This window comes from Cynocephalus volans, chromosome 12 (genome assembly GCF_027409185.1).
Source record: "Cynocephalus volans isolate mCynVol1 chromosome 12, mCynVol1.pri, whole genome shotgun sequence".
NCBI classification, from domain to species: domain Eukaryota; kingdom Metazoa; phylum Chordata; class Mammalia; order Dermoptera; family Cynocephalidae; genus Cynocephalus; species Cynocephalus volans.
In genome coordinates this window covers 52,162,720-52,287,071 of record NC_084471.1, presented here as the reverse complement: position 1 = coordinate 52,287,071, position 124,352 = coordinate 52,162,720, and the positions used below count along the sequence as shown (strand labels likewise).

The 124,352-nt window shown below is 36.7% G+C and overlaps 3 protein-coding genes, 1 long non-coding RNA gene and 2 pseudogenes across 10 annotated transcripts; 4 read left to right on the top strand and 2 right to left on the bottom strand.

Moving 5' to 3' along the window:
• Positions 1 to 3,363: 3,363 nt before the first annotated feature.
• On the top strand, positions 3,364 to 47,610 carry NUP107 (nucleoporin 107). The gene is made up of 28 exons (XM_063075554.1): positions 3,364 to 3,443; positions 5,203 to 5,294; positions 5,978 to 6,064; positions 6,719 to 6,834; positions 9,460 to 9,604; positions 13,347 to 13,450; positions 16,014 to 16,141; positions 16,881 to 16,929; positions 21,157 to 21,228; positions 21,565 to 21,653; positions 23,646 to 23,724; positions 25,346 to 25,459; positions 27,846 to 27,936; positions 28,078 to 28,154; positions 29,581 to 29,640; positions 30,305 to 30,450; positions 30,570 to 30,618; positions 33,470 to 33,539; positions 33,880 to 33,998; positions 34,761 to 34,799; positions 38,536 to 38,686; positions 38,986 to 39,098; positions 39,726 to 39,828; positions 40,403 to 40,563; positions 41,366 to 41,491; positions 41,993 to 42,106; positions 46,870 to 47,037; positions 47,403 to 47,610. Exons 1-28 carry the CDS (start codon positions 3,436 to 3,438, stop codon positions 47,508 to 47,510), a joined length of 2,778 nt encoding a protein of 925 aa, XP_062931624.1. The 5' UTR covers positions 3,364 to 3,435; the 3' UTR covers positions 47,511 to 47,610.
• On the top strand, positions 23,495 to 23,592 carry LOC134361423 (small nucleolar RNA U13; annotated as a pseudogene).
• Positions 47,611 to 53,636: 6,026 nt separating the features above from the next.
• On the top strand, positions 53,637 to 70,351 carry SLC35E3 (solute carrier family 35 member E3). 3 transcript variants are annotated; one of them, XM_063075449.1, is made up of 5 exons: positions 53,637 to 54,215; positions 55,242 to 55,352; positions 59,178 to 59,336; positions 63,630 to 63,712; positions 68,042 to 68,348. In XM_063075449.1, the coding sequence occupies exons 1-5, from the start codon at positions 53,814 to 53,816 to the stop codon at positions 68,226 to 68,228; spliced, it is 942 nt and encodes a 313-aa protein (XP_062931519.1). In that variant the 5' UTR covers positions 53,637 to 53,813; the 3' UTR covers positions 68,229 to 68,348. The 3 variants fall into 3 exon arrangements, with proteins under 3 accessions (XP_062931519.1, XP_062931521.1, XP_062931520.1); XM_063075451.1 differs by lacking the exons at positions 63,630 to 63,712; positions 68,042 to 68,348 and adding an exon at positions 70,151 to 70,351; XM_063075450.1 differs by lacking the exon at positions 55,242 to 55,352.
• LOC134360730 (uncharacterized) lies at positions 57,999 to 94,282 on the bottom strand. The gene is made up of 3 exons (XR_010021349.1): positions 94,131 to 94,282; positions 60,512 to 60,614; positions 57,999 to 58,342 (listed from the first exon to the last, which is right to left on the bottom strand). It is a non-coding gene; the product is annotated as an uncharacterized LOC134360730 (long non-coding RNA).
• On the bottom strand, positions 75,384 to 79,327 carry LOC134360352 (large ribosomal subunit protein uL30m-like; annotated as a pseudogene).
• A 235-nt stretch (positions 94,283 to 94,517) lies between the features above and the next one.
• MDM2 (MDM2 proto-oncogene) lies at positions 94,518 to 116,528 on the top strand. Of its 5 annotated transcripts, none has more exons than XM_063075087.1 (11): positions 94,518 to 94,850; positions 95,596 to 95,680; positions 98,692 to 98,766; positions 101,471 to 101,604; positions 103,085 to 103,134; positions 105,993 to 106,060; positions 106,209 to 106,305; positions 109,283 to 109,443; positions 112,746 to 112,901; positions 113,603 to 113,680; positions 115,867 to 116,528. In XM_063075087.1, the coding sequence occupies exons 2-11, from the start codon at positions 95,600 to 95,602 to the stop codon at positions 116,440 to 116,442; spliced, it is 1,476 nt and encodes a 491-aa protein (XP_062931157.1). In that variant the 5' UTR covers positions 94,518 to 94,850; positions 95,596 to 95,599; the 3' UTR covers positions 116,443 to 116,528. The 5 variants fall into 5 exon arrangements, with proteins under 5 accessions (XP_062931157.1, XP_062931155.1, XP_062931159.1 ...); XM_063075085.1 differs by having other exon boundaries at positions 94,518 to 94,861; XM_063075089.1 differs by lacking the exon at positions 94,518 to 94,850 and adding an exon at positions 95,137 to 95,184.
• Positions 116,529 to 124,352: the final 7,824 nt, after the last annotated feature.

Genomic DNA, 124,352 nt, shown 5'->3' with positions numbered 1-124,352 from the left:
TGATTACATGGCACCTACCATTAGTGACCCCATTCTGGTTTGGTTTGGTCTGGTCTGGTCTGTCGGGGCCTAGGGCAGGAGCTTACTCCAAAGCGATGGCCTCCCATAAATTGTATTTAACAGGAGAAATATGCAGAAGTATTTAGGGATAAATGTCATTATGTCTACAACTAACTTTCATATGTTTCAGCCAAAAACAAACAAAAAACTTTTAAAAAGAGAGAGCGATTTTGGGGAAGTGTTAGCAATTGGTTATTCTAGGCGAAGAGTATATTGATGTCTATTGTACTATTTTTACATAAGCTTTTCTATAGGTTTGAAATTTTTCAAAACAAAAGGTTGGGGAGGGGGAGAAAAGTAATGAAATTTGATTTCCTCAGCTGTTGGGGAAAGGGAGGTGAAGGGTGCTCCAGGTCAGACAGTTCAGGTTTGAGCGTCTTTGGTATGACTGCTTCCTGGCCTTTAGCTCCTGAGGACCTGTGCTTTCCCAGGCCTTGTCTCTAGTTTCTTAACAATTCTGTGAGCTTCTGATATGCTTCCAGTAAATTTCCTTTCGTTTAAGTTAGGCATAGAGAATTTCTGTCATTGCAATCAAGAATCCTAAACATAAAGCTACCATGTATACAATATACACCACACAAGATGTTTATTCCACACAGTTTTAATATAATCAAATGACTATATTTTGAAATATTTGGGGGCAGTATGGTATTCATGCCTACTAATTAAATGTGTCAAAAGTAAAACCCAGTGCACTTTCCAACAAGTTTTCTCTCTTTGCATATAAACTGAACAGAGGGCTGATCCTTTGCCCCAAACTGCTCTTCTTTTTTATCGTGTGCCTATGGTCAATCACTTCAGGTACATTATATGAATAAAACACACAGGGATTCAATTGCCAAGTGACACAAGGCAAGAACCTAAACCACAGGCTCACATTTTGAATAAACTTGGCATTCAAATTGGAATAATTCCTGGCACTGACAAAGATCATTAGGACCCCATTTCAGTTTCCATGAGAATAAGTGCACTTTGTACAGAAAAACTAGGAGGTGAGGAGAATGAGAAAGCACCATGGTGTACCTCTTCAAGAGGGTTATTGAAGGAGGATAAAATTAACATTTTGATGACTACTATGTACAGTGTACATCCAACTTCTCATTTTCGATTCTCACAACAACTCTGTGATAAAGGCATTGTCATCTCCATTCTATGGATGAGAAATCTGCATACACGTGGAGTTTGAACCTAAAAGGAGCCTAAAGCCATGTTTTTTCAAAATGCCATATTTTTCAGAGTGAATAAGCTATGAAGAGGTCTTCCTGAGAACAACATTTCCCAGAATTAGAGCTGAACATAAATGCCTAAGGCAAAACTTTGACTGATTTCCTCTTTTCTAGCTTGAACCTTGGAGAGTATTAAAGAGAAGAAAAAGAAGGTTCCTGCTGTGCCAGAAACCGTTAAAAAAGAGTGAAGAAATTTCACAGAGCTAAAGATCGAGTGCCTGAGTAAGAAATTTGCCGAAAATGCTTTGAAAAGCAAGGAGGAAGCTGTAGCTATGAAAAGGCTAAGCACTACCACAGGAATATAGGCAGACGTACAGAATTGAGATTCAAATGACTAGGATGGCAAGAAAAACTGGCAATTTCTGTGTACCTGTGGAACCCAAATTGTCATTTGTCATCAGCAAAGAGATATCAGTGTTGTGGGTCCAAAGGTCTGAAGGATTTTGCAGTTTCTCTGCTTTTACCAGATCTTCAATCGCACCTTTGTTTAACTCGACAAGGCTTCAGTTAACAAGCTGAGGATTGTGGAACCATATACTGCATGGGGGTACATGAACCTGAAATCAGTAAATGTGCTGATTGCTGTTATCTCTTGGTAAGCATGGTACCACCTGATTCATGAGCCCTATACTGTTGGAAAACCCTTCAAAAAAGCAAGCAACTTTTTGTGATCCTTCATATTATTTTCTCCACTTCAGACAGAATAAGGCTAGGCCTGTGAACCAAACTGATTCCATTTTCCCTGCAGAGGACACTTTGTTACTTTTCCATTTCTCAGTCATGAGATCCCCCAGGGCACATGATTACCCTATGGCCAGCCCTGATCAAATAAACTAAGAGGGGACAACTCACTGAGTTGCAAAACCCCTCTGCAAGGCTTGTTTTACTACAATTGTAAAAATTAAGTTACAGATTAACCTTAAGACCCCTTTAGGAATTCCCACATGCGCACAAAGCTTCAAGGTGACCACTACAACGACCGTCCTAGGGTGAGGATAATGAATACCGTCACCATCTTGGACCTACTGAGCAGGCGCAAGGACCAAAGCCTTAACTAAGCATGTGCTCATGATGCAACTAGGAACAGAATGGACCACGTCCAGTGATGCTGGCCTGCACCCCTTAGCTCCTTTCCTCATAAAAGACCCTGAGCAGCTCCACTCAGGGGTTTAGCTTTTCCATGGCTACCCCTTTATGCATGTCTATCTCCTCTTTTAATAAAGCATTGCTCGATTTACTGCTGGGTACATTATTCATTTCTATGACTTTGGGGCCCAAGAGCCTTATTCAGTAACACACTGGTGGAATGAAGAAAAAGACCACCAATGCTAGCAACAGGGAAGACCATATCTATAGGCTTAGATGGGCAAAGTAGGGTGTCTACCATTATTTCTGTAATCTCATCAGTTAACAGTCACTGCTTTCAAATTGGAAAAAAAAAAAAATCGACTGATTCCTTTAAGGCTAGAATATACTACTTTTTGCCTAGATGGCTCTTTGAAATAGAAGGGCAATACCATCACATTTTATGTTGCTTTTCAACTTTTTAAGACAGGTGATCCTTTTCTCCTTAATGGGGAAAATACTAAGTCAAGGACAAATAGCAATTATGAAAACAATGTAAAGATCTACAGGGGATTACACCACAATTCAGACAGAGGCGAGTGCACTGAGACAAGGACCCTCGAGGTGTGGGGTAGAGTTCCAAGTACAGGCTCTTTATGACAGAGAATACCAGGAAATGACTGGTATTTTTTTCCAAACTATCAATACGCTTAATGTTTCCGAGTCCGATAACCAGGTACCTGAACCACCACCACAAATGCCGATCAGGCAAGGTAGCTGCAGCACGTTCGGGTTACCGCGGCCAGGCGCCGCCCTAGTCCTGCCCCGCCCCGCCCCGCCCAGCACCTTTGCACGCCGGCAAACTTTCGCGCCTGCGCCTACCAGGCCTGCACCTGTAGGCGGAAGTCGCGCATGCGCCAGATGGGAATGTTGTTTCTTTTTCCTCACCCTCTCTCGCCAGGGCTGACTTAGCGAGGGCATGTTTCCGGGTCGAAGGGTTTGCTTCCGGAGAGCGGGAAGGCTGAAACGCGGTGGTTGAGCTGGAACCGAGCTTGCAAGGTTCCAGGTGGACGAAGTTGTAGCCATGGACAGGTCAGTTCTGGTGGTGACGGCTGAGCCCGGAGACTTGTCCCTCTTCCTTGTTGGGTGGAATGAAAGAGATGAAATCAGAGTACGAGAGAAAGCCAGGAGGTCCCGGGAGCTGTCCCTAGGACTGCTTTACAGGGCTGGGAGATCCGGCAATTGATGGAAGAAAGGCCGCTTAGTATACGGATAATGATAATCCCCTACATTCTCACCGCGGCTAATCGATCTGTTCGGCGCTTTCACATAACAAAATTGTTAGCTCCTGGGGTGGGCGGGTTAGGGGGCGGCCCGGCATTGGAGATGCCGAGATCACAAAGCCAGGGATGGTACTGGCATCTTAGCCCAGACTTCTGATTATAAATTCCGGCGTCAGATAGTTATTGAGTTCCTCCTATGATCTGGGCACTGTGCTAGCCACCTGCGACAAAAAAAAAATGAGTTGGTCGAGGTCCTTGGCCTCGGGGAATTCGTTGTGTAGTAGAGGAGACAACCAAGCGGTGTAGAGTGATAAGAGGTTAGTCTCTCTGTCCCGAGAGCTATAAAGAACACCTCTCAAAGCAGGTAACTTTCTAGCTGGTCTTTGAATAAAAATAGTACATTATTAGCACTAAAAACATTGAGTACCTTGCTATGGGACTGCTACTGTGCTAAACGTTTTAAATTTATTATTAATGTATTTAATCTTCAGAACAATCCTGTGAGGATGAGTACTATCATCCTTTTTTCATAGATAACACTGAGGCTGAAAGAAGTTAAAGAACTTGGTCAAAGTTAAGGAACTAATAAATAAAAGAGGCAAGTTGCTTATCTGGAGCTGCGAGTCTCCCAGTCTTCGTGAGGTTGTTTGAGGAGTAAATAGGTGTTCACCAAGTGGACAAGTGGGCATATGTAGGCCTCTGTGAAAGAAACATGTTCCAAGGTTGTGAGGATATTTTAAAAGTGTATGTTTTGTGTAGCTGAATGGTCACATGAAGTATATGTTTGTGTGGAGGCTGAATATAAGACTGAAACCCTAAGCTGGGATTACATTGTAAATTCAAGTAGGAAATTTGAACTTGATTCTGTAGGTCAGAGAGAGCCATCTGAAGGTTTTAGGTGGAGGAAAAGCATACAGATTTTTGTCTTAAAACACAGGTCTGTAATCCACACAATTTAATTTGTAGACCTTTTAGTCAGAATGACGGGAGACAACTGGAGCATTGTGATGACAATAGTGGTAGGATAGGAGAAACCCTTAGTGTACCCTGGGGAGAAATAACTTGAAGGATCATTTCTCTCCAGTTGACTAAAATTCTTTTACTTACCCTCCCATCTCACCAGCTCAAACAACAGATTTTTTTTTTTTGGTAGTACCCATAGTCTGAAGTATTTTGAAAACTTCGGAAGATCTTTTAAGAGAAAGTTCCTTCAATTAGGGAACTCAGTCCAACAGGAGAAAGAAGATTTACCTTCACGAAGCAGTTATCTAAAACAGTGTTAAAATAATAGATTCCAAGTGTTGAAATAATTCCCTAGGAGCATATAACATAGTAAGTGCTAGAAAGTCAAAGAAGACTTTTTGCAAGTAATATAGGAGTGGGATTGTGAGGGATAAGCAGGATTTGGAGCTGGGAGAGCTTTCCTGGCAAAAATGTCTAAGACTTGGCTACCAGAGTGACCTCTATCTTGACTGACTCAGGGTCTTTTGCTTCAATCATGATGATTAAGTTCTTTGCAAATGCTACTTTCTCATTTCATTTACTTGAGCTTGATTATACTATTTTAGGAGTGGCTTTGGAGAGATGTCATCCCCTGTGATCCGGGAGGCAGAGGTGACACGGACTGCACGGAAACAGAGTGCTCAAAAAAGAGTTTTAAGTATCCTTTGCATTTTAAGCATCATAAAATTGCACCATATTTGGAATCAGTGATACAGAATTTTCTTTTTATGAGTGGTATTAAATATTAGCTATAACAAAATGCTGTAGAGATTAGTTTGTATCACTCCACAGATATATTATTTGGTAAACATAATGCTGAAATTCAGTGAAATTAAGATTTATGTTTCCCTGAAAACAGGATGTTTCATTTTACTGCTATCATATTGTGGTTAGCTTCTGCTGAGATAGATTTTTTTAAAATTTGAAATCTGACTGAGAACTCTTAGTTCAATGTGTAGTTACCTAAGACTGACATCAAAGAGTTTAAATGGCAGAGGGAAGTATTTACTCATTCATTGCATAGAAAAAATGGTATCCATAAAATACCTTGTTTTTTTTTTTTTTTTTTTTTTTTTTTTTTTTGACCGGTAAGGGGATCTTAACCCTTGACTTGGTGTTGTCAGCACCACACTCAACCAGTGAGTGAACCGGCCATCCGTATATGGGATCCGAACCCAGGGCCTTGGTGTTATCAGCACCGCACTCTCCCGAGTGAGCCACGGGCCGGCCCAAAATACCTTGTTTTTGAAAAATGTATCACAAATTTTTGTAGTAAAAATATGGTTAATTCTAATTAATAATCTCTTTTCTACACGGAAAACTTTTCTTAACTTCCTACAGTTCAGGCATCCCAAGATGAAAATTTTGGTAATACTACACCAAGAAACCAGGTTATCCCTCGAACTCCCAGCTCATTTCGACAGGCTTGTAAGATTTTTTCTTTTAAATCGTTTAATAATAACAATAATTATAACAGCTAACATTTATTGTACACACAATAAATGTGTTTGGTTGCAATAACAATAATTAAGCACAAATAGTAATGATAGCAGTTATTTGTTGAACTCTTACCATTAGCAAGGCACTCTACATAAATACACAGTAACTGTGACATAGATATCGTTTTACCAAAACTCTATTTTACCAAAACTGAAAGTGAGACTTAGAGAAGTTAATTAATATGGATAATAAGTATGTAAATAATAGAACTAGGGTCCAAACAATGGTCTGTTTAACCCAAAGCCATTGACCTCTATACTATACTGCCTCAGTATGTTTTATAGCATTAGAATATGAAGAATCCATTGACTCATTAGTGTATTTTTTAACTGCTCAGTTATGTTATAATGAAAGTGTCTGTATTTGCAGTAAAATTTTTCCTGATAAGCTTAGTAGTACCGAAAGTTCAAATTTAGAAAAAATAAGTTAAATCATTGTATCAAGGAATTTTTAAAATTTAATGTATTTATTTGGTTAGATTCTAAACAATTGAAAACTGAAAAATTATTTATTTATTGTTGGATTGCTTGCTTTGTTTTGATGATCAATGATTATGCACCTTGGGTTCTTTTTACTGACTAGTTACTCCACAGAACCGAAGCTTACTAAGGCAGCCAGATGTTTCCTGCATTTTTGGAACAGGAGGGCGTTCTCCCCGGCTTACACAGTCTTCAGGGATCTTGGGAAATCTGTCTATGGTATGTAGAAAAATAAGGCTGAAAATGTCTCCCTTTTAATGAAAGTATGATATTCAGCTTAAAAGCCTTTTAACGAAAATTGAAGTAATAATATTCATTGTAAAAGTAACTTTATGTAATGGGGATTGAAATAATTGGTTGGGCATTCAAAAAACTGAAAACATTAAGCATTTCATGTTACAGGTAGAAACAGTGACACTAGCAACATTTAGATGCAGATAAAATGTTTTCATCTGGCAGTTTGCTGATCAGAAGAAATACATTCTGTGATTGGTTGCTGATGGCTGTAAAAGCTGAGCCCTGTTTTGAAGCATTTCTCTTGCAGGAAGCCAAGGGGGATAGATGAATGGCATAAGGAAGAGAGACAATGCATTAAAGGGGATAAAAGAGAAAATTTTGAAGAAGTAGATCAGATGCTTTTTAGGAATCGCTATGGTTCAGTATTGAAAATCATAGAAGAAATGTTATATAAGCTATGGCAGAATGACTTCACCTAGGTGTTAAAAGTACCCTGTAGAGAAGGAAAGAATTGTCTGAGAAGAAGGAAACAGAAAAGTTTTGTTGGAGTAGTAGAGTTTTATGGCACATTTAATTCCAAAAACGTGATAAAAATGATTCCTCTATCTTTGCCTCTGTGTTTGTTTTAAAAGGCACACACTTTTATGCACACATTATACTGTCTAAATTAGGTGTTTTTGAAGGATAATTTTGCGTGTTAAACATCTCCTTTTGCGTGTTAAACACCTCCTTGTTGTAAAAGGTTAAATTGATCTCTAAAATTTATTATAGTCTTATAGATTTTTAGAGTGTTAATATCTAACGGTGACCTACTCATTGAATAATTTTACTCTGCTTCTGAAACTGGTTTATTTTGGCAATGTGTATCTTGTTCTACTTAAAAACTTGAGTGAACAACTGGCTGCCTCTGAGTTTAAGCAAAAGAAAATGGATTTTATTATTGCACTGCTTCAGAACTGCAAGATTGATAGTAAAATTGTTGCTCTCTTAAAGGCCAGAACAGAGAAAATATGCATTGATTATTATAAAATTACTTTGTAGTCAGAGGTATGTTTCTGATTTCTTTTGCCAATTAAATTTTTTAAGTATTATTTTTTTTTTTGGTGGCTGGCCAGTACAGGGATCAAACCCCAGACCTTAGGGTTATCAGTACCACACTCTAACCAACTTCAGCTAACCAGCCAGACCTCTTTTGCCAATTTTAATATCAGCCATGTGAGGTGGTCTTAGATATAATTGCCCTAACAGAGGTGAAATTATTCACTGTGTTAATATATTTACCATATGTCTGCTACCAAGATTTTCAGTTTGATCCTTGTACTAATGATGGTAAGTACTCAGAATGAAGAGAATTGGTAGTAATTACTGTCTAGTAGCTTGCAGGTAAGCTGTTCTCAGCCTGTAGTTACTACCTCATGAATACACAGGGTCCACACACCTATCTTTAGCTTTTCCCTTGAGGAGACTGATTAAAAGATAACATTCTTATTGTTGCTCATGCCTGGATTTTAAATAAAGGTGAATTAAAAATTTTTTTTATTATGGTTACTTTGAAACATGTCCAAAACTAATAGAGTAAGCCCCCATGATCCCACCAGCTTCAACAGTTGTCAACATTTGGCTGATTTTGTTTCATCTTCACCACGTGCACTTCCCCTGCATTACCTTAGAACTCCCAGATATCATTCCATTTCATCCATAAATACTTCAGTACGTATCTCTGAGACATAATTACATAAATACAATACTATTAACATATGTAACCAACACACAGAGTAATTTCTTTATCATTTCAAATACCTATTTTATATATATTCATTATAATATATATTTCATTAAGTGTTGAGTTATGCCAGATTTTTAAAATTTTGTTTAGCAGTGTTTTTTTGTTGTTGGGTTTTGGTGGATAGCTGGTAAGGGGATCCGAACCCTTGACCATGGTGTTATCCGCATCATGCTCTAATCAAGTTAGCTAATTGGCTAACTGGCAAGTTAGTTTCTTTAAGTCAGAATCCAAACAAGATCAACACGTTGCATTTGCTTGGTGTGTCTCTTAAGTCGTTTAATCTGTTAGTTCCTCCCTTATCCTTTTTTTCATTGCCATTCATTTGTTGAAGAAACTGGGTCATTCATCCTATATAATTTCCCAAAGGTAGAAAAATTGAGGTGAATTTACTAAGGTAGGGCTTCATTTTGCCTATTAGTATCAGCTTAAATTTTACAAAATGTGAACATTTTATAAAATGTTATTGGCTTTTTTTTAAAAGTATGGAGTAATAAAAAGAAGAAAACAATAAAAATAATAATAATTTCCTTAACAAAATAACCACTATGGCTGTCTTTTATTTTATTTTATTTTATTTATTTATTTATCGGTGGCTGGCCACTATGGTACTGTGGCTATCTTTAAAAAACATATACATAAGTCTTGTTTGCTTATTTATTTATTTATTTGTTTGGTGGCTGGCCGGTATGGGGATCTAAGCCCTTGACCTTGGTGTTACAACATATACATTAGGTTTAAAAAAATACCAAATAAGGTTTAAAAGAATTTAAATCTTAATGACAATAGCTCTATCACTTTTCTGTATCTTTCTTTTTTTTAAGGTAATTAATCTGGATGACAGTAACTGGGCAGCTGCATTCTCATCCCAGCGTTCAGGGCTCTTCACAAACATGGAGCCCCATAATGTAACAGAAGATGTATCTCTCAGTGCTGTTATGTTACGTGAGGATGATCCTGGAGAAGCAGGTAAAATGGAGCTGAGCTTTGTGACAAAGTAGCTTTTCACTTTACTAAGATCAAGGAAATGATCTGCTTTTGTCCCTGAATGCCATTATAATATATATTTTTCTTTTTTTTTCTTGGGGGTTGGCTTAAGCAATAGAAAATTATTTTCTCATACTTCTGGAGGCTGGAAGTCCAACATAAAGGTATTAGCAAGGTTGATTTCTTCTGAGGCTTCTCTCCTTTGCTTGTAGATGGCCATCTTCCTTCCTTCTTTCTTCCTTCTATCTGTAATATATTTTGAACTAAGCTAATTAGTTATGGTCACAGCTATGCTAATGATGCAGTGTCTGATGGTGAAGGTTGAGAACCTCACCTTAGTTCTCAGTCAGAGCAGCACCTTGCCATTTTATCTTTTAGTATAAATAGCAGCCTTTTAGGTTATTAGACAGGTCTCATATCTTTATTCTTTTCTTATTTGTGCCGTTGAAAGAGCATCTCTTTTTCTTTAGGTTTAGTTTTTAATCTAACATTGTTGACATGTTTTGTTTTGGCCTGGACACTGATACTGTTATTTCAGATAGTATTGTGACCTTGCTAGTTTCTGATTGGCTATCACCATTACCCTTTAGAAAAAAAATTTGTGTACCTACTTATTATTATTACATAGGTTCTTCGTCATTTTATCATCATCATAAGCTCACATATAACTAGTCAGTATGCTTACCACTATGTAAGCATTAACTCATGTAGTCCTTACCATGGTCCATTAAATGGTTGCAATACTTATTCCCTTTTTAGAGGAAAGGAAACTGCTGCTCAAAGAGATTAAGTAACTTTCTTAAGATCACTTTTTACTTAACCTATAGAACACAAAAGTTCCATTTTAATGGTAGGAACTTAAATATTATACAGCATTATAGTACAGTGTATATATTTTTCCTGATTGGAACATATCATTTAATATCTGTTACAACTTTCTCAGCTGCTTTGTTATGGAGTGCTTAAATATAATTCAGATGTTTTAAATTTTGGCTCAGGTTTTTGTAGTAAGTGCTTATACAGAAAAGACTGATAACTAGTACATCTTTGAGATCTTAAAAGATTTAGAGATAATAAAAGAAAAAATAGATAATTTGGACTATGATATGGATAGAATTGTGTCCTCCAAGTTTTTTGTATTAGGAGCTTGCTTCCCCACTCTCACTGTTAAGAGAGGGGGAAATCCTATTATGGTAATTGAAAGATGGGGCCTTGGGGCCGGCCCGTGGCTCACTCGGGAGAGTGCGGTGCTAATAACACCAAGGCCCCGGGTTCGGATCCCATATATGGATGGCCGGTTCGCTCACTGGCTGAGCGTGGTGCTGACAACACCAAGTCAAGGGTTAAGATCCCCTTACCGGTCATCTTTTAAAAAAAAAAAAAAAAGAAAGATGGGGCCTTGAAGTGGTGATTAGATTCTGAGGACCATGCCCTAATGACTGGATTAATAATGGTGGTCATGGGCATAGTTCTGAGGGCTTTAAAAGGAGAGCATGTGAGAGCCTCTCTGCTCCACCGTTCTCAACATATGAGACCCTGCATCGCCAAAGTCACCACCAAAGAAGTCCTTCACCATAAGTGTTCCCTGGACTTCGGACTTTCCAGCCTCTGAAACTGTAAGCAATAAATTTTGTTTTCTTATAAGTTACCCAGTACCAGGTGTTTTCATAAAAGCAGCAGAAACGGACTCATGCGGACTACATAAAAATTTTATTTTATTTAAAAAAATTTTTTGGTGGCTGTCCAGTACAGGGTACATAAAAATTTTTAAATTCTCTGCATCAAAGAATACAATCTACAGAGTGAAAAGGCAACCCATGGACTGGGAGAAAATATTTTCAAATCATATATCTGATATCCAAAATATATAAAGAACTCCTACAACTCAACAACAAAAAATCAACCCAATTAAAAAATGGGCAAAAGACTTGAATAGACAAAAAAGATATACAAATGACCAATAAGCATATGAAGAGATACTCAGTATCACTAATAGGGAAATACAAATCAAAACTACAGTGAGATTCCACCTTATATCCATTAGGATGGCTACTATAAAAAAACAAAAACAAACAAAAAAAGCAAAAACAAAAAACAAAAAAAACATGTTGATAGTGGAGAAATTGAAACGCTTGTGCACTATTAGTGGGAATGTAAAATGGTGTAGTCACTATGGAAAACAACTTGGCAGTTCCTCAAAAAATTAAAAATAAAATTACCATACGATTCAGCAATTCCACCTCTGGGTATATACCCAAAAGAACAGAAAGTAGGGTCTCAAAGAGATATTTTTATACCCATGTTCATAGCATTATTCACAGTATCCAAAAGATGGAGGCAAGCCAAATGTCCATTGATGGACGAATGGAAAAACAAAATTGGTCTATCCATACAATGGGACATTATTCAGCCAAAAAGGAAGGACATTCTGACACATGCTGCAACATAGATGAACCTTAAAGACATTGTGCTGAGTGAAATAACCAATCACAAAAGGACAAATGCTGTACGATTCAACTTAAAAGACATACCTAGAGTAGTTAAACTTATATAGAGAAAGTAGAATAATGGTTGCCAGGGGCTGAGGGAAGTGAGGAATGGGGAATCATTGTATAACAGGCACAGAATTTCAGTTTTGCAAAATGAACAGAGTTCTGTGGGGCCGAGCCCGTGGCGCACTCGGGAGAGTGCGGCGCTAGGAGCACAGCGACGCTCCTGCCGCGGGTTTGGATCCTATATAGGAATGGCCAGTGCACTCACTGGCTGAGTGCTGGTCACGAAAAAGACAAAAAAGAAAAAAAGAAAAGAGTTCTGTGGAAGGACGATGGTGATGGTAGCACAATAATGTGAATGTACTTGGTGCTACTGAACTATGTACTTAAAAATGGTTAAGATGATACATTTTATGTTATGTGTATTTTACTCATTAAAACTTTTTAGAAAATATGGTAGTGCAACCTTGCCTCCCCTTGTCCCTGGCCACTTTTAAAGGACAAATCCTATAATTGGAAATGAGAAAGATATGTATAGAACTGACTAGTGGATTGCCCAGAGTTCCTTTAGGATAGAATACAGGACCTGAGGGCCCAGGATCCAGGAAAGGGTGGGATTGGACGGGAGTCTTTGGGGCAGGCCTGCCACAAGACTCAAGTCTAGGTAGCCTGAGGAGACTTGGTCATTGGGAAAAAAGGCTGCTGAGATGAAAGTCAGAAGAAGTAGCCCGAGTGCTCCAGGCCTAACTTGAAGTTTGGCCCTGGCTATGGGATTGAAGGACAAACTACCCCCTTGCTGGACTGGCAGTCCTGGAAGTCTGTCACCGTGCGTCTCCTGGTTTGGTTGTTAGCCTTGTGTTTCACTGTGACTAATTCATTATGACATTTGGAAATTACTGAAAATGTAAGGAAGCAGGAAAAATTAACCATAATCCTTTGACTCAGAGACAGCCTCTGTCAGTACTTCGACATATTTCCTTTTTTTACATTGAGATTAAACTTTATGTACTATGTAGTATGTGGTATTTTCATTTTAACAGTATAATAATTGAATCTTTTAAATAAAGCTTTGTAAACATCATAAAAAAATATGTGTGTGTGTATATATATGTATATAGTAGTGAATAAAGAAAAGATTTGTAGCTATGTTTTTAAGTTTTCAAACAAACGTAATTACCCAGAAGTATGTCACTTAATTTTTCTTTGTTCCTTTTCTGTGTCATGTGTTCTAGCAACCATGAGTATGTTTTCTGATTTCCTGCAATCTTTTTTGAAGCATTCTTCAACTACAGTTTTTGACCTTGTGGAAGAGTATGAAAACATTTGTGGTAGTCAGGTAAGCTAATTTCATTCCATCATTGGTCAGACTTCAGAGATTTTAGTTTTTTTGAACAGCATTAACCTGCGAATTTCCATGCTGTGTTTAAAGGAGATGTCTTAGGGGTATGGTGGCAGGAGTGATGGTGACTTCAGCCAGAGCATCTGTGCTTTTTTCATACTGAAGGTCCATACAAGATTTCTTGGGTATATAATCAATTGTGTTACAATGAAAAAAAATTTTTTTAAATAAATCACCGCTCATCAGAAAAGAAGAAAAAAAAATTTCTCTGGGAGACAAAAGGATTCTGCTGCTTGAAAAATGGAAAGTCCAAGGGCTGGCTTATTAGCTCAGTTGGTTGGAGCATGGAGCTAATAACACCAAAGCCCAGGATTCAATTGCCGTACTGCCAGCCACCAGAACAAAAAACAAAACAAAAAATGGAAAATCCAAAATATTCAAAGAACTCTTTAAAACTGAACAATAAGAAACAAACAACCCAATTAAAAAATGGACAAAAGATGGGAATAGGCACCTCACCAAAGAAGATACAGAGATGGCAGATAAGCATATGGAAAAAATGTTCCATATCATATGTTGATAGGGAATTGTTAATTAAAACAATGAGATACTACTATGTACCTATTAGAATGCCAGACATCCCAAACACTCACTACCAAACACTGGAGAGAATGTGGAGCAACAGGAACTCTCATTCATTGCTGGTGGGAATGTAAAATGGTATCGCCCCTTTGAAAGACAATTTGGTGGTTTCTTATAAACATATTCTTACCGTGTGATTCAATAATCACACTCCTTGGTATTTACCCAAATGAGTTGAAAACTTATGTCCACACAAAAACCTGCACACAGATGTTTATAGCAGCTTTATTCATAAAAACTTGAAAGCAATCAAGACGTCCATCAGTAGTTTCATGAATAAACTATGGTATATCAGACAATGGAATAGTATTCAGTGCTAAAAAGAAATGAGCTGTCAAGCCATGAAGAAACATGGAAAGAATCTGAAAAATGTATTGCTAAGTGAAAGAAGCCAATCTGAAAAGGCTACGTCCTGTGTAATACCAACTACATGACATTCTGGAAAAGACAAAACTATGGAGACAGTGAAAAGATCTGTGGTTGCCAGGAATTAGTAGGGAGGGAGAGATGAATAGGTGGAGCACTGAGAATTTTTAGGTCAGTGAAACTTTTGTATGATGGTATAATAGTGGCTACATGTCATTGTACATTTGTCAAAACCCATGGAATGTGCACCACAAAGAATGAATCCTAATGTAAACTGTGGACTTTGGATGATAATGATGTGTCAGTGTAGGTTCATGGATTATAACAGATGTACCCCTCTAATGCGAGATATTGATAGTGAGGGAGTGAGGGAGGCTGCACATGTGTGGGGGTAGAAGTATTTGGGTGCTCTGTGCTTTCTGCTTAATTTTGCTGTGAACCTAAAACTGTCCTAAAAAATAAAGTCTTTTTTAAAAAGGGCTTCAAAAAACTTACATTCAATGATAATTGAAATAGTAATAGCCAACATTTTTTGAGCATCTAATATTGTTAAAATAATCTCTGAATCATTCTGTTATAAAAGCAGTAGCTTCACTAAAAAACAAAAGCAATAATAATCACTTAGTGAATCATTAGAGTCGGAATTCCAATTGAGGGCTGGCCAGTTAGCTCACTTGGGAGAGTGTGGTGCTGTTAATACCAAGGTCAAGGGTTTGGATTCCTGTACTGGCCAGCTGCCAACAAACAAAAAGAAAGAATTTAATAAATGAATGTGAAGTAGAGATAACACTTTTATTAAATGCTGGTCTTAAGACAGTAGTAGCATTACTTTGTGAATACTTTTTAAAGGGTTGGAAAACCCATTGTGATTATTCATTTTCTGAATGAGAACAATCTTGTTTCTTAATTCCCCTCTATAAATAAGGAGGTACTATTCAGAATGTTTGAAAAAGATTTCCTTTATCCTCAGTCCTTTACTCTCCTGATGAATATTTAGTGTGTATTTCTGGGGAGAACATTCATACCTTTCGTTAGATTTTCACACGTGCCTCGGCCCCAAAAAGGATTAAAACCACTATTCTGGAACATGGAGGTAATTTGGTGAAGTTTTGTTTAGAAATGACAATGTGTGGGTTCTTATTTGTTACGTGGCATAAATTTTTAAATGTAATTTAAAGATATCTCTTTAAATTTTTATTGCTACTATGTTGGTTCATGTTAGATTTTGTCAGGTATAGGTTTATGTAACTTATCTTCTGAGTAGATGCATGGGGAGAAAAGAATGTACCCATGGCCGCTATGGTTGAATATGAAATCTGGAGTATGTTAAACTCTTACACGTATACTCACATAAATGCACCTTGCCCCAAAGTAAAGCCATTTCTAGTGAGAATATTACATTGCATTCAATTGAGAAACACGTAATAGGAAGGAAAAATTTATAATATAAATGTATGTATATATAAAAAATATTTTAGCACTCTAATACAAAGTTATTATTGACTCAACAGTTGTAGAAATTAACCTCTTTACATCTGTGTTCATAATTCAGGTGAATATACTGAGTAAAATAGTGAGCCGAGCAACACCTGGACTTCAAAAATTTTCAAAAACAGCCAGTATGCTCTGGCTTCTTCAACAGGAGATGGTCACATGGAGGCTGCTGGCTTCCTTGTATAGGTAAAGTTGTATAGAACTCATAAATGAAGTAAACATAAGGTGCCAAACCAAAAGGCAAGTTAATTTAAAAATTAGAGTAGGATGTGCTTGGAAATAGGTTTTGCTCTTTTTTAACTTTTTAGTTTCTTTGCTTTTGTGATTATCAGCTGACCGTAAGGATTTTGCTATTTTTGATGCTTATCGCTTCTGATACCTTAGTTGTCAGGAGTGGGTTATACGGGAAGAGGGGGATATCGGGCCATAAAGCTGGTATGTATAAAGATTTAAGGACAGTGCTAAAAATAGTGCAGTACTTAGGAGAGGATAAATTAAGAAAAAGAACCGAAAGGTAGACTTTATGTAGTATGGAAGTTTGAAAAAAGTTAATGAAATTTTCCTTTTCTCAGATGCTCAGTAGTTTCGGCACTCATTCTGTTGCTTTCTCATCCTGATGAGAAAATACTGAAAGAAAGTTTTATTCTCTTATTTTTGCCATATGAAAATGTTATATGAAAGAGGTGTATGCATTAGTAGGTAGCCATTAAAGACTTTTTGCAGTGTGTATTTTTAGGTCAGTATCAGATTCAGCAGGCATTTACTACTTGTATCTTATGTTTAGAGTGTGGTGACTAATTTAATTGGAAACTCATTTGTTTATGCTGGATGGAATACGGGTTTGTGCATGCATATAGCTTAAAAGGTGAGTTCATACATCCATGTGAAATAAGGCCTTTTCATTTTGTGTTATTTTTTCCCCCAGAGATAGAATACAGTCTGCATTAGAAGAGGAAAATATGTTTGCAGTTACTGTAAGTTTTGTATTAATTTTTTTCTTTATAAATGCTTAAAAGTTAAAATGTTTTTTACGAATAGGATTTGATTTTCAACTCTCCATCTTGAGTTTCTCTTTTTTAATTCTTTTTGGTGGCTGGCCAGTATGGGGATCCACATTGAGTTTCTTCATTTTACATATTTTACGAGTAAATAAAAGATACAATGTCACAAAATAATCAAATATTGATTTACATTAAAAGTCCTTTTTTATCCCACTGACTATTCAGTGTAACAATTTGGTATGTATCCTACCAGACATTTTTCTATGCACCTTTATACACACACACACACACACACACACACACACACACACAGAGTTTGTTTTTTTAACATACAATATTATTTTATTTATACATTATACTGAGAACTTTTTTATTCATTAATGTTTTAGAGTTTTTTAATGTCAATTCACATAGGTTTACCATATTTTTGCATAGTATGTTAGAGTATAAATGTACTGTAATTGTTCAGACTCTGCTGGACATATTTAGATTGTTTCTAGTATTTTTGTTGCACCAATCAATAATGTAGTAAACATTCTTCTTCATTCTTGTGTATGTGTGCAAGTATTTCCTATATTTCTGGAAGTGAAATTGTTGGGCCAAAGTTTGATAAAGGTTGTTGTGTACCTTCCTGATAGACTATACCAGTTTATGCCCTCGCTAATAGTGTATGAAAATGTTTATTACTGTCATATGGAATATTATCAATCCTTTTATTTTGCCAATTGTGGGAAGGTGTCTCATTGTTTTAATATGCATATCCTCATCTCTGGTGAGATGGAGTATTTTTTCATTCTTTTATCCATTTGTATTTGTCATATGAACTCTATATTCATATCCTTCGCTTACTTTCCTATTGTTTTCTTATTCTTTTCCTTATACATGTTAATGATATTCTCCTTTCTGTCACTTGTCTTTCACCTTTGTTTATGGGATCTTTTCCATTTTTATCTGATCATATCTACCATGTTTTCCTTTAGCATTCTTTATCTTATGTCTTGCTAAGGAAGGCCTTTACTACCTATTTTAAAAATATTCCTCAATGTTTTTTCCTGAATTTAAGTCTCATTTTAAGTGAAGAGGTTACATAATAGGCTCTTGAATTCAACTGGAGTAAGTTTGTCTCTAAAGTAAGCAAGAGATTTAACTTTTTTTTGAATGAATATTCATTTTTCCCAACACTACTTACCAAATGGGCCACCATTTTTTTATTGATTTGATTTACCTTTATAATATACTGTATTAGTGCATTTCTGTTGCTTACATCAGAATACCTGAAACTGGGTAATTTACAAAGAAATGAAATTATTTCTTATAGTTTCATAGGCTTGGAAGTCCAAAGTCCAGGGAACACATCTGGTGAGGGCCTTCTTCTGTGTGGGACCTCTACAGAGTCCCATGGTGACTAGGGTGTCACATGAATAGAATGGGATGAGGAAGAGAGTTAACCTTCTCACTCACTCTCCTTAGAAAGCCATCAGAGCCATGCTCATTACTCCGTGAATGGATTAATCCATTCACAAAGGCACAATCCTCACAATCTAATTACCTCTTAATGGTCCCACCTTTCAAATACCATCATCAGGTTTCCTACCCTCTTAGCACTGTTACAATGGGGGTCAAGTTTCCATTACATGAACTTTCGGGAGACACATTTAACCAATTTCATATACAGATCATATTTATACATGAATGTTTTTTGTTTTATTGATTAATTCATTTGAAAGCCAGTGCTACACAACTGAGTCACTCTAACTCAAAAGTTTTGATATTTGGTACATCCCCATTTCCCATTTTTCTTTCCCCCTTCTCCAATTTTTAAATACATTTTTGGCTACTTTTGCACAATTTTTTACCCCAGACAAACTTTACAATTTCCATTATTTAAAGGTCCTATTAGGATATTTATTGAAGTAATATTGCATTGTTAGTTAATTTGGGGAGAAATGACATCTTTACCATTTTGAACCTCTACATTTATTCAGATCTTTTATATAGGTCTTGTGCTCTTCTATATAAATTCTGTGTAAGTCCTATTATAAATGGATTCTCTTTCCTCTTATATTTTCTAATTAGTTATTACTGTCAAATGGGAAGTTATTGATTTACGGATAGTGCTCATATTTGACCGTTTTTCTGAACTCTCTTATTAGCTCTAGTAGATTTTTCTTTTTCTTTTTTTGGTGGCTGACAGGTAAGGGATCTGAATCTGTGACCGTGGTGTTACCAGCAGCACCGTGCTCTAACCAAGTGAGCTAACCAGCTGGCCCTCTTAATAGATTTTTCATTTGATTTTATTGAGTTTTCTGTGATGGCAGAAATTATCTACAGGTAGTGAGTTTTCCTTAATCCTTTCTAATCTTTATCCCTCATTTCTCTTCATTTTTTTTTTTTTTTTTGGCAGCTGGCTGGTACATCTTATTTCTTTCTTAATTCTTTATTTTTTCTGTCCCTCATTTTTTTTTTTACTTTCTTCAATGCTTTGACAAGAGCACTCCATACAACGTTGAGTTATATTGGTAATAGCAGACATTCTTTTCTTGTTCTGAAAAGAATGTTTTTGTTTCATCTTTACATCTGATGTTTTACTATAGATTCAGGATGTTTTTATTCTTCTAAGTTGTGAAGAGTTGGTTGGAATGGATATTGAAAGCAGTCAAGTGTTTTTAGCTTCTGTAGATATCTGCTTTCACTTATTAATGGAATGGCTTGCAATAATAGTTTTCCTAATGTTGATTATCCTCAGATAGGATAAACTCTCAATCATGATATGTTCCTAAATTTAGTACTAAATTTTACTAGCTAGCATATTATTTAGGGCTTTCCCAAATGTGTTATTTTTTTAACTTATTCTTATCTAGTTTTGGTATCTAGAATTGTGCTAGCTCTCCAGAACAAGCTCAGAGATCTTCCATCATTTCTTTGTGCTCCATTTGAAGGACATAGGATACCTGTTCTTTGAAGGTTTGGTAAAAATATCCTTGTAAAACCATCAACACCGGATGCCTTTTTGAGGTTTATTACTTTTTAATTTATAATTTTAAAAGTAATTCATGTTTGAAGACTATATAGTCAAAAAAGGAGAAAATTTTTTTATAGTAAGTAATTTCAACTGTCTGTTAATGTATGTATCTGTTAATCTGCTTTTTCACCTAAAATATTTTAAAATATTTTTTCAATCTTTAAATTTATTTATCCCACATTCGTTTTACTTTACTTCATTCCACCAAAGTAACATGCACATCCAGAAAGACTATCTTATATTTGGCTATTTATTGAGTTCACTTATTAGTTTTAGTAGTTTTCCATTGATTGTCTTTGGTTTTCTACGTAGGCAATCCTAATATCTACAAATAGTTATGACTTTGACTCTTTTTCCATACTTACTGCTACTTAGTTCTTTTTCTGGTTTTATTATGTTAGCTAGAATTTTCAAAGTAAAGGTGAGTAATAGCAGATTCTTATTCTTTTTGTGTTGTGGATTTTAAAGAGTATGTCTCACTTCACAGTTAGGTATATTATTTTCTAGAGGTATCATTTAGATAGTCTATTACATTAGTGAAATAGTCTTCTATTTCTGATTTATGAAGACATTTTTATCAACTGACATTTTGGCATCTGTCGAGAAGTTCATGTACCTTTTCTCCTTTAGCCCATGAATAAAATGGATTAATTAATAAGTTTGACTCATGCTTGAACTAGTCACAATATATTATATTGCTTAGTATTACTTACCAATATTTATCATCAAGTTGTCTTTTAAAGTCAGTCTTTAGAGTCTTGGATTGCTCTTAGGTTTTATTACTTATCAACTTCTGCTGTGTTGAAGGAAAAGACTTTAAAGTTTTTAAATGTTTATTTTCTAATATGTTACATGGCTGCGTCCAGCCTTTTATTATAATTTTTTTGTTTCATTTTATTTTGTTTATTTTTCCCTAAAACATTACATCTGAATTCTCAGAAATAGATTTTTAAAATTCCAAGTCTAAAGAATTAAAATATCAGGTGAGAGCAGCTGCAAATTGATCTAGCAGTTGGAAATTTATTTATAGATATTTTTCAAAGATGAATATACACATTTACTGTGTGGTAGAATGTTTACATATGAGTGATTAAATGTACTTACATATCTGTTAAAATAATATTTTTAGAGAATCTCCTTTTTCTTTCTTTCCATTCTTTAAATAATTTTAATAATAGGCTCTGAATGCCAGTGAAAAAACAGTTGTGGAAGCATTATTTCAGAGAGATTCGCTTGTCCGGCAAAGTCAGGTATGACTAGAATTTTTAAATATTTCTTTACAAAACATGGAGAAAAGGTCAATGACATACAAAGTACTGAAGTTTTTTAATTTAAAACTTTAAAAAATTTTTTCTACTTGATTTTTTTATTTGTAATTGAAAGGAATTAGAAATCTTGTTCTATTTTTAAATAGTAGCCCTAGTATTTCGAGGAATAGCCTGTTAAAAACTGCATTGTTCCTATGAAAGATTTCATTCTTTTGCCATAATATTTAGTTATCTTAACAAAGTTAAAATAGTGGTAACACTAATAGATTCTGTAGTTAATGCTAATATATATATATATTTTTTTTTTTTCTTTCCTAGCTGGTGGTAGATTGGTTAGAGAGTATTGCCAAAGATGAGATTGGAGAATTTTCTGATAATATTGAGTTTTATGCAAAATCAGTATATTGGTAAGTCACTAGGCTTTTATTCTTAAAATTACTTAATGTTGATTTTGTCTATTCATCTTTCAATAAATATTCAGTTTTTACTTTGTTCAGTTTTATTTTGTTCAATCTGCCCAGCCTTTATGGAATTTATAATTGTTTACAAGAGTTAGATAGCAACTAAACAAATATATATCCTGTTAGGTATTAAGAGCTTTGGGGAAAAAAAATGAATCAGTTAATGGATAGAGGATGATAGGAGGTACTACTTTGAGTAGAAGAGGTGGTCAAGGAAGGCCTCTCAAAGGAAGTAACAGGTAGTAAGAGGCTTTTAAGAAATAAAGGAAGGCAAGCCATTCAAAAAGCTGAGATAAGTGTTCTGAGCACAAACAGAAGCTGCAAAGACCCTGAGAAGGTAAAGTATTTGCACAAAATTGTCTATGGCAACACAGCCAGGAAAAGGATGGTAAGGAAATGAGATTGGACAGAGCTAGATCATATAAGACTTCTACAGGCAAGCCAAGGTAAGGGTTTTGGACTTTATTCTAAATATGATGGGAACCTTTTTTTTTTTTAAAGATGACTGGTAAGGGTATCTTAACCCTTGACTTGGTGTCGTCAGCACCATGCTCTCCCAAGTGAGCTAATCGGCCGTCCCTATATAGGGATCCAAACCCATGGCCTTGGTGTTATCAGCACCACACTCTCCCAAGTGAGCCAGGGGCTGGCCCTGGAACCTTGAGAATAGTAGAATGAGGTGATCCAATTCATGTTTTCAAATAATCACCTTGATGCTTTTTCTTAATAATCATATTTGTTTATCAAGAAGATACTTCTGCCATGTTTCTAGCTACTTGTTTTTGTTGTTTAAATTTATGTTCTTTAAATCCTTTAATACTTCAAAATTATTATAGGCCCTTAAAGCCAGAAAGCACCCCTAGGTTGAAGGGACAGTTTATTTAAGATTTGAATAAGTTCAGATTGCATTTTAATTTGATAACATTATGTACAAAGATTATAAGTCAATTACTATGTCTTTTCTCTGCTTAACTAGGAAATTTGTGCTATTCAATGTTGTTAAAAATTAAATCTTGAGTAGTTGTAATTTTTCTGAAAGGCAGAGAAATTTTCTTTTTCAAAAAAAATTATTTTTGAAGTTAAAATGCTCTAGTAAGGTTTTTGCAAGTTTTTCATGAGTTAGCCTCCTTTCCTTGTTGATCAATGAAACAGAATAGAGAAACCCCAAATACACACACATTGATATGGTCATTTGGTTTTTAACAAAGGCATCAAAGCAGTCCAGTGGGGAATGCAATGTCTTTTTTAACAAATTGTACAGAAAAACAGTATCTATGTTAAAAATAGATTAACACTGACACCATCACATCCTCTCATCATACCCAACAATTAATTCAAGGTGGATGATAGTCCTAAATATAAAAGCTAAAAACCATTAAGCTTTTAGAGGAAAACATAGGAAGATATCCTTATAACTTGGGGATAGGCAAATGTTTCTTAGGTCACAGAATGCAGTAATCAGGAAAAAATTGATTTGACTTCATCAAAATTAACTTCTCATTAAAAAGCATCATTAAGAAAATGGGGGCAAGCACAGACTGGAAGAAACATAGAACTACAACTCAATAATAAAAAGATAACCCCTTTGGACAACAGATATCTCTCAAAAGCAGATAGGTGAATGACCAATAAGGACATGAAAAAGTGTTCAACATCATTAGTCATCTGAGCTCAAATGCACTTCTGTATTAAGGATTTTTACATGTGTTTTCTGGGTTTGTAATCTTATTTTACTTTGACTTGATTTGATTTTTTAAAATAGACCTATTAAAATTGCCCCTTTTTTGATTCTTTTTGGTTCATAAGCTTGATGATTGGATATTCAATCACCCTATGTGTTTCCCTGTAAACCTTGTTATGACATTGGCACATTACCCATCTGACATGAAAAGAAAAAAAATTGCCCCGCTTTTAAAAATTTGGTACTTTTCATTTCAGGGAAAATACTCTGCATACCTTAAAACAACGGCCACTAGTTTCTTATATAGGAAGTGTTCGTCCTCTTGTCACTGAATTGGTAAGTGCTCTTTGAGATCAAAGTCATCTTCAAAGTTAAGTGATTTGCTTTTTTAAGGTAGAGAATTTTTTTCTCAATCTTGGATTCTTGGTTTACTTTCCTGAAGGTTTGCATACAGTTTTTACTTTAAAAAACTAGTTGCATTTGAATTTGATGGAATGTATTTAAACTTATTTATGGCCTTTGAATTGTAAATTGTAAAGAAGGTATGGAAAGTGTACCTAATTTGCCAGCATTAAAAACAAGTTAATTTTGGTCTTACAGCAAGGTTCGATTGTTCAACTATAAGGTAGTGATCTATGAAAGTTCTTTTATACAGAAAGCAGGGGGGGAAAAAGGAAGCTGTGTGAAGTAGCTTGAGGTTAGAAAGGTCATTCTAGGATATGAATAATAGCAATAACAGTGGATTTGCAAAGAACTGGAGCTGAACTATTTCATAAATAAGGGAATAGAGCTTTGTGACAGGTGGGAGTACCTGAAATGTTTATAGTGCAGAGTGAGAGAAATAAGTAACTATTGGAAAAATTAATAAAATTCCATTTGCTAACAAAGTAGTTTTTGATGAAAATTGCTTGGAAACTATTGGAAGATGAAATAAATTGTACCTAAATTACCTTGTAGAAAGCAACAGCTGAAAATCATTTACTCATAACAGCTGGTGATTTCCTTTTGCCAGAGAGAGACCATGTTCCAACATTGAATGACTGCCTGCAAAATGTTTGTGAAAGTAGCCAATGGACCCATTATGCATTCCATTTTCTGAATTGTTATTCATATTATTGTATAGTCAATAATGTGGAATAAGAATTATTTCCTTTCTTAAGTCACATTTAAATTGTTTTTCATTTGAAATTTATCCTGTAGATCATGTGATCCATTTGCTGCTAACGTGAGGACAGTGTATTACCCTAAATATTTAAAAGCACATGGGGGCTGGCCAGTTAGTTCACTTGGTTAGAGTGTGACGCCGATAAAACCAAGGATGGGGGTTTGAATCCTGGTACCAGACAGCCACTAAAAAATAAATTTAAAAAAAAAAGACATGTGAAAGGTAGTAGGTAGGAATAACCATGTTAAGGGGTTTTTATTTATTTCTTAGAAATCTATTTAAATTTTTTTTATTGGGCACTGATGTGTTTTATAATTGTATTAATCCCAGAATGGTCTTCACAGGCTCTTTTCCCATGTGTTCTCAGAAAGTACCAGTTAAACACTTTCTAATCATAGAATAGATTCCTTTAGTTTTTTCTCTTTCATCCTCCATCTAGGTATAATTCTGTTTAGAATTAACTTGGCTATGTTGCTGCTGTGACAGAGTGAAGCTCAAGTCATCTTCTAGTATTACCTGGATTAGGCTGGGCTGGGCTGGTGGTGTTTCTACCTTGCTTGATCTAGACGTGTGCCATTGTGAGCCAGTGGAGTCTGTTATAAGTGGGACAGCAGACAGTTGTGTGGCTGTTTTTAACACTTGTGACACTTTCATTCCCTTTGTTACTTAACTAAATTATAAATGAATTTACCTGTGTAATAAACTTAGGATAGATTTATCATCTCTTGTTCATGGTTAAAATATATGTAGGTACAAAGGATTTATATGTTTTGGTGTTTTTTTTTTTTACAGGACCCTGATGCTCCCATAAGACAGAAAATGCCCCTTGATGATCTAGATAGAGAAGATGAAGTTAGATTACTCAAATATCTTTTCACTCTAATTCGTGCTGGAATGACAGAAGAGGTAAATCATGAATACCTTGCTTGTCGAGTTTTTAAAAGTCATAGACTCTTTAAGAGTTGGAAGAGATTTTTGTGGCCACCTAATATTCTTCCTCAATGCAGTAATTCCATTCACAATATTTTGAATCTAACTTCCTGTTTGAACATTTCCAGTGATAAGGAACACATTGCTTTGGAAAGCAGTGCACTCTAGTTTATACAGCTCTAATTATTAGAAAATTCTTTATAACAAGTCAAACTTTGCCTGTCTATATTGCACTGTATATCCTAGCCATAGCCCCATTATTTCTAATTCTTAGTTTTAAGAGTTTAGAATTAAGTCTACCCTAATTCCAGGTGACACTATTTAGGCACTTGAAGGCTACAGTGGCCCTCAAACTTCTTTTTAACCCCATCTCTTCAAGATGTGTGTGATAGTTAAGATCTTATACATAGAATGTTAAGTATCTAACTAGTTTATGAAATGGATTTGTTGACTTTCTAGGTGAGGCAGTCTGATGCGTAGGAGTTTCAAGCTTCAGATATTATATTGTACCTGTTTTTCAGTACTTTTGGCAATGTTTTTAGATGTATGTTAGTTCAAAGTGTTTGTTCTGTGTGATCAATCATTAGCATATATTAAGTCATTTCTTATAGTAGTAAGTCTTGGATTATTCTTTTTTTTTAATTAAGAAAAGAAATTGATATCACATATTCACTTATTCAGAATATATCTGAGTCCTAACCATTCTGCCAGGCTAAGTGCAAGACACTAGGAATTGCAGTGGTAAACAAGAGGGATTTATCTTAAAAAACAGAAAACGATTATGTTACTGAAGGCTTGAAAAATAGAAACTGTCAAGGTCTCATTTATATCACCACAGATAATGGGTTTATTTTATTTACTTACAGCCCTTTTTTTTTTTTTTTTTTTGTCTTTTTTCGTGACCAGCACTCAGCCAGTGAGTGCACCGGCCATTCCTATATAGGATCCAAACCCGCGGTGGGAGCGTCGCCGCGCTCCCAGCGCCGCACTCTCCCGAGTGCACCACGGGCTCGGCCCTACTTACAGCCCTTTTTAAGTGTGCAGTTCAGTGGCATTGATTACATTAACAATATTGTGAAATCACCACTGTCTGTTTCCAAAACTTTTTCATCACCCCAACAAAACCTCTGTAACCATTTTGCAATAACTCCCCATTCTCCTCTTTTCTCAGCCCCTGGTAACCTCTAATCTACTTACTATCTCTCTGACATATAAGTGGAATCATACTAGATATTTTGTGTAAGTGGAATTATACAGTATTTGTGCTTTTGTGTCTGGCTTATTTCACTTAGCATAATGTTTCCAAGGCTCTATATTCAGTGTCCTGCCTTTTTAAGATAGCATATCAAAACATTTTTCCAGGTTAATTGCTACATAGCTCTCATGATTTTTAAAGGTCATAAATTCAGAAAGATGTCTGGGGTATGATAATCTTCAACTAGTTGTATTAATCAGGCTCTCTCAGTTCAAGTGACAGAAACCCAACCTAAGTTACTTTATGCTTACAAGGGAAGAATTGATTGGCTCATGGAACTGGGAAGTGTAGAGGGTTATATCTGCCTTTAAGCAGGATCCAGAGACTCCAAAGATGTCACTAGAATACTGTCCCTTTCCAAGGTCCATAGCTCTGCCCTCCTCTCTATGGCTTCATTCCCAGGAAGCCACTCTCCATGTTGCGTCAGTAATGGCCACCAGCAGCTCCAAGTTTACATTCTTCTGCCAGCTAGCAATCCCAGCAAAAGGAGTGTATTTTCTTTCCACGTATTTCTAGCAAGAATCCTGGTTGTGATTCTTGGTAGATCATGTGCCTAACCCTAGAGTTCTAGAATGGGATCAGGCCTATGTAAACCATATGAACTAAGACTAAGGAAGAGGTGGTTTCCTAAAGGGATAATGGAACAACAAACATGTATCTACCTTATTGGTATATTAAGCACACCTTATTGGTCATCTTAAACATAAAGAAATATTATCAATGGACTAAATGAACGACAGCAACCTTGTCATTATAGATACTAACAGTGTTTTTCCAATACTTTTACATAAATCAAGGGTCATCAACCTCTAGCCACATCTGGTTTCTAGTGGTATTAAATGCCAGTGGACGCCATGGGAACCTATTGGTAAGCCTGAAATCAAAGAGAAAAGGGATTGTTAGGAAAAGAAAGGCAGAGACCACAAGGACATGCATATGTTGGTAAAGTGGAATGCCATTATTAATTGCCTACATTATCCTTTGTAACATTTGTGCCATAAGTCATCTAATCTTGACATATGTTGGTTATCCTTTACTGTAAAGCACAAGTACTTTTTTCAGAACTACACTGGTTATTTGACTAACTGCTCTGTCTTGTTTTTAAAGGCACAACGACTCTGTAAACGTTGTGGTCAAGCATGGAGAGCTGCAACACTTGAAGGCTGGAAACTGTATCATGACCCTAATGTTAATGGAGGTATTTATATTCTGAGAGTTGAGGATAAAGATATTTAGAACTAAATGCTAATCTTTGTGAACTGTAGCTTTTCTTTTTAGAAGTGATTGAAATAAGATCTCATTTTAAGCTGGAAATTTTATTTCTTTTACTGTATTATAGGAACGGAATTGGAACCTATTGAAGGGAACCCATATAGACGCGTTTGGAAAATAAGTTGTTGGAGAATGGCAGAAGATGTAAGATAAACAAAATATTTGCTGATACTGATTATTACTTAAATTTAATTAATCAAAGGCCTACTGAGGGGCTGTGAAATGTTTAAGTAGCATAAAGCTGAAGTTCCTCTTTTCAAAAAACTTCCAATAAAGTGGAGAGATAGACTTAACTACTTATCAGAATTATTCAGACATTAAGTACTAAGAATTAAACACTGATACGAGGCAAAAATATGAAGGAGATACCAAATGAGCTTAGAGAAAAAGCACTGGGCTAAAGCTTAAAGCTGACCTTTCAGGGGAGAGAATTGAATTGAACTTTTAAAAATGAGTAGGATTTGGAGTGTTGGGAATGAAAACAAGAGGAAGGAATTCTAGGTAGGATTCATAGGGTGGTAAACTCAAGGAAAGTTAGGGTCTACGAGGTTGGAGTAGAAGGGTCATAAAAGGAAATACAGTCAGTTCTGTTGTGACATGACATGATTTCTTAAAAAAATCACCACAGCATACAAAATTATACGGAAGACTCACAGGGCTTTTGGGAAAATGAAGTTGAGAACAGTACTCAAACTTCATCAGTGATATATAAAAAGATAAAAAGTTAATAAAGATGGTAGCACAGTTTTCATCTGTCAAACAGTTAAATACTACAGTAAACATGGCACTTTACCTTGAAAAAGACCTCAAGTTTTGCTCATAGAATTGGGTGTGAGGAGGGTTGTGGAACCTCGAGGGCACATGACAGTAGTGTTTTAAGAAGATTAGCATGGCAGTAGAAAATAGACAAAATTGAATGAACTAAAGGCTGAAAAAGTAATTGTTAGAATTATTCAGACACTTGTAAGGGCCTGTTCTAGCATAGTGTTGATGCGAATGGAAAGAAAGGGAGCAAGACTGGTCAGGACTAGTGATTGGAAACAAAAGATAGAGGTAGACTCAGTTATGTACTAAGAGCCTCTGAAGTCTCTTCTTTGGATGATAACAACTGAAAATGACACTAATAGAATTCCCAAAGTAAAATGAGGTAATTTGATGCAAATAATTAATTCTTCTTAGGAATTAGATGCATGACTTGTTCTGATGTTGTTCTTATGTCAGTACTGAGGAGTATCAGGTATTTAGAAACATTCTGGGAGATAACACCTATACAGGTTCTATTTGGAGGAAAATTTGATTATAAATAATCAGAGCATCCATTTGATTTGGATCTGCTTTCACCCTGTATTTGAAATTTAAGTGTTTTACTTTTTCCTGAAAATTTCAGCCTTGATTATTTCATCAAACAAAGAGGTCCTTCCTTATTACCCTACTAGATCTTTCACTGAAGTTTAGAAACTATCAAGTCAATAGGTTCGATCTAGAAGGGATTTTAAAATTCCAGATTATGAAGAAAATTGATGAACTAAGAAAAACAATGTTTCATTTATTTATATTTATTGTATTTTAGGAGCTTTTTAATAGATACGAGAGAGCAATTTATGCAGCTTTAAGTGGGAATCTTAAACAGGTATGCAATCTATTTTAATATTTAATTTTTTGTGGAATAAAATCAGATACATAAAATACTCTAATACTTGTATTTAACAAATCTTATGAACTTAAATTGCTTTCTAAGAGTAACAATGACAGAGATAATCATGAAATAGAATAGTGACTTGTACTGCCTAATTTGATACATTTCATACATGCATGATATTTTAACGAATGAAATCAGACTTCAATTTTTAAATAAGAATTGTAAATTTGATTGCAACACACATTTACTTATGACTTATAATACCTATAGCTATATCCAGAAACCTACCACTAAGGCACAGTGACTGCTTGGGCTGTCTTATATATGTATGTGTGTTTCTCACAACCCCCACAACTCCCTACATTTTATACCTATTTTGAGGGATGCTATAATAATTAGTTGAAATGCTATCTTATATCAGCATAGAAAACTGATGCTATTGTGAACTCAGTATGGAAAAAGATAGTAATAGTTCAAACTTCTTAGAAGATGTAGTTGAGGAGAGGGGAGGGTAATTTGGTATAGTTTTTAAAAATCTACAGTGTTTTATATCATTATAAAGTGACTTTATAGGCCATATCAATGGATGTAATTGCTCTTCCTTTCTTTTTTGTTGAATGTGTCTATGTGTTTCTGTTTTGGAATGGGGAAAAAGCTTCTTCCTGTCTGTGACACCTGGGAAGACACAGTATGGGCCTACTTCCGGGTGATGGTGGACAGTCTGGTAGAACAGGAGATCCGGACATCAGTAATAACTCTGGATGAAACTGAAGAACTCCCTAGAGAATATTTGGAAGCAAAGTAAGTTTGTTGGTTTGTTTTTACTCATGGTGATTTGTAGTATGTTCTTTGATGTTTTATTTTATAGCCCTTTTTCAGATTATTAATATTCTATCATTTTTCTGTTCTTTCATGTGAAGTTGGACCTTAGAAAAGGTTTTTGAGGAACTTCAAGCTACTGATAAAAAGGTAAATGCTAATAAAACACATTAGATATCTGGAATAGGAAACAAATGTTATGCTGTTGTGCACTGTGGCTGAAGGAAAAAGTATGTGGAACTTTTCCCTTTTCTTTGCCTATGATCAAAATAAGAGACATAAAAAAGGAAGAAACAATTTTGTAAATGATGCATTATTTCTGTTTCTTTGGTTTAGGATTGGTTTTATCTAAATATATTCATGTAAGCTATGTTTATCTCTTTCTTTTTGAAAATTTAAAATATATAATGGAAAATTAACAAGACTTTCTTTTCCTAAATCCCAAAATAATTTAATATTTTAAAAAAATATTCTTTAAAAATTTTTTAAATAACTAAGGTAATGCTATATGTACTTGTAACAATAAAATAACCCAATGATGTATAAATAAAACCTTTATAGTAACTTCCTCTCAATTGCTTTATGGTTACTCTCATTCCCCTAAGATGATAAAACATACTGATATGTATTCTTCCATTTCTTTCTCCAAGATCTTACAAATATGTGTAAATAATGTAGATACTCCAATATAGAATTTTTTGTTTTGTTTTTTTTTATATTGTACTACAGACATTACTCTACAACTTGCTTTTTTTTTTCATTTAGTGACAATCTCTAAGTTAGTTGATATATTTTAACGTAATTTATTCTTTTTTAACAGGTACATACTGTTCTGAAGAATGATGGGTCACTTTTTTAGTTCATTCTTCTTTGGGTGATATTCAGGTTGTTTCTAGTGCTCTAAGAACCTAAGTTTCACCCAAAGGAGAAGTGTGTGTTTGTGTACTTATCTACTAGTCCTTTTGTTTCTTTAGGATAAGTTTCCTGAAAGGGGTTGCTGGGTTAAAGAGTATAAGTGTATTCTTTATACACATACATACATATGTAGAGTGCGTCTAAATTAACTACCTGAAGACATTATATTGTATACCTTAAATATACACAATAAAAATAAAAAGTAAGAAAAAGAAACATTTTTAAATGAAAAAAACGATTACCTGTTTATAGTAATTAATTTATACTCCCACAAGTAATTTATTAAATTGTGAGTTCTCACCAGTCCCAGATATCACACTTTTTATTTTTTGTTAATCCATTAGGTGGGAAATAGGAGTCCACTACTCTACTCAATTTCCTTGTCTATTCATAGGGCTGAACATGTTTCCCTACATGTATTGACCATTTGTGAATTTCTTGTTCAGTTCTTTTTTGTCTGTTATTTGGGGATTTTTGGCAGTTGGCCAGTATGGGGATCCAAACTCTTGACCTTGGTGTTATAAGGTTGCACTATAACCAACTGAGCTAACCAGCCAGCCCTCTTGTTCAGTTGTTTCAGCTATTTTTTTGTTGGGTTTTATCTTTTCCTTATGATTGTATGGGAACACTTTGTATAGTAAGGTAATTACTGCTTTTTCCAAGTGTTTGTTACTACTCTATTATTTTGGAGATTCTAGCTAATGAAATAAAACAAGAAAATCAAGGAATAGATATAAATACTAGAAATAGGGGAATATTTACATATAAAAGTGGAAGTCTAGAAATTTAAGACTCAGTAAGTTACTAGAATTAATAAGGGAATTTGTTAATGTTGCTGAATACAAGACAAAGTCACAAAAAATCATAACCTTTCTATGCTTGTTATAACTAGTAAGAAAAGGATGTAGCCTCCTTCCCTCTACCCCAAAAGTCCCATTTAAATGAATGACCAAAACTAAAGAGAATAAAATTAATAGGAATAAAATTAATCAGGGGTTTCAGGACCTTCATAAAGAAAACCATAGAATCTTATTGAAAGACAGAAAATAAGACATGAATAAATAGATATACCATATTCCTGGATGAGAGGATTTAATGTACATGTCAGTCAGCCATTCGAAAATTAACACAGAAACATAATGCCTTGGGAGATTATTTCTAGACAGAAAACTTCCAAGTAAAGAATAAGTGAGAATGGCAGGAAATTTTTTGAAAAACCATAGTTATGGGGTACTTGCCTTACTCAATAATAAAACTTAGTGTAAAGATACAACACAACGGTATAGAGTTGGCATGAGAATAAATAGATCAGAGGAACACCAAGTTCAAATTAGATCCAAGTATATGTGAGAACTTAATAGATGTCAGAGGTGACCTTTCATTTCAGAGGGAAAGGGATGGTTTATTTAAAAAACGGTGCTGGCATAATTGGCTTTCTATTCAGAAGAGAACAGCTAGATCCCTACCTCATGCCATAATTAAAATGAATTCCAGATAGAGCAAAAGTTTGAATGTAAAAAAGAATTAATGCTGAAGGAAAATTTAGACAAAGAACTAATTAAATAAAAATTAAAATGTTTAAGAAAAAAAAAAGACATATTTGCTTCAAAAAACCAAGTTACAGGTTGCTTATAAGTAGTTTACTTTGTACCTGATCTCTGTTCTGTTTTGTTACTCTTGGTGCCATGAGCCGAAGAGAGTACCCAAAGAATGCTTTCAAGTACTACTGCTTATGTTGAAAGAAATCTTATAGTTTATTTTGTTGAGGTCACATAGATCTTTTCTTTCTGGTCCACCATGGAGTGCTAAGGTAAACAGGAATAAAATAGAAAGAATAAAAGTTTAATAATATTCACAGAGGTTTGTTATGTAATAATTCTCTGCTTTCAAAGATACTGTTCAGTCCTGGATTTGTAAGCCTTGAGTATATTCCAAAGGCAGTATTGTTTCCATATTTTATTTTGTTTGATCTTCTGTGGCCCTCATTTCCAACTTTTTCTTTATATGTGTTCGAAAGTTTGACATTTAACAATGAGTACCTAATGACCACTAGAGGATTTATAGAAAATGTAAAAAAATTTTTCAGAGAGTTCTGGAAGAGAATCAAGAACATTATCATATAGTTCAAAAATTCCTTATCCTGGGAGACATTGATGGTAAGATATAGTTTTATTTTACTCTGTATGAGTTCTTCATTTTCTTATAGTAATTTTTGTAAAAGTTATCAAGACAATGCATATGACTTACCACATCTTTTAATCTGTATAAATAGCAACCTATTTGAATGCAACTATTTACTTAATTGTCATTGTAAAATAAAGTTTGGATTTAACTCAGAGTCTGTTTAAGAGGGTGTAGGGAGTTATATAATGGCTACTAACAATTAGACAGTGACTAAATAGCACTGTAGGAGTGAAGTAAATATTCTTGTTAATGGTTATTTCTCTTCTTTCGATTTTATTCCTATCATTGAATCTTTGCTTTGATGGTTTGTAGGTTTGATGGATGAATTTAGCAAATGGCTTTCCAAAAACAGAAGCAATCTACCTGGACACCTGCTACGCTTCATGACTCACCTCATTTTGTTTTTCCGTGCTCTGGGACTACAGACCAAAGTAAATAAAATGAAGAATTTACTTTGCTCTGCAAGGTTGATGTTATCTATATACCTATTGTCAGGAAAACACACTACTTTTTTGTTGTAGTTTTCTAGAACTGGTAATAAGGGTGCAGAAGTCTTCCATATAGTCTTGTAAGGTCACTCAATGATAATTCATCGTGGGTGACCCTTTAGGGTTCTGGTCTGTGGCTGTAGAACATTGATGGTTACCTGGCTTTTAATAAATTTGTAACTTTATTTTCATCAATACTCAACTTTAAATCAACCAGCTAAGCTAAATGCACCAGACTAAGTTCTATGTGAGATTTTAAGCCTTGGTGGGGTTTTTTGTTTTTTTTTTTCTAAATGTTTGATAACATTTTAGTCAGCATAGAAGGGGAATGATAAAGTAGTTGAAAGCCTGGACTTTGGAGTAAGCCTGAGTTCACATCGTTAGTCAACAGCTTCTAGCTGTGTAATTCTGGGTAAATAAAATCTCCCTCGGTCTTAGTTTCTTCCTCAGTAAAATGTGAACAATAATTTTAATTACCCACAAAGAGTTATGGTAAGGTTAAATCAGACAATAGGTGAACTTTGCTAAGCACTTAACCTGGTGTATAGTTACTACTCAATGGTAAATATTCAAATCATTAAACCATTTAATAGAATTTTTATTAGAAATTTTATTACTGTTGTATAAAATTTTATTACTGTTGTATAAAAATACAATATTACATGTTGTATTTATAATTATGTCTTTTTTTTTCTTCCTATGAAGGAAGAAGTTTCTATTGAAGTTTTAAAAACATATGTACAGGTAAACTTTGGAATCTACAACTTGATTCTTTTTTTACTATTTTATTTTTTATTTATTTTGGAGGGGGGCTGACCAGTAGGGGGATATTTGTTATTTTATATATTTTTTCATTTTAACATTTACTTATACATGTTTGTGGGGTACAGTGCGTTGTTTCAATACATGCATATACTGCACAATGAATCACTTAGGGTAGATAGCATAGTTTTGTATCTGTTAGTCTACCACTTCTCCTCCCCCATACTCCCTCCCCTCCCCAGCCTCCTATAACCTTTATTCTACTCACTACTTTCTGTGAGAACCACTTTTTTTTTTTTGTAGATCCCACATATGAGTGAGATCATGCGGTATTTGTCTTTCTATGCCTGATTTACTTCACTTAACTTGATGGTTTCCAGTTCCACCCATGTTGCTACAAATGATAATGGGTTTTTTTAATAGCTGAATAGTATTCCATTATGTATATATACCAGTTTTTTTTAATCCATTCATCCATTGATGGGCATTTAGGTTGATTACATCTTTTGGCTGTTGAGAACAGCGTTGCAATAAACATGGATGTCTTTTTGATATATTGATTTAATTTCCTTTGGGTATAAACCCAGTAGTAGGATAGCTGGGTCATAAAGTATATCTACTTTTAGTACTCTGAGGAACCTTCATACTGTTTTCCACAATAGCCGTACCAATTTACATTCCCACCAACAATGTAAGAGTTCCCTTTTCTCCACATCCTTGCTAGCATTTATTATTTTCTGTCTTGTTGATAATAGCCATTCTAACTGGGGTGAGATGATATCTCACTGTGGTTTTAAATTTCATTTCCCTGATGATTAGTGATTTTGAGCATTTTTTCATGTGCTTGGTGGCCATTTGTTTGTCTTCTTTTGAGAAATGTCTGTTCAGGTACTTTGCTCATTTTTTAACTGAGTTATTTAGGGGTTTTTGCTGTTGAATTGTTTCAATTCCTTATATATTCTGGATATTAGCCCTTTGTCTGATGTGTAGTTTGTGAACACTTTCTCCCATTCTGTAAGTTCTCTCTTCACTTTGTCAATAATGTCCCTTGGTATGCAGAAGCTTTTTAGTTTGATGTAGTCCTATTTGTGTGTTTTTGCTTTAGTTGCCTATTCCTTTGTAGTCTTGCTCAAAAAAGTGCTCCCTCTCCCAGTTTGTACAGTGTTTCTCTTATGTTTTCTTCTAGTAGTTTCATAGTTTCAGGTCTTAAATATAGGTCTTTAATCCATTTTGAATTGATTTTTATGTATGGTGAGAGATGGGGTCTAGTTTCAGTCTTCTGCATGTGGATATCCAGTATTCCCAGCACCATTTATTGAAGAGACTGTCCTTTCCCCACTGTACATTCTTGGCATCTTTGTCGAAAATTGGTTGGCTGTAGATATGTTGGTTTATTTCTGGGCTCTCTATTTTGTTCCATCAATCTATTTGTCTATTTTTATGCTGGTACCATGCTGTTTTGGTTACTATAGCTTTATAGTATATTTTGAAGTAAGGAAGTGTGATGCCTCCAACTTTGTTCTTTTTGTTCAAGATTGCTTTAGCTATACAGGATCTTTTGTGATTCCATACAAATTTTAAGATTATTTTTTCTTTTTCTGTGAAGAATGTCATTGGTATTTTGATAGGGATTGTGTTGAACGTGTAGATTGCTTTGGGTAATATGGACATTTTTATGGCGTTAATTCTTCCAACTCAAGAACTTGGGGTATCTTTCCATTTATTTGTGACCTCTTCAGTTTTTTTCATGGATGTTTTATAGTTTTCATTGTAGAGGTCTTTCAGCTCCTTGGTTAAATATATTCCCAAGTATTTCATTTTTTTTGGTAGCTATGGTGAATGGAATTACTTTCTTGATTTCTTCTTCAAATATTTCATTATTGGTGTATGGGAAGGCTTTGACTTGTGTGTTGATTTTGTATTCTGCCACTATACTGAATTCATTTATTAGTTCCAGTAATTTTTTGGTGGAGTTTTTAGGGTCTTCTATGTATATAATCATGTCATCTGCTGGTCAGAATAGTTTGACTTCCTCCTTTCCATTTCAGATGCCCTTTATTGCTTTCTCTTGCCTTATGTTGCTAGCTAGAACTTCCAGTACTATGTTGAATAAGAATGGGGAAAGTAGGCATCCTTATTTTGTTCCAGATCTTAGAGGAAAAAGCCTCCAAGTCCATTCAATATGATATTAGCTGTGGGTTTGTCTATATGGCCTTTATTGTGTTGAGGTACATTCCTTCTATACCTAGTTTATTAAGTGTTTTTATCATGAAGCAGTGCTGGATTTTATCAAATGCTTTTTCTGCACCTTTTGAAATAATCGTATTTTTTTTCCCCTTCATTCTGTTGATGTGTTGTATCATGTTTATTTACTTTTCTTTTCTTTTCTTTTTTGGTGGCTGGCCGGTATGGGGATCTGAACACTGACCTTGGTGTTATAAGGCTGCATTCTAACCAACTGAACTAACCAGCCAGCCCATGTATCATGTTTATTGATTTGCATATGTTGAAGCATCCTTGCATCCCTGGGATGAATCCCACTTGATCATGGTGAATGATCTTTTTAATGTGTTGTTGGATTCTGTTTGCTAGTATTTGATTGAAGATCTTTGCATCTGTGTTCATCAGGGTTATTGATCTGTAGTCTTCTTTTTTTGTTATATCTTTTTCCAGTTTTGGCATGAGGTTAATGTTGACCTCATTGAATGAATTTGGACGTATTCCCTCTTCAGTTTTTTGGAAGAGTTTGAGAAGAATTGGTATTCTTCAAATGTTTCGTAGAATTTGGCAGTAAAGCCATCTGGTTCTGGGGTTTTCTTTGTTGAGAGACATTTTATTACAGCTTCAATCTCATTGCTTGTTGTAGGTCTGTTTAGATTTTCTAGTTCTTCATGGTTCAAATGTGGTAAGTTGTATGTGTCCAGGAATTTATCCATTTCTTCTAGGTTTTCCAGTTTGTTTGCATATAGTTAATGGTAGAGTCTATTATGATCCTTTGTGTTTTTGTGGTATCAGTCGTAATGTCTCTTTTTTCATTTCTGATTTGTTTGAGTCTTCTCTCTTTCTTTATTTGTTAGTCTAGTTAAAGGTTTTTCGGTTTTGTCTGTCTTCAAAAAACCAGCCTTTGTTTCATCAGTCTTTTATATTCTTTTAATCTCTAATTCATTTATTTCTGCTGCAATTTTTGTTATTTCTCTGATTTGGGGTTTGGTTTGTTCTTGTTTTTCTAGTTCCTTTTGAGGTGTAATGTTAGCTTGCTTATTTGAAGTCTGTCTTCTTTTTTGATGTAGGCATTTATTGCTGTAAACTTCCCTCTTAGAACTGCTGTTGCTGTATCCCATAGGTTCTGGTATGTTGTGTTTTCATTTTCATTTGTCTACAGGAATTTTTTAATTTCCTTTTTGATATCTTCTTCAACCCATTCATTGTTTAGGAGCATGTTGTTTAATTTTCATGTGTTTGCATGGTTTTTTTAAGAATGATACTATTTTAATACCCAATGATAGGAAAGTTATGAGAATTTATAAGAGATCTTTTAATGATCATAAGTACATTTTTTTGGAATTTAGAATTTTTCTGATTAGTGGCACAAATCCATGTCTGTATGAATCTCTCTTGAATATATTTGAAATTTTGGAGTATATTTTTTAAAAAAGCACTGCTGATGCTAGAGTTTATTTTATTATTGACATACTTTTATCTGTTTCTATTTTTTTAGCTTTTAATAAGTGAGAAACATATAAATCTCATAGCATTTTATACCTGTCATTTGCCTCAAGACCTCGCTGTTGCCCAGTATGCATTATTTTTGGAAGGCATTACAGAATTTGAACAGCGCCACCATTGCCTGGAACTGGCCAAAGAAGCAGGTAAAAATGTTTGAGAATGTCGTCTATTGGTATTTGTAGGCAAATTTTCATTTTGGCTGTAGTAACACTTGTCCTTCTAGTTTTAAATCTTATTTCTCTTGAGAGGAAAAAAAATGAAGTTGTCAATGAAGTTCTGCTTTAGGAATAAAATAACTTATACTGTAACTCATGTATAAAATGTCTTTTAATTTTGGCATTTAGAGTATTTTTATCACAAATTTATCAAATCATTGTGACTGCTCAGAGAATATTGATATCAATAATTAGTCATTGTTTTTTGTCTTCAAAAAATTCTTTAGATTTGGATGTTGCAACAATAACAAAAACTGTAGTTGAGAATATTCGAAAGAGAGATAATGGTGAATTTAGTCATCATGACTTGGCCCCAGCTCTAGATACTGGCACTACTGAGGTATTTTGGGGTGGTGGGTGGGGGTGTTGTGTAACTCCAAATAATCCTTCAGGTTGTTCCTCGGTGAACTTCTACTTGAATAACATGTTTATTTCTTTTTTTTAAATAAACAATGTTTCTTTGTCAACCTAGGCCTTTTAAATTTTATAAATTGGCCGCAAATTTAAGGTCTTATGTTAGGGATTACTTATAGTAGTAATGTTAAAGGAAGCTTCTCTAATAGAAAAAATCTGAGCATTGGCTCTTTGTTCTTCAGGTTATTCTAAATACTTGATTAATCAGTAACTCTTATTTGCTTACTTTTCAAAGAGGAATAGAAAGTTGTATCTAAGAAAGAAAACAATTTTAGAGTTGCACTTAAAGGAATCACATGGTTGATTTGGTGGGGCATACAATATATAATTCCAGATTCATAGTCCAGTAAGTTTTTCCTACAATTTAATAGAGAGCTGTTAAATATGAAAATAAACTAAGGAAGTTAGATTCTTTCATAATTTTGTATAACTTGAGGGAAAATGATATTCACCAGAGGTGCAGATGTAAGTTAAATTTACTAATTTGCAGAGCATCTTAGATAAAAACATAATTTTTGTTTTCTGTTTTACTTCCTTCTCCTTAAATGACCAGGAGGACCGTTTAAAGATTGATGTAATTGACTGGTTGGTATTTGACCCAGCACAGAGAGCAGAAGCACTGAAACAAGGCAATGCAATAATGAGAAAATTCTTGGGTATGCTGTATTTTTAAAGTTTTTAAAAACTTTTTAAAAATTTTCTTCAAATCTTTATATCCTTGAATTTTGTTTTGTTTTTTGAGTTATTTTGATCTTTCCACTATGGGGGAGAAAACCAGCCACTCTTATATATCGAGCATGGTATTATGAATCAAAACATATTTAACAGTGACTTTTCATTGTCCCGATCAATTTTACATATAATCTCAAGGCTATCGGACTTTTAAAAATGTAATTGCTTTTTTTTTAAGACAGAGAAGTTTGTAAAAGTAACTGCATTTAATGTGTCCTTTTATGTTACTATCACTCAGAGATTTAGAAAAAGCCAGTCCAATATGTAGAAAGATCACCAAGACCTTTAACAAAAATATATTGGAACCTAAAATGGTTACAGCTCACTTTAAAAGTTGTAAACTTTTGGGCTGGTGGGTTAGCTCACTTAGAGCATGGTGCTGATAACACCAAGGTCAAGGTTCAGATCCCCATGGCAGCCAGCCATCAAAAATAAATAAATAAAAACCATTACTTTGAAGTCCATATATATTGAAAATTATGTATCTTTTTTTCACAGCATCAAAAAAGCATGAAGCTGCAAAAGAAGTATTTGTGAAAATTCCTCAGGATTCCATAGCAGAAATCTATAATCAGTGGGAGGAACAAGGAATGGAAAGTCCACTTCCTGCTGAAGATGATAATGCTATCAGAGAACATTTGTGCATTAGAGCTTATTTGGTGAGAGCGTAAAGAAAACCACAGATTTGCCTATATTCGTGGTGACTTTGATTCCCACTCAGAGTCTGACCTTTTTTCCAGAAGTGGTGGTTGATTGATCTTATCTCCCTTGTGACTGTAGTGCTGACTGATCCACAAGAGGATTGAAATCATGACCTTGTCTTTATTAGCATGATTCTCTGATCAGTGCTAACCGACCAGGCTCATCTCACACAGTACAAAGTGTGTGTGATATCTGGAATTCATGTTTTCTTAAGATTCTGTGAATGCCTGTCTCAACTGTTAATATTTCTGTTTTCGGTAAGAAATAGGGAAAGCAAGATATTCTACATTTGTTATGACTAAAATAACAGCATACTCATTCAAAATTCATTCAACAAATAATCATATGATTACAGTAGGCTAGGTAGTATGGCCAAATCTGTGGATAGCATTCTATCCTTGCCCTATAAAAGCTAATAGGCTAATCAATGAGGCAGACAAAATACATACATCACAGAGTGATAAATGTCAAGATATGTATATGATCAGGGTGCTGAGATAATAGGAGTAGATGCCAGAAAACACAATATATATACCTTGCTGGTGTTTGTCACTTGACAAAACATTTATTCATAATGTTGTTTATCTTTTTTGTGGGGTTTTTGGTGTGTGTGTATGTTTTTTGCACAAAAAATAAATATTAAACAGTTTTATTTCTTGATGCTGCAAAATTATCTTTAGGAAACAAATCTTAAAGCTTTGTTGAACAATACAAGTGAAAACTTTTATTTCTTTTTTGTTTTTTAATTTTACATTTTAGGAAGCCCATGAAACCTTTAATGAGTGGTTCAAGCATATGAACTCAGTTCCACAAAAACCTACTTTGATACCTCAACCAACTTTTACTGAGACAGTGGCTCAGGAACACAAAGAAAAGAAATATGAAGTAAGTTGAATGTGGATCCTGGGATGTGCCTATTACATCTTAAAAATGTTTATCATGTTTTTAAAGAGGTCATTCATTTCTTCAGCAACTATATTCCTATTATAATAAGTGATCTTTCTTGGGAGAGTGTGGTGCTGATAATAAGTGATCTTCCTGTTAATGTCCTGCTTTGGGGAAAAAAAAAAACCTATTTAGTTACTTTTCTGTAGATAATTAACCAAACATGAAAAATACCGCCAGGTGACATACGAAGTTACTATTTAAGTATTATATTTACTGCAGTCTGTTGATATTTATTTATGTTTGGCTGACTGAAACATCAACTCTTTTTTGTGTGTGTGTGGCAGGCCGGTATGCAGATCCAAACCCTTGACTTTGATATTATCAGAAACACCCCAACCCTTTAGAATGATGTTCCATATGTATGTTCCTGTTTGTACTTTACAAACACATTATTTATTGGTTTTTCATTATATGTCTACCTTATATTTTTTTTTACAGATGGATTATGGTATTTGGAAAGGGCATTTGGATGCCCTAACTGCTGATGTGAAGGAGAAAATGTATAACGTGCTGTTGTTTGTTGATGGAGGCTGGATGGTGGATGTTAGAGAGGTAAACTGTGTACATTATTTATAGCTAAAAACAAAGGAAAACACTATGTCTTTTTTTTAAATGTTCTGTCTCTGAATAGGGGCATTTACAGATTTTATATAATCTTTGTAGGTATAACATCCCATATTTTAAGCTAAACTGAAAATACTAGAGGAATATTTTATTCTTGAGTAAACTATTATTTCCCATTTAATATATTCATGCAGGATACTAAAGTCTAATTTATTAAAATTCTGGACCTAAAAATTTAATTATGCATGTATTTGACTCACTTTAGGGATATGAACATAAGTCTAGTAGTGTCAGTAAGACATACATAAAACAATGGATCTCACCTCTGAGTTGTCCATTCATTTTATTTTATGGTTTTTGTTGATGGCTGGCCAGGATGGGGATCTGAATCCTTGAACTTGGTGTTATCAGCTCCATGCTCTAACTGAGTGAGCGAACCGGCCAGTCCTGAGCTGTCCACTAAGTGACCTGGCAAATTTTTTAAAATTCAGAATTCAAGTATTAAATGCCATAAGAAGAGCATAGATTAAGTATTTTCTGAGTTCAGAAAAATAAGATTGCTTCTACCTGGCAGGGATGTGGACAGTATACTTGAAAGGTAGAGCATTTGATTAAATCTTGAACAAATGAGTAGAATTTAGATGAGCTGATATGGTGGAAAGGAAGGATACCGTAGGTAGTAATCATGTGAGGGAAAGACATTGAGGCCTGATCCTGGGGCATGACAGAAACTGTTCAGTGTTGCCTCTACAGACCTGATGAGCTGTCCGAGGAGAACTGGAAATGCTGGATTCTTAGATATTTGGTGTATGTTATTTTGAACAGAGAAAACAATAGGAGTGTTCTTGGTATCTTTTCTTCTGCCGTTCCTCATATCTTCATCTATTTCTTACTCTTTCCTTTAATTTTAGCTACTGCATTTTTCTAGCTCCTCTGGCTTCCCTTTTATGACCAGAAGCAAAAATCAATAGGTGCAGGAGACTAGATTTGCTCCCCTATTTGCTCCTAATACTGATAGAGTAATTATCTTTGAAGTCTCCACTTTTTATCCTAAGGTTCATAGAACTCCCCTGACTAGTTTTAAATCTTCAGCAGGTTCCTCAGGCTAATAAGCCTTTCTCTTCTCATTCATGATGTTGCTCATGAAGATAAAATTTTAATGCTGCAAAATGCTAGGTAAACATTACTTAAGTTTCGAAAAGAATTGAATGCCTTATTTATATATAAATTTTTGTTATTCTAATTATTAATTAATCTTAGTAGAGTAGATAATGAAAGCCACAAAATAGTCTAAAGTCTTGTAGAAATGGAGTTGGGATGGAAGGCAATGAAATATACCATTTTCTTTTATCGAGCATTCTAAAATTGGGCTGGCTGGTTAGCTCAGTTTGTTAGAGTGTGGTGCTGATAAAACCAAGGTCCAGGGTTCAATCCCTGTACCAGCCAGCCGCCAAAAATAAAACATTTTGAAATCAATATTCAGTCTCAATCATCTTCAAAACTAATCCCAGAAGAGATTTCTCAAACAAATGATAAATAATGATGTTTTAATCTCCTTTGTTGAGTTTAGCTTAATCCTCATATATTCAGCAAAGTATGGAACTATTCAGGGCTCCTGCTAGCACATATCTCACTTGTATATGATTTAGAAAATTGTACCCCTTCCCTTACACAGATGGCTTCCATGCTAAGTGCACATGGTCTATAGAATGGAGCATGGGGTATATTTCAGCTGCACTCACTTGCTTGGCCAGCCACCCTTGTGCAATTGTACATGATACATGATACATGTACACATTGTACATGATAGCCCTGGTATTATATGCTGTTTCATGTAGCTACACCTCATGGGTTTTTTTTGTTTGTTTGTTTTGTTTTGAGCGGGCTGGTAAGGGGATCTTGACCTTGGTGTTAACAGCACCAACGCTCTCCCAGATGAGCTAACCTCAAGGTTTTAAATAACTGTGGAATGGTCCCATTAGTATTGGAGGCTGGTGGCACAGAGGGATGGCAGGGAGAACGGAGCAGACAGCTCATCTTTACCTACTTTCACCTCCACTACCTCTGCCTTCACCACATTCTAATCCAACCCTCTGTCTTTCTCTTGCTTCCCACTCTCCTTTATACGGTCCTGTCTTGTCATATAGATCAGCTAGTGATCCTTTTAAAATGAAATATGTCAGTCTCCTACCCAGAATTTTCTGGTGGCTTCTTATGATACTTTTGTTTGTTTTGTGGCTGGCCAGTGTGGGGATCTGAACCTTTCAATGAATAAAACCCATAGTTCTTTTCTTGATATACAAGACTGCACATACATTTTTTTTTTTTACTTCCCCCCGCCGATCCTGTATCCTACTACTCTCCCCTCACTATGTTCTAGCCTTCAGGGCCTCTTTGCTGTTTTCCCTCTGCCTAGAATGCTCCTTCCCCAAGATACATGCATAGATGGCTTCCTCTTTCAGCAGTCTGCTCGAACGTCATCTCCCTAGAAAACCTCCCCCCACCCCCAGCCACCCTTTCTTAAATGGCATGTGTACATATCCACACATCTGTCACTTTCTTTCTCCTTATCCTGCATTAATTTTTTTCACAGCACTTAGCATAATCTGATATAATACATGTTAATTTATTTGCATTTTGTATGTCTACCACCATTAGAATGTAAACGTCATAAAGGGAGCAACCTTGTTTTCTTTATTTCTTTGACCCTGGCACTTAATGTCAAGCACATAAGAGGATTTTGGTAAATGAATGGTACCGTTACTGGGGTGAATGCACTGTCTTCAGTTTAGGGATGCATGTAGTATTAATATAGGTCAATTCCTGCTGTCAACACACATCAGAACTTATCTCATATGAGGCACTATATGTCCTTGGTGGAAGAGATCTTTTTGTTTTATATATTTACAGTATATTTTAAAGCTTTTATTCATTCAGATTGGAAAAATATCTTAGGTCGTAACAAAGTAGTTTATTCCCTTTTCCTTGTGGCAAGTTGCTGGGCCCATCAGACGTGATTCTGGATGGTTGCTAGCAGCCAGTCTGCTGGTATTGGAATCCATTATAAGCAGAAGAAAGCAGGTGCAACACACTCAGATAAAGCGGCAGCAACAGGAATTAGGAAGAGCAGGTGCCAGAATCCATCCTGTGAGATGGGAAGTAGCCTGCTGCTGTTTCGGTCAATAAGGAGTCTAGAAGCTAGGGGCATTTTGCCTCTTTAGCTTAGGGGGAAAGACTACAGTGGAGCACAGATGGAAAGGCCCAGAAAGAAGCATTCATTCTTAATGGGCTCCAAGTTGGGATCATTAGTATGAATTATGAGTAAAACCTTGAAGTGTTTTAAATCCACCTCTGAAGGTAGTAAGTGCCTATTTGAGAAAAGAAATGAAGGTGCTTCCGTTTTAAAGCTAAGAAAATGCAAAGCATGCATTTTAATGTTTGCTTTTATGTACTTAAATCCCTGAACAAGACTAAAAAGATTGATAGTAGTTTTTCCTGTGTGTGGAAACCTGACCTAGATTAGCCTAAATTAGTACAGTTACTCATTGGTAGAACTACATTTTGAATTACATTTTGTTGATTTACCCCTCCACTTATAACTGCCTTTGAAAAATGATTTAACAATTTAATATTACAGCCTCTCACATAAAGGTATTTTTTATATATTTCATTAGGCTTTTCAAAGGACCAGTTATTTTAGTTTGTGTTTTGTTTTGCACTGAGTCCGTAATTTCTTTCCTATTGTTAAGATTATTTCAGAAATTTTAGTGTGGTTGGATACTTTTTTATTATTTTAATTATTTTAATTTTCAAATTTATTGTTAGAAAATGAGGTCTGCTCTTTTTTCTGCACTCTTACTGTCCATGTAAGTTTTTAGAAAGATGCATGTGTATGTATAAAGGAATGCTAATTGTTTTTTCTACATTAAGTTTTCCTCATGTATGATAATTCTGACCCAATTGTATTCTTCAAATCTATAAGTTCTTTCAATATTTCTATTTTTAAAAATTATACAAGGAAGGGCCACCCCGTGGCGCACTCGGGAGAGTGCAGCGCTTGGGAGCACAGTGGCGCTCCCGCCGCGGGTTCGGATCCTATATAGGGATGGCGGGTGCGCTCACTGGCTGAGCGCGGCTCGGGCAACACCAAGCCAAGGGTTGCGATCCCCCTACTGGTCACAAAAAAAAAAAAAAAAAAAAATTATACAAGGAAATCATAAATTTACTCTCCTTTTTTAAAACAAAGTTTGCAATGAAGTTGTCCCTCTCTGCGCCCCTCCCTGCATCATGACCCTTCTTCCTAGGAACAATCACTGCTGTCAGTCTGTTGTATCCTCTCAGACCTCCTTAGAGCTCTCTGTATTTATATCTGTAAATATCCAAACGAATGGTGATTATTTTCTGTTCTGATTTTTGCTCTAATGGTATTCAGTTTCTAACTCATACCTTTTGTGCATGTTTTTATTCAAGACATAGTAAGTTTATTAGAAATACAAATTCAGAAGCATTTTCTTTTCATTGTCAAACCTGTGACCCCTCTGTGGTATACATGTTTATGCTTTTTTGTCATAAAATGTTATCTACTAGATATGTGATTGAAACCCTGCCTTATTTTGTTTTTAATGGGCATGAGAAGCTTTAGAGAAATCCTTTAGCTTCTACCTGTTATGTTTTGGTTTTGATTCAGTACTTGACTTTTTATGAGGATTTAGCTTAAATTGTTAAAATGATTTCTTAATGTCTATTTCTAGGATGCTGAAGAAGACCATGAAAGAGCACATCAAATGGTTTTACTGAGAAAGCTTTGTCTGCCAATGTTGTGTTTTCTGCTTCATACAATATTGCATAGTACCGGGCAATATCAGGAATGCCTACAGTTAGCAGATATGGTATCCTCTGAGCGCCACAAGCTGTATCTGGTAAGTTCTAGAGCATCAACAGTTTTAAATTTTAGTGATTTGATTCACTCTGTAGTAATATTTAATTTTGTAAAAATGTGTTTACAGTTTTTAGTTCTTGGATTTTCTTAAAGTAATGGTCCAGTTTTAATGTTTGTGCTTTTTTTTCAAAATTTATATATATTTGTAAGCAGTTAGAAATATATAGACTGACTCTGATAAATAGCTTTGAAGTTCCTAAACCACTCTAATTCACTAGCCACTGGCTACCTCAGTCTTAACAAGTAATTTCTTCTTGTTTTAAGCTAATTGGATTGATTAGGTGACTATAAGTGTGTATTCTTCTTTGTTCTCATTCTTAACTTTTCTTTTTTTAAAAAAATCAGGTATTTTCTAAGGAAGAACTAAGGAAGTTGCTACAGAAGTTAAGAGAATCCTCTCTAATGCTTCTAGACCAGGGACTTGACCCATTAGGATATGAAATTCAGTCATAATGTAATGTAATCTTTGTAATCTCACTAATTTTCATGGTAAGTGGGTTTTTTTGTAGAATATACATATTTGTAATTACTGGATTTTTTCTTTTGCATTATTCTTTTTTTTTTTTTTTCCGTGACCGGCACTCAGCCAGTGAGTGCACCAGTCATTCTTATATAGGATCCGAACCCGCGGCGGGAGCGTTGCCGCGCTCCCAGCGCAGCACTCTACCAAGTGCGCCACAGGCTCGGCCCTTCTTTTGCATTATTCTGAGGGGAAATGTAAAATTTAGACATTTGAATTTTGTTCTTTTCAGAATATTATGGTGACAGTTGAAAATTTAATGTATTATATCAGTATTTCCCTAAGTGTGTTTATTAATAAAATTATGTAAAAATTAAAATGACTTGTACCTACAGATTCCAGGATTGTCTCTATGTTATGTAATAAGGAAATTAAATTTCTCTCTTAATATTGTCATGTAAAATCATATGTACTCTGGTATCTTAAAATTAAGAGGATGACTGTAGCAGGAATGTTTTCTAACATAATATTATGCTATTCTTTATTTTGAAGACATTGCTAGTTTATTAGCTCTCATTCAGCAAACCTGCTATTAAAATAAGTTGGAGCATGTAAAGACTTAGCACAGTACCTGGCACACAGTAAACACTGAACACACTGGGGAATACAAAATGAGTAAGCTCGAACCCAGCCCTTCTAGTAGGGGAAATAACATAAGAGCATTAAAAAGGTGCCATTAAAAGTAATCTTAGCAGGAAGAAACTATCTCTGGCTAAAGATCTCTGAGAAAGTAGTATTTGGGTTAGGGTTTGTGTAATGCACTGAATTTGCAAAGGCAAAGATAGGCACAAGCAGGTTGAGGCACTATAGATGAGGAAATCAGTATAAGCAAGGCCTAGAAATGGTCAATGTTAGGCATGTTTATGAACCAGCAAATATGCCAAATTGGTTAGAATATTAAGCAGGAGAAAACTAAAAGAGGCTGTGATTTAGTAGAAAACATGGTCTAGATGAGTAATTCCCCAAACTGGCTAATCATCTGAATCACCTGAGGAATTTGTTAAATACTTATTTATAGATGCTGCCTGGAGATGTCTGGCTCAGGAGGCCTGAAATGGGATCAGAGAATTTGTATTTTTAAATACAATAAGCCACAGGGGATTCTAATTTAAATCAGAGAGAGGCATTGGCATTCCTCCTGCAACCAAGGCAGACAGCAATGGTTGATCACAACACTGCCCTCTGGACATCAGTTGGATAGAGGTATGGAGGCAATAGACTCCGCCTCAGATTTCATTTATGCTAGCTAACGTGATACAAAGATGAGATATTTTATTGATCAAAACCTGTAATTCTTATAACTTACTACATCCATTTTAAAAAATAAGGTTGAGGGCCGGCCCGCAGCTCACTTGGGAGAGCCTGGTGCTGACAACACCACGTCAAGGGTTAAGATCCCCTTACCAGTCATCTTTAACTAAATAAATAAATAAATGAAAATGAAAAAAAATAAAAAATAAGGTTGAGCAATATGAACTGACAAGAAAGTGTACAAAACGTACAGGATTCGTATGTTGAAAACTACAAAATATTGATGAAAGAAACCAAAGAAGAGCAAAATAAATGGAGACGCATAATAAGTTCATTAACTGGAAGACTCAACATAGTAAGGATATCAGTTCTCCCCAAATATACAAGTTTAGTACAATTATCCAAATTCCAGCAAGAAAATAGATTTTATATTAGTTGGTAATTTTCTTAGGTATGAATAATGGTATTGTGGCTATATCTTTATCCTTAAGAAATGCACACTGAAATATTTAGGGATGAAAGGTCATGAAGTCTGCACTTTATTTCAAAATGGTTTAGCTTTAAAAAAAGAACATAATGCAAATATGGCAAACTGTTAACTAGTGAGTCTATATGAAGGGCACAGGAGAGTGTACAGTAGTCTTTCAACTTTTCTGTACATTAACATTTTTCAAACTAAAAGATTTGGATAGACTTCAATAAGTTAATGAAAAAACAATATTCATATGGAATATAAATGAACCTTGACCCTTAATTTATACCATACACCAAAGTTAATTCGAGATGGATTATAGACCTAAAACATAAACTAAAACTGTAACACTTCTAAGAAAAAGAGACTCTGACCTGAGAGCAGCAAAGATTTCACTACAAGAGACAGAAAGCAATAACCATAAAGGAAAAAGCTAATGTTCATCAAAAGACACGTTTAAATTAGGCCACACGGGCCGAGCCCGTGGCGCACTCAGTAGAGTGCGGCGCTGGGAGCGCGGCGACGCTCCCGCCGCGGGTTCGGATCCTATATAGGAATGACCGGTGCACTCACTGGCTGAGTGCCCTTCATGAAAAAAGAAAAACGATAAATTAGGCCACAGACTGGGAGAAAATATTTGCAAAAATACATCTGACAAAATAATTGTATTCAGAATACATAAGTAATCCCTGCAACTCAATAATAAAAAGGCAAAAAATAAGTGGGTAAAAAATACCAGAACAGATGATTCATAAAGGAAGATATACCTATATAACCAAAAGCCCATAAAAAAGTGCTTAAGTCAGTGTTATCAGGGTAATGCCACAGTGAAATACCACTACACATCACATTTTGATTTTAGAATATCTAAAATGAAAGACTGCAAACACTTGCAAAATGTTGGCAAGGATGTGGGGCAAGTGTGACTGATACATTGCTGGGGGGAATGTAAAATGGTACTACCTACAGGAAAAGTTTTGAGTATTTCTCACAATCAACCTACCCTTTAACCTACAAATTTCACTCCTAAATATCCAAGAGAAATGAAAATAAATTCCACAACTACACATGTACAAAACTATTCACAGCAGCATTATTTATAATAGCCAAAAACTAGAAATTACCTAAATTCCCATCAGTAGGAGAATAGCTAAACAAATTGTGGTATGTTCATACAAAAGAATACTATTCAGCAATATAAAAAGGAAAAAACTACTGATAACATCAACCAGTCACAAAAAAGTTCACATACTGTATGATCATTTGCATGAAGTTCTAGAACAGTAAAAACTAATATATGGTGAAAAAAATTAGAACATTGGTTTCCTCTGCAGGGGAGGGGAGAATTTTGTGGGAGGAAACATAGGGAACTTTGTGGGGTGAAGGAAATTGTTCTATATCTCAACAAGTGGGTTAGGTGTATCCATTTGTCAAAAATTGTGCAGTTACAATTTACACATTTGAGTGAATGTAAATGTACCTTTTTAAAATCAAATGGGGAAGTGGGTTGAGGTATAAATGAAATAAGAATGGCAGTGTTGAAACAAGTACAAGCAGGTTCACTACAGTATTTTAACTTTGCATAAGTTTGAAATCTTCCATAATAAAAAGGAGGGAAAGTGGGCTGTGGAGCCATAGAGATTTGGGTTTGAATTTTACTCATCCCTTTCTAGATGCAAGGTAACACCCATGAAACCGTGTTTTGACATCCGAAAATGAGAATAATAATTACATTTCAGGACTGTAGTTAGGATTAGGCTCCTATGCTTTAGTGAAGGTGGTAGAGAAAGCCACTAACCAACTAAATCAGCCTGAAGAGGTACAGGCTCTGGAATAGTGGGAAACTGGAAGAATGTCAAACATGGTGTTAGACCCAGGAAGGTGCTGAATGACAGGACTGGTAAAGGAAACCCAACAAGCAGTTGGAATTCACTACAGATATTTTTATCTTTTAACCCAAATTTCAGAGTTCATATTTTAACTATTTTCAAATATTAGAAGTAGAGGGATGGCAAAAATGTGATTTATCATTTATGCTAAGATTATCAGACCAAAACTATAATCACAAGGAGACAGTGAATTGAGTGGGCTAAATGAAAAGAGTTCCTGGGCTCTTAATTGGGGAGCAGATCTTAAGGGTAAGCATTGTAAGTCTTTAATCAGGTGGGCTTCGTGTAGATTGAACCTAGAAGAGAGCATGGCTATATAAATGTGCAGCATAGTACAGTAAGAATTGGTAGAGTTTGATGACAGTAGGTTTGGTGACATCAGGAAGGACACACACTGTATTTCAGGAAAACAATTTAGGAGAGCTAGACTTTAGACATTGCCTAATTAACTTCTATTCATTCTCAAATCTTACTTTAAGAGTCATTTCCTTGGGGACTACCTTTCCCTCCCCCAAGTTTAGGTCAGGTTCTTTTATTATACACTCTTTTTTTGGCAGCTGGCTGGTACATGGATCCGAACCTTTAACCTTGGCTTTACAAGGCTGCTCTTTAACCATATTATACACTCATAGGACCATATTTTGTTACTTCAGAACCCTCATTCGTCATAGTTGATAATTGTTTAGTACCCGTCTTCTCTCACTAAGTTCTGTAAGAGGTGGTCTGGTATGGTTTCTTTGCCATTATCTCCCAAATGCCAAATATAGTGCCTAGCACACAGAAGCTGCTCAATAAATATCTGAATAATTCTTACACCAAGGAGAAGGTTAAACTGTCAGTCAGACTATTTAGGAATTAAGTACAATGAAAATATTACATTGTCTGGAGGACTGTGACCAAAGCTATTCTTGGGGAGGGAACTCACAGACTTAAATCTTTTTATTTTTACTTTTTTTTTTGGCAGCTAGCAAGTACGGGGATCCAAGCCCCTGACCTTGGTGTTACCAGCACAACGTCTTTTTATTTTTTTAGATGAAAATAAAAATAAATGAGCTGAACATTCAAGAAATTAGAGAAACGAATGAAAAAATTACTTTGAACAAAATCAGTAGAAGTAATGTTTGAAAAGGCCAATAAAATAGACAAATTATTGACAAGGCTAATCAAGGGACAAAGAAAACCCAAATGCATAATATTTGGAATGAGTTAAGTGATATGACAACAGATGAAATAAATGTAAATTATGATAAAATACTACACACACCTCTAACCAAGTATGTTAGATTTAAGACATTTAAGAGAAATGGACAATTTTCTATGAAAACAAAGGCCAAACAGTGATTCAAGAAGAGAAAATCTGAATAGTTTACCAACCATGACTTTAGAGAAGTCATCAAAGAACCTTCTGTGCCTGCAAAGCACAAAAGTCCTTACATATCAATTAGAAAAAGCAAGTACAACAGAAAACGGGCGGAGAACAGAAACAGGCAATTCACCAAATAGCTCATCCAATAAGCTTATGAAAGAATGTTTGTTCAACTCATTGGAAATCAAAAAACTACAAATAAAAAGCAGAGTTTCTCACTATTTCTTTTTTGTCCAATTGTTGAAGATAACCTATATTTGGCTTGAGGGAGAGTAAGGAAAGGAAAGTCATTTTTATATTGTAGCAGTGTGAATATAAATTTGCGTAACCTTCTTAGAGACTAATTAGGGAGTATATACCCAAAGTTTATTATGTCTCCTCCACCTCCAGAAATTTGAACTTGGGCTGGATATTTGATGCTATTAAGGTATTACTGCTAAGCCTCTTTGGAGTGAAAATAGTATTTTGGTAATACAGGAAAACGTACTTTTTAAAAGTTTCACCTAAGTATTCGGGGTCGAAAAAGATGTGATGTCTGTAGACTACTTTAAAATATGTAAGAAAATTTCAAGCAAATATGCCAAAATACTGTTAAATCTACATTATAAGTGTATGAGTGTTCATCATACTCTCTCTTCTTCTGTATGTTTGGATTTTTTAAGTAAAATGTCTCAAAATGTCCTTTCAGTCAGCACTGCTTTCCCCTCTGGCGAGGCCAGCATCTGCCTCTGACGTCAAATTGGCCAACGGCCTCTGCACAGCCAATTCCTCAAGCTTGAGAGAAGCTGTCTAGTAAGTCTAGTCAACAGAGACAGTAAATAATAAAACATCAAGACAGGAGTCCCAGACTGGCCCAATCGGTCGCCGTTAAGCAACCAAGAGATAGGAACCAAAGATGCGGCGTTCCGCCCCCCCCAGAGCCCAACGCGCCTGCGCAGGCGAGGCCTCTCAACCGATGGCTCGGGGCGGAAGCGCTGGCGCCCCGAGTCACGTGGCCGCGGGCGGGGATGGGGCGGGGCGCGTGATGTGCTGCCGTGTCTTCGCCAGCTCAAAGAGCGGCGGCGGAGCATGTGTACGAGGCTGTTGCTCTTCCGGGATCCGACCCGTGCATGCTTCTCCCGAGCTGGACCGTAAGGCCAGCGCCTGCAAGGACGCGGCGGTGGAGGGGAAGGACGGCCGGAGACAGGCCGGGCACCCGTCTCCGGGGCTGGACGGCCCAGGCTTGGCGGGGGTCGCCGCTGGGCCGGCGGCGGGGATCATGGCATCGCTAGCGGACCGAGTGAGAGGCAGAGGACGAATCGCCGCCGGGCTCCTGTTCAACCTGCTGGTGTCCATCTGTATCGTGTTCCTCAACAAATGGATCTATGTGCACCACGGCTTCCCCAATATGAGCCTGACCTTGGTGCACTTCGTGGTCACCTGGTTGGGCTTGTACATCTGCCAGAAGCTGGACATCTTCGCCCCCAAAAGTCTGCCGCCTTCCAAGCTTCTCCTCCTGGCCCTCAGCTTCTGTGGCTTTGTAGTCTTCACTAACCTCTCTCTGCAGAACAACACCATAGGCACCTATCAGCTGGCCAAGGCCATGACCACGCCGGTGATCATAGCCATCCAGACCTTCTGCTACCAGAAAAGCTTCTCCATTAGAATACAGCTCACGCTGGTGAGTAGCTTCGGCTTCCCGAGGGGCGTCTCTAACCGCCCACCTCCTGGACCGGCTTTCTCCTCGGAAAATGTGAATGCACATTGTTTAACCTTGCTATTTCCCATCATCTTGAAATCCACAAATGAATCAAGTTGACCATGTAAACTTCAGGCTTATTTGGGGGAAGGGAAAAAAGCTATCTTGGCACTCTTTTGGGCTCTTAACCAGGAAAAGTGTGCTGGTGTGAGTTTGAGTAACTACCGCTTGGAATTTTTTGTTTTTTTTGTTTGCTTGTTTTTGGCGGCTGGTGGGTATGGGGATCCAAACCCTTGACCGTGGTGTTATCACCACCACGCTCTAACCAAGTAAGCTAACCGGCCAGCCCTGATGGAAATCTCTCAATGCTGTGATTAGTAAGGAGAGAAAACTGTATTGGATGGTGCAACCAAGGTATCAAACAGAATGTCTGCAAAAGCTCAAACCGAAAACAGCCCTACTCCCCAAGGGGAAGTAAACCATGTATGATAAACATGAAAGGGATTACCGTAAAGTATGTCTCAGAATATGTCTGCAGAGACATAGTGTAGAGGTGTTTGCATCTTTAAATAGAAAGAGATAGACTAAAATAGTTTCAGTACTTAGTAATCTGTAATATTTAAGATTTTAGTGCTTTTTTGTCATACATTTATCTCTGTCCATATGCTGTTTAGGCACTTGTTTGGGGATTCATTTATTCACTTGTGCATGCATGTGGTATTTGCTTGCAAAGTGCAGTGCATCGACTCATTTTACCCCAAGTTTAAAATAGAATTAAATGTGAACATCATATATTGATTCTGTATGAATTCTATATGAATTGTTCTATTTCACGTTTAGGAAATAGGATTAACAATGTTTTCTCCAATGAAAAAAAGAAACATGTATACAGGTACATTGTTTTCCAGTTATGTGTTTGTGATTAGCCTGGTAAGACACCGTGAAAGGAATTCTAAATTTATGTCTCTTGAATTTAATCTGAACAACATCTACTCTTTTTCTTTGCAGATTCCTATAACTTTAGGTGTAATCCTAAATTCTTATTACGATGTGAAGTTTAATTTCCTTGGAATGGTGTTTGCTGCTCTTGGTGTTTTAGTTACATCCCTTTATCAAGTGGTTGGTAATTTTTTTTTCTTTATGTGCCTTTTTAGCAGATTTCATAAATTTTGAAGCTGTATCCCAAGGTTTAGAAAATACAGTATAGAGACAATAGACTGTTGGGAAGAAGGCATAATTGCATAAATTGTCTGACTCAAGGTGAAGAGAAGAAAGGAGACAAACGTGGGTGTATGATGCTCACCAAATACCTACCTGTTTGTAAGTGTATAATACCCATGCTTAACACTCTGAGTTTGGGGAGAAGTTATATTATTTTCTGGGAAATCTTTACAAAATGAGTAGTAAGACTTTCTACTTCCTAAGTTCATTGTTTGTGTTTATCATTTACTTTTGAATTGTAACATTGCTGTGAAGGAGTGGATACACTTCCAGAAATTTGAACAGGAAAGGAAAATTTCAGATTTATAGACTTTTTTTTGCTTCAAAAATATGCTTAAAAATAAGCTGCTATACAGCTTGTATATTGGCTTTTAATAATTTGTCTGGATCAGTAGAGTATTTTCTAGCAACGGGTATTTCACTTCGTGTGCAAGCACAGTGCCTTGCCTCTAGTAGGCATTCATTAAAAATCTGTTCATGGATTCACTCATGTCATTACCATAAAATCCCAACAAAGATATTTTTTGTTTCTTATGTAGTGAGGAAAAATACTTGGTGTAGGGTACAGTGAAACAGTATTCTCTCTATACTGAAAACCTTGGTCTGGAAATTCTGGGTGTGCCTGCATGGGGAATCAGCCAAAATGTTTAACCAATTTTACTTTTTTCACAAATATCCCCTGGTCATAAAGTAAGGCATTCTTGTTAGGAATGTTAGAAGTTCGGTAATATAGCCCTAGCATCTCAACCTTTCTGCTAGTAATCATTCCAGAAACATTGATATGAAAAAATAACTTTAGTTGAGTACATTTTTTAGTGCCAGAGAAGCAGTTTAAATAAAGGAGGAGACCAGTGGCATGAAAGGATGGAGCACCCCCTCAGTCCTGTTTCTTGGCTCCATGATATTCTGTCTTTTAGTACAGAATGATAAGAGGAAGCTCAGCTTTGTGCTTCAAAAAAATTATATTTGGCTGCACTTCAGTGAGTTTAGATTTTGTTACTAGATACAGTAAGTGAACATTTCTGTTTATCTTTCTTGTAAATGCACCTTTTTCTGCATAGTATGGGTTAAATATTTGTTAAATATAGCAAGAATTTTTGTTTGAATATTAGAATTTCTTATACTCTTTATACATAATTTCAATTTCACAGTCATCACTGTCCATGTCAATATGACCATTTTTGTTCAGACTAGTCTCAAAATTGCTATGGATTAGAATAAAAGGATTCTATATCCCTAAGGTAGATATTTGAAATGAGATTGACCAAGGAATGATTGTAGACTAATTAATGGGCAAAGTTTCTATTATCAGTAAATGGTAAAAGTACTATTACAGAATAGATATATTCGAAAAACATTCCTTTTAAAGAAAATTGTATCTGCTCTTTGTATCTGGTATAGTTTCTAAGTTATTTTTCTTATGCTGCTGGGGACATTAAAAGGAGTTAAAAGATGAGCAATCAGCTCTTAGCGTTAGTTGTATAAATATGGTTGACTCATTCATTCCGCAGACATCTTTTCTGCTTTATGCTCAGCCTTGAGGATACAAAGATGAAAAACAGCTATAATACAACACTGTAGAAACACACGTGGACAGCTAGTCACAGTAGTATACCTCAGGGTGCAAGGGAAGTTCTGAGGAACACCTAGGAAGAAGTGGCAGCTCTACAAGAGGGGTGGTAAGGTAAGACTTTAGGGGAAAGTAAACAATTTAAATTGAAGGATGCATAGAAGTTTGCTCAGCAGTGAAATATAGCAGGTCTTTCCCTGCAATATGTGTGAAAGTACAGAGCATTTTTGGAGAACCTGATTTGTTTGGTGAGGCTAGACTAGGTTCTTTGTGGAAAGACCAGGCTGAGGTGAGGAGTGGGTGAGACCAGATGGCAGAGGCTTGAAAGTGGAGCTAAGGAAGGTGTATTTATTCTGAAGGGAGTTTAGGTTGGAGAGTGACTTGATCGTTCTCTGTGTTTAAGAAAAATAACTCTGGTGGCAATGAAGGGTGGATACAAGAAGGAAGGAGGGGTAAGCAGTTAGGAAGCCATCTGTGCTTCAAGGGCAGTTAGGAAGTGCCTGGGCCAGGGCAGTGACAGTGGACGTGGAAAGGCGAAAAGACATTCCAGAGACCTTTTGCAGGAGGAATTAGCAGGACCACACTAAGTGTAAGAATGAAGGAAGTGAGGGGCCTGGTCCTGGGGGAGATGATACCATTGATTATTGGAGAGACGCAAGAGGAGCTCATTTGTGGAAGTGATGAGCATGATTTTAAGCAGTTTTCCTGCAGATTATCTAAGTGACAATGGCTGGGAAGCTGTTGACAATGTGAGGCTAAGGATGCTCAGGAAGGAGGTCATCTGTAGATGTCAGCAGGGAGATAAAAGAGGAAGGCCAGCCATCTACCTTCAAAATAGTAAGTGAAGGAGCCTGTGAGGGAAGAGAGCAAACCAGCTGGCCGGCTTTTCCGAGAGAAATTTGCAGCTTCTGCAAAGAGGTCCTGCAGGAAGAGGGTCGAGGGGAGTCCTTTGGATGTGGCCAGTAGAGGTGACGGTGCCCTTTAGGAGAGCGTTGGAGGGGTGGTGGGCAGAAGCCAGGCTGCACTGCAGTGAGGGACAGTGGAGGTCCAAGAGTCACCTCCATTCTGGGTAGTTCTGTGACGGAGGCATGCAGCCACCAAGGGAGGCCAGGAAAGGAGAGAAGGGGCCGGCGTACACTCTGCATGCGTCCTTGTTCTCTGCAGTGCCCCAGGAACGGAAGAATCAATCCTTTGTCCTTCATAGTCACAGAAGACGCTTAGTTAAGGCTGCAGGAGTATGGTTCACATTTCCTGCTCTTGTATTTTTGTCTTGGTGAATTTCTACAGACTTAGAGTTTATGTAACAGGATACCCAGGCCTACAGGAAAAAGAGGGATTTAAAAGAAGTTATTCAAAAGCCTGGCTGTTCTTGCCACATCTTATTCCAGTCATCCTATTAAACTTTCTTCAAAGCCTCCTTTTCAGTCATATTTGTGAAGCATTTTGAGGACTAAGGGGATCTGAGGTTTTGAGATGTTATTTCTACTGAATGATGCAGTATTTTAGGGTTTGTGATTATCTAATGTATCTGGGTACATTGGTGGGGGATGGGGGATACTCCCCACAGAAAAGTCATCTGTAGAGAAAAAAATTGCTTCCGTCGATCGGGTTTTCTAAAGGGACTGAAAAGACCACATACCTTTCGAGCCATGCACATTGGCAGCCACCTGGGATAACTGAGATTCCAGTCAATCTGTCCATCTCTAACCTGCCCCACGTTTCTAGTCTTCCCCCTTTTTTGGCCATTTTTAGAAAGAAATGAAGTCTGGCACTGCGTCTGTATGCCTCCTTATCCCCTAAATTTCCATTCCTGCCTTATCTTCCCAAGATCCCTGATGCTTGTGGGCCCTTATATGTATTTACTTTTTCTTATTTACTAGGATCAGCAGGGAAGAGAGGATTTTTCTCCCCCTTCTAAGGAATTGTGAAAAAAATAGATTATCGGAAATTGAATTTATAGAGCTCCTTTCATCCAAGGTGCTTAAAGGGCATTCATATATCTTATTGATCTTTGAAATCTTATAGAATAATTAGGCATTTCCTCTTCCCCCCCCCCCGCACCCCACATTCCCAACTTTGTGGCTATAGTTGCATCTTTGATTAAGTGATGCTATTTCTTTTGTGCCTGACTTGTTTTATTTCCTGATTTTCAGTGGGTAGGAGCCAAACAGCATGAATTGCAAGTAAACTCAATGCAGCTCCTGTACTACCAGGCTCCGATGTCGTCTGCCATGTTGCTGTTCGCCGTGCCCTTCTTTGAGCCAGTGTTTGGAGAGGGAGGAATACTTGGTCCCTGGTCAGTTTCTGCTTTGGTAAGTTCTAATTTGTTTTGGTGTCTAAGAAACAGCATAATAATCCCTCCATTGTTAATGCAATTTTAAGTTTTCGGAGCACTATCTCAGATCCATTCTCACTTTTAATCTTCATAATCACACTTTAAGGAAGGCAAAGTAAGGATTATTTTTTAGATGAAGAAACTGAGTCCCAGAAAGGTGAAGGGACTTGTCTAGGGTAAGACCATGACTCAGTGGCAAAACCAGGACTGCAATTCAGGTCTTCACATGCCTGGTTACTGTTCTGTCCATGCCAAACTATAACCCACAAATAATGTGGGCATTTTATTTTAATTTTGTTTTTATCAAGGAAAATATAGTTTTATTGGTTTTCTTTTAATATAAATAGTATATGCTTGTTGTATAGATTTTGAACATATATAAAAATGTAAACAAAGTGAAGGCCCCTAGAAACCTACCATACTAAGATAATCTCCTGTACAGTTTTGGAGATGATCATTTCATGGATCTCTGTTATGTACAGACATAGATACACATGCATGTCTCTGTGTATACTTTTATATAATGGAATCATATCATATATGCTGTTTTTATTGCAGATTTTTTTTCCCCAGCCCTACCCATATGCACTTCAGCATCCCATTACCCCATAAGTGTCCCTTGAAGTAGGTCATGCTAACATTCTGGTATTTGTTCTTCCATATTTTTCTCCATGCACACATACAGACACACTCTTGCACACATATATACATAAATTAAACATATGTTTCTTTAACAAAAGTAGGATCATTTTACACTTGCTTTTCTGTATCTTGCTTTTTTTATTTAATATCTCATAAAAATCTCTCCAGATCATTCTTTTTGTTGTCTGCAATTATACCTTTTGGGTATTCGCTTTTTTCCCCAGTTCTTGACCACTGTGAACAGTGGTGTGATAAACATGTTGTACATGTGTCCCCATGTACTGATAGTATTTTGCCTGTGGAATAGAGTCCTTGAAATGGAATTGGTAGATCAAAAGTTTATGTACTTTGGAGACTTTTTTTTTTTTTTTTTTTTTACAGCTGTCTGGTACAGGGAACTTTGGCAACATTTTAAGTTAGAAAGTATAATCCACCTGTGTCTTACTTCAGGCTGCTATAACAAAACTACTACGGACTGGATGGCTTAAGAAGCAAACGTTTATTTCTCACAGTTCTGGAGGTTGGAAGTCTGAGATCAGGGTGCAGCATCCCTGGGTTCCTGGCAAGGGCCCTCTTCCTGGTCTAGGTGTTAGTCTTCTGGTCGTATCCTTACCTGACAGGAAGAGAGGGAAGAAAGCTCTCTTATCTCTCTTCTTATGAGGACACTTAATTCCATTTATGAGGGCTCTACCCTTATGACTTAGTCACCTCCCAAGGGCCCCACTTCCTAATACCATCACATTGGGGGTTAGGATTTCAACATATGTGTTTTGGGGGAACACAAATGTTCAGTCCATGAGACCTTACTTATTAGGAATTTCTGCTTCCCACTATAACCTTTGGAACACAGTCGGTGGGAATGTGTCTTTTGTTGGTGGTGTTATCAAACACTTATACAGCCCTTACTCTGTTCCAGGCACTATTTGAAGCACTTTGCAAATATTATTTATTCCTTATAACTTTATTAGGTGGATACTATTGTTAGCCCTATTTTTATTGATAAGGAAACTGAAATACAGAGAGTTAAGTAACTGGCCTGAGATCCTACAGCTAATAAGCAGAGCCAAAATTAGAATCCATGCATTCTGGCTCCAAAGTCATTCAAAAGCCCTCTGCTATTGTATTAGTCCATTTCTGTTGCTTATAACAAAATTACCTGGAACTGGGTGATTTATAAAGACAGTGAAATGTATTGCTTACAGTTTCTGAGGCTGGGAAGTCCAAAGTCCATCTGGTGGTGGTGACAGTGACCCAGGGGTCTCACATTGCAAGATGGTGGAAGCAGAGTGAGCAGAGAGCAAGACAGACACTCCTCTTTTGAAGCCCTCAGAACCATACTCCTGACCATCATTTTTAATCCATTCACTACTGCACAGTCCTACAATCCGATCACCTCTTCAAGGCCCCACCTTTCCATTACCGTAATAGGATTTCCTACTAACAATCACAGTGGGGGCTAAGTTTCTAATACATAAAACATGGGTGATACAATTCAAGCTTCACTGAGATTTGTGGGGACATAATTCAGTCCACTACAGCTATGCTGCCCACATAGACCAATAGTTGTTCCAGGTTCATATACTCTTTTTTTCTAAAATAGAAGTCATTGGACCATCTCTTGGGTAATATTTCCTCTGACTCTACAAAACTTCTAGCCATCTTGGTTGTCTGGTCTCCAAAACATTGCAGCTTAGACATCTTAAACTAGAAGGAAAGAGGCTTTCTGCCATAGCCCTCTGACAGGTTTTTAAAAAAGGAAAGCAATAGAAAGGCCATTTTAAAAAGTCAAAAGAAACTAAGAGGTCAGCAGGGTGAGGCCATTTAGTATGAGGGAAAGTCACCTTCATTACTTAATGTCTCTGGGGGATATCACTGACTCAAAGTAGAGTATGTAATTGTGTTTTTAATTATGTGCCAAGTCATCAAGAAATAGGTATGTAACATTCTGTGAATTCAATAAAATTAACAGTGCTATATTTTTGATATATTTCTAGAAACAGTTTTTAAAATGTTTAAGGAGCAAGTTTTTCTTAGTTGAATATTTAACCAACCTCACTGATGTAGATCAAATGAAGTGTTACTCCAGGGTCCAGATCCTCTGGTTATCTTATGGCTGGACTGTAAAAACTGATAAAACCAGGCTGGCTGGTTGGCTCAGTTGGTTATAGCACAGCCTTGTAACACCAAGGTCAAGGGTTTGGATCCCCATTTTGGTCAGCCACCAAAAAAAACAAACAAACCTGATAAGACCTATGTAAGACAGAAAGTATCTTCAAATATGTCGTGTATTCTTTAGAACTTAAACTTATTAATAATTTAAATCATAACTAACATTTTATTTAAATTCTCTTGAGAAATAGAAAATGATTTCATAACTTTTTATATAAAATTGTGGAGTGAGTTTGAACAGAACTTTGTGTGTGTGTACAGTAGTACAGCCCATTTGTCCGCCTCTCCTCAACCGAGTTGGTGTATCCCCTGTCCTGTGAACAAGCTTTGTGCTTTCATGCCTCCACACTTTTACCTGTGATGTTCCCTCTGTTTGGAACCCTATTCCTCTTCTTTTTAAAATCTAAACATGTTTTTGAGATCCAAAGACTTCTTTCTATCCCAACTCCAAATGATCTCTCCTGCCTTAAGATTCATGTAGAACCTATCGTTTGTTTGCCTATCAATGAGGTAGAATCCAAGACTCTCTCTTATCATTGCCTGAGCTGTAAAACTTGTATTTCTTGTATTTTTCTTTCATGTGATTGAGAGGTAGCAAAGCAGAGTGGGTTAAGAGTGGGGACTCCAGAACCAGACTGTCTGGGTTTAAATCTCAGCACTGCCGCTTACTAGCTGTGTGATCTAGGCAAATTACTTGATTTCTCTGTGATCTCTTTTCTCATCTGTGAAAAGGAATAATATTTTTACACCTACCTCATGGGTGATTAAATGAGTTAATACATGTAAAACATTTAGAACAGTTCTTGGCACATAAGTGTTATGTAAGTGTAAGCTGTGATTATCATGATTTTTATTATGTTCTCAAATAGTTTCTAAGCTCTTTGAGCACAGGAACTTTGTACATATTATGTTCCTCACAAGGCCTGGCCTAAATGTGTAGCTATCCAATGAATGCTTATTGATTTCATTTAAATAAGAATAAAAATAATTTAAATAAGAAAACAAATTTTTCAATAGAAAAAGATCTGGAAGGATATATACAGAGATGTTAACAAGTATGGGCAGTTGGAATTATAAGAATTCCATGTACTCTTTGCTTATCTTTATTTTCTGATATTTCTGTAATGCATGTATATTACTTTTTTAGTAAAACATTATTACAAAATATTTTTTCTTTAAATGAATAAGAAAAATGAAACTGGAAATTCACATTCAGAGATAGGAACATTACTGCAGAATTTTCCACTGATCCTTGTGGACAATATTGCATTTCTGAACACTGTTTATTCTGCTCTTTTACCCTCAATTCTTTCTGTCTCTCAAATTGATTCTCTCTTCTTCTGATCTTATTTTTAATGGTTGATATTTGAGTTTTGAAAAATGCCTAATGAAATGTATATTTACTTGGTGATTATTATTGTAGTGCTTTGCATTAATGATTCTTTTGGATTTTTCGTAGCTTATGGTGCTGCTATCTGGAGTAATAGCTTTCATGGTGAACCTATCAATTTATTGGATCATTGGGAACACTTCACCAGTCACGTATCCTTTTTATAATAACTTACAGATGCATAGTCTTATATTTTCCAAAACTGTCACATTCATTGCCAGAGTGTCACACTAACTGTTGCACGGCCTGAATGAGTGAGTTTTTAGTCATAATTTTACTGTATCTTTCCACACTAGAATCTATAGAATTTTAAAGAAATATGAATTGAGGAAATGGGTTGGCTTTCTATATCATGAATGTTTTTGAGTTTTCTTAAGTGATATGGTGACCTGTACCCTGATAAAAATTAACTTGTAGCAACATTCCTTGCAGATAGTAGGGTTAAGTAAATATTTGTTTAATGAATAGTGGGGTGGAGGCTTTGAGTTTTCAACCAATTTTCAGTTATCTATAGTAATGAAGCAGAGGTGTGGTTAATCCAAATAACAAAGGATAATTTCAGACCACTGAAGTAATCTCAGGCTTCTGACTTCAGAGTGTGTCTTTGTGCTTAACTGAATATGTGTGTCTGTTTTTCTCAATATTATTTCAAAATAAGAAAGTCATATTTAAGGTCAAACTCAACTGCCCATTTCACCATTCTGCTTGCCGTTCTGTTTCTCTTCGCATTTCACTCTGCCCCTACTCTTAGGCATATGCAAAGAATGGATTTCCCCAGATCAGAGAGGTACTTCATTAACATTTTATTAGAGTGTACTGACTTATATAAATGAGTGAATACTGAGATGTCAACAAAATAAAAAAGTAGCATATTTGCCAACTTTCAATAAATAACCATAGTAATGATAATTTTTAAAAAATCAACACAATAAATGTTTATTACAGGCTGGCTGGTTAGCTGAGTCGGTTAGAACGTGGTGCTGGTAACACCAATGTCAAGGGTTCAGATCCCTATACTGACCAGCCACAAAAAATAAAAATAAATATTTATTTTGTGCTGGGTAATGTTAGAAACATTGTGTGTGTATTATTTAATTTCATTCTCACAACAGCTCTGTGAGGTAAAGTCTATCTTTTTTTTTTTTTTTTTTTTTTTTTTTTACAGAAGAGGAAGCAGGCATAGAGGTTAAATAATTCACTTAAGGCCACACAGCTAAATGTGACATTCAGACTTGAACCCTTGTAGTCTGGTCCCAGAACTTGTGCACCATGCTACCAAATGAAGGTCTCTAAGTATGTTCTCTGATTAAAAACAGTTGTTCATTCAACAGATACTTATCGAATACCCTCTGTAAACCATTCATTGGTTTAATAAATATATTCTGAACATCTACTATATGTCAGGCACTGGGGTATACAATAGTAAACCAAATAGACAAAAATCTTTGCCCTCACAGGCTTAAATTCTGGTGAGGAAGACAGGCTATAAGAAAGAAAAAAATTTAAATGTACATATGCAGTGTTGGATAGTGTTAAGTGTCAAGAAGAAAAAATAAAACAGGAAAGAGGATGTGAAAGGTTGGGGACAAGGTTGAAGTTTTAGGTAGGGTAGTCAGGATGGCCTCAACAGAAAGATGACTTTGGAGTAAAGACCTGCAGGAAATGGAGTTGCTCCATGCAGATTGGGAGAGAAGAACCAGGAACAACAAGGAAGCCTGTGTGGTTGGACAGGATGAGCAGAGGAGGGAATGCAGTAGACTCTGAGCGGTAACAGGAATCAGACTGAGTACAGTTTTACATAAGGACTGTTACTGTGAGTGAGATGGGAAGCCATTAGAGTTTTGAGCAGAGAAGCGACATAATTTTACTTATATTCTACTAGATTCACTCAGGGCTACTGTGTTGAGAATAGACTAAAACGGGATTTCTCAACCTAAATGCTGTTGGCCTTTTGGGCAGGACAGTTCTTTGTTGCGGGGGCCTGTTGTGTACATCCTTGGATGCGTAGCAGCATGGGTGGCCTCTGCCACTAGGTGCCAGCAGAACTCCCTTCCCCAGTTGTGACAAACAGAAATGTCTCCAGACATTGCCCACATGGCATAATCACCCTGTTGAGAACAACTGGGCTAAAAGAGGCAAGAGAAGAAGGGAAACCGTCAGGAGACCACTGCAATATTCTAATTTAGAAATAATGGTGGTTTGTTACCAGAATGGTAGCAGTGGATACAGTGAGAAGTGATTGGGTTCTGGCTATATTTCCAAGTAGAACTAGCAGGTTTTGCTGAACAGTTGGATGTGGGAAATAAGAGGGGAAACAAGGTTGACTCCTTTGGCTTTTGGCCTGAGCACCTGGTAGAGTGGAGTTGCCGTCAACTATGATAGGACAGCCTGAAGGAGGTTTGGGAGTCAGGAGGAAGATCAGGTGCTTGGTTTTGGATATACAAGTCTGAGAATTCAGGGGCGAGTTCTCAGCTGGAGATACTTCAGAGAGTCAGTAGTGTGCAGATGTATTTAAAGTGGTGAGACTGGTTGAGGTTAGCAAGCAAACAAGCAGATGAAGACAAGATGTCTAAAGATTGAGTGCTGGGTCTCTTTAGTGTTTACAATTAGAGATGAGAGAAACTTGGTAGAAGAGGTCAAGAAGGAGCAATGCGAGGTGGAAGGAAGGAGGAGACTGGAGGAGAATCCAAGCGAGGAGGAAGAGGAAATCAGCTGTGTCATGTGCTGCAGGTCAGTGTGAGGAATATTGGCAACAGATGAAGGGGCTAAGTGAGGTGGAAGGCGCTGATGGTTCTTACAAGAACATTCTGAGAATTGGAGCGACAGCCTGATTGGAGCAGAGTGGAGAACTGGACAGAGGAGTTAGAAATACCAAGTATAGACTGCTCTTTTTCTTTTTTTTTTAAATATACAAAAGGATTCACTGAAGAGTTTCTTTAAATTTGCCTTCCCTCAAGTATAAAAATCCTTAAAAGATCATGAACTACTTAAAAGATAGGCTGAGGAGTAAAGAAACGTAAAGCTAAAGTGTTAGAACCAGGGCACTTGAAGATAGCTCATAATTGAAAATAAAGCATGTTTTACTAGGCTCTTAGTATCCTGGGGGAGATCCTCTGTATCTCAGGAAATCACTTCCATCAGATCGAGCCAACACAGGTATCCCCGTGACACAGCCTGTGCTCTCCTGAGGTTTCCAGGCTGCTTGCTTAGAACAGAGGAAAGAGCCTGCGCTCAGAGGTCAGGCAGATCAGGTGTGAACACCCAGCTCTGCCACTACCTGTGGGCCTGAGCTAATTGCGGGAGCTCTCAGAGTCTACTCGGATCGCTTATAAAATGGGAGAAATAATATCTGCAATGTTGGATTGTTGTGTTTGAGAAAATGTGTAAAGCACCTAACATGTTTATTATATGTAAGTACTGCTATTGATAACTATTACTATAGCTAACACCTATGGTGCTTACTATATGCTAAAAAGCTTTACATATATTAACTTATTTAATCCTGAACCCTGTGAGGTAGGTGCTATATTGTCGCCCCTTTTACAGATGAGGAAACCAAGGCACAGAGTGATATTAGGAAGAGTACACAGGGGCATATCATACATCTGAGGAACAATAAAGTACTAATCTATATGGAAAAAGTAATTACATTTAAAATAGGATAAGAAATAATTTTTAAAGGAACTCTGTATTGTGTGTGTACATGTTTAGTTTGTCTTTTAAATAAACAGTGATTTGGAAAAACTTTAATCCAGCTGTGAGTTACTGGAAATATACTAGATTAGAGCATGGACTTTGAAGTTAAATAGACCCATCTGTGATTGGACTCCATCTCTGCCACTTAAGAACTCTGTGATTTGGGGCAAGTTACTTAAAATGCCTGAGCCTCTGCATCTGTGAAATGGGCGAGAGTGCAGTGAAAAGAGCAGTGAGGGCCGATGTGATGCTTCAGTAAGATGGTGTTGCGTAAGCACCTAGCGTAGTGCCTGGCGTGTAGGTGTACTCAGATTGCTCCCTCTCTCTTTCTCCCCTTTTCCTCCTAAACTTGAGCATACTGGGCATGTTTACGTTGAGTCAGTCCTCTTCTGCCTTATCCATGTCACCTTACATGCCAAGGAATGTTTATTAGAAATGCCACCATAAAACATAATAAATTGCTGTAGAATATATTCTCTGTGCCTTGTTCTGAATTTCTTTCTAACTTTATATCATAACCCTTTCTCTTCTTTGGAGAGGTCAACCAGAAGAGTTGAGGCAGTCTTCTCTCTGACTAATCACTAAAACCTACCTGAAGAAACTAGGATTGCCTCAGCCCTTCACTGAAGTTTCTGTTGTTCTTTAGATGGGGAGGGCTGCCGTTCAGTCTATTCCATGCAGTTCTTTCCAGGCACAGGAAGCCTTTGCTTTGCACGTGCGCACGTGTGAATGTGTAAATGTAACGTGTAGCTTGTTATCCTTTTATCCTTAACCAAAAACCTCAGGTATAACATGTTTGGACACTTCAAGTTCTGCATTACTCTATTTGGTGGATACGTTTTATTTAAGGATCCACTGTCAATTAATCAGGCTCTTGGCATTTTATGTACATTATTTGGCATTCTCGCCTATACCCACTTTAAACTTAGTGAACAGGAAGGAAGTAAGAGTAAACTGGTACAACGTCCTTAATAGGGTTTCTGTGGAGAAAAGAAAGTTGCCCCAAGAAGATAAAAAGTGTTGATAAGTGTGCTCATTATTTAAAAAAAAAAAAAAAATTAAAGTGCAAAATTCATTGAATGATTTGCAAGAAATAACGCAAAGAAAATGTTATTGATAAATATGACTTTTTTTAAAAAAAAAAACATTTCTCTAATACCAAAACCAAAATGGTTCCTCTTTTCAAGGACAATTGTGTGAAGTATATAGAATGTTTTGGTTACACAAAATTTAATGTTCTGTAATAATGACAAAGGAATTAGTACTACTATACCACAAATGTGTTGTGGGTTTTCAGTGTTCATATTCTAAGAAAGGACACATGGGACTCCTCTGCTCGCTAGTAGGTTGTTTCCCAATGTAAGATTAATTATAATTTTGATCAGAGTGTTCACGTCAGAATTTAGCTCTAGCATTTCTATTTTAGTTGGTTTAGTTTAACTTCCTGGTTATTTGTAGAAATGAATTCATGAAGTATCACAGACAAAATGACCATAACACAAAATCCGATTCTAAAAGTACTGTTTTTCTAGTAGAAAATTGGTGTAAGAAGTCATATGTTATAAAAAAGAAAAAAACTACAGTTTTTATAGGTCTTGTTTTTATGCTTTCAGTGAACCATAGAAGCTATATGTGAAGTTAAAAAACAAAACAGCCCCATGTTTAAATGGCTCACAGAAAAGACTGTAGATGGACTTGAACAGGTTTGTTTAGCCTGGTAACTGCTATTCCGGCCATTCTGAGCATTACATATTGGCAATTTCTTAATACCACCTCCCGCTACCACTCCTTCCCTGCTACATTTGAGGCATCTGTGGAGCTTTCTGTGGCACTGAAGGATTTGGAGTGAACTACGTCCAGCCTATCTGAGGTGGCCGAGGGAAACTGTAGTGCGGGAAGTCAGTGCAAAAGCTGTCCAAACACTAGGCAGAAACTTGGTGAAAGTATAAGGAAAGATTTGAAAGAGAAGTAGAAAAATAGTTAATATTTAACTATTTTCATGAGTTTTTAAAGGGGTAATTTTTTAAAATTGAGTTATAAGAGGAAATACATCATTTTTACTTAAAGAAATACAGTGCCACATATTCAATTGCAAAATGTATTTCTGCCTTCCACCTTCTTGACATTTGAACATTAAAAGCAGTTGTTGATGATCTTATAAATTGACTGAGACAGATCATTCGTACTGTAATAAATCTTTTTCTAAATGTTATTTATAAACTTTAAGGGAGAAAACAACTCTTAAGAGGACAAACAGCTATATGTACAAAACACACCTTTCATGTAAATGATGGTAATTTTATGTTATGTGTTTTTCACCACAATAAAAAAAGTATACACATGCACACCTGTTTTGGATTTTTAGAATTTTTTCCCTGGCTTGTTTGAAATGTAAAACCTCACTGAAAATCTACTTTGAAGAGTTTCAATTTGTCAGTCTGTTCTGTAATTAGTATTTGTGGTTTCCTGGTTTTGTTTTAAATATTCTTTGGTTCTTCTCAGTTTACAAAGATAATTTTATTGTGCTAAGAAGTATGGATCAGTTTATTTTTACCAGATAAGCCTCGGGTATTACACTTGTTTAAGAAACATTTTCTGTGTATGTTTAAATGAATATAAAATTTTCTCCCAAAAAGCTGGAGAAAAGTGTTTCAGCACAGTGAGGATTATTTGACTTCTGTGCACTGAGAACAGCAGGTTGATTTGTGCCATGTACAAATTCTTACTGTAAACAAAACTTGGTGGCAGGGGGGTGTAAAGATAAATATGACAATAGGAATGCAGTGGGAAGGTCAGAGCAAGACAAGGTGGGGCCCATGTATATAAAGGAATAAAGTATGTACTGAAGTATGTAGTAGAACTAGAATCTGATAAACTTCTTTTTTGCCCTGAAGACAATCATCCACTGGAAAGAAAATTCTTGGAAAAAAAACTGCCGGATGACCAGGACCAAGCACACAGACAAACCATGTTCAGTGTGTTGGAAGAAAACATGCTCTTTTTTTTTTTTTTAACTTTGTTTTTGATTTTGGCAGCTGGCCATGCTGTCCTTTTGTTACTAGTGTAACTGGACTTATTTTTTTATCCTATGTTAAATGACTATTATTTTGCCTATTAAAAATAAAGAAAACCTCTTGCTTTGGCTTGTGTATTGTGTATTAGAGCCAGTGGAAGGATAGCATCTGTATGTACATGCATGGTAGTGCTGGCTTGTCCAGCTCCCAAATATGCAGAATCTCATGAAGGAAAATTCCAGCTCCCTTTGAAATAACATAAAGGAGAAATATTTCTCTGAAATGAAGCAAGCTTTCTCCTGTTTCATTTTTAAAAATATTTCTTTAACCTCGCTCTTTTAAAACCATTAATGTCTTATCTTTTTAAAAATTTATTTCAAAGCAGCGGCATTAATCAAGCATTGCACATTCCCTCCATTGGTAAATAGTTGTTGGGTGAATGAATATGCAGAATGGCCAAAAGTGAAAGTCTGATTAAAAGAATGGAGACCAGCTTTATTAGATGTATGCTGTTTTTGTATTTCTGTTCCCAGACTTAAACTGGATTATCTCTGCTAATATCATGGATACAATGATAATTTCATTTACTCTAACAAAGATTTGTTGAGCATATACTATGTGCCAGGCACCATGGTTATAAAGACAATCCTTTTATGCAGACAGTCCTGTGTTCCCTATGATCTTAAGGAGCATTTGTCTAACAGAAGTGATAGGCACCAATTAAACAAAAACAAAGGGAGTTTATTGTTACAAACTCAGATAAATGCTACAGGGAACATAGTTCTCTGAGAGCATATAACAAAAGAATCTGGCCCAAGCTTCTCAGTTAGGGAGGGTGTCCGTGAAGAAAGGTTGACTGAGCTAAAATATGGATATATAGAAGTTAGCTAGGAAAAGGGAGGGAATCGCACCTACAAAGGCCCATTTGTTGGAGAAATCATGATGAGTTTAAAGAACTGCAAAAAGGATGGAGTCTAGAGACTAAATTTGGGGGTAGGGAGATATGGTATGACATGAGCCTGGAGTGGTGGGCAGGCCTCAGACCATAGGATACCTGCGAGCTATGCTAAGAACCTTTAATAAGAGCAAGGAGTAGTGTTGTGAGCTTTGTCATAGTCAACCCCCTTGTTTTGCAATAAGTGGAGAAGAACCAGTGAGATGCTAGGAGACCAGTAGGGAGACAACTGGAGTAAGAGATGGTGGTAGCTTAAAAGGGTAGTGGTAGTGTAATAAGAGGATCTATCCAAGAGAATTTAGTAGATGGACTCAACTGGACTGGTGTATTAATCTGTTTTGTGTTGCTATAACAGAATTACCTGAGACTGGGTAATTTATAAAGGAAAGAGGTTTATTTGGCTTACGATTCTGGGACAGCTGCATCTGGCACGGGCCTCAGGCTGCTTCTACTCATGGCAGACAGTGGCAGGCTGCTGGTCAGTACAAGCAGATCACATGGCGAGAGGAAGCAAGAGAGAGAGAGAGGAGGTGCCAGGGTCTTTTTAAGCAACTAGCTCTCACGGGAACTAATAGAGCAAGAACTCACTCATTAATCAGGGGAAAATGTCAGTTTCCCCTCCCCCAGGGAGAGCATTAATCCATTCATGAGGGATCCACCCCCATGACTCAATCAGGTTCCAGCACTGCCACATTAGAGATCAAATTTCCACATGAGTTTCGGAGGGGGCAGCACATCCAAACTCCATCAACTGGAGATAGACTGGAAATGGAGTGCGTGGGAAGGGGTGAAGTCAAGAATGACACTTAGGTGCCTGATTTGGCCCTCCGCCCAGAAGCAGGCAAGACAGCACCATCCAGGGTGCTAGGCAGGAGCTGAGGGCAGCCGCCCTCTCTGCCCAGAAGCAAGCAAGAGAGCATGCTGAAAACACCATTTTGTGTGGATGGCACACTAAAGCCACTGCCACAGCCACAGTTGCCACAAAAGCAGCTCAGTGCCACAGTAGTAGCCAAAGCCTCCATGTAGGCAGCCCACCAGACACTCGACTGCACTGACACAAGGAGAGTCACCAGTGGAGACTGGAAAAAGAAGAGGACGTCTCTCTTCAAAGGTGCCTGATTTGCACAGCTTGATAGGGAATTGGTACTGCTCTGAGACAGGAAACAGCAGAAGGGGACTGTGTTGGGAGTGGGGTGGGAAGGAGGAAGACTGAATACATACAAGGCCATCTTGATATTGAGACATCCAATTAAAGATGTTAATCAAATAATCAGATATAGAGGTCTAGAACTCAGGAAGTTTTTCAGTTGGAGTGGAGATAAAACTTGGGGAGTTATTGGGGTGCACCTGATAGAGATGAAAACACAGACCAGCATGAGCTTGCCTGAGAAGATAGCATAAAGCCAAAAGACAGTCTACAACTGAACTGAACCCTGAGGATCTCCAGCACATAATGGCAGAGGAAAGTAATTCTGTAAAGGAAACCAAGAAGGAACAGTCAAAGAGGTGGGAGGAAAACAAGGACAATGATAGAATGGGAGAGAGAGGTGGACAAATGACAATATTGCTGAGAGGTCAAGTTAGTAGACAAAAAAAATTGGGTTTATTAAGAGGGAAGGAAGAACCTGCCAAGAAAAAGGCTAGTCTCAGTCTGGAAGCTAGTGTGGCACAAGGGAACAGGTCCAGCTTTGACACCAGGATTGTGACTTCCAGTCCTGACTCTGCTGTTAACTAGCACAGCCATTGGCAAGCCTTTGGTCAAGTTGCTAGACTCTTACTTCCCAGTTTCTTCGTCTATAAAACAAGGACCTCAATCCAGATGATTTCCAAGGGAACTTCCAGCTCTGAAATCCCCTGATACTGCTTTTTCAGATTAAAATTATATTTTCTCATTTGCTTATATTAACAGATTTGATTAAGTTAGATTTTGTTTGGCCCTTATAAGATCTATCTCCTTGTTCATGTGCATTTCTTTACTCACAGATTCTGTTTTTAGAAAGTTTATGCAAAAGGGCTGACCAGATAGCTAAGCTGATTAGGGCGTGGTCTTATAACACCACGGTCAAGGGTTCACATCCCCTTACCAGCCAGCCCCCTTACCTCCCCCGCAAAAAGAAAAAGTGTATGCAAAACATTAAATGTGATTTATTTTCATATTATTTTGTTATGTTAGAAGACATGATTTCTTCTGATTTATCAAAGTTGCTTTATACTTTATATGAAATCATCAGGAGATGAATTATTGCCAACTCAATGAATCATGTATGGGTATTTGGGAATGTTTTTGCTATGCTGTTTTTAATTAGGAAGACAGCACATCACCCAAACCATAGTAATTCATATTTTTCTATTTAACTAAAAATATCTCATAAATACTATGTATGCCAGAGAACAAACACGCATATTTGTGTAACCAACCAGGACTATGCATTTCTGAGTTTAAAATTTTATTAGTTACCCATAAGATATTTTTTAAATCAAATGATCTGTAACAACCACATGTCATTTTCTTTTTCCTGTTTGTCTTATTCTCCCACAAAAATGTCAGTTTCCTATTTTCTCAATTCCCCTTTTCTCAGTTTAAAATTAGAGCCAACAGTTTGGTGCAGGAAAGGGATGGGTGTGCCTCAACCCGGTAGGTGGGAGGCTCAAAATCAGTCAGTCGAGATCTACTGGAATCTCCAAAACTAGGAATTGATTCCTAATGGAATGATCAGACTCTCCAAGTCTTTCTCTGCCTGGGTTTTAAAAGCAAGACTAGCCTTTTTGGATTGGAGTTCTTAGAGAATTATGGAGTGATTCATTTACCATATCTGTTAGAATTGTAATGTTTAAAGTAATCTAACAATTATATAGGGGAAAAGCAATGGGCCAGCTTCAGTTTTAATGAAGTGGCTCCGTAAGGAAGTGCTAACAGAGATGGGCGCACAGTGAAGTCAGTGGATAGGAGCTGATTCCGGCTAGAAGGACTGAGCCTTTTTGAGAGGCAGCCTGATTCCTGAAAAAGAACATTGGGCTGGAAGTCAGGAAGCCGAGGCTAGTCTTAGCTCTGCCACTAACTTGCTGTGTGACCTTGGGTCCAACTCAGCTCCTGGCTCACTGTAGGTACTCAGTCAACGTTGATTTGAACAAATGAACTAATTCAAAGAAGTGTCTCCTGAAATTGCTTCTTACCGATCTAGCTGACAAGTGCAGCATCTTGGATGGAGGTACCAGAGATCACATCACCTTTGGCCAGATAGGACTTTGCACTGGAAGCTTTAAAATACAATGTCTGGGGCTGGCCAGTTAGCTCAGTTGGTTAGAGCACAACCTTGTAATACCAAGGTCACAGGTTCAGATCTCTGAACCGGCCAGCCACCAAATAAATAAATAAATAAAATACAATGTCTGGCTTTGAAGAGGGCATATAACACAAATAATTTACTGTGCATTGATCTAACTAATAGAAAATAAACGATAACTCTTAAATCATCTTCCTCTGAGTGTAATGTGTGTAGGTTAACATGTAAATTGGTCAGTGTTAAAATATATGTGACTTTAAGCCTTCCAGATCCCATGAAAATGTCTGAAAAGAAACTTTAAGAAATGAGTACAGGGTTATTTCTTGCAGCATTTTTTAATACCATACGAGTGGAAACAACCTAATGGTTCATCAATAGTTAAATAAAATATGGCACATCATTCATACAATGGAATACTATATAGTTGTAAAAAAATAAAATGTTTTGCTGACATAGAATAATCTCCAAGATATATTGTGAAATGAAAAAAACAAAGATGGTGAAAGAGAATATGTATTTGCTTGAATGTACCTAAAAGCATCTCTGGAAGATACGTAAGAAACTGATAACAGGACTATCCGGTTAGCTCACTTGGTTAGAGCATAATGCTGATAACAGTACGGGCCAGCCGCCAAAACCCAGCAACAACAACAAAAAAAGAAACTGACAACACTGACAATGGCATACTGGGAGGATGGGTGGGAAAAAGACTTTGCATTGCATACTATTTTGTATTCTTTACATTTTTAACTATGTGAATATATTACTTAGTCCAAAATAAACATAAAAAGAAAGAAACCATGCATACACAAAAAGCAAAAATGCTGTAAGGCATAGTTGGTTTCCTAACCAAACACCCATTCCTATTCTTTGTTCACCTCTGCTCCAGAGGCTGGGAATGCTAAGTTCTCCTTTTCCCTTTTTCCCTCGTTAGGTGTGGTCATATATAACACCTCACCAGTGAAACATAATTGGAAGTCTGCTGAGGATTTCTGGAGAAGTTTTTGCTTTCCTGATAAAAGGCAGGGATGTGGCTGGTTCCACCTGTTCTTGCCTCCATCCTGCCCTGAATGTAGCTATTAATGTCTAGGGTTGTGCTAATCAGCTTATGTCTGTAAAGCAGAGGTGAAGAGAACCTGATATGAAAGTGTTGAGCTGCTGAAGCAATGCCATCAGATGCCTATCTCCAGACTTCTTGTTCTAGATGAAAAGTGAACACCATTTGGTTAAGCAACTTTAACTTATTACTTGCAGCTGCAAGCATGCCAGTGAGCATTTGGGGCATAAAGGGGCAAGAATGGAGGATTTGCTCTGTTAGACTTTAGAACCCAGGAAGTAACAACTCAATGAAGCTGGTAAAAAACATAAATAGACTAGTAGCTAGCCTGACCCCAGCCATCCTTCCATTCCATACAGCACTGAACCCCAGGAAGTAGGGTATGTGGGACAGAGGCAGTGGTCTGTTGGCATGTGGACTCACTGATGGAGTCTGAACCTGGAGGTGGGGTGAATAAGCCAGTTCCAACCAGGAGCAAACTTTCCAACCAAGGGAGAGGTGGCCTACATTGCCCGCTTCTGGACTCTGTGCTCCCTGACTTTGGTCATCCCCAGTTACCCAGTACAGTTATGTGTTACCTAATGATGGGGATAACGTTCTGAGAAATGTGTTGTGCTACTTCATAGTTGTGTGAACATCATAGAGTGTACTTACACAAACCTATTAACACCTAGGCTATGTGGTATAGCCTATGGCTTCTACGCTACAAACCTATAGCATGTTACTGTACTGAATATTGTAGGCAATTGTAATACAACCATATTTGTGTATCTAAAGCATACCTTAACAAAGAAAAGTAAATTTTCAGCTTCATTATAATCTGATAGGACCACCGTCACATATGTGGTCCATCATGGACCAAAACGTTGATATGTGGCACATGACTGTTGCCCCCATGCCTCAGCCACAGTCATGCACCTATTCAGTTGCCTCCTAATCCCCAGTAGTTCCCTCAGTTCTGCTACAAGTTGAATTTGTAAAGAAAAGCACTATCACCAATGATTTCAAGGTCACGCTTAAGTCTTGGAACTGAGCATCAATGTGAAAATGTTACTTTATTTCTAAAGTAACATTTTTTATTAAACATTTAAAATTTTTCTGTATGCTATTCTGAGAGCCCTACTTCTTTTCCAATTTGAAGAATTTTTCCATTGCACAAGTTTGAAGGAATGTAGTTTGCTACCCTCCAGCCTATGAAAAGGAGGCTAGTCTTCTCCCACGTCTACCTTTTAGACAGAGTATTGATTCAGAGGGAACAGACAGGGATTCTGGGCTAACAAATGCACAGTCACAAGATAGAGAAAGTAGGAAAGCCATGTTTGCACTGTAATTGTGGCAAATGTCTTTGTGGAAGAAAAATTCAGGTTGAGTTTATTAAGAGTATATAACTTTTAAAAGTGTAAGATTTGTGATTGTAATATAAACAGAAATCACTTTAGGAGTGAATAGAACAATGTATGTGACAGGGATGAAAAATTAATCTTTATCCTTGGAAATTTGATTTTATTGTAATTAAATATTGTAATTAAGTATTTGTAATTAGGGATATGTGTGATATTGCCACTTGCTAATTAATTCTGAATTAATTTTCATGTTGAAATTCTCTGGGTGAGCAAGGATTATATAAGGAGAAAAGAGCCTTTATTAAGGTAAGTAGAATCTCGTTTTGCTGAATAAAATCATTATAGTTGTTAAAACAGGATTGTTTCTATAGCTTGGCTTATAGCCCATAACCACTCTGCTTTGATAATAATAAACAGTACTGCTTTGCAGAGATTTTTCTTTAATGAATGTGTTTCCTAAAGTGGTTTCCTTGACCTTTCTACTCCTAACCCCTCACTTTGAATATTCAGCAAACCATGATTCTGACCTCTACTCCTTTATTCTCACAGTAGCTCCATGAGAGCAGAAAGCTTGTCTGTCTAGTTGAGTAAAACATTGTTGGGCACATATCAGACACTGTCTTTAACTATCATCTGTAAACCGATAATTCTTAAAATCATGTCTTTAGTTCCATGCTCTTGTCCGTAGTATTGTTGATCCAAACCCGTGACCTTGGTGTCATAAGGCTGCGCTCTTTATCATTGTTCTTTCAGGGAAACATAGTCCCATGAAAAAAGCAGTTTACTCCAGCTTGCAATTCAATCACAGAGAGCTTTTCCTTGAGATAACCAACATAAATATTTTGGTGTGCAGGAGTGCTTATGTTATGTGTACTTCCCGCTTTATCATAAAGAATACCAAAATGTTTTAACTGTTGAGTATCTAGTAAAGAAGTATAATACAGTGACTGCCAGTACAGCTGGTGTCATGGCCTTGATTCACACTGGGTAACAGCAGTTTTACCCACCATTGCTTTTGCATCATCAGTGCAAAAGTCAACCAGTGGAAAAAGCAAGTAAAGTGTTAGGATGATGAAAAGAATTTTGACCCCAGGAAAACTTTGCAGGGGGTCCTTTGACCACACTGGGAGAAGAGCTGTGCTAGGCTTTCTAGATGTCAGAGTAAACAAGACAACAAAGTCCTGCCCCTTTGGAGCTTAAGCTCTAGTGAGGGAGGACAAACATGCAACAAGCACAGAAGTAATCAAGATAATTTCAGAGCTTGATCAATCCCCTGAAGAGAGTAAACAAGGGAGTGTGATAGTCATGGGGGTTAGGATCTTGTCTGTTTCTGTTCTCCTTTGTATCCCCAGCACTGGCACATAGTATGTGTTCAGTGATTATCTGTTGAATGACTGAATGATTAAATGAGTGGTTTAACTGGACACATGAAAATAGACATATCAGCATAGTGAAAAATTTATTCATTCATTTGGTCTTTTATTCACTATTCCACAAATATTTATTGAGCACTAATTATGTCTGGCACTCTATTAGATGCTAGGATACATGGTGAAGCAATCTAACCACTAATTAGTTGGGAAGCAACTTTCCCAACTAATTACACTCAAAGAAATAGTCCTTTACTCAGTCAGTAGCACAGTGTATCCAGCACACTATACTATACCCAGAAAAGTGGAAAGAAATGGAAGACAGTTCCTTTAATCACACAGCTCTCAATTTAAAGGCCAAAGAACATAAAAACATAGCCAAATACTAACATGTTATGGAATGGCACATATATGAACAAGAAAATATTAACATCCCACGAACAGTACCAAAATGCTGCAGCTCTCCAGGTAATCAAGTGATTACTCATGGTAGCTTAGAGTTTTCATCAGCTTTGTTAGTCACTCTCTCTTTTGTTTTTTAATAAAAATGATTTACATGTTTTAATCTGAAGCTGCTCTGGCATTAGGACTGAATTGCCTCTTGCCTCACTGCACTACTAATTCCCCAGTGCTCTTGAGGCATGTGTTAGACATGTCCTCTGTTGGAAGTCCTTGTGACACGTCAGGGGCTTGGTTCTTATCAAATGTTTAAACACTTTCAGTTTTGCATTCACCGAGGGGATATTCTTGTGAACTTGAGGGGTATGTGCTTTTTCTAATCAAGCATCTTGATTACATCTTTTTCCCAATATGGATGTCTTGTTGCATGTTTTATTCTGGCAGCAATATGCAGTTTATGAGGGTGCTGAGGGTCCCCACCTTATTTTTCATGATCTGCAGGGGAAGGCTGAAACACTTTATCTGGAATTGTTGACCTGGTAAATTTGTGATGAATCCAGTCTGTAGAAATGAGAGACTCCGCACTTTTTGTCACAGTCTGTAGTCTGCCTGGGGTCCTCTGAACTACTGAGTGAAAAATCCCTGCCATAAGCGTAGTGATTTTTCTCTTTAGAGGCAGCACCCGCTGAATGTTCCGACTGAACTTCCTCATCTCTCTTTTAAGAACCCAGTTCTTTTCCCTCTAATGCCTCTTCCCAATTTGCAATTATATATTTGACTCATGTACTTCTCCTTTACTACACTGCAAACTTGAAAAAGGCAGGGCCTGTGTATGTTTTGATCAGGCTATATTTCAAATGCCTTGCACTGCTCAATAAATATTTGTTAAATATATGTATTAAGGGTCACAGCCAAATTCCTGCTTAATATATTTGGATACCTGACCAAGAGGATTGTAGTGCACTCCTGCTGTGACTGGTCACACAGGATTTATCTTTCCACATTGAGGTAAATGACTGTTTTCATTTTGGCTGGGCAAAGTTCTGGTCTAGAATCTAGTTTACTTTTTTTTAAACTTTATTATAGCTGATAAAGACTGTAGCTTACTTTTAAAAATAGACTACAATTTACTTTTTCAAATTACTCTATTGATTTTTGTTCATATTTTTACATGGTGAATTTGAATTTATATCTTTCAATAACTTAAAAGTGATGAGGACACTTTTAAGTAAGGTGATGAGAGAGAAACATTTAGCTTTACCAAGATTTTTTAAGTGGATGACAGCCTATAAGCTTGAAAACAAAACCATAGTTAGTGTTATTTTCTGGTTGTTAGGTAGAGCCACTGCTACCTTTGGTTTCCTAAATCTAAACATATTTATAGAAATACTTCTTCGGTCATCTTATAACCAAAGCAAGACTCTTGTAAGTATTTAATATTATATTTTAGAGCTAGACCATTAGCTCAGCTGGTTAGAGAGCAGTGTTGATTACACCAAAGTCAAGGATTCGGATCCCATACCAGCCAGCCAAAAAAAAATTCACATTTTAGTTCGTGGAATTCCCTGTAATAGGAAAGATCTTGAGAGTAAGAAAGATATAAAATATGTAGTCAAGTCATACACATTTTAAACATTCAGAAATGCTGATTAGAACTTGAATTCATTTTCTGATTTTTCTGAGAGGTTTGAAGTGCCCTGCTGTGCTTACCACCACAATGACTAGTTAGAAAACTAGGGAGGGAACTGTTAAAAGGAAGGAATGAGTAACGTCTGAAGGTCAGAGCACTAAAATCCTAGTGACTTAGCAAGTTGTGACACATGGGTTTTCCCTCTAAAAAACAAAACAAAAAACATTCTGTGCTGATTTCTCATTTTGGCCCTAGTATTTACCTGTCGGCCTATAATTGTGCCTGTCTTTCATTCCTTCCTCTTAAGGGTAAAGAAAGCTGCAGTCCCTAAACACGTGAACTGAAAACGTTGGATAGGGCAGCAACACTGAAAGCGGGTAAGCGCAGGCAGAGCTGGTGCAGGCAGGAGGAGTCTGGGTCCTCTTGCTGCCCCATCATTTTCCTCTCACGTTTGTTCTCTTTGCCTTCATTTCCTATCATTTTACATTTTTTCTTAGCCTTTTCCACCACCCCTTTTTCCTTCTATCACATCTTTACGTTAAGCCCACAAGTGAAAGCACTGATGAGCACTTCAACTTTTACAAAAAACAAGACCCCAGTGGTCACTGCAATATAATATAAAGCAAATTCCTTTTTCTATAAACATAACATACATACAGGTCTTTCCAACTGGTTAAAACTGTTCTTAAATAAAAATTAAATGGGATTTTTAAACATAAAACTGGCAAACTCATTTTAAGAGAGACCTATAAATCTGTTTTCGCAACTTTAGTCTAGCTGAGTGTGTGTGAAATCAAGTGCTCTCTTATATAGATCATGAAACTGTAATTGCATAGCCTTTCTGAAAAGCATTTTGGCAAAAGACATAAAAATATTCATGCCCTCTGACCCAGAAAATCCACTTGCAAGAGTTTATCCTAAGGAAGTGACAAGGGAAAATAACATTGGTCTGGTCAAGGCACCTGAAATAGAGTCAGGAGGCCATCTCAGCCTGAGTTTCAGGCAAGTCTTAACTTGCCTGAAAAAGAACATTCTGGAATTTTGCACTCAGCACCACCACAAGGGTCACGACCTCCTGGAGGAACAACTGCTGACAAAATTGCTGTTTAATGGTAAGGTCCCTGACTAAAGCCCACCTCAAAGAATTGTTACAACCAGTCCCTTATGGACAACGCTGTTTGACGCGTTAACACCAATCACAACTTTTGTAACAGCCCCTTCCTTTTTGCGGGCATTTTTCCTTTAAATACCCTGACTTTCCTTTGTTCTCCAGAGCACATGTTCAAGAACTCAGATCTGTGTCTCTGGGGCTGCAGTCCTAATGACCTCTCAAACCTTCTTCATTTCATTCTCAACCAGGTGGTCATTTTACTTTGTGTTTTTGTTTTTATTTTTTTTTGTAGCTGGCTGGTAAGGGGATCTGAACCCTTGACCTTGGTGTTGTAACACCATGCTGTAACCAACTGAGCTAGCCTGCCAGCTCCATTTTACTTTGGTTAACAGAAGATGTGTGCAAGGGTTCTCGTACACGGAAGTTTATCACAGCAATATTGATAATAGCAAAAAATTGGAAAGCACCTAAATGTCCAACAGTTCTTGATCCACCAATCTGTGTGATTCCCCAGTCTTCTAGAAAGGCCTAGGATTTTTGCCTTGTACTTGTCACCTAAACCTCAGCTGGGCAGGTGAGACCCTGGAGGTCCATGGATCTCATTGGTTAACAATTCTTAGTCTTCTCTCATTTCTAAGTACTTGGTTTCTCTAGCTTTATCAACATGCTCCTTGGAACTTCCAGTTGCAATCCCTTCCACTTTCCACTGTGGTTAAATACAAGAACTGTGGCCTTTTAAAAAATATTATTATTGTTGTTGTTCTTGTTGTTGTATTCCCCAGAGCTTTGCATCACCATTAAAAGGCACTTAGCAAATTTTCATTAAAAGAGTGAATACAGAAACAAGATGTTTACAATCTGCCTTGAATGTGATCAGATCTACTTCAAGCTGTAGGCTGCAATCTCTCTACAGAAAGAAATCATTCACACGGTAATACTATGAGGAAGAAAATGACTGTGAATTTTAGCATTTAGAATTTTGACCTAACAAGACAACAGTGATAGTTTGGCCATCCATTCATTCAGCAAATGTACTGAGTACCTGCAATGTACCAGGCACTATGTAAGCCCAGGGATAGAACCACAGAATTAGAAATTTAAAAAACTGTGTGAATTGGGTTGATTAAACTACACACTTAAAGGGATTGATTTATATACTAGAATATGAGTTTCTTAATTCAGAAAGATGGATATACCTGAACTATTTATTTCCCTTCTGTGAGCATTCCCTCCTTTGGATCCAGCTACCTATGAAACTGGATAGGTTAGCAGGTTTTTTAGGAAGCATGTGATCAGGGTTAAGGGGGTAGACCAGTGTACGAAGCTATTTCTTTCAAGCCATGTGAGAAAGAGAAGCAGCTTAGAGCAATCTACGGAATGTGAAGTCTGCTAAACTTATCAGGCCTTGAGACATATGAGCACGAAGCTTCAGTCACAACCCCCTCGCCCATGTTTGGGATAATTGCTAAAAGGCACGTTTAGCAAGTTTCTAGACATGTTGCTGCTACCAACAGGTATAAACTACCCAAGTATTATCACAAGTTGTACAATGTGAACCTCACCCTTTCTTTGTTGCAATGTTTCCGGAATTTATGACAGGAAAAGCCAGTAGTAGTGAACCAATGCAAATCTTGGCAAACAACTCTGTAACTGCCCTTTAACTTTTTTTTTCACTTTTCTCCCTTTCAAAATCTGTTTGTATGACAAGCAAACAGAAAGGACATCGTTGGGTGGGAGGGGGGAGAGGGAGGAGGGAGGGAGGTTTTGGTAATGGGGCCACAATAATCAACTACATTGTATATCGACAAAATAAAATTAAAAAAAAAAAAAAGAATAGAGCAGATGGGGAAAAAAAAATCTGTTTGTAATTGCTGCCACGAGAAGCACATATTCAGGGCAACTTGAGTCTGTATCTCCTGGGCTGCAGCCCTCAACCTTGGTCCAAATAAACTCATCATTTTATATATTTTGGCCTCAGTTTCTTTCTTTAGATCGACACATGGAAAGGCCTGTTTTTTATGTATTTCTCCAATGAATTAATTATTCTCATGCCAGACAATTATGATCAAATTCTTACTATTTAATTCCCCTTTTAACTATACTTCCTTTATAGAAACAGAACCCTCCTTTGCAACATTTTATTCTAGACAAGCTCTAAAATAACTATTTTACAATTTTCACTTTAAGGACACATCTTACTCACTTAGATAAATCTGTCAAAAGAAAACTAAAGTGTTTATAAAGTTTAGGTCCTCAGATCACGTGGGTTTCTTTTTGAGAACTGTCCATACTGAATCCAGGCATAGAGAACGCTTTCTTTGCCTGTTTGTTAGTGGGCTCTGGCATGCAGTCAGTAATCTAGTTAAGACCGCCTATCAAGCTAAATCTTTCTGAGGGACATGTATAAATGTACATGTCTGAAAAAAGAACTGAGAACTTAATTGATAACCCAGGTTATCTCTGGAATGACAAGGGACAGGGATTTGGGTAGGGTTTAAAGAGGTTTTGTCCTTATCTATCACGTTCCCCCTATGTTTTAACAAGGAGAATTTGTATGTCAAAAGGCAAAATTACAATAAATTTAGTTTAAAGATCTCAATTGACTTTATTGCAATTCCAGAATTGGGCAACATTTCATTCCATAAAATAGAATAAGTGTTCTAATAGGCCTGGAAGAGGAGGTTGGCTTTATAGACAGAAAAAGGGATGCAGAAAGCAGAAACAAAAAACAAAAAACTGATTGGTCCTTTTAAAATTACTTTCCTTGTAAGGTGGGAACAAGACAGAACAATAGAAAAATAACTGATTGGTTAATGTTGGGTTACTTCGGGTTAAGGATTAAATTGGAGGAAAGTTCATTATCATGCTGATTTAATATTGAAATTGGCTGTTATCTCTCTCTCTTGATTTCTTGTGTCCACCTGAGAAAGGAAACTGCGGCCCGGCTTAAACAACAAAGAGCTTGTTTGAGCCAATATGAGTGACCGCAGCCCAGAAAAACACCATCAAGTTATGTTGGGAAGTGCTCCGAGGTACAAACAGAGCTTCAGCATTTTTATAAACACGAAAAGGGGAGGCAAAAGGGGAGGAGAGGGAACCCTCTTAATCAGACTTTACGTTGGTTGCCTACCATGCCATGAGTCAGTGATTGGTTAATGGTTATATCTTGTTCTTTGAACAGTTGTTAAATCCATAAGTAAAGGTCGCATGTTCATTTCAACATTCTTTAGGTTAATTTATAGCTCTATGAGCGGACACCATATTTGGACCCTAGGCCTAAGGTAGACTGTTTAACAATGTTCCAGGATGTGGGGGATGTGACTATCACCATATACCTGACCTCCCAGGGCCATGGGAATTATGCTGACTTCAGTTGCTGATGCTAGAGCAATTTTCAGTTTATGACTTGGAAAGTAGGATAACAACTTTTTTAGTTTAGTAACGTGGAACCTCAGCACAAGTGACTCGTTTTGGTTTTCAGTCTGGTCTATTGGGGCCCAGTGCAGGAGCTTAGTCCAAAACAATGACCTCCTATAATTTTTATTTAACAGGTATTACTTGTCATTTTTCTAGTTAATAGCTGATGTATATGAAATATGCATATTCCCTTTAAACAAATAAATATCAAGTAAAAATTTTAAAAATCAAAGGACTTTGGGGACGATTGTACATAGAGAAAGAGAGAATAACTTGAAATCAAGAAAGATACTTTCTTTTGTACAGAAATTTAAAGGGAGCCCCAAAATCTAAGAAGTGAGCAGGTGCTAAAGCCAAGGGGCAACACAGAGCAAGCAAAACAGGATCAGACTCTATTACTGAGGACTGGCTTTAACCTCCACGTTGCAGCATCAGCCTAACAGGATGTGGAGCAGAACTAGGTGGACAAGAGACCTCGGGCAAGAAAGCAGTGGATGTGAGCAGTACTGACAGAGAACAGAACCTGGCCAGGAGGCCCCCTCACCTCCCTAAAATAGCAGGAGACTGACTTAGAGAGAAAAGCAGGGGGCGAGGGAAATCTTAAAGACTGAACATGTCTCTTTAAAGGTGACTGGGGGCTGGCCGGTTAGCTCAGTGGGTTAGAGCAGGGTGTTATAACATCAGGGTCAAGGGTTTGGATCCCCTCACTGGCCAGCCAACAGGAAAAAAAAGAGAAACTGGGTATACAGGGATCAAACCCCAAAACATGGTGTTATCAGAAAAGTGCTATTTTTCTATCTGCCTGAGTTTATAGTGTGTTAAATAGCAACCCCACTAGTTATATAACAATCATTATAATATTTATTGTGCCATCTATGGTCCCAACCAGAGTTGGTATTGCAGCTGTACTGTTTGCTTCAGCCAATTAGAGTAAGTATACTATGTTGCTAAAACTCTTAGCCAATGAGTGCTCTACCAAGCTATACTCAGCTGAGCATGTACTGTGAAGTCATTCATTCATGCTCCTTGGCCTATCTTTCTGCTGTCTATTTTGGGTTCTAGGTAACAGTTTGACCCTATATGTCTGACATAACCTATGAGTAAGTGATAGTGTTGCTCACATTAAAGAAACAAAGAATACCATGGCATTTTTTTTAAAAGCAAGTGTTATGGGGACCTTACTTGGGGGACTGTCAGATGTTAGCTGGCTAGATCTAGCCATGGTAGAAAAAATTAAAAATCCATATGCCTATGAGACAGCTCTTCAGAAGGGAAAAGGAACATTGTCTTTTCAACCACTTTGAAAATCAGCCTAGACATCTGGAGCCAGATGTAGTGGTTAGAGAGTTCCACACACCTCAGCAGGCAGCGACAGTGTAAAAGGGAGTGATCATGCAGAGACTGCAGACATCTAGGACGGTAATTCTCTGACCAGCTCAGTGCACTCACTGGGCACGGCAACCACCACCACGACTTGCCTTGGGAAGACCTCAATGCTCTACAGTCCTATAAAGGCAGTACTACGTTTGTAAAATTTTAATTTGAAGCCCAGGCTGACCTATCATTCTAAGACACCCATCTCTGTCTAAGCTGACCCATATGCTAGGTTCTGGATTGTGTCATAATTATTCACTCAATACAAAATCCCATCAGTCACAATTCTCGGTGGTAAGTAGCACAAACTATTAGTTTTGCTAGGGCTGCTGTAACAAAGTACCACAAACTTGGTAGCTCAGAACAAAATTTATTGTCTCACGGTTCTGGAAGTCAGGTCTGAAACTGAAGTGTTGGCAGAGTCATGGTCGCTCTGAAGGTGTTGGGAATGGCTTTGTTTCAGGTCTTTCTCCAAGCTTCTGGCAGTTCTTTGGTTTGTGGACATAACTCTAGTCCGCACATGCTATTCTCCCTATGTGTGTGTCTCTATATCGAAATTTCCCGTTTTTATAAGGACACCAGTCACATAAGATAGGGATCCACCCTAGTGCACTATAACTTTATATTAACTAATTACATCTGTAACAATCCAAATAAGGTCACATCCTGAGACACTGGGGGTTAGGACTTCAAAATAAGCATTTCAGGGGACACGTAACACCAACCTTGTACGATTTCAGGGGGGAAAAGTCTGTGAAAAGGCTACTGGCCCAAAGAATCTTTAGAAAGGCTGAAAGAGCAGCTTGGAAAATGGGCAGGTATGGGGGAGACTGAGCACAGCCAGAACCACAGCCAAAATAGTGTCCCAGAGCAGCCCAGTGAGGACATCCTGACCTCTGCAGGACACTGAGCACCAGGGCTTGCACTGCCCTAGAATCTGAGCTGCTATGCTGCAACTTCCAACTATCTTCAGTCACTCAACCTAAGTAGGTATTTTCCAAGACCTTGGGTTTTAATATCTCACTAGTTCCCAATTTTAAGTCTAGGTAATAAGCAATCTGCAAGGGAGGCTTGGGAAAGCAAGTGTCTGGAGTTCTGCTTTAGTAGTGGGGGGATGATGGGCTATCTTCCATCAGTACACATAGAGAATTCTTCAAACACAAGAGAGAGGTTCAGAGGCTAAGCAGCCAAAAGAAATAACAACTATCCACTCCACAGTATGTTTATTATCTCTACTATTGAACAAGGAGCCACCAGAATCTTAATATTTGGGATATAAGTAATTCCTCGTACTGCTGGAAATAGCCCTTCATTAGGACCATGGGTAATCACTGTTTTAATGTGCCTTCACTCCAGTTTATTAGAACACATCCCTAATATTCAATAACATTACAGATTAAGATTGAAAAGGGAAACCTAATTACAGATACAGTAGAGATTTTTATAAATCAAAAGATCATAATCTTAATGCCATAAAAATGGAAGACTGATAAATAATTTATATTTCTAGACATATATAAATTAACAAAATTGATTTCAGGAGAATTAAATTAAACAATAATCATTAAAGAAATTTAAAATGGTAGTCAAAAATCTCCAACACGAAGGCATCTCCAAGCCTAGTTTCATCAAACCTTCAATGAACAAAAGGATGAAGAAAAAAAACTTTCAATGAACAGATAATTCCAGTTTTATACAAACTGTTTCAGAGAATACAAAAAGCTACTCAACTCATTTTATAAAAACACTGAAACCTTGATATCTGGACTGGACAAGAGTATATAAGGAAAGAACAACATAGACCAATCTCAAAAACCTAGTCAAAAAAGTCCTAATTAAAAATATCAATATAAAGGGTTTTTTTTTTTTAGGGCCAGCCCGTGGCTCACTTAGGAGAGTGTGATGCTGATAACATACAAGGCCACGGGGTTCGGATCCCTATATAGGGATGGCCGGTTGGCTAACTTGGGAGAGTGTGGTGCTGACAACACCAAGTCCCCTTACCGGTCATCTTTTAAAAAAATAAAATAAATAAAGTTTTTAAAAAAAAATTTTTTTTAATATAAAGGGTTTCTTATTGGCGTTTTATTGAAATCAAATGTGTTTTGTTGAATGGACCATGTAATACCCTTTTTCACTGGGAAGCAGTCTCTGTCAATGACATCTCAATCCAAATCTATAATTTTTCAACTTTTTTAGTTATTAAAGCAGTCTCATTTCAGTTATTAAGACTGACTCCATTTTGAAACTCCAATTCATATGTGGTTCAAAGTTTTCCTCCTTCTCTCACTAGAGCAGACTGGATTTGTAGCTCTAATGACCTGGAATTGGGGATTGGGGTGTGGGATATGGGGCATGGGGCTGCTTGTCACATCTGATTCCCTCTTCCCTGTTTTTATTGAAGTACTCAGAATTCCAAGAATGACCCCAATGACCCTTGCCCTTGTATAATCCCCTCCCCTTTGAGTGTGGGTGGAACCTGAGATTATGATGAGATATTATTCCCATGGTTATGTTACATAACATGGCAAAAGAAAGATTGTCTGGGTTGGCTTCATCAAATCATATGAACCTTTAGAGTTTTTCCTGGCTGCTAGCAGAAGAGTAAGTCAGAGGTTCGAAGCACAAGGGGGATTCATTCAACACACTGTCGCTGGCTTGAAGATGGAGGGGACCATGTGCCAAGGAATGCAGGAAGACTTTAGAAGCTGAGAGCAGTCCCCACTGACAGCAAGGAATAGGGGAGCACAGCTCAAAAATCACAAAGAACTGGGGCCAGCCTGTGGCTCACTTGGGAGAGTGCGGTGCTGATAACACCAAGGCCACAGGCTCGGATCCCTATATAGGGATGGCCGGTTAGCTCACTGGGTAAACGTGGTGCTGATGACACCAAGTCAAGGGTTAAGATCCCCTTACCGGTCATCTTTAAAAAAAAAAAAAAAATTAACAAAGAACTGAATTTGGCCAACAACCTGAATGAGCTGGAAAGCAGGTTCTTCCCTAGAGCCTCCAGATAAGAGCCCAAGCTGTCCAACACCTTGACTTCTGCTTTGTGAGACCCGGAGCACAGAAACTAGGGGAGCATACCTGGATTTCTGATATACAGAACTGTGAGCTAATAAATTTGTGTGGCTTTAAGCCACTACATTTGTGGTAATTTGTTACATGGCAATAGGAAACTATTACATTAGTCCTCTGGTACTGGAGTGGCAAGAAAGGGGAAAGGAAAATTACATTTTTTTTACCCTTGAAAGTTTGTTGCCCTTTTACTAGTGGGACATGACCATGGTTCCATTATATGAACAACCCCAACTAGATGATGGGGGACATTTCTGTCCCTTTCTGTTGGTTGTCCCAGCTTTTCTGATTAATACCAATTGGCCATCAGCTCCTTCCATGTGCTCAACCTCACTACGTCTCTTCTGCCAGCTGAGTGGCTCCACAACTTTCAGACAAGATATGATCACAAGTCCTGGGAGGGCATGTGGGAGATTATAAACGCCTCATTTTTCCAAAAGGTGACTTCTGTTGTTCTGATCCTCCCTTAACACTCTCAATGATAAAAGTTATCAAACCAGTTTAGCCTGTATTGACCCTGTGGGAATCAGAATCTCAGGCCAAGTTTTGGGCGTTATTTGAACTTAGCCTTAGAGAATTGAGTAACTGTTCTCCACAGGGCAATATTCCCACTGAAATCTCTGAAATATGTGGTATTCTGTAAGAGCAGGATCAGATCTTAATTATGCTCCATATCATCCTGTTATACTATTCCTGTTACAAATTCATCAGTGTCCTTAAAAAAACAAAACAAAACCAAAAAAAGCCCTGTAACCAAATAGGATTTGAGCAATGGAAAAATGGTCAATATTAGAAAATCTGTCAGTATAATCTCACCACATTAACAGATTAAAAGAGAAAAGCCACATGGTCATCTCCAGATGCATAAAGAAGCAGTAGATAAAACTGAACACATATTCATATTTTTAAAAACCTCAAAAAACCAGCAACAGAAGGAAACTTTAATAACATGATTAAGGACACCTAACTAAAACTTACAGCAAACATCAAACTTTAAAAGTATTTTTATTAAAGTCAATAATAAGATGAGGATACTTACTATCATTGCTATTATTCCATAAAGTAATAATTCTTCTAATGGTTACCAGAAAAATGAAATAAGAGATAAAAGGAAGAGACAAGTTGACAGTTTTTCCAAATGATATTATTATCTACATACAAAATCCAAGAGCATAAACTGAAAAACAAATAGCCACCCCCCAAAAAAGTATATATATAAAACAAAAATGCAGCAGTGTTGCTGGCTATAAGATCGAAATATAAAAATCAGGAAAATCAGTAATTGTCCCATATGTCAGCAATAACCAAATAGAAAATAAAATAGAAAAAAGATATAACTTAAAATAGCAATAAAAGCTATAAAGCACCTCAAGAAAAAAGTAGCCAAAGATAGTTTTAAGGAGAAAATGATAAAAGATTATTAAAGGATGTCCAAAAAATGGAGCAATATGTCACATTCTTATCTGGGAAGAATCCATACTGAAAAGATGTCAAGTTAATTTATCAGGCCAATGCAATTCAAATCAAAACCCCAACAGGATTATTTTTAAAAATTAGACAAACTGATTCTAAAAGTAACATACAGGGCTGGCCGGTTAGCTCAGTTGGTTAGAGCACGGTGTTGTAAAAGTAACATCCAAGAAGAGCCAAAACAATACTGAAAAAGATAAGGAGACCTCACACTGTTAGATATTGAAAGTTATTATAAGGCTTAATACTCTATGGCCCAGCAATTCCTCTTGGATGTAAGCAGCCTACTGTCCTTACTGTTTATGGATTCATATATTTACAGTCAACATATAAAACATGGACTTAGTGGATAAGCACCAAACTGATTATTATGATTACATCAAGGGAGGAGAGATGAATGGAATTAAGAATAAAAGGAGAATTTCAACTTTTTTTGTAATGTTCCATTTTTCAAATATATTTGAAGCAAAAATGACAAATGTGAATTCTGGACAGTGGTTACATAGGATATGAATTGTTCTGTAAATGTTTCTGCACATTTAAAACTTGTCAAAATAAGCAAAAGTTAGTTGATTAATTTTTTAACAATAGAAACAAAATAGAAAGAAAAAAAGTTGTTTTTTAACGGTTGGCCACCATGAGGATCCAAACCCTTGACCTTGGTGTTATTACACCATGTTCTAACCAACTAAGAAAATATTTTTTGAATAGAAAATATTATTCTGAAAATAGAAACAAAAAGCCTGTACTAATATTCACCATTTGCTAGGATTTTGCTCTTTAAATAACACTATTCAGTTCCAGATGTTTGGAAAGACATATGGAATTTGAACCACTTCTGTAATTTTAGATGAACTTAAATATTGTGAGACAGCATTCTAAACACCCTTTCTGAAATAAATCTTGTCATTTTTCACTATGCTTTAAAGATTACTGTTGTCATCAATAAATACAAGTATGAAATGGCCCTTGGACCAGGACAAGTCTATTGTGGATACGTTTGCAGAGTTTATATCCCGAAGAATATGAACACTCAAGATATCTTCATCTCTTGGAACAAAGGTGAGCATCAAAAACAATGCTCCTAGGGCCAACCTGTGGCTCACTTGGTAGAGTGTGGTGTTGATAACACCAAGGCCACAGGTTCGGATCCCTATATATAGGGATGGCCGGTTAGCTCACTTGGGAGAGTGTGGTGCTGACAACACCAAGTCAAGGGTGAAGATCCCCTTACCGGTCATCTTTTTTAAAATAAAACAAACAGTGCTTCTAAAAATAAGCAGAAGTTTGCCCCCAGAAAAGCCTCAAGTAAGCACAATGAAGGGCAAAGTGACACGAAATGCAGGCAGAGGCAGCAGCTGGTCTGCACTTTTTTCTTCATGTTAACAATAGAAACTGCTTTTAAGGTGAGCAAATCCAGTTTGTTTTCTCATTCCTTTTCCTTTGACTTCTGCAGTACTCAGTACAGTGTCATTACTTGACTCTGGTTTGGGGGATGCCATTATATGGCCCTGGTTTGGTTGGCCATTCCTCTCATTCCTTTGCTATTTCAAGCTCTGCCTCCAGCCTGATCTTCAGTTTCATGTTTTCTACTACTGAACTCTCCATTCTATGGTGCATCACCTAAAACTTAACAACCACCCAACTTTTCATTCCCTCCAGACTTTGTGTCAGTAGTATCATCATTCTCTTTGGGTGGAAACTGAGTCATCCTGCTAGGTTCCATTGACAGCAAGGAGTATGACTATCTTGTTCACCACCTGGGGCCTAGGGTAGCGATTGGCACACACAGTAAGTTTTGAAAACTAAGTCCTGGAAAAATTGAATCCTTGCCTCATCCTTTCTCTCTTCCTAATACTTTAAGTCCTATCACTTCTTCTTCATCTTTTTTTTTTTTTCCCTGCAGCTGGTAAAGGGAATTCTTCTTTCATTTCTGCCCCTTCTTTTCTGGTTCTATTAGAAAGGGACTAATCCTATTAGTTTTGCCCTTTGTTTCTGCTCTAATAATTTTGCCAAGAGAATTTTTTCAAAACACAGGGCCAGTGAGAAGGGGGAAGGTCAGCCAAGAAAGGGGCTGACCCAACTATTCTGAGCTTGAATCTGCTCTCGGTGGTCCTGTCACAACACAGTTCCAAGCAAATCATCGTTTATATGCTCCCAATATCTTCCCACTGCCTATGCTGTCTAAAGCCCAAATTTTGTTCCTTGGCACTTAAGAAAACTCCAAGTTCCAGGGCCAGCCTGTGGCTCACTTGGGAGAGTGTGGTGCTCATAACACCAAGGCCATGGGTTTGGATCCCTATACAGGGACTGCCGGTTACCTCACTTGGAAGACCGTGGTGCCGACAACACCAAGTCAAGGGTTAAGATCCCCTTACTGGTCATCTTTTTAAAAAAGAAAGAAAGAAAAAAAACTCCAAGTTCTTAAAACTTTCTCTTGACTTTTATTTCCTGTCTCAAACAGTCCTCTCGTGTTTCTGCTTCTGGACTTTTCTGATAGTATTTTCTTGTGCCTGTAATAGTCTCTGCGTTTGTGTCTTTGAAAGGCACAAAATATGAGTGATCCTTTATGAGGCCTTTGTGAACTTCCCCAGGATTCATGGAGCAATTCTGTCTTGGGACTGTTTTTTGTTTTGGCGGCTGGCTGGCACAGGGATGGAAGCCTGGACCTTGATGTTATCAGCACCACCTCTAACCTACTGAGCCAAACGGCCAGCCGTCTTTGAATTCTTATAGCACATGCTCACCCATTAATGTCATTTCACAAATGCGCCCTTTTTATGCTTGAGAGTTTCTTTCATCCAGTCTGGCAACCAGAAACCTCACTATATTTGATCTGATAAAGATGAGATTTGTTTTTTAAAGGCCTCACTAAATCCCTGAAGTTAATAATGTTGGCAATTAAGTTAAATCAATTGAGTGACTCCTAGGCTGAGGAGTGGGAGAAAGGATGGATAATAATTTTATTTAAAAAGGTCCTTAATAATAATTTCATTAAAAACAGTGCCTTATCCACAAGGACCTAATCACTTCCTGGCCCGAGAAGAAGCTGTTCTTTGCGTCTGTGCTTTTTGGGTTGGGCCAACTTAGTTATTTATGTTCTCGTTCATTTCTGAGACTGCATCAAAAACGTTTGCCACACCTATGTGGGCAAGTAGGTGAGTCCTTCAGAATTGAGCGCGTAATATTTAAATATATATTTTTAATGGTAATACGTGAATAGATTATATAAACAAACCGAAACATTCCAAAAGCCCAAAAGGAAAAGTCACCGCTTTTACACCACCCCCGCCCTCCCGGCTCCCGCAGTAACCGCCGTCTTATTTCTCCAGCAAGAACACCTGTATGCACCACTGTATAAGCCTACGTTACCTGCTATTTTTAACCTTTTAAAAAACAAGTCTTGAAATAACTCATTTGTATAAAACTCCAGCGGCAGGCGGCGTGGGCACAGCTGTCGATTTGGGTTTCTTTCTGGTAGCAGCGACACTTAGAGACGCACTCGCCCGCAGTTTCCATCGCGGTCGGGAGGTGTAAACACACGAAATACAAAAATAGCACAACGGCCTAAGGACTCCCGGGGCGCTGCGCCCCACCCCGGGGAGCTCGCGGCCGAGACCCCTCCCCATCTGCGAAACTCCCCGCCCCCCCCCCTCCCACGCCAGCGGAGGCGGCGCGGCCCAGGCCCGTCCCCAATTGGCGGAGGCGGCGCGGCCCGGGCGCGTGCGCGCGCAAACGCCCGGATGGGCCGCGGCTTCCGGCGCGCTCCCCATGGGCGGCAGGGGGCGCGCGTCGCGGAACCTCGGGGGGCTCGGTTCCTTTAGGGGCCTGCGTGGCCCTGGGTGACTGGAAAGGAAATAGAGCATGAAGCCGATCCCGAGGCACGGTCCTAACTCCTCTAACCGGTATCCTACCGCTTTGACTGCCAGGAGGCTCCTTCCTTTGCGGACTAGTGTGTTCGAACGCCCCAGTGGCCTGGGCCCCGAGAGTGGAATGGTCGCCGAGGCTCAGGGCGTCGTGCTTCCGCGCGCCCCGTGAAGGGAACTGGGAGCCTCGAGGGACACCCCCTATTCCAGCCGCGAAAACCCCCTGGTGAGGAACAGGTATCGGTCCGGAAGCGAGTGCTCAGTTCTGGGTCTGGGCTGTGACCTGGGTCCCCTTGCTCGCTCTCGTCTTCAGCTTCTTCCCAGCACGCAGCCTTTGTGCTATTCGTGGCGGGGGGCGCGGGGCACGTGGCCCTGTGGAGGTTTTGTTGGGAGGAGGTCAGGTTGTAGTCGCCCGGAGGAGGGCGGGGTTTGGGGCCCGCGCTCCTGGCGGGAGGGGGCGGGGGTCTCCCTGGGAGCTCTGGGCGGAGGTCACATGGGCAGGGGCCGGCGGGGCCTGGGGCCACCGGCCCCCTCCCGCCTCTCGACCTCGATGATTACAGGTGTCTGTTGGGTTACGTGTGTGAACTGGGCGCTGAGTCTGGGCGAGACTGGGCTGGTCCTGTGGGCACGTTGACTCAGCTTTTCCTCTTGGGCTGGTCAAGTTCGGACACGTTCCGAGTCTGCAGTAAAAGGAGCTAAGTCCTGACTTGTCTCCCGCTGGGGCTATTTAAACCTTGCCTTTTCCCTACTGTATTCACTGGCGATTAGAGATAGATACCTGTGGTCACAGAAGTACAGCAGTTTTTCTGTACTGATCGGGTAAGAACCGACTTGCTGATAGGTTTAGTTTTAGTAAAGGTGTTATTTTGAGGCATTATTTATCTCTTTCATATATGACTTTGTTTTTTCACAGAAGTTTTGTTATTTCAAGTTTTTATTGTGTGTGTGTATGTGTTTTTCCCTACTTGTAGGCAAATGTGCAATACCAACATGTCTGTGTCTACTGATGGTGCTGTAACCACCTCACAGATCCCCGCTTCGGAACAAGAGACCCTGGTTGGTATCAGTGTTTCAAGTGGAACTTTTATTTTTATTTTTTATTTTTTTATATTTGTTTTTTGATCAAGTGGAACTTTTAAAATAACTTATTTTATGAGATGATCAACTAAATTCCACAGACTTGAATTATAAAATGACTCTTTAAATAAAATTGTATGTTCTTACCTTAAATTCTGCTATCTCAGGCATAACTGTGTGGAGTAAAAGTTAACTCTAGGAATGAGTATTTTCGTAGTCTTTTACCACCGAGGTTTTAAAAATGAGTTCCATTACATTCTTTAGTGTGGATTCTGATGTTTGTTAAGTGACCGATTTTTTTTTTCCTATTTTGACCTTTCAGTATTTAACTTTTTAAATGATTTCTAAAAGCTGCAAAAATAATTCATGCTTGTTGTAAAGCTTTTAGGCATTACAGAAATGTGTAAAGTAAAAACTGGAAAATTCCAGTCCTCTCTTTCCTCCATGTCTCCTTTTAGATTTTTTTCTATGTCCATTACCCACATATATATTAACATGTGAATTTAAATCTATGTTATTCTGTTTGTTCTACTAGAACAAGATTAAATTAGAGGTGTTCTACAACTTGCATCTTTGTCAATAAATAAAATATGTAGAATTCTTTTTTTCTACTATACCTTATCCAATCCAATACAGAATTCTTTTTAATGGCTGCACAGTATTCCATAGCATGAGTATGTGATTTTTTTATTATTTATGCCTTTACTGATAGATTTATAAAAATTGCCTCCTGTTTTTGAGTATTACAAATAGTGCTGCTTTGTATGTGCATCCCAACACAAGTGTTATGTGACTATTTCTGTGAGAAAGGGCTGGCAGGTTAGTTCACTTGGTTAGAGTGAAGTGCTGGATAACACCAAGCACCAAGATCAAAGGTTGGCATCCTGGTACTGGCCAACTGCTGGAAAAAAACTTGGAAAATATTTCTGTAAGAAAGATTTTGGAGAACTCCTGAATCCGAAATTAAACATGTTTGATTGCTAATAGTAACCTGCTCACCAAAAGATTGTAACAGTTTTCACTCCTGCTACACTGAATATTAGTAACCTTTAATTATTATTATTATTTTGGTGGGGTTTTTTTGGCCATTTTTCTGGAAAAAGATACTGTGCCATTGTTTAAATTTATATTTCCTAAGTCTCTGGAAAGGTTTGGCATCTTTTCATTTGTTAAATTACTTGCTGCTTCTGTGATTTGCTTGGTCTCATTTGTTTTTCTTTTAGGTTTTTTGCATTTTTCTTAATTTGAGTAGTTCTCTGTTTCAGTGTATTTAACTTTTGTTATTTACAAGTGTTGCATTTAACTTTATGTTGTCTTTTCTGCATTGAGAACATTTTTATGAAGTCAAATTTGTTGACTTTTGTTTTTGAATTTTGTATCATGCTTTGGAAGAACTCTCCCATCCCCAAATTATGCAAATATATTCTTGTATTTTCTTATAGTATTTTAAATTTTTACATCTAGATCTTCACCTGGAATTTATCTTTTTTTTCTTAAATGTAAGAAAATGTGTGATGAGGACAATTAATGACTCAATTCTACATTTATTGTATATTTTAAGTTTTTCAATTATTAAATAATATTTGTTCTGTTGATTAGCTGGAAATAGGCAGTTTTTTAAAATCTGGTTTTGAGAGTTAGATTCCACGTGGGGATGCTGTCAGATTTCAAAGTTAGACACAGGAGAGGGACATATTGAAGAGAGGTACTGAGGCACCAGTTTGTGGAGATGGCAAGCTGTAATATTTGATACTTGAGTTTTGCACATTTTGATATAGCAGGAACAAGGGAGAAAGAACATAAGCACATTATTACCGTACCCCCTTGCCAATTATTTTCTCAACACCCCTTGCAAAACCTCTAGATCAGGGTCAGGCAAACTATAGCCTATGGGCCAAACTTGGCAAGCTGCCTGTTTATGTAAATAAAATTTTTCTGGAATGCAGTCATGCTCGTTGCTTTACAAAGAATCTATGCTTTTGAGTTAGAACATCTGGCACAAAAAGCTTAAAATATTTACTGTCTGAGGGCCGGCCCATGGCTCACTTGGGAGAGTGTGGTGCTGATAGCACCAAGGCCAGGGTTCGGATCCCTATATAAGGATGGCCAGTTGGCTCACTTGGGAGAGCGTGGTGCTGACAGCACCAAGTCAAGGATTAAGATCCCCTTACCGGTCATCTTTAAAAAAAAAAAAAAAAAAATTACTGTCTGGCCCTTACAGAAAAAAATTGACCCCTGATCTAGTTCATCTAGTTGGCAGGCTCTTTGAATATAGGTCATAGGTTTGTAATTTTTTTGTTTTTTTTTTTTCAGTACCTAGCACTTTTTGGTGCATAGTAAAACTTCAGCAAGTGTTTGTCAAGTAGATATTTGAAATGTAGACCAACTAATAGAAAACATGATATAGTAGGAAAAAAATGCTGAATTGTAGTTGAGGGATGGCAGTTAACAGTGTCAGATCAGCTCTTAATTACCTTTGTCAGCTTGGGTTAGTTATTTAAGTTCTCTAGACTTCAGGAACCTAATCTGTAGAAAGAGAAGAGTGGTGACAGGACCCACCCTAAAGATTTTTTTTGTTTTTCTCTTGGATTCTCTAAGTTAGCTTACAGAGTAAGCTCATTGAATCTCAACCACATATGGTACTTTGTAAGGTTTTAAGCAGATGATAGAAATAGCTGGAGGAAAAAGAATAGTCTTCACTGTTTTGTGTTGGGTACTGTTTTTGATCACAACTAATACTTGATGATTTCATTATATTTGCATAATAATTAGATCCTCTCTAATTATTTTTTTTCAAAATCCCTTGACAGCCTGTAGAATTCAGTTTACATTTAGTAAAAAATTATAACTTATTTTTTGAGGTATAATCTTGTGAAATTGTTAAACATAGTGTCTGCTGCCTTTATAGGACTTTATGGACACATTTGTTGCTGGACTTATAGTTCTGGAATCATTTTGAAAGTATAATAGCAGCTCTTTTTTCTTTGTAGGTTAGACCAAAGCCATTGCTTTTGAAGTTGTTAAAGTCTGTTGGTGCACAAAAAGACACTTACACTATGAAAGAGGTAAGCTGAACTAAGTATAAGAGATAAAGAGATAAATTGTCTTACTAGTTATATATAGACATAGTTTTCAAGACTGGGAAAGAAATTAGCCATCTGGAAGGATTTTTCAATAACAGCAACATTGTTTTGTGGTCATTTGGACTATATTTTGGAGCTGAAAATCTAATGATACTTGAGTTTCATTTCTCAGCTAGGAACTCAGAGACAAAGGGAAGCCCTGTAGGGATTCTTGGCCTTTCTGTGCTGTGAACTCATTTGGCAGATTGGTAAAAGTCTTCTTCAGACTGGTAACTCCTTCTCAAAGTCATGTTTTTAAGTGCATGAAATAAAATACATAGGATTACAAAGGAAACATATTAAAATACAGTTATTAAATAATAACTAGTTTGTGATATATAGTTTTTTATTAACACATTAAATACATTGATCGGCAGATCTAATAACTAACTTCAATGTAGTGAGGAATATGTGGTATTTTAAGATTTTTGGCATAAGCATAATACAATATGAAAACACTTGTGATTTTTATTGGTGACAAAATCACAGGTACTGCTAATACTGTTGTGATTTGTTGCCTACATTTGTAATTGAAGGAAAAGCTAAATTTGTTAGAAGTTAGTGGGAAAAAGATAGAAATTTGTTTTTTTTCCCATCCAAATTAATGGACCCCCTGAATTCTATCCAAGGACTTCTTAGGCATCCCTGGATTCCAGGTTAAGAACTTCTGCAGTAGAGATACATGAGTACAGTATACTGATCTTTTCTGGGATAGAGGTGAGCTGATTCATGAACATATGTTCTATTTAATGGATATGACATTCAATGTATTGTTCTCTAGCTTTATAATTGTGCATGATTTTCAGTGAGAGATTGGGCCATCTTAGGCCAAATTTCAGTGTGAATGAAATGTGCCCGTTCCGCATCTCTCCCATTAGTTTATGGGGCTCAGATTATTAAAATACTAAAATTCAGGCCGGCCAGTGGCTCACTTGGTAGAGTGCGGTGCTGATAACACCAAGGCCACGGGTTCGGATCCTATATAGGGATGGCCGGTTTGCTCACTGGCTGAGCGTGGTGCTGACAACACCAAGCCAAGGGTTGAGATCCCCTTACCGGTCATCTTTTAAAAAATAAAATAAAAATAAAATAAAATAAAATAAAATAAAATACTAAAATTCTGGGCCGAGCCCGTGGTGCACTTGGTAGAGTGCTGCGCTGGCAGCGCGGCGACGCTCCCGCCGCGGGTTCGGATCCTATATAGGACTGACCAGTGTACTCACTGGCTGAGTGCCGGTCACGAAAAAACGACAAAAAAAAAAAAAAAAACTAAAATTCTTTCTTACTTTGGGATAGTGGGGCACGAAGAGATTCCAGACCCTTTCATTTTCAACTGTACTTTTTTTTTTTTTTTTTGGCAGCTGGCAGGTTTGGGGATCCGAACCCTTGATCTTGGCAACTACACTTTTATAAACTTCCTTAAGGGATGTTGGGTAGAAGGAATCTAGGTTCTCTTCCTTCTCCCTTTCTTACTGCCTGTCAGCCATCTCTCCAATCCATAGCCACATAGGAATATTCCTTTAAGGCTAATGCTTGCTTAGCTAGTTAAGTCCATAGAGAATGCTTGCAGGAAGTGCCAAGTTGAACAGTGTTTTTAGGGCTGTTAACTTGGAATTGACCTTATTATTGTTATATAATCAGTTAAGGAAACAAAGTATGAATTTAGCAGTAAGTAGAAATGAGAAAATTGATTAAAGCCATTATAAACACTTACAATGCTTATGCTAAACTGTGAGTATAATGTGTATATTGTCTGAAACAGTTTTCAGTTACGGGATCTTTATTCTGGGGCACTTGAGAAAGTGATGAAAGCTAGTGTGGGGTAATAGAAAGATCATTGGAGTAAGAGTCAGAAGACCTGAGATCAGTTTCTTTATTACTAATATGGTGATAACAATTCTATGAAATAACAGAAAGATGAGATAATACTTGTAAAAAAAAAAATACATTATAAACTGTAAAATGCCATACATATGTAGGTGATTATTAGTAGGCTTTACGTGGATATCTTAAAATGTGTTGCCTACTTCTTTGTCTTAATGGAGCACATAGAATAAAATTTAACTTTATATTAATGGTTCAAGGTCACTATTGATTATTTATTATGGTATAGATTATATTACTATCTTTGAGGGTTTATTTCACTTACTGAATTCTGCCAAACTGTTGTGTAGATATCATTGGTCATTTTTTTGTTTTTCTCCTCTGTGATGATATTAGAGGCTATTGGGGTATGGGGTATTTATGACTTATTTACTAAATGTCTCCAGGTCATTGCCATACTTAGTTGATTTTTTTTTTCCCCGATACTGCAACTTTTTATTGCTGTCAGTGGTTTTGTATTTTGCTGCCTTTTCCCTGATGTGTTAGTACCTAGATATATGGGCAGAGATAAAGTCTGCAAGAACAAAAAAACATATTTTAAGGTTTATTTAAGTAAATTATAAAAGCAGTTCTATTTCCATCAAATCAAAGGAAAATGCTTAAAAGCTGCTTCTTTTAGAGTACAAAATGGTGGTTATTCTACATGGTTGTAGATGTAGTTGTTGGTTGTTTAACCCTGTTCAGATGAATGGGGTATTATTGAATGTAAATGAAACTAGCATTTAGTTTTCTTTAGTGCTGAGAAATCATATTTCTATTTCAGGTTATATTTTATCTTGGCCAGTATATTATGACAAAACGATTGTATGATGAAAAGCAACAACATATTGTATATTGTTCAAATGATCTTCTAGGAGATTTGTTTGGAGTGCCAAGCTTCTCTGTGAAAGAGCACAGGTAAATTCTTAGTTTAGTCCATTGTGAAAAGCCAGCTGGGCAGACATTTCAGTTCACCTCCACCCTCACTCACTTTTGTTGGAGGAAAATTATTATGTGTAAAGGATGCTGATATTTAATTTCTTAGCTCTATAGCATATTGTTTGAGAACCTGAGCTCTGGAGTCTTATAAAACTGTCTTTCAGAACTAGCTCAGTCATTCACTAGCTGTGTGAGTAGGTAGATTGACCTAACCTCTCGAAACTTTAGTTTTTTACCAGTCATTTTTATATTATGTGCAGATGTGTGTTTTAATGTACTTGTGAACAGACTACAGTATATTTAATTTCATCTTGCTTCTCAATTTAACATTATATAAGCATTTTTCCATTGACAAACCAATTCTGTTTAATATCTATTCCTGTTATCATTTTATACTTGGCCTTGGGTTATAAGATCTAACTGTAAATTTAAAAAATAACTTTATGGGTGATTTTGTAACACTTGAGGTTAAATCTTCTGATAATGTTTAGAGGTGTTTCTGATATCGAAAGCATAGTCTTAAAATTAACTTTGACTTGAATCCTAATAGGTTGTGAGATTAGAAACTGGAGTAATAACTGACATGAAAGAGGATATGAATAGGAATACTGATTTTTCTGGGTTTTAGTTGCTGTATCATCATTCCCAAGGGTGAAAACAGATAGTTGGGATTGGTACTTTACCCTTAACTTTGAGAATTAGAAATGATATCTTATGACAGATAAACATTCTCTAAAATCATTAGTTTAAAAACAAAAAGAAAAATGTGCCATGACATCAGTGAATGCTGGGATAAATGAATTGTCTTCCTATTGGGATATAAGCTCCATGAAGGCAGAGGTCTATTTCTGTTTCATTCTTAGTTTTCCTGAGTGTCTAGAATAGTGACTGGTACATAAAAGGTTCCCAGTCTTTATTTATTGAATGAATAAATACTGCTTTATCTTTTGGTAAATTTTAAGATCAAGAAAAAAAATCCTTTAGATGATTGGTCCAAGATTGATGAAAGTCAAGATATAATCAAGTTTTTATGTGGTGGGTTTTGTATAAGCTGCTACTTTTTTAGGCAGTTTGCTTCTAAGCACAGAGCTAGGAAATTTTTTTCCTCTTTGAAAATTTTCTAACCTGCCTCTGCTTGCACACCCATTCCTTGGGGTCTGTTGGTAAAGTCCAAACAAAGCACATTTTAGGAAATGGAGAATTGAAATCTTTCACCTAGAGATACCTTAGTGATTATTTAAAGTAACTATGTAATTATTGTGTTACTAATTATTGTCCTTTTGGGGGCCTAAAAGTTTGCTTGTGATATAATTTGAATGGCAGTCATTTAAAATATGGTTTTGAGTGTGTATGGTAGTTTTATATTAAATACACATTTAAAAGGCTGGTTAAATTCAGTTTAATAAATTTTTATTTTAAAATGTACATCTCTTGATTTTTTTTTTTTTCTCCCTACAAGGAAGATATATACAATGATCTACAGAAACTTAGTAGTAGTCAATCAACAGGGTAAGTTAATTTTGAACACCATAAACATATACCATAAAAACATTTTGAAGATATTTTTGTATACATACATATTCTATAATTGTGATTCTTGTTAAAAGTTGCCTTAATTATATATTAATTATAATAAAAGTATGATAAATTTAGCAGAAAGAAATATGTATGAGCTAAAAACCATAATACTAAGGTTCTATTGTAAAGTTAGATATCCTGTTACATCAGTTTAAGCCTGGGGTATCACAGTTAGGATTTGTTTTGGAAGGTAGATAATTTCAAAAGCTTCTGCTTAGAGGTGTGATCAAACCTTGAAAAATGTATTGCAAGGCTTTGTGAAGTAGTATAGTTACCTAGGTAGAATCATTTGAAAAGATGGGTCTTTGTTTTTGTTTTTGTAATAGACAAACTACCACTTTGTGTAGGTAAGTGGCATTTCAATTCTCTACTTGCAGTTCTTAATTGGTCATTTTTTAGTCACATCTCCCTTTGATAGTCTGATGAAAGCACTGGGTTCTCGGTCCAGGAAGTAGCACATACACATGTACAGTGGTATGCTGATAAGTGTTTGACAACCTGCTCTTCATGGGAAAAGCCCTGGTTTGTAGTGGTTGTTGATTTCCATGGTGTAAATACTCCCATTTTCAGGCTACAAACATGGAATTGGAAGAGATGTACACAGTTTGCTTTTCAGTGTTGGCAGGAGCTGGCTCCAGCACATTACAGCCCTCCTAAAGTCCATTCTCGAACTACAATTAAGAGCTGTTCTGAGAAGCTTGTTTAAGTCTGGCTGGTTGCTCAGTTGGTTAGAATGTGGTGCTAATTATACCGAGGTCCAGGGTTCAATCTGTGCACTGGCCAGCTAATTAAAAAAAAAAAAGCTGTTCTTATATGAATTGACCACTCCCTCGTGCTCCCACTACCATATTCAGATTTTATTGTTATGTTGCTTTGTTACACTTGTTTGTATTTCTGTTTCCTGTGTCCCATTCGGGTTTGCATTCTACATCACACAGTAAAGTATTTTAATAATAATGTGTTTAGTAAATGTGTTTCAGGACTTGCCATTTTCAAACTTTTTATGAAATCAAATGATGGCAAAATACACAATTAATAGTATCTATTGTAGTATTTTGAGTTTTCTGATGTGTGTATCTCTGACGCATTCATTCATTCATTCATTCATTTAAATAAAGCTTGGCAGATTACTAGGAAAATTGTATTAATGAGATGGTAATCTGTAGATTATTTGCATTATTTCCATTCTGGGTTTGTATTAGGTTTCAGTTTAGTAGAATTAACTTCAAAACTCTTATCAGTATTTTCAACCTTGTGACACCTAATGTTTACTTTTTATTACATCTGTTTTGTAACATCTTTATTATACTAAAACAAAATTCCTGGGTAATATAACTTACCATGTATAACTTAAGAAAATCAGTGTAATGCCTTACCTATAATATAAAGAGAAATTAATAATAATACATGATTTCAAAATGGTAATGTTCAGGCATGACTTCACTCTTAAAATGAAATGTTTCCAAGGGTGTAGTAAAGGGTATTTGATTGTGATCTTGGATAATTATATATACCCCAAATCTGAAACTTCGGCTTTTGAGCTTGAGGTCTGTACATCCAACTAATGAATAAAACCTGAGTAACACCCATTTTGGTTTGCTATTTTACCATCACCTTCCTAAAGTTTCTGTCTTGGGAATGGTACCACCCATTTATTCACTCAAGATAGAATCTTAGAATTCTCTTAACTCCTTTCTCTCTTGCCTTACATATTAGACACCAAGTCTTGTTAATTTCTTTTTTTTTTATTTGTGTCTGCCTGCCTGACCCTCTCTCCCCATCTCCCCCTCAATTTCTTTTTAATTTCTCTGAAATTGATCTTTTTTCCATGCCTTAGTTTAAGCTTTAATGTTTTTTCTTTCATATTATTGCAGTTACTATGTAATACCAATTTCTCTGCCTCTGTCCTCTTTTTCTTTTCGCTAGAGTGATTTGTCACTCTTCTGCTTAAAATTACTATTACTACGGGTTCATTATTGCTCTCCAGATATGATACTTTCTGTGAACTAGGATACCAGTTTTATTTCTTGGACTGAAATCTTTTTAATGGTCAGTGGCTGCAACATTGCCTTAAGGAATCCGAAGTAATGGCTGGGAAGAATGCCATGATGTGGGAATGAATGTGGGAATGACAGCATGAGTGCTGCTTGTTGACATTCTTATGCTGTTTGACATTCTTATGCTGTTAAACACACAGGATCCTTTACAATCTGAACCTGCTTACATTCTGGTAATAATGAACTACCTGTAGTTCCTGCAACAGGAACTGCTGGTTTGCTTCTGGATACTTTCTCACACAGTGTTCCCTCAGTCTGGAATGGCATTTCCTTGCCCTATTTCCATATATTCTTTTCTGTTTGTTTGTTTTTGGTTGGTGGCTGCTAAGGGGATTTGAACCCTTGACCTTGGTGTTACAAGGTGGCGCTCTAACCAACTGAACTAACCAGCTAGCCCTACTTCCATATATTCTACTACAAAACCTTTCCTGATTCTTTGCTCCTCAAACTTTCCCCATCCCTACCAAATAATTATTGTTCCATCTCTTCTGTTAATTTATCTTATAATACTTCTTTTAATATATTTATTATACTTTATAATTACACTTTTATGTGTCTTCTGTATTAAATTTGAATTATCCTATTTACATCTCCAGTATTTAACATGGGGATAGTGCCTGGGAAATACATGTTTAATGTTTGTTGAAAGGTTAAATTTTGTAAGGGTTTGTGTTGGACTGCTATGTATTAAATAGTCTTTTCTAATTTGTGATTGTTTTTATTTTCTTGCAGAACCATCAGATTCAGGCACATCTGTGAGTGAGAACAGGGATCACCTTGAAGGTGGAAGTGATCAAAAGGTATTGTTTAAATACATTTCTCATTCTAGTATGATGTTTCTTGAAAATTGGAAAGGTTACTTAAAACAAAGAATTTTTCAGTTCCTGGTATTATAAGAGTAGTTTGTCATTATTTTATTTATTTATTTTTTTTTTCTTGAATGCTTAGGGCCCTATGCCAGAGCTACAGGAAGAGAAACCTTCATCTTCAAATTTGGTTTCTAGACCATGTACCTCATCTAGAAGGAGAGCAATTAGTGAGACAGGTATATATGAATATTTATTTGGCACATTCAAACAGCTTTTTGGTGTTCTTTCTCTAATGAAATTAGTGCTTTTAGACTTAATTAAATTGTTCTGCTTTTTTAGTTTAGATGAATGAATTTCTGAGTTTCTTTTATTCTTGATTTTATTTGATGTACAAATTGCTTTCTTAGCAACATTTTTCTGCTCACTATACATTCAGAACAGTATAGTCAGCTCTCTATTATCAAGATAAATAGAGGACAAGAGTATAAACTATTTTAACCATTATTCTTAATCATCACAGTAGTTAAAAATTTTAATTTTTGTTTTTAATAAATGATAAAACATACCAGTGAGTTTTATCAAGATCAACGGTTTAGATCCCCATACTGGCCAGCTGCCAAAAACAACAACAAGAAACTAATGAGTTTTAAAACAAAGAAAGTAAATAGAGGTAAAGAAAATAGCTAAGAACATTTTTGCAGAGAAAAGATAGTAGAGAGGAGGCTGTTGCCTGACCAAAAGTCATAAGAGGAGGTTGGCTGGTTCATTCATTGGGGTAGAGTGCAGTGTTACAAAACCAAGGTCAGGGATTTGGATGGCTAGCTGCCAGAGAATATAAATAAATGAAATAAAATAGCTTTAATTAAAAAAAAATTTTAAGAAGTCATAATAACTACAATTGTGATTCAAGTGAAAGAAGAGTTCAGATCAGAGTGACGTAGAATAGATAAACCCAGACTATAGTATCTTGGAACCAGCAGCAGAGGCAGTAAGGGCAGAGGATGTCTTATTAAATTCATGGAACTAGAACAAACGGGTAGTTATTTGGGGAAAAAATTAAGTTACATCTGTACCTTATGCCAAAATGAATTCCAAATCAGTTTAAAAGATAAATGCAAAAAATTATAACATATTTGAAAGATAGTCACTTTAAATTTGAGTGTTAGTATGTTTGTTACATGAAAAGTTCCCAGAGATCAATAGAAAAATATTAAAAATTCAAATAGCAAAAAGGGCAAAAAAATACCCCAAGTTTCTCTGTCAATACAGATGGTTAATAAATATCGGGAGAGGGTAAATTTTGATGATTTTAGCTTTACAGATAATAAGAAATGCTAAAAGTGTCTTTATTGGTCGGTCAAATTAGCAAAGATAAATTTTTTGCTCGTAATAACTTTTGTATAAGTTGGTTAAATATTTATGGATTATATAAAAATAAAAAAATTAAAAATATTTGTGGATTATAAAAAGGTTTAGAGTTCTTACCATTATCATAGTAACTCTACTTCTAGGAATCTGTCCTAGAGATATAATCAGAAATTCAGATTTATATTTAGAGATATTAATTACAGCATTATTTGTAATTGAAAACATACCATATATGATGGTACAAAATGTCATTGCCTTGACCACTGAGGCATCTTTCTGATTCTGCTTCTACTCTTGCCCTTTCTATACTTTCACACACTACCAATAGAGATTGTAAAAGAGCAAATTGGGTTGTGTCACTTCACTTAGCTTCTCTGATTACTTACCATTGGCCTTGAGGTAAAGTCAACACTTTTACCTTGGCCTACAAGGACCACCCCCTTCCCTGTTTTTCAGGTGTACTGATTGGTTCCTCAAATAAGTCAAATTCTTTCCTGCTTTAAGGCTGTTCGCTAGTCTCTTTTTTCTGCCAGGAGCCCTTCTACTTCAACCTTGCAAGACCTCCTCATTTTCTATTTTTGCTTAAATGGGTCAGAGAGACTCTTTAAATACTCAGAAAAGTTGAGCTCATTATAGTTTGTACATAATTTTGGTTGCCTTGATGTTTGAATGTCAGCTTCCTCTGGTGGCAGGCATGATGGCTGACTTTAACTTTGTATACCCATTGCCTATTACTGTGACTGACATGAAACAGATACTCAAATTTGTGGACTAAATGGTTCAATTATGATGAACAGTATATGAACCTATATCATGGATACCATATTCTGCAACCATTAAAAGTGATATAAAAGAGTACCTAAGAGAAAATAACTCAGAAATTGTATATATAATGTGATTCAAATATGTTTAAGAAAAGGAAGTAAAAAGCTAAATAAATGAAAACTGGAAAGTTACTACACTAAAATATTATAGTCTCTTAGTGGTAGCATTACAAGTAACTTACATTTTGTGTTTCTTATCTTTTCGTTTTCTTTAGATTTCTACAGTGAGTAGTATATTACTTTAATAATAAGAAAAAAAAGCCCCAATTTTTTTTCTGTTTTTTTGTTGTTGTTGTTGCTGTTGGCTGGCCAATATGGGGATCTGAACCCTTGACCTTGGTGTCGTAACACCGTGCTCTGACCATTTGAGCTAACTGACTAGCCCTTGGTTTTGTTCTACATGTTTGGCTCTTTAATCCACTTGGAATTTATTTTTATGTCTGGTATAAGGTTGGACTCTTATTTATGTTTGACAGATTTGGCCAACATTCTGACTTTTTATTCAGAGATAATTTATTATTTAAAATAAAATGGACAGTTTTCACTGATTTTTGATTTTTTGTTGAAAAGACAGAGTACTGAAGAAATTGAGACATTAAGAATACCTTCTAAGTAAATTAAACACTTTTGGTTCTTTTAGGCATCAAAGATGACATCTTACATCTTTTTTCTTTTTCTTTTGGGAAATCTTACATCTTGAAGTTTGGTTTTGACAGATAAAGTCTGAGAGTATTTGGTTAGTACAGGCTCTAGATGGATTAAATTAATTGTGATTTATGGAGATAAAGTCCTGAAAGAAGATTAGAAAACTTAAAAAAAAAAGTGTTCGGCTTTAACTCTCAGTTGGACAGATCTAATAAAACAGTGATGACTTTTGAAACGTTAATAGTAATTCACTATTTTTCTCTGTTTAATTTCATTGAAACTAAATTTCAGTACCAGTAAGTACTTGAGACAGCTCAATTTCTAAATCAATCACAATACAGCAATTTAATTACCCTTTTTTTCCTTATATGTCCAGAAGAAAATTCAGATGAGTTATCTGGTGAACAACAAAGAAAGCGCCACAGATCTGATAGTATTTCCCTTTCCTTTGATGAAAGCTTGGCTCTGTGTGTAATAAGGGAAATATGTTGTGAAAGAAGCAGTAGCAGTGAATCGACAGGGACTCCATCAAATCCGGTAATATTCTCATTTTAAATAAAACAAGACTTTTATTTTCAAAATCCGGTCCAGGTAGTCCTAGTAAGCATACAGATAAAAAGCCACGTATATGATAGGAGATTTCTGCTAAACACAGTGGTAAATTTTACTTTCAAATAAAACTGCTTTATAGATCTGCCTTGCCTCCAATCCCAGGTTTAAGGATAAGGGTGGAAGATAGCAGAGTTAGCACTGATATTGTTACCAATATTAATAGTTATCAGTTTCACCCCACATATTAGAAAATCTTTGTGGACCACTGCATCAATAGTAAATTGAAATAAATTGGAGTATAGAGCAGTCTGAGAATTTGGAAGTTGTATTTTTTAAAAAATAAGAGAACAAAACTGAAAATTTGGTTCAATTAAATATCACAGGATTATAAGGCAAATTTGTCTTAAATGTTTAGAGTAAAAATATCTTTTATTACAGCCATCAGCAAGTAAGTCAACACAGTTCGAGCTTAACATTTGCCATACATAGGTCTAGACATCAGGGAAGGTGAATTTACTAATACTGTGAAATGTGGGTATGTTATTGTATGGATGATGCAAGAGTATTGGTACTTTTAGTTTACTGATACAATATTCCAGAGTATCAGCCAGGAGTACCTAAGAAGAAATGTCACTGAAAGTTTGGTGAAAAATTTTTTGTTAACAAGAATGCTTGGCAAGTGGAATATTTTCTTATTAAATATTTGCCTTAAAATGTTATTAAAATAGAACCTTTTTTGTGATGTGGCAGTATCTCGTAGTTATCATTTTGGATATTAGTGATAATTTTATAGTTCTCTAGAAGATGTGGAAGACTGAACCAATTATGTTAGTAATCCCATTCTTACCTTTCATGTATTCTTGTTACTCCTGTATCATCTTTACATTTTTCTCTTCTAAAGCAGTGATTATATGTCCTCTGGTTAGACATGTCCTCTAGTTAGTATTAACAGAGCTGTTACTCATGCAGGCCACTAGATGGCATGGTGAGCTCCTGCTCAGTGTGAGAGCAGGATTCGGTAGATGTTTAAGTTCTTTCTATGCCAGGTTCCATGTAGTAGTGGAATTGGCACTTAGAGATAAGTGGTAATCATGGTAGATATGGTTCCTGCACTCATGGGGATATAGACCGTCAATAACTTTTGGGGGGGTGGCTGGCTCATGCAAGGATCGAACCCTGGTCATTGGTGTTATCAGCACCACACTCTAACCAACTGAGCTAACTGGCCAGCCCAACCATCAATAATTAAATAATGAAAACATTTAATAAATCCTATGAAAAAATGCAGGTTCTTGAGAGCGAATGTGTGTGATCTGAAAATTGAATCCAATTAAAGAAAACTTGATGAGTTCACAAATGCAAGCTTGGTTAATTTTATATCTTACAAACGGCTTAAAAAATAGAATTACCACATCCTGTTGAATCTGTCTTTGTTAAAGTTGTATCAGAATTATAGCTAACTGATATTTAGAGTACTTTTTCTTGCTTTGTACCTGCGACATGCCTTGTTATCAAAACAAGATAGGAGAGTACGTCTTTTTTTCTTTTTGTTAGTTCTTTCCTACCCTGTTATAAAATTCTGTCTATTAAAAATCTGTTGTTTTTCAGCCTAAGGTCCCAAGTTGTGAAAACTTTAAGTAAGGGCAATCTTTTTTTCTTCATTTTAGTCTACCTCATATGAGAATGTTATAGTCATCTTTTGGTGTCATCATTCACCAGTTTTTGAAGGGAGTTAAAGGAAAGTGCATTATTCCTCTTCTATCTTTTCTTTCTTTTGGGTTTAATAAATTGGGGAACTAAGGCTATATTCTAGGCTCTGTACTAGTCAGTTTATATTATGATATTTTATCATCTCAGCAGCCTTAAACTCCATTTGCTGATGGGAAAACTAAGACTTGGGAATTTTCAAATAATTTGTTTTAAGTTCCTACAATTAATAATTGTCACAATTGGAATTCAGAGAAAACTAGGTATTTCTGACTACAAGAGTTAATATCTTTTCAGACCAAGCCTATCTGATGCTTTAAAAATATGTAATGTTTAACAGTTTGGGGGTCGTTCTGTTCTGAAAATTAGTAACTTTTTTAAACAACTCAATATTGTATTCTTCATTGTACCCCAGAACAGGGGTTAGCAAACTTTCTGTTAAGGGACAGATAGTTAATTATTTGGGCTCTTCAGGTCATATAGTCTTTGTCACAGCTACTCAGCTCTACTGTTGTAATGTGAAAGCAGCCACAGACAACGAGTATACAAATGGGCATGGCTGTATTCACTAAAACTTTATGTATGAAAATAGATGGGTAATGGGCTATGGTTTGCAGATCCCTGCCATAGATGAAGTAGTTGTAGCCTTTAGAAGTTAAATGATATGTCAAAGGTTAAGCCATTTAATCTAGAATAATAATGTCTGTATTCTGACTTCTAAGACAATGTACTTTTTCCAATTGTGGCCTTCTGTTTAGTATATGTTTCTACTCTTAGACACTGACAGCAAATATGGGCCTGAAGGTGTTACTAGATTCTTGTACAATTTACTAAAGTCTTAAAATGAGGAATCAAATGAGCAGATATGGAATTTTAAAAATAAATTTTAAAAATTCAGCAAGCTTTTCAAAAGACATTATTCTCCAAGTTCATGAAAACAATATAATACATATTGTATGTTTTGTAGTTACTAGCATTCTACCAATCTGAAATCTAAAGATGATTAAGACAAGTCTTAGCTCTCAAAATATGTATCATTCAGATGAGAAACATGCACACGAAATTATGTTTTGCATAATTTATGTGGGAGAATATATAATCAATAATAATATACAAATAGTAAAGATAACTAAAGGTGGAAGAGCTCTTTCAGTTATGGTATTGATAGAGGATTATCCCAAGAAGGATGAGTAGGATTTAGATACTGTCAAATTATTCCAGTTAGAGAGGGAAAGTGTGGAAGTTGAAGTGCCAAGATTGGTTTAGGAAACAATCCAAGTCTGGCTAGATCGTTCATAAAGGACAAGGGGATGTCTGGTTGGAAATAAGATGAAAATGTTAATACAGTCACACTTTATGAATCTGTAATGCCAAGGAGCTTTGGTCTTTTTTCTTCATGTAATGGGGTTTTGAACAGGGAAAATGATATTAATGTAGTGATAACCTTGAATCTTACTCTAGAGCCAGTGTGCAGGATGGATCTGAGGAGGAAACAGAGGCACAGGGATGAGTTAGGAAGCTGTTACAGAGGCTAAGAGGTTAGTGTATATTAAGTCACATCTTTTTCTCTCTAATTTTAGGATCTTGATGCTGGCATAAGTGAACATTCAGGTGATTGGTTGGATCAGGATTCAGTTTCAGATCAGTTTAGTGTAGAATTTGAAGTTGAATCTCTTGATTCAGAAGATTATAGCCTTGGTGAAGAAGGACAAGAAGTCTCAGATGAAGATGATGAGGTAGTTTTTTTTCTCTAATTATATTAGAAAATTATTGAGTATTTTCCACGTTCATTGAATTTGACATTGAAATTCTTCAGATTTCACTTGAAATCCTCACCTTGATTTGTTCAAACTAGAATATTGATTTGTGGACTTGAGGCTTTCATAGTTCCTTATTATCTGATTTATATTCTTTTTTTTTTTTTAAAGAACACTTACCATCAAGTCTGATTTATATTCTATATTAATACTAATGCCAAGAAGTCAATAGGACTTAATGAACATTCTTTTAATGATCCTTTCATTTTAAAAAATATTTAATTCATTTTCCCTCTTTTAATGTTACCTTGCTTTTTATAAAAGTAAAACATGCATACAAAGTCTCAAATAGAACCCCTAGATTTATTTCCTGGAATTGACTACCTTCAGCATTTCTAGCTGTATACCTGTTATTCAATATCTCCATATTTATAAAATAAAAACGCTTAATGCTGATTGTTTTATTCAATCACAACATCATATCATTGACTTTTACAATGGTGGGTGAAGATTTTACTGTCCTCCATTTTTTCCCCCTTTACACTCACTCCATTTGATCATTGTCTCTGAATTTCTTATGTATAGTAATACATGCTATTTGTTTAAGACTTACCACTAAAAAGCCTTCCTGTTTGAAGAAAAAAGGTAATGAATTGATGTTAATGAGTTTATTTTATTAGGTATATCGCGTAACTGTGTATCAGGCAGGGGAGAGTGACACAGATTCATTTGAAGAAGATCCTGAAATTTCCTTAGCTGTGAGTATATGTCTACTTTTTTAAGGAATCAAAAATAACACTGAGCTCAAGATTAAAAAAATAGTCCTCTTTCTGAAATGTGATTTTTATAAAGTTTGTCTTATTTAAAAGTCTGAATGATTAAAGATTTTTTTTCTTTTATTTATTATGGTGGGCTCTGTTGCTACATTTTTTAGTTTTATGTGCTAGAATTTGAATTCTTTTTAAGACTTTATTGAGAGTTTCAAGTGTGTACAGCATAGAGAATAGTATAATATATCTCCAGTGTATTCATCACCCAGCTTTCACAGTTATCACTGTTTTGCCCATCTTGTCAAATGCAGACATTTTTAATACTGATTCATATTATAGAATGTGGTAGGATTTGTCGTTAAAGAAATTTTTTTGTTTGTTTGTTTTTTGGTGGCCGGCCGGTATGGGGATCTGAACCCTTGACCTTGGTGTTATAACACCATGCGATAACCAGCTGAGCTAACCGGCCAGCCTGCTATTAAAGAAATCAAGACCTAAATGTTTCTCTGGGTTCCTGAGGTATTAGAAGTTTTTTTGTAGAACTATTATTTCTTTAATTTTGTTCTTACTGATGCCTTTTATTTGAATAGGGAAAAAATCCATTTTTCTGAGTTGGAAAGAGTACTAGTTATCCAAATGTAAAAAAGTGAAGTTGTAAATTTTTTTTTCAAAATTTTTGCTATATTAGAAAATAATTAGTTGACCCCCTTGACATCAAGTTGAGTAAAATATTTCAGACATGGACTTGCAATTTACTGGACTCTTTGAAACACTCCGCCCCAATGTTACAAGACCTTTGTCTTTGGTTTTATGAGCTAGTGGAAATACCTTTGACAACTTGGAAGGACCAGTGTGGGATCTTATTGCTACTGTCTTATGTCATTTGTCAGGCAATCTAAAAATGATCATATTATTCATGGCACAATAGGAAGGAACTCTTATGGCAAGTTTTACTTGTAAAGTGTCCTCAAGCAAGAACTGTGCTTTATTTAAGGAGAGGAGATAAGGATATGTTTAGTAAAGACGCTGAGATGTGGGAGAGTTTGTTATCCACATTGCATGGTGAAAATGTTTGGGAGAAGACAAGTTGGGATAAGGAAGAAGCACTGAACAGTTACAGAGATGAGAACATAGGTGGATAGGCATGTAAGGGGCATTCATTTTGGATAGCAAACAAAGATGACTGGTTTTAATTGGCAGTGATTGCTGAGAAGAATGTTTTAGCATTTCCCTTGTAGATGGAATCAGAGAACACTCATTTGAGCCATGGGTTTAGAGCACTTGTAAGGTAGTCTTTGTCACTAGTGGATGAGGAAGTCTTTCTCTAGGAGAGGCAGTTTTCATCTAGATTGATGGGGGCACTCTAGTAGGCACAGTGTCCACAGTCAAGCCTTTAAGGGAGTGGGTCCAAGCCTTATTACAGAATAAAAGGTCCCATAGTACTTGCTTCAACTAAACGAACCAGCTGTATCTATCTGTGTTCTCAAACAGATGAGTACGTGGTTAATATCACAATGAATACATTTTTAGTTTTAGGATTCTTCAGCATGGTATGGCTAAAAATAAACGTACATACAATCTTATACTTGAGGAGAGACTGTTACATGTTGACTGCTTTTCAAAATCTTTATTGTACAAAATGTACAAATATACAAAATGATGTTTGGATATACATGTGCATAGTGAAATGATTATAACAGTCAAGCAAATTACCATATCCTTTGTCTCACGTAGTTACCTTTTTTGTGTGGGTGGTAAAAGTACCTAAAATCTCTTAGTGAATTTCTAGTATACAGTACTATATTATTAACTATAGTCCTCATGCTGTACATGTCATGTTGGGTTTTTTTTTTTTTTTTTTTTCCCTTTTTTGTGACTGGTAAGGAGATCGCAACCCTTGGCTTTGTGTCATTCGCACCGCACTCAGCCAGTGAGCGCACCGGCCATCCCTATATAGGATCTGAACCCGCAGCGGGAGCGTTGCTGCGCTCCCAGCGCCGCACTCTCCCGAGTGAGCCACAGGGTCGGCCCGTACATGTCATGTTTTATAGGAAATATGAAATGCTAAAATTGAGCTGTGTGATACATTTCACCTTAGCCATATCGAAGTTTTTAGCATTGCTATGGCTAGTAATTAATGGGTTACAGAAGCTAACTTTCTTATTTCATTGAAGGACTATTGGAAGTGTACTTCATGCCATGAAATGAATCCTCCACTTCCACCGCATTGCAACAGATGTTGGGCCCTTCGTGAGAATTGGCTTCCTGAAGATAAAGGGAAAGCTAAAGGGGAAATCCCTGAAAAAGCCAAACTAGAAAACTCAACACAAGCAGAAGAGGGATTTGATGTTCCTGATTGTAAAAAAACTACAGTGAATGACTCCAAAGAGTCATGTGTTGAGGAAAATGATGATAAAATCACACAATCCTCTCAATCACAAGAAAGTGAGGACTATTCTCAACCATCAACTTCTGCTAGCATTATTTATAGCAGCCAAGAAGATGTCAAAGAGTTTGAGAGGGAAGAAACACAAGACAAAGAAGAAAGTATGGAATCTAGTTTCCCCCTTAATGCCATTGAACCTTGTGTGATTTGCCAAGGTCGACCTAAAAATGGATGTATTGTCCATGGCAAAACAGGACATCTTATGGCATGCTTTACATGTGCAAAGAAGTTAAAGAAAAGGAATAAGCCCTGCCCCGTATGTAGACAACCAATTCAAATGATTGTGCTAACTTATTTCCCCTAGTTGACCTGTCCATAAAAGAATTATGTACTTCTAACTATATAACCCTAAAAATTTCAACAACATGAAATTTATTTACACCTATCAAAGCGAGAAAGTGTCTCAATCCATGTAGCATTTATATCTTTAGTATAATTTATCTGCTTTGGAGGGGGCATAGTGAATATTTACTTCCTTTTAGGAAAGGTTCCCTTCTGTTTATATTTTATATTTGAGTTTTAATGTAATTTGAATTGAATGTATAGCTCATCCTTTACTTATACCCCTTATATTTTAAATAATTTCCATGTAAATGAGAAGCTTTTTTTTTTTTTAATGTAAGTAGGACTTTTTAAAATTTTTTATCATTCACTCTAATTGGGCAGCTCCTTGCTGGTTTTTTTTTTTTTTTTTTTAATTTATTTATTTATTATTATTTCAGCAGTTGGGAGGGAAAGGGGAGAAGGTGGGAGGAGGAGGAAGGGGAGGGTGTGGTCAAGGCATGTGGCACCCACCTCATTCTAAAAGGGAAGCCCAGGGGGCGTCTGACTTGGGGGGTGGGGTGGCTGAGGCCCTTGGCTCCCCTCAATCTCGTAGCCTGGGGTGCTTCCAGCAGCAGCTGGTGGTTGTCACTGGGCTGGATGCAGGTGTTGGGGGGCGTGGCTAAGGCCCTTGGTTCCCCCACTTCCCCAGCTGGGGAGCTCAGGGTGTTCTAGCAGCAGCCTGGTGGATGGCAGCCTAGTGGACGTTGCTGGGCTAGATGCAGATGTCGGGGGGGGGGGGGCTGAGGCCCTCAGCCCCCCCCCCCACCCTGGCTCTGGAGCCCATGGCACTTCCGGCGACAGCCTGGTGGTCATTGCTAGGCTGGATGTGGATGTGGGGGTGTGGCTGAGGCCCTCAGCCCCCCATTGCCCCGGCTTGGGAACTTGGGGCACTTCCAGCTGTGGCTCAGTGGCTGTCACTGGGCTGGATGCAGGCGCCAGTAGGGTGTGACTCTGGTCATCACTGGGCTAGATGTGTGTGGTCACCAGGGCCAGCCTTGAAGTGGTCGGGGCTCGAAATGGTTGGAGTGGTTCGTTCTTTCTCTCATCTTGGCTTTTTCTGCCTTCATGAATTCCGTAGGTCTCTCCTCTTCCTCTAAGCTCTAGCAGCCCCAGCCTGGCAGTTTGTTGCTTTTTAATATTGTAAGTTGGTTGATTGTGGGAGAGGGCGATGCTGGGTACCGTCTATTCCTCCATCTTCATAAATAGGACATTTAAATGTAATTTATTTAGTACATTTTGTGTAAGCAAATGTGTGAAAGATTTAATATTTAAACTTCATATACTCTTAAACCTCTTTAAACTCTTTACTCTTTTGGAGCCTTTTCAAATACTCTTTCCTGATTAAAAAAAAAAGTTGGTAATTATACAGGGTACTTCAGAAAGTTCATGGAAAGTTTCATAGGATTTCTTAATTCTATTTTTCTACGAAGTTTTTGAAGTACCCTCATATTTGGTGCTATGTAAGTAAAAATGTACTTTTTTCTCTTCTAGACTCTTGTATAGTAAGGGATAGGTGGTAATGATGTCATCATTTGAGAATAGCCATCATTTACACATAAAAAAAAACTTTTTTAAGCCTCTGTAGTAAAATTTGGAATTGTCCTGAGAGTCTCACCTGGTATACCAGGTCCTTTTTCACACCTAGTTTTAGGATTTAGTGTAATCTATCATTTCCCCTAAGTTGAAAAACAGTTCTAAGACACTTTGGACTTTGAACTTCTTGAGTGTATTATGTGGTTCCTGGTAGTTGCCTAGGTTTCAGACCTTTGCTTAAGGCCAGTTTTGGAAACCGGTGTATTCAGAAAGATTAATTTAGAAATTCTATGTGCAGAACTGTTTATTTTAAAACTAGCTGAAAAGGCTGTAACTTCCCTCTAAATTATCCAGAAATTATGCGTCACCTTTCTTCAAGAATGACAGGGTTAGAACATCTCTCAAACTCTGTACATTAACTTCTTGATTTACACTTAAATATGAATCTTCAGCAAAATAGTGAAAATAACCACCTTGATTTAGGAGCGTTTTTCTCTCCCCCATGTATGACAGTTGTACATACTCAGGTGAGTACAATAAAATCAGCTAATTATAAGTTTAGAGTAGAACTGAGGGATAATTTTGCACGGCAACTTTGTGTGCCAGTTACTGACCGACCATACATTTTTTTATTTAAAAAAGATGACCGGTAAGGGGATCTTAACCCTTGGCTTGGTGTTGTCAGCACCATGCTCAGCCAGTGAGCGAACCAGCCATCCCTATATAGGATCCAAACCTGTGGCCTTGGTGTTATCAATGCCATACTCTTCCGAGTGAGCCATGGGCCGGCTCCTGACTGACCATACATTGTTGGTATAAACTTCGAAAGCAACAACACACACAACTTACCCACGTATATACATGTAAGTAGGAAAAATGACTAAAGGGATCAGTACTTCAGTTTTGGTGGTCCTCATATACAGTAAAGCTTTATTAATTTGTAATTTGTAATTCTTCAACTAGAACTAAGTAAAATCCATCTTTCTAAGGAGAGTTGGAGCATAAATGGGATGATAAATGGTATACATTCAAAGTATATGTATACTATGACTGGTATTTACACAATGTTCAAACCTGTGCAAATGTAGTCTCATTTGTCCTATGGATTACTAATGTAGTCTTTCTTGATTGTATAAATTTTTAGGTTTAAGTATACATATTTATTGGGTTATAAATAAATGATTTATTAAACACTTGATTAAGAGTTTTCAGAATGTGATTATTGGATCTTCTAAACAATTTTTTCATAACATAGAGTTTTGTTAAAATAGAAATTATGTTTGAATATTGTTTATTTGGGCTATCAAAGGCACAAATCTGAATGTTTCTTTTTTTGGAATGGCCATGCCTGCCCACTTTAGAAACTTTGCTGGCAGTTTGATGTAGTTGGGAGCCTCCAAGGCATTCACAAAGACCAAGTTGAGAGAATGATGCTACAGGTTAGTAGAGCCAGGAAATGCTGTTATCTCCCTTTCCTGCTCACTTGGGTTGCCACATGGCAGGCTGGCTTATGTGATAGTGAACAGTAAATGGTCTAGAAGGGATGTAGCTGGGGCAGGGAGGGGAGTTTGGCCTAGCTACTCTGTCACTTGTCAGCATGAAAAGACCTGTTTTAATCACCTATTTACTTCTCTGCATCATCTTTGAAACTAAGTTTCATGAAGCCAGGAACCTTTTGATTGTGATGCACATATATAGGTGCCCAATGAGTATTAAATGAATCAAAGCTTTAGGACTTGAGCCATGAATGTGGCTTTGAATTTGGCTTTAAAGCAGAAGCCTGTGGGACCAAAGCCAGATGAGGGTTGGCTCTTGGCATAATTTGTTAGATTTTTAAAATTTTTAATAAGGGTTTTAAAGATACTAATTAGTATGCAGCTCTGTAGGCTCAGGATAGTAACTGCAAGTTGTCATGGCATTGTATTGTGAAAAGTTTGTAGTTGCACATTCTGGTTAGATGCTGAATTAGGTTTTGATTTAGTATTAACAAAAAATACCAATTGTTCAAAAGTTTGTGACTGTATTATATATCATATAGCCAGCTTTCAATTATATATAATTGGGAATTTTTGCTTTAAAAAGATAAATATTGGAAAGCACCAGAAGATATGAGGGTATTTCAAGAAGTTTATGGAAAGATTTGTATTATCTTTTAATTCTACTTTTCTATGAACTTTTTGAAGTACGCTTGAAAATGATCAGAAGTGTTTAATATTGTAACCATTCATGAAGTGGACTGCTAACAGTGCAGCTAATAAAAAGCAACATAAAGTAGAACAAGAGCAGTGAAGAAGTAAGTAGATAGGAGACTCCCCATGTGTTCAGTAATATATTTTATAGGTAATGTGTCTGAAATGATTGGTATATTGAAATATTATAGTATTATTTTGGATAAAAGAGTTGATTGTTTTTAGGAGAGGTGATACTGAAACATTTGAATTCTATTGCTGTCTTTTAAAGTTCTCTCCTTTAAAGATTCGTTTCTTTAAAAGTTGATAGACATTTTCCTCTCATCTTTGTTACAGTCTCACATCTCTGCTGCCTTCACAATACTACTACTTACTACTGCTTAGGTGTCCTGCCAGCAGCTTAACATCAACTTATCAAAACAGTTATCCTTCATCTTCCTAATTCCAGAACTTCACCATTTTTATTTTTTCCATTGCCATTGTAGGGGCCAAGGGAATACTTTAACTCCCTGAAATTTCTCTGAAAAATCAGCTGATAAACACAGATTAATGTGAAGGAACGGCATAGCAAATTTTGTTCAGTCAGTTTTACGTGACACGGGAGCCTTCAGAATTAACAGCCAAGGATATAGGGAAACCTCCATTTTTATGCTTAGGTTCTATGAAGCAGGCACAGCCGTGTAGAAATGTGATCGGACAAGACAGGTATAATCTAATGCTAATAGTCTGAGTGGGGAAACCCAGCAAGGCCTGTCTATTCAAATTCTTCTTGGCCTCTCTGTGTAGCATTCAATTCCTCTAGGGTATGGGGCACCATTTCTGAAATGGGTTTCTGATGACCTACGGACAAGGTAGAGAATTTATGGCCAGCTCCATGACAGAATGGTGGAGGTGGTGGTGGGGAATTAGAGTATAATTTGTCTTTATGGCTGGCTTTGGGGAAATGGTTTCTGGTTTCTATATCCTGCCTTGGGGGGAAGATGGGTTCTGGTTTCTTTGGCTTGCCTCAAGGGATTGAGGCTGAGAGACAGGAAGGCAGGAGGAGGTCAGAGGAACACTTTGATTTTGAGACTGCTGCTTCTGAGGTCTTCTTCACTTTAGGATATCACTTTCCATGTCTCAACACCATCATGTTAGATGGATTTTATTTATATATCAGCATTAAATTTTAGTAGTTTTGTGTGTGTCTATTTTTGGTTCACACCTTCCCAGGTCACCACCCTATATCAATTAGGCCTTCCTTCAAGATCACAGTAACGTCTCTCTAAATTGACTTCACTGCTTTTGGTCTCCCTGTTTTGGTTCATAGAACATTTACAGATATCATGTCGCTTCTCTGATGTAAGTATTGAAAAAACCACTATTGCTTATTGCATACTATCTTGGATGTTTTGCCTGGTCATTTTAGACTTCTGGAGCTCTCTGTGAAGTGGGTATGTACTTTGTTTTCACCATTCTCTTCTCAAGCCCTTTTTGCTGCAACAAAGTTCATAAGCTTCCTGTTATGGGGGAAGGGCTATATTCACAATCACAGATCTTAAGTGATCTTAGAGACAATAAATGTATAGAACCTAGGATGGGACCTGACAGGTGGTAAGCATTTCTAATAAATGGCAGTTTAATAATCTCTTTGCATCCATTCATGACCATAGCCACTTCCGAAACCCAGCTCAGGTAACCTTGAATTAACCCTTTTTATACATTGTCTTCACTCTGAGGTACTCTTGATACTATGTTTCTTTGTCTTCTCACCACAGTAAATTGTAACATCCTTTTGTATCTCCTTTCCCTAACTGCCAAATATAATGCATTGTGTACACAGGAGACATTCAGTAAAGACTGTTGACTAGTAAGGAAAGCAGCTATGCAGTTTTCTCCAATTTGAGAGGAAAAGACAGTCTTTTTAAAAAATCCTGAAAAAATATTGTATGTGTAACAAGTAAATGGCAAAAAAAGGAACATTCTAAGGAAACTGGTTTTTAAAAGTTGATATGGTATAAGAATTATAGCAGAATTGAAACAGCTTTTCTTAAAACCCTCTGTCTAAAAACTTTTTTTTTTTTTTACCTTTTCTCACATTTATTGTTTCTTTATTCTTTATATGAGGCATACGAGACCAAATCTCTTGAGTTAAGCACTTTTTAACCACAAGATGCAAGCATCCCCAAGGTGGGAGGACTGAAGGTATCCACCAATGGTAGACTAAACAGTACTGAGAGAATATTCCAGGAAAAGGAGTTGTTGCCTAAAGAGCAAAGAAATGATGGGAGTTCTATTCTCAGTTTAAAGAAAAAAAAAATACATTCCTGTCCTGAAATCCTTCACTATCCTTCCTTCAGTGATTCATGAGACAAACACTGCATAAAAATACTATGCTGTAGTGTTAGATGTCCTTAATTTGATCATTTAAGGAAAAATACTTTTAACTTTGACCTAAATGTTATTTTAGTGTAAACTCTGGAAATATTTTAATGAGTATGTAAGAAGGCATAGCTATCATCACTTGTGTAAACTGGTGGTTTTAAAATTTGAGGTTCCGTTCTATAAATCAGTTGCTTTTATCATGAAAGTAGCAGTAAATAGAAAATTTCAAAAATGAAGTAGGAAAAACAAAAACACGCAATTCTACCATCCAAAAGTGAACTAATCACTTGTTTATACTTTTACTTTTCCCCCCATGTCATATATATTTTTTTTTAATTATCTCATTTTAAAACTCTACCTTGCTTTTGGGAAAGAAGGGTTGTAATGGGTGCTTTAAAGAGCTACAAATTTAAATATTGAAGTCTAGCTAAAATATGCCAGGGAACTTCTGCCTAAGGGGTTCCCTATATAATGAACTCTTTCAAAAATTAAAAAAAAAAAAAAAAAAAACCACAAAAACAACTGTTCTGTTTGTTTTCTAAATTGGGATATTTTTAGAAATTGGTATCCATAATTTAGCGATTTCCTACTCAGTCATGTCTCATTTAAACTATTATTTGTTTAGCATGTTTCAGAGAACAGATGTAAACTTGAGCCCAGCCTCTGTCCTATGTCAATATTAGCAGGGGTTTGGATCGATGAGGATTAGGGCTATTAGTTTTCCAATTCCTATCTGAGGCAAATTCTTTGTTTACAACTCTGGTTTCAAAAGCACTACCTGAGGCAAATTGTTTACAACTCTGTGTTTCAAAAGCACTTGGAAACCTCTAAAATTTGTTATTCAGGACAGAAGACCTCTCGATATCAGCATTTCCCAAACTGTGTTTGGAAGTCTAGGAATGTTAGTTCAAAGGAATTATACTAGGCTAAATTATTTAAGAAAATGGTTCCATGGCTAAGTATGTTTGGGAAATCCATTTGAGAAATCCTTTCCTGCATTTCTCAGAAGGTTTACTGTGAATTGTGAATTTTCCTCCAAAGTTTTTTGACCAGAAAGCACACTTTTCATCCGTCATTTTGTCCATGGAATACACTGCCCTATGACACAAATTAATTTGGAATATATCATATATAAGTAACGATATCACAGCATATATAAAACATCCTGAAGGACTATCTGGACTTTGAAGAGTTATCGCAAAATTACTGTCTCATAAAAGGTCATTAAATTTGGTCTTCTCCAGGCTTTATTTGGTTTATTTTATCAGCTCTCTCTAGTGTGTGGATTTTGTTACATTTGCATAAGTATTTGTTTTCAAGGTAATGTAACAGAAAGAAACAGCATTTATTATTTCTATGAATATTAATTATTTATTGAGAATCAGAAATATTCTAAATTTACTAAACTCAAAGGCAGTCATGGCCCCTTCCCAAAAAACTTTACAGTCTTAGACAATTTGTGCATTTTAACAAATTCTTAGTTAAAGTACAAAAGAAAGTCACAGAAAACTTGTAAAATCAGTTTATGAAACATCTATAAAAGGCTGTGGAGTAGGTCATATGCTAAAGTATGATAAAATGGTTTGTGAGTAATACAGTATAATAATCTGCTTATTAGTGATGTAAAGTTTATAATAGACCCAAACTTCTATTCTTGGTGTTGTGATCTTTTGGTGGTGCTTGTTTACCAATCTGACCATCATCATTTTCTTCCTCTCCCCCATCTAAAGTCATGAGGAAAATATAAGGGATGTCATAAAATAAACATCAACTATATTGTTACCAAACAGAATAAGAACCAAAC

Excerpts from the sequence above, each read along its gene's own strand:
- NUP107 (XM_063075554.1), top strand. Across the intron at positions 6,065-6,718 it reads CAGCTCATTTCGACAGGCTT|TTACTCCACAGAACCGAAGC; the intron begins GTAAGATTTTTT and ends TTTACTGACTAG. Across the intron at positions 47,038-47,402 it reads AGCGCCACAAGCTGTATCTG|GTATTTTCTAAGGAAGAACT; the intron begins GTAAGTTCTAGA and ends TAAAAAAATCAG.
- SLC35E3 (XM_063075449.1), top strand. The coding sequence starts at position 53,814 with ATGGCATCGCTAGCGGACCGAGTGAGAGGCAGAGGACGAATCGCCGCC. Across the intron at positions 55,353-59,177 it reads TTACATCCCTTTATCAAGTG|TGGGTAGGAGCCAAACAGCA; the intron begins GTTGGTAATTTT and ends CCTGATTTTCAG. Across the intron at positions 63,713-68,041 it reads GGGAACACTTCACCAGTCAC|GTATAACATGTTTGGACACT; the intron begins GTATCCTTTTTA and ends CAAAAACCTCAG.
- MDM2 (XM_063075087.1), top strand. The coding sequence starts at position 95,600 with ATGTGCAATACCAACATGTCTGTGTCTACTGATGGTGCTGTAACCACC. Across the intron at positions 98,767-101,470 it reads ACACTTACACTATGAAAGAG|GTTATATTTTATCTTGGCCA; the intron begins GTAAGCTGAACT and ends TTTCTATTTCAG. Across the intron at positions 101,605-103,084 it reads TTCTCTGTGAAAGAGCACAG|GAAGATATATACAATGATCT; the intron begins GTAAATTCTTAG and ends TCTCCCTACAAG.